This window comes from Psittacula echo, assembly GCF_963264785.1.
Source record: "Psittacula echo genome assembly, chromosome: 14".
Taxonomy (NCBI): domain Eukaryota; kingdom Metazoa; phylum Chordata; class Aves; order Psittaciformes; family Psittacidae; genus Psittacula; species Psittacula echo.
Genome location: NC_137750.1, coordinates 216,843 through 338,738, shown reverse-complemented (window position 1 = coordinate 338,738; position 121,896 = coordinate 216,843). Strand labels below are relative to the sequence as shown.

At 44.9% G+C, this 121,896-nt stretch overlaps 4 protein-coding genes across 11 annotated transcripts; 2 read left to right on the top strand and 2 right to left on the bottom strand.

Moving 5' to 3' along the window:
- Window positions 1-5,850: 5,850 nt before the first annotated feature.
- On the bottom strand, window positions 5,851-34,231 carry CCDC57 (coiled-coil domain containing 57; the record flags this gene model as incomplete). The annotated part of the gene is made up of 7 exons (XM_080629624.1): window positions 34,212-34,231; window positions 17,083-17,266; window positions 13,917-14,017; window positions 10,299-10,527; window positions 9,517-9,653; window positions 6,421-6,543; window positions 5,851-6,057 (listed from the first exon to the last, which is right to left on the bottom strand). The coding sequence occupies exons 1-7, from the start codon at window positions 34,215-34,217 to the stop codon at window positions 5,851-5,853; spliced, it is 987 nt and encodes a 328-aa protein (XP_080485750.1). The 5' UTR covers window positions 34,218-34,231.
- Window positions 34,232-41,262: 7,031 nt separating this feature from the next.
- Window positions 41,263-53,644, top strand: SLC16A3 (solute carrier family 16 member 3). The gene is made up of 5 exons (XM_080629106.1): window positions 41,263-41,334; window positions 49,774-50,017; window positions 50,505-50,648; window positions 51,046-51,813; window positions 53,303-53,644. The coding sequence occupies exons 2-5, from the start codon at window positions 49,795-49,797 to the stop codon at window positions 53,587-53,589; spliced, it is 1,422 nt and encodes a 473-aa protein (XP_080485232.1). The 5' UTR covers window positions 41,263-41,334; window positions 49,774-49,794; the 3' UTR covers window positions 53,590-53,644.
- Window positions 53,645-53,666: 22 nt separating this feature from the next.
- CSNK1D (casein kinase 1 delta) lies at window positions 53,667-84,416 on the bottom strand. Of its 8 annotated transcripts, XR_013957977.1 has the most exons (11): window positions 83,800-84,416; window positions 77,972-78,082; window positions 76,018-76,166; window positions 75,302-75,530; window positions 74,777-74,947; window positions 73,109-73,257; window positions 72,340-72,511; window positions 71,853-71,992; window positions 62,054-66,494; window positions 59,844-59,943; window positions 53,667-54,467 (listed from the first exon to the last, which is right to left on the bottom strand). XR_013957977.1 is itself a non-coding variant. In XM_080629109.1 (10 exons), the coding sequence occupies exons 1-9, from the start codon at window positions 83,873-83,875 to the stop codon at window positions 66,462-66,464; spliced, it is 1,230 nt and encodes a 409-aa protein (XP_080485235.1). In that variant the 5' UTR covers window positions 83,876-84,416; the 3' UTR covers window positions 61,542-66,094; window positions 66,428-66,461. The 8 variants fall into 8 exon arrangements, 5 of the variants coding, with proteins under 5 accessions (XP_080485235.1, XP_080485234.1, XP_080485233.1 ...); XR_013957978.1 differs by lacking the exon at window positions 53,667-54,467 and having other exon boundaries at window positions 57,098-61,381; XR_013957979.1 differs by lacking the exon at window positions 53,667-54,467 and having other exon boundaries at window positions 57,098-59,943.
- Window positions 83,883-85,133, top strand: LOC308226946 (uncharacterized protein). Its single transcript, XM_080629112.1, has 2 exons — window positions 83,883-84,336; window positions 84,999-85,133. The coding sequence occupies exons 1-2, from the start codon at window positions 84,038-84,040 to the stop codon at window positions 85,087-85,089; spliced, it is 390 nt and encodes a 129-aa protein (XP_080485238.1). The 5' UTR covers window positions 83,883-84,037; the 3' UTR covers window positions 85,090-85,133.
- Window positions 85,134-121,896: the final 36,763 nt, after the last annotated feature.

The window sequence follows — 121,896 nt, the reverse complement described above, 5'->3', positions numbered from 1 at the left end:
GTTGTGTTTTGTTTTTTTTTTTTTCCTCTCTTCATCTTCTCTCACAGAGGGAGGCATTTACTGCGGAAATTTTCATTTTTGTTGCCTAGAATACCTGTGTATACTAGAGAGGACTAAGTCAAAAAGTAACGCTTTTGGTCGTGAAGCAGGGAGACTGGTCGTAATACCAACTAGGAGTCCATTCTGCACCCTCTCGCATAATTCTCTGAAAACCACTATCTCCAACTAACTGAACTTTAGTCTTATCACAGGTTTCGTTAGGTAAGATCAGTGGAATTGGTCAATCACAGTATTTACTGTAAGCTATAGGTAATGTTTACAGGTGCTTGGCTCCAGCCACTTAATCCTTGTTTTTCAAGGCACTGAGATTTTAACTTTAGATTTCCTATAGAGAGACAAAGCAGACAGCAGAAGTTGATATAATAGACTTGCTTAGGATACACTACAGCATATTGTACTAGTTGAATTTCTTTGATCATGACAGGCTTCAGTCCCAGGAGCTATTCAATCACAGAGCAAGAATAAAAAGTGCACAAATTGAGAAAGACATTAGTAGGATAAGGCAAATTTTCATAGTCAGCAGAACATGATAGAAAGTCCAGACAAAATTCTACATGGAAGAAAATAAAAAGTATTCTTGAACTATGGAATTAATTAATCTTATTGAGGGTTTATAGCTCTATGCAAAGCTACTACATTTAATGCTCTAAGCAAAGCACAGCACTGTGGCTAGTGTCAAAACACGACACTTTTCAAAGCAATTTTTACTTTCAGGCTTCCCTAGAAACAGCTGCTCACTCACGTGCGTGCAGCCTTTGCAGTGAGTCAGCTTGATGGCACTTGTTATTGCAGGTAGCAAAAGCTTAGTGGACTCGTGCTACTGATGCTGAATCATGTTGTTCAGCTTGCCACCTAGTGGCTACCTACAGATGGAGAAGGTATGAAAGGGGATGCTTGAGCCCATGAAGACCTTCGGGTGTGTTTTTCTGCCTGGGAGAAAGGACTTTAATCATTATAATGCATTACCCTAGACCACTACCACATCTGGCAGATAGCAAAGCAGAATTTCACAACATCAACAGTTTAGAACAGCTCAGGCAGCAGTGTCTGAAAGGTACTGAATACAGCTTCAAAGATAATTTTGCCTCAACAGGAGCCACAGCAGAATGAGAATACTTGTTTTTTGTGGTCTAGCTAACAGCAGTGAGCACATCCATAAACAGCACACAGTCAACACTACTTACAGACAGCCTGGCTTTTAAATTCTCCCTCAGTTTTGAAGGATCCTTTGTACAGAATCAATGGGATGACTTTCAGAAATAACATGGGAGGCCCTCATCCTGTAGATCCAAAGGCAAAGTAACCAAGCACCAGTGAATCACATACATTACTTCCTCTGAAGTCTTCTCTATGTTTGTCTCTTGACATCAGCAGAGACACTACAGTTATAACTAGCAAAGGCTGTTTAGTAAGGTGTTTGGAACAACAACACAGAACACAAGTGCTCTATATGGCTGTTAAGAAGTTTTGGACTGTCAAAAATCAATGTTAACAAAGAAATTTAAAGCCATGAATTTGCAAACTTGTGAGATTTGGCCTATAAAACAGCAAAAGACAAAGATCCAATACCACAGAGAAAGAAATGCTATTTAAAGGGAAATATCCTAAGAGAACACTAAATAAGGACCTCCATGTGTTATTGGTTTGCTTGAGACTGCTTACATGTGTGAAGGGCCTTGAACAAAATCAGCATGACCATGCACAGTTGTGTAGTTTTCACAAGCAATGAGAAAGCACACCTGTAACTTACTTTCAGAAGTGACCTTGGCAACAAGAGCTAGTAAGATCATTGTTAAGAGCCTAAACTGCTTTTGAAAGTGGACCAAAATGTTTAGTGTAATGCTGCATATATCTTCTATTTGATACATGTTAACTACAATCAGAAATTAGATTTACAGATTTTTATTTTTCCCCCCAAACTGAAGGGATTGTACAAGCAAACTAAAATTTCCCCAGACGGAAAATTTCATTTAAAAAACTTGTCACTAGATATTTGCTTGTGGCTAACAGTGCTTCTAAAGGAACACCAGCTTAAACAAGTTTCTATTCAGGAGAAGACCATTTAAATGAAGCAAGTGTAACTAGGAGATTAGTTATATTTGTGAAACACTTCAAAGATTAAGTTTTATGTAATGCAGAAAAGAAATCATGAGCCTAAATCTGATTGGAGCCAGAATGAAGCTAGAGCCAGAGTGCTCTTTCTATTTGTTAATATTTTACCAGATTCTTTCTCCAGCCAGCTTTTTACCCACATGGATTGCTCTTAGAACTGTCAGTGATGTCAGAGCTGTTGAAATTCTGTCTAGTGTGGAAACACTTAAGATAACTCTTGATCCATACAGTGTAGAATTTCACATCACAGAGCCTTGCAAGTAACAATGAGAATTACAGTAAAAGACTCCCTATCTAAGTTCAAGTAGCAAACCAGAAAAGTTACTTTGCTTCAAAGCAGCTCAATCTCATTCTTTGTTAGTCTACAATGTAAACTCAGATTTATACACCCACGGCTCAGCTGCATCTATATCTGGGGGTTCTCAAAATGCACAGTAGGACCTTCCACCACAACTGGAGCCCTCCTCTGGCATGGAAAATAGAGTTTCATCTACCCCAAAAATGTATAAAACAAGAGACGAGTGAGGACATTCTAAGTGCAGATACAGCTTGCCTTGTCCTTATTTGTTCTGCACTGACCCCAGCCTCTGTTGACCCGAGGAGATACAGCTGATCAGGAGCTTTTCACATGGTACCACAAAGCACACTTGACAATATTGGCTACACTCTAACTGCAGCTTACAGCTGAACTTTAATAGGTGATGTTTGCCTTTCCTTCCAGAAAAACTAGCAAGTATCGCCAGTAGTAAGTAAAAACTTGATTAAGCTAAATTATGTGAAGAAAAATTCCAGTTTTCTAAATGTTTTACAAAGCTTCCTCTCCTCTTGTCTAACATTTATTTCTAAAATCAAAACAGGTCCTGTAGCCCACATGTGAACAGAGAAACCTTGCAGCATTTACAGAAGCTATTGCATATTTGTACACGTGTCATGATTTTCTTATATTTTTGAGGTGAGATTCATCCAAAAAAGATTTTGCTTTCACAATCTTTTTTTCTGAAATCAGTCTAGCAGGAGAAAGCTAAGCAACATAAAAGACTTTTTAAAAGTGCTATTCTTGCAATGCAGTATTTCAGGGCCTGCATGTTTGATCGAGAAGCACCGCTTTAGTATTCTTAGGGTAAATCTGGATGCAGAGATCAAATTCAGGTTGTTCTCAGGAAAATATCCCCCCTTATTGATGTTTCACTTGTTTCAGGTTGGCAGTATTATCTTTCCACTTTGCTATTCTCTAGATCCCCAAGTATCTACAGTATGTTTTGCAACGATGGCTGGAAATTTCTAGACATTAAGAAACTGATGTCCTTGTAAGGCTGCCAGTGGTGTTGCATCATGCACCAGCAGCATGAAACTGCATGACACTATCAGTAATGTTTCAAAGACATCCTTTTGCTTATCCTGTCAATATAGGCCTGACCTGAAATACTCTTCCTATTACAGTCCCACAGAAAAGCACATGAATCATGACTGCCAGCACTACGTCCATTCCAGTCCTACAGGTCTGTCAATGCATGTTACTTTGCCCCTGCAATGAACTGCTGCTGTGAATAAATACACTTATAATCCATTCTTCATTTTGAAAGCCCTTTTAAATATTTTTTTTCTTGTGTGCTGCTAAAGATGGTTCATTGCATCTATTCACTGGTTTAAAACTAGATTCAATGTAGATTGGAAAGAACCTCTGGGTGAAATGTCACAGTGCTTTTGACTCCCTGCTCAGACTGCATCTTGGCACACTTGTGTCCCTTGCCTCTTTTCATTGTGCATCTAAGAGACTAGCTTTGTTGTCTCCAAAATCCCTCATTGGGTAGCTAAAAAGCAGCAATCAGGCCACCGTCTCTTTCTTTTTCACACTGAATAACTTAGCTTTTCTCAAGTAATATGTGTTTCAGTACTGTAGCCATCTTATTCACCCTCCACTAAACCCTAGTTCATAAGTCCTTCGTGCCAGAGTCCAAAATGGGACACAATACTCCAGATGTGGCCTCAAAAGTACCAAATAGACGGGAAAAAATCACTTCCCTTAACCCACTGGTTGTATTCTTTCTCCTGCAGTCTGGTTAATGGCACTTGAGTATCTATGTTACGGTAACAGGTCACTATTAATATAAAGCTCGTTTGAAAATTATTAAATGGCTGACATATAACCCCACAGCTGCCATCAGATCTCAGGAATAATGATGATGATAAAAATATCAAAACAAAAACCCCCAAACAATTCACACATGCCCCATAGCACTGTAAGAAATAACTTACTGAATGCTGTGGCTCTTATGAAAAAATGCAAGTCACCTTTACTTGGAACATTCCAGAGAAATGTTTATCCATCCATTTGTTTATAAAGACCTTTAATAAGAAAGAGTCCACAATACTTCTGGGGAACACTCTCCATTATTAGCCATCCTATAAGTTTTTCCAGTATTATAATTTAAGGCCATTACTTTTTGTCCCATCCACAGGAGTTTTCCAAAGTTTTGCTGATGATGAATTACTTCATGAACATGCCAACAGTTTGGGAGACATGAGAGTCACCTGTAATACACTGCTTAAGATAATGACTACCATTAAAAAGTTTCCTTTCCATTCGCCTGTGAAAAGGCTACAGTTTACTGCACATACCTTACAAGTGGCACTTTTGCTAAAATTCCCTATTGGACTATACAATTCTAGTGAATAACAATGCCTAGCTCACTGTGTGTCCACAGCATATACCACATTATACCCATGATCTCACCTTTGGCTTTCGGGTCTCAGCATACTAAGCAGTGTTGTAGCTATTAACATGACACAAAAACAATGACTGAGCAAGGATTTGCCAAATTACAATTTGATCCATCAGTCACTTGGCAACACACAAAGTGTGCAGTTCTCAGACAAATGCTTTCATATCTGGCCCAGGTAAGTTGAAAGTTGGGGCTGTTCAGCCTGGAGAAGAGAAGGCTGCGTGGAGACCTCAGAGCAGCCTTCCAGTATCTGAAGGGGGCCTACATGGATGCTGGGGAGGGACTATTCATCAGGGACTGTAGTGACAGGACAAGGGGTAACAGGTTCAAACTTAAACAAGGGAAGTTTAGATTGGATCTAAGGAAGAAACTCTTTACTGAGAGGGTGGTGAGGCACTGGAATTGGTTGCCCAGGGAGGTTGTGAATGCTCCATCCTTGGCGGTGTTCAAGGCCAGGTTGGATGAGGCCTTGGGTGGCATGTTTTAGTGTGAGGTGTCCCTGCCCATGGCAGGGGAGTTGGAACTAGATGATCTTAGGGTCCTTTCCAACCCTAACTATTCTATGATTCTATGAAAACAGAAGGATATTTGCATTTTCCAGGAGTATTTAATAAAAGGGGGGAAGTATTTGCAACAATGGCATTAAAACTATTGAGAGATACATATATGTTCCTTTTAATTCTTACTTCTGCTTGCAACAGTGAAATTCACTTGAAGTGAATTTTTTTTATATATATATATGTTACTCTTAATTCTTACTTCTGCTTGCAACTGTGAAATTCACTTCAAGTAAACTCATTAGATCTTCAGATTCTGATTACAGGACTGTAACAACAATAGCAGTCATGTAAAAATTTTGTGGAAGGTGGCAGAATCTACTACTGTACTTTCATTATTCTAGAAGAGTCAAGAACTGTTAATTACTTTGTAAAACATGCTTAGTTTGGTGAATGTTCTAGAGACTGAGAACAAAGGGGCTTGATCCCTTTTCTAAAGTTTGCCACATACCTTGACAGGGATTATTTGCTTCAGATGAAGAAAGCTGGACCTTCTGGGCTTGACTAGGACTCTGCCTGGGTGGCTGACTTTGAACAATCTTTAAGAATGTATCTGCCTTTTGTTGCTTTGGCCCATGATTTTCAATGGACAAATCTAGCTGAACCTGTTCAAATTCAAACACACTTTTACAGAGATGCATACTTTTCATGTCAAATACAGGCAAAAATTGGCATCTTGGTCTTGGAAAGATAGAAGGTTTCAGCAAGAGGCAAGTCAAAAGAAAATTATTATTTTTAATTTTGAAAGGTTGTACAAGAAGATTAATTACAACATCATGAAAGTGATTGAGAAACCCAAGTTTAGTAAGTGTTAATAAATAATATTTTCTACAGGAACAATGCATAATTACAAAAAAAAAAAAAAAGCAGCATATATTTTTAAGTCTTCCAGGAGATGACTGCTGAACAAATTCAATTGAAAATTCCAACTGAAGGCAAATTACACTGACGATAAAACTGCACTGTACCTCAGTGGATGGTAATTCTGTCTTTTCCCCACATCTGCTTGGAGCTTCTTCATCCTTTAAGCCAGAGCAGACAATTAGAGAAGATATCCTTGAGGGCTGCTGTTGCTTTGCATACTGCAGCTCCTAGTATGAAATATTACATCAAGACAAGTAATCCGTGGTCTCTAAAAATAATACATGCATAGCTCAGTTTACTGTTACACCGCTAGATTTAAAATAATCAGTTATAAATAATATTAAACAGAATTATTTTCCCTTTAGATTAACACCGCCAAACTACCTTCCTAATAAACAGGATGGCATGCTCAAAACAAGTATGTGGTTATTCTTTCTTCTTTTTTTTAGAATGTGTCTAGATGTAAAAATGCTTAAGATGTTTTTCAAATGTGTTCAGATGGCAAAATCTTCAAGTGACTGACAGTTGCGATTTCTTGACAACATGATAGGATTATCTCCTGTGTAGTTTCATATAATCACAGAGATCTTAGTATGCAAAAAGAGAAACATGAAACTTCAATCTCCTATACATTCCTGGATGAGTAATTCACAAAAAGCCACTCAATCTGTGCTTGATTTCAGTTAAGAGAAATAAGACTGCATAAAGAAAGAATTAAAAACAAACAGGATCCTCCGGAGGAAATAAGCTTTAATTCAGTTGAGTTTTCCCCAAAGGCAGAGGAGATTGCAGCTTCAATCTAATCGGCTGATTTCTTGGAAAGCGGCTCAGCAGAAACACAGGAAACCTGGTGGACTACAATTTGAACATGATGCAGCAACGCATTTGTGAGGCCTCTGGCCAACAGCATCCTGGGCTGCATCAGGAAAAGCACTGCCAGCAGGCCAAGGGAGGTGATTACTTCCTTCTATCAAGCACTGGTGCAACCACATTTAGAGTATTGTGTCCACTTTTGGGCTCCCCAGCACCAGAAAGACATAGAGATACAGGAGCAAGTCCAGCAAAGAGCCACAAAGATGAGCAGTGAATTGGAGCATCTGACATACTAGGAGAGGATAGGGAAGCTGGTCTTGTTTAGCCTCCAGAAGAGAGAGGGCAGGAGTGATCTTTTCAACAGGTATAAGCACCTGATGGGGATGTGGGAGGAAGTAAAGATGCCTAAGGCAGGCTTTTCTCAGTGATATACAGTGCAAGAACAAGAGGCAATGGGCAGAAACTCAAGTACAGGACACTGTTTAAGGATAAGGAAAAAAAAAAAAACAACCAACAACCAAACCCAAACCAAAAAACCAAACTCTGACCTTCTTTACTGGGAGGGTGATCAAACACTGGAACAAGTTGCCCAGAGAGGTTCCCAGAGGAAGTATTTCCCCAACTGAACTTGGTTAATAATTCTACTGGAGTTTTACACATCGGAGCAACAACCTCACCTTTTCTGAAAGAACATTGTTTACTGCTCTCAAAACTACAACAACAATCAGTTGCTCTGACTCAATCCTCACAGGAACAAATCAGCTGATCAAGTAAGTAAAGTACATAGTGAAATCCTGATTATTGAAGTTACTGGGAGATCTGCCACTAACTACTAGAGGAGCAAGGATTTATCCATTTGTCCCTCTGATGAAAGCTGCAATTTATCTATTAAAAGTTGTATTCTAATTACAGAAGATAAGAGATGGGTTAATTACATATCCTGCTTTCATAGATGGAAAATGTGCTATTACAATAATGTGGACAAGGGTGCTTTAGAATCCCACCACTGTGGACATTTAAAAATGTGCTCACTGATTAATCAATTTCAAGTTTATCTTAGAATCCACTACAAATCCTTCAAATGGCTTATCTTACTTATTTAAAGCTAGGCTTTATGAAACTAATACTTGTAATTCAGGACTGCATTTATGCTGCATTAACCAAGTGTTTCTGAAATTCCTTGGATGAAAATCATGTTTAAACAAGGTTAATTTTGAAGTCCCAACTATAACCCTTTAAGTAAATGGGGTAGCATCTGGCTTGTGACCAGTCACCAATGGTGTTTCCCAGGGCTCAATTTTAGAGCCAGCTCTCTTCAATGCTTTTATCAATAACCTGGACACAGGAGTTGAGTGCACACTAAGTAAGTTTGCCAATGGTACTAAACTAGGAGGACTTGCTGATTCTCTTCAAGATAGAGAGACCTTACAGAGAGATCTTGATAAAATGAAGCACGTGGCAATCACCAGCTGTATGAAATTTAAGACGAGCAAACGCTGGATTCCGCATCTGGAATTAACAGCATAATCCTGGATGTCTGTATACGCTGGCAGACAAGAGGCTGGAAAGCAGCCCTGCAGAAAGGGATCTGGGGGTTCTGGTTGATGGTAAACTCAATATGAGTCAATGGTGTACCCTGGTGGCCAAAAGGGCCAACCGTATCTTGGGGTGCATTAGGCACAGTACAGCTAACTGGTCAAAGGAGAGATTGTCCTGCTATAACTAGCATCGGTGTGGCCTCCCTTTGAGTACTGTGTGCAGTTTTGAACTCCACAATATGAGGAGTATATAGAAATATTAGAATGTGTCCAAAGGAGGGGAATAAAGGTGGTGAAAGGACTAGAGGGTAAGATTTATGAGGAGCGGCTGAGGATACTTGGCTTGCTCAGCTTGGAAAAAGTGAGACTGAGGAATACCTCATTGCTGTCTACAACCTCATCATGAGGGGGAGCAGAGAGGGAGGTGCTGATCTCTTCCTTCTGGTGTCTGTGATGGGATGCAATGGAATGGCTTAAAGCTTCATGCAGGCTGCATAGTAGGACTATGTTCTTCCTTGAGAAGTGTGGTCAAGCACTAGAACAAGCTCCCCAAGGACTGGTCATGATCCCAAGCCTGTCAGTGTTCGAGAAGCATTTGGACAATCCTCTTAGATACAAGTTTTAACTTCTAGGTTGCCCTGTGTGGAGTCAGGACTAAAAGATCACCATGGCTCCCTTCCAGCTCAGGATATTCTATGATTCTATGAAATCTTCCAAGGTACCAAAGGAAAATTTGAGCTAAAGTCAGTAAAAGATATTTAAATGCAGAATTTTAAGGAAAGTTCTATTCGTGGAATTACAACTGGCTGAACTGCTCATTATCACTAGATTTCAAGAGCATATTATTACCTGTGTTGTAAGCCTGTGCTGTAGATGCTTTAAAGCTGATAGCTGACAATGTATTCTTTTGACAAGTTCTCTTGGAAAAAGGCTACCAGACACAACACAAACTGTGCAGCGCTTAGAGCTAACAGGATGCAAAAGTCCTATAAAGGAGAGAAAATACTAAGGAAGACATTCTCTGTTGTTATTTGTCATCAATATTACATTCCCAGCCAACGTTTATAGTGCATATAAGCGAAACACAATACATGCCTTCTCACTGCAGACGGATTCAATGCTATACAGAAATGGGCCTTGTGTTTTTCTCCTTTGCTTCTTTGCCAGAGCAATTGTTGGTTGGAACTTAAATGTCCACAGTGAAATCTTACATTATGTATACTCTTGATTCAAGTTTACTCTATAGTAAACTTATTCTGCTTTCTTTTCCACTTTCATGAAGCATTAGTTTTTATTCCAAGAGATAAACTACTTCTTTTCTGCTCTTGAAAGAAGTCTTAGTTCAACTTCTATTTCCCACAGACATCTGAGCATCAGGGAGTCCTTCATCTAAGATGCTCATCAGCAAAAGTTACTGCCTACAGGCTCTTATTGTTCTGTGCTAGTACCTCCTATCGCAGAATTGTCCTTCTTGCAACAATTAGCACCACAGTCTAACACAAATTATACAGATCAAGAATCAGTCAGGTCCAGCGCTTTGTCTTCATATTAAAGCTCAAAGGAAGGATGAACTGATTCCCAGGTTTTATTCTAAATACATAAGCTTGCACTCTTCTGTAGAATTAATTTACCTTCCTTTAATACCGTTCTGAGTTCTGCCCTGAGTCCATTTCCCATTTCAATCAGCTGCTGCTTCTCTCCACTCAGAATAGAAATTTGTCTTGCTGCTTCCTTCAGTTTATTTTGCATTCCTTGTAGAGTGCCGCTGACACCATACCGAAGAGCGACACCAGGACTTATGTCAGGAAACTGTTGTCCAAGATCTACCATCTTTTCTTCAATAACTTTGGCTTTTGGCCCCTGGAAAAAACCAGATAGTGCTTATAATGAATATTTTGATACTGAAGTCTGTAGGTTTAGAGATTTCTACAAATACACATTAGAAGACAGTTGAAGAAAAAGTGTAAAGTTGAAATCTACAGCCATTTTTGAGGGTCATTTTCAGAATTTTCTTCACAATAAAGGGCAAATGAAACCTATTCTTAGCAATATAGGGCAAAACACTGTAACAGCCTGGGATATTCCCACAAACATTGTTAACTGTAAGTGTAAAATAACATACATAGGATAAACACTGTGTAAGTGTAAACTAGAGAGCAGTTAATTTTACAATAAAATGTGGAAAAGACTTTACTGCAGATAGCAAATTATCACAAACCTTCTCTGTATAAGCATTGCGTGCATACACACATGAGGTAAACACAACTTAAAACATTTTTTTAAAGAGAAAGGCTGAAGAGTAAAAAGTAGATTCTAAAATCGGTTTTGTAACTGAGTTTAAGTTTTGTCTCTGCAAACTTAATTGCGTTTACCTGCAGATACACATTATGATAAAATATTTACCCAAAAGACCCAATCACCATTGCCTTAGTGGGTCATGCAACTCCCATTCTCTTATTTCTTTGGATAGTTTTACCAGAAAAGAGGAAGCCCTCGAGAACACACATGGAAAGCAAGGTACACAAACACTATGGGGGAGAAAGGTGGAGAAATTACTGCAGGACTAGAATATAAAAACATGAAGGCACCAAGGTGAAAGAAAAAAGGACCACCACTTTGGTGTACATACAGCAATTTACACCAAAGCAGACACAAATTATTACATTCTACTTTCATCATATGAACTGTTAAATTAACACACTGAAACTTAACATAAAAAGAGGTCAAGGCAGTGACCAATTAACAGTCACTGGTTGTCACACTATGTACCATCTTCACTGTACCAAGATGCAAAAGCACATCACAGAGCTGGGGGAGGAATACCATTTGCTTAAACTTCTATTTTTCCTGATTTTTTCATAAAAACATTCAGCAGCATTACACAAAAGATTTTTTTTTCAGGTGAGAGGTTGTACACTGTAGAGTTAGGAGTTGAACTCAGAAATCTTTCTACCTTTAGCTCCATGCCCAAAGTAAAACTCTACAAAAGAGAGAAAACACAGAAAAGCTGGTACTAAAAAAAGGTGGGAGGAAAAACTCTCCTCAGAGCTGATACAAAAGGAAGAGAAGAAAAATCACATACATGCAATAATCTACATGCCTATTTTACTAATTCCCACGTAAACTTTCCTCTTCTTTAGCTACTTTTTAGCTCTGGAGTAATTTTGAGATTATGGTCCCAGAACCTCTGTTATATTAAATGGGAAAAAACCCCTATCACTATAGCTCTTCATATTGACTTCACATCTGGTCCCCCATTCTTAGCTACCATTATTGCTCAACAGATTCTAAACTCCCCAAGCTAGGGATTTTTTTGCATGTAATTCATCATGGCCTTAAGAATAACCTTAGCATGTAATTAATAAATGGTAAATGGAAGCAGCTCAGAGACAGTATATAAAAATGTTAAGAGATAACCACTTCTAATATGCAGTAAGGAATTCTGATGAAGTTTTGCCAATTGTTTGTAACAGGACTGTTTCCAGTTGCCAGTCTATGCCTAAAAAGGCTTGCTATGTACCAAGGAAGAAGAAATAAAGCAGTCAGCAGAAATATAGGAAATGATAGCTCAGCATCAGTGAAGACAGCATTAACTACAATTCCAGCATTTTGTTCATTTCGACTTTTGGTCTGCACATCTGCTGTTTACTACATGCCTATATATATAAAGCACAGGTAATTCAGCATTTCACACATAAGATGCGCATTGATGTTCTCATATCTGGCCCTGAGCACTCAATTACGGTTTAGCATCATGAAGCAAAGGATTAATCTCTGGCACAGAGAATGTTCCATTCCTATCTTACTGTCTCCAACGCAAAGCCACTCCCTACTTTTCTTTTAAGGCTCTATCCCCACATAAAGAAACGTGAAGAAAATGAGAATGCATCTTCGACAGTCGTTCATAAAATGTTTACTGCAATAGAAAAGAATAGATGGTATAAGATCAAATTTTCACCTAATTCTGGAAGTGGCCAAAAAGAAAATATAAATCTATGTTGTCTACACTGCCACACACTGATTTGCTAACTATAATTTGACAGCAGGAACAAACATCTCCTTCTAGGTTCAGTAAAAAGATAAAACTAAGATTAAACATGATCTGTGCCTGGTGGCTTGTGCATGTTTTCACACAAGGTTCCCAAGGCCCCAAAATTTTGTTTATCATTGTTATTATTCCAGTTCTTAAAGCTCTTAGTTTTAACTGCCCACAGAATCACCAGGCCTGGAAGGGACCTCTGGAGATTATCCAGTCCAATCTGCCCCTAAGGCAGGGCCACCTAGAGCAGATCACACAGGAACTGTCCCCATAGGTTTGGAATGCCTCCAGAGAGGGAGGCTCCACCTCTCATCCTTATTTATTCCCTGGCTATTATTTCTATTTTTTTGAACTTAGATGGTTACTGGTGAGTCTTAACAGTAAGAGTAAAGCATGCAACTTCTATGGGTAGATTTTACAGATTACCTCAAAATTAGAAATCCCTTATTTTTTCGTTGTATTTTAACCTATCTTACATGAGACTCCATTTAATACAACATGAAATCCCTGGGAGACAGGAAGGGGAGAACATACAGTGACTTAAGCCTTAAGCAGTATTCGATATTTGTCCCAGTTTTCAATTCCTGTATTATTTTTTCAGAGACGCCTGTTGCAAGTTAACGCCGATGTCGTTCCTGCCCTTTAAAGCAGCGCGATGGGAATGACATTGTGAAGCCCTGGAGCCGAGTGAGGGCGCTCCAGCGCCAGCGAGCCCTTCGCCCGCACTCGCTGCAGGTGGCTGGCGCCCCCTCGTGGGGCCTGTGAGAGGGCGCGGCTCCACAGCTTCTGCCCGCCCGCGGGGACACGGCTCCCGCACTTCCTTCCCTCCTGATCAGAACCCGTATTGAAAGACTTTTGGCACTTCAGAAAAAGGCTGAAATATGGATTTACACCGGAAAACTTGAGGAGGCGACACACTGCAGTTTTGAGAATTTGCAAGTGGGAAAAAAGATATCCAGAAGGGCTTGAAAGATCAGGAGTGATTTGTGAAAGGGGACGACTAGTCAAAATGTATTAACTAGAAAGAATGAGCCTAAGTCTGGCTGAAATAAATCACTGCTGGCTTTCATCTAATTTACACTCATTACTAGCTAACTACATACTCACATACTGCCTGAGTTTTTAATATTTATTCAAATAAAAATAATATTTATTTAATTACACACACATGCACATATAGGTATTTTCAGTTGTTTAAACCTCTTCATACCTTTTCTGTGCCTGGGTTTACTATACAATCCAAGTTAACTGAGCTGACTTCGGTATTGCTCAAAGTGGTTCCAGTCGAAATTTTGTTTGTGCACAATAAACCTAAAAGAGAAGATGAGTATAATATAAATATCTATGTATTTATCCAGTTTAAGCTTTCATAGCAACAGCTGCTTTGGCCTTCTGTTCTATTACTATGCATGTATACCACTTCAGGAGATATATTGTGAACAGAGCTGAAGAAATAGAAAAACAATACTAGTCCTAAAATATGCAAACATAAGTCAGCTACCAAATACAGAAGCGAATAGAGATGACACATGAGAAGGATCAATTCATGGGTAAATGAGCACAAAGAAGTTTTTATTTCTCCCAATACTGCCTCAGGTAATCATTCTTGGGAAACTGGCAATACTGAAATATAACGAGAACATTTAAGGTGCAGCAGCTTCTTTCAGTCACAGCTGAAAAAAATCATCAATAAACAGAAGCTAATCCTGAACAATTCTTTTAGTGCCATTAAAAATGTGAGTCCCAACTTACTGATGCGTATGGACAAGTCATGGGAAAGAACAGGTTACTTTCTGGAAATTAGAAGCACTCCTCCAAATTACATTGTCTTAAAAATATCAGATGTAATATTATAATCTCTTCTAGTGCTTGAATATAATCTCCATAAATTTAAAAAATGGATACAAGAAAGATTAGTTGAATGAACTATTTCAGCTATAAAAAAAACAGATAACACATTTCTGAAAACATATGTTTATCACCTCACAGAGATTATTGCATCTCTTGGATACTGCCCAACTTTAGCAGCCATAATTCTATTATATATTGGATAACATCATCTTCAAAAAACTGGACTAATTGAGCTGCCTGTGACAAAAACTATGCTTGAATTTGTTTTTTATTTAAAATTAATGGAGGTTTTAAGTGATTATTAATGTCTCATTATTAACAAAGCTAGAGTATGCTTATTGTTTATTAAATAGAGACTACTCTTGTTAGTGGGCATTTCCTTAGCACTCAGCCATAGTAGCAGGACAAAGAAAGCTTGGTGGATGCAGGTCAAAGAAACTGTGTTAACAAACTGACCTTCTATGAAAACAGGAATCGCAACAACTATACCTGGAACTGATATGCCCATTTACATACCTACACAAAGTACTACCTACCTACCCACCCAAAATGAGCCTCTCTGCAAGAGCTTCCCTGCATGCAATCTCCCAGACAGACCTGACCCTCACTGGGGCACCTGGTTGACTCAAGATTCAGTGATGTACAGCATCTTTGAAATTAGACCTTTTTTCCCCGTTATCATTTAGCCCCACTTCTGGGAGTGGTGTGGTGACTGCCACATCAGTAGCACCTCACGTAATATATTACAGGCACACGCACAGGAAAGGTTTGTAAGGAAGGCATAGACCTGTTAAAAGAGGGTGTCCATTAATATGATCAGAGGGCCTGAATACTTCTCCTGTGAAGAAATTACAATGAGGGTGATGAGACACTGTGATAGATTGCCCAGGGAAGTTGTGCATGCCTTATCATTGGAAGCGCTCAAGGCCAGGTTGTACAGGACTTTGAGCAATCTGCTCTAGTGAAAGATGTCCCTGCCCACAGCAGGGAGGCTGGATTAGGTAACCCTTAAAGGTCCCTTCAAACCCAAACCATTCTGTGATTCTATATACTTGCTTCACTATCTGAAAATCTGTAATAACTTGTAATATATGTGCAAAGCCTTTGACACTGTCCCACATGACATCCTTGTCTCTAAATTGCAGAGACATCAGTTTGATGGGTGGACCACTCGGTGGATAAAGAACTGGCTGGATGGCCGCACGCAAAGAGTTGTGGTCAATGGCTCAATGTCCAGCTGGAGACCGTTAACGAGTGGTGTCCCTCAGGGATCGGTGTTGGGACCACTCTTGTTCAACATCTTTGTTTTTGACATGGACAGTGGGATTGAGTGCGCCCTCAGCAAGTTTGCCGATGACACCAAGCTGTGTGGTTCGGTTGATACGCCGGAGGGAAGGGATGCCATCCAGAGGGACCTCGACACGCTTGTAAGGTGGGCTGATGCCAACCTGATGAAGTTTAACCATGCCAAGTGCAAGGTCCTACACCTGGGTCGGAGCAATCCCAGGCACAGCTACAGGTTGGGCAGAGAAGAGATTCAGAGCAGCCCTGCAGAGAAGGACTTGGGGGTGTTGGTCGATGAGAAAATGAACATGAGCCGGCTGCAGTGTGCGCTCGCAGCCCAGAAAGCAACCGTATCCTGGGCTGCACCAAAAGGAGCGTGACCAGCAGGTCGAAGGAGGTGATCCTGCCCCTCTGCTCTGCTCTCGTGAGACTTCACTTGGAGTATTGTGTGCAGTTCTGGTGTCCTCAACATAAAAAGGACATGGAACTGTTGGAACAAGTCCAGAGGAGGCCCATGAGGATGATCAGGGGACTGGAGCACCTCCCGTATGAAGACAGGCTGAGAAAGTTGGGGCTGTTCAGCCTGGAGAAGAGAAGGCTGCGTGGAGACCTCAGAGCAGCCTTCCAGTATCTGAAGGGGGCCTACAAGGACGCTGGGGAGGGACTCTTCATCAGGGACTGTAGTGACAGGACAAGGGGTACGGGTTCAAACTTAAACAAGGAAAGTTTAGATTGGATCTAAGGAAGAAACTCTTTACTGAGAGGGTGGTGAGGCACTGGAATGGGTTCCCCAGGGAGATTGTGAATGCTCCATCCTTGGCAGTGTTCAAGGCCAGGTTGGATGAGGCCTTGGGTGACATGGTTTAGTGTGGGGTGTCCCTGCCCATGGCAGGGGGGTTGGAACTAGATGATCTCAAGGTCCTTTCCAACCCTAACTATTCTATGATTCTATACTTGTTTTACTCTTGCAATATATATACACACATTTGCTTTCCTCAAAGTAATTTTGTAGTGACTTATAGTGTGTGCATATTTGTTTTTACTAATAATAGTTTTGTAGTAATTTGTAACATAGAAATTCTGAGACTCTCAGATCTCTGTGTGTTGATGTATTGTGGAATCTTGAGAACCCCACAGTCATGATCTATACACACACCTGCGCTGGATAGCCCTCCTAGGTCATGACCACCACAGCTACACTTCATTAACTGAGTTTAGAGTTCTGTGGCAAGAGTACTCACCTTGCTCTGCAAGCTGTCCATTTTCCGTCAAAGCAAGAGAGGACATCTGCTTATCAAGACTCTCCATTTCTTTCCTCATTTGTGCAACAGCAGCCCGAAGACTGGCATTCTGCTCCTGAAGCTTTTTTATTTCCAAGGTAGGAATATTTTTGCTTAGAGAAATTTTATCGTCATACTGAAATATCTGTAAAATAACAATACAACACATTTCATTAATGAGCAACACATTTTCTCCACACCACCACGCAGAGATCCTAATACTTTTAATCCATGAACAGACTTGGGAGAAAAGAACCATAGAAAGAGAAAAATGACATCTGGTTATTCTGGGGATTTGTCAGGGAAAAAAGTGCTATGAAGAGAACTTGAGATGTGGGAGAAGGCATAGATGTGTAGGAAAATAGCCATGGAGATAGCTTTGTCTTATCACTGTTGTTCTTTGAAGCGTACCATCTCTAGCTCTTCCATGTGTGGGTAACCCATCTCCTTAAAGAACTCACTGGTTCAACAGCAGTCACTTTTCTGACCTGTCAAATTCTTGAAAATGTCATTGGAGATAATTTGTTCACAAGAACATGAAGAAGCTGGACATACTTTGCTAAACTGGAAAAGGGGAAGGAGTGCATGGATTACACCTAGACAACCTGAACAATGGAGAACAGCTAGAAAACCTCTCAGCACTTAAGATTTAAGATAAGTAGCAGTATCTTCTGTTCATGCTTTAGTTACAGATAAGCTAACAGTGAACAATGTAAAAGAAACATCTATCAGATAACAATTGCAGCTCTGCCTTCACAAAGGCTTTGAAGCCTGACTTCTGGAATTGTACTTGATACAAATATGAATTGATGAGCAAATGTCATTCTTAGACTTCCAGAACTGAAGAAACTGACAAAACCAAAGTTGCCAAAGCTGCTTTAACTTCTGTAAAAAAAAATGATTGATATTAGTAAAATATGAGCAGCTTGCCTATTTCAGAGTAATCCCAGAATCATTCAATTTCTGAAATTTTTGAGTGGGAATTGCTCAGTGTTTTCTCCATAGGCTGCATGCAACCTTACAGATTATTCTAGAGATTTAGTTTGGAAAGGTAGTCCTGTGTGAATAAAATGGTGTAATCAGGACTAGAATGTGAAACATTCTAGACCACAAAGTGTAAGAACTGCTTTACTCTGCTACACCAAAGGTTGCTAGCTCCAGAATCCAATTCTTGTCAATAGTCAGCAACATATGTTTAGAAAAAAGGACAAATATGGAAAAGCTTCCTCTCATGTGCCTCTTCAATTTCCAAATTTGCAATTTTGGGGGAGGGAAGAAAAAGGAAAACCAGATGCAACAACAACAACAAACCAAAACCAAACAAACCCAACAAAACCACACCAAACCAAAAAAAGACCCCCAGAAACCCACAAACCCAAACACAGACATTGATTGCAGAACTCGTTTCCTGGTGTTTCCACCCAGAATTTCCTTGAAATTCCAGTATAATCATCAGGAAAAAGTTTTAGTAGGATCCATGGGATATAAGGACCAGGATATTAGGGTGCTGACATTATTTACTTCTGCTCTTTCTTCATTCAGAGTGCGACTGCAAACACATTTAAAGAAGTTACATCAGATTGATGACAGTGTATTATAACTGTGGTTTCATCCAAACAGAGAATGCAGAATTTAGATTCTACCTCTGTAAAATCCTCTGTAGCTGATGGAAACATTTGTCATCAGCCGTTTAAGAAATGCAGATACTATTTGATACAGGAGTATTAGAAAGCCCTGCAATTGTGTACTACACATTCCTACAGTCACTAAATGAATCCTAATTCACAGACAGTCCAGAACAGATGTTTCTGAAAAGTCCATTTGGAATATTTGTATCGAGTGCTGCTAATATACGTTTCTGAGCCTCAAAAAATGTTTCTTTGTGTTCAATCCTAATCTTAAATTGTGCAAAGCAGCAGTTCTGCCTCTTGGAGGGAAAGGCAACCCATAAGGTCTTGCACATAAGACACGTCAGAAAAACACTTCAGTATCAGTATTTATGCCTTGCACAGACTCAAACATTACTCCTTTTTGATCTTCTCCATCATTCCACACTTCCTTCAGTTTCCTTATTTCCCCAGTCATAAGTCTGGTCTGTGAGTGCAATGTGAAAGCATGATCTGGAACATAATAGCCTTCAAATTAAACTTCCCTGTCACAAAGACAATAGCTGCCCTACAGCCTCTTTCTCCTGTGGCTCTTCCTGCCCTAACAGTAGAAGGTATGCATAAGATGAGGATAGTCTATTCTGCTTTTACAATTTCTCTGAGGCTGTTAAGGTAAAGAAAAAGAGATTGAAAAGGCATGAAGGGAAAGGCACCAGTAGGTACCAAATCACTCAGGGTTTTTCTGGAGCCCAGAACTTCATCTTAACCTGCAACATACAAATGAATCATCACAGTTTCAATCAGAAATACATCAGTTCCAGACTTTTGCCAGTGGAAAAGGGTCTAGACAGAACACCACATAATCATTCAGATCTACTGCAAGTAATCTTTTACCTGTGCACTTGTATGGTATTATTAGCATGTTCCAGTGAGGCAGACATGGCCTAAGTCATACTCAAAATCAGTTACAAGCAAGATTTTCCAGGCTGGTGTGTGTCACACCTCTGTTAATTAAAGTCAAGAATGACTACTGCAATATTTGTAGCATCCTTATGAGGTCTCAAACCAATCTGAAGAAAGGGCCTGTATGCTGAAGATACTGTACTAGAGTGTATTTAAACTATTCTTGCCTCAGTCATCTGAACCAGAGGGTAGTTAACACGATTCCTTCTTTAAGAAGACTCACTGACACAATTTTTATCGATTTGAAACTTTAAATAACTCCCCCCCTTTGTTTACAATTAATTTTGTACAGAAAATTTAAGATGAAAGGTTCTAGTTCCCAATAATAAATTTTTTTGGCATTTATTTGTTTTTTAAACAAGAGCCCTTCACATAAAACAGAGACAAAAATAATTTTGCTGTGATGGGTACTGCTTATCCTACAGGCTAAAAGTACAAAACAAAGACAGAATGTATTACAAACAGAAAGAAAAGTGTGAAAATGGAAAAGAAGTCTTGCCAACAAGAAGAACAGTCAGTTACAGTGGAAGGAATCAGTGAATGTGAACAGCAAAAGAACCCCTCCCCAATCCTGGTTCTCTTGGTATTTGAGCAATCAATCCACAATCAGTCTAGTTTCAAATCAAAGTGAAAAACCAACTTGCTCTATGGTAAGATTTTGCTAGCAGTCTGCTTTTGTCTAATTTTTTTATAAAAATATTTACACGAAGTATCCTGAATACATCACTTTCTGCATTCAGAAACCACTAGGCTTGCTTAACACTGCTTTTTCTTATCAGCAAGCTCTGATAATACACTCTTAACTGCTTGCTGTTGAGCATCTGCAGCTGCCCAGCAGGCCACATGGCAGCACATTCTACTCCCATTCCTTTACACAGGACAATTTTCTACTCACAATGCCTTATCCTTCAGCATGGTTTCAAAACAGCATTGTGGTTGCAATTTTGAATGGTTCTCTTTTTAATATATGTATTTTAATAAGTAGCAATCAAAGAAAAACTATTTTGTGACACAAATAAAAGGCATTCTTTTAAACAGCTGGCAAATTACTATTTTAAAGCATTGCCTTGAAGGTTTAACTACAACTTTAAAATCTACCCTGAATTGCAGCTAACACAGACCCTTGGGAACTTTCCAGAAATTAATTCTTTCCATAAATTAATTCTTTCCATTCTGATGTGCCATGATGGTACAGTACATTTTTGTTTTGGATCAACTGTACATACAGCTTGCTCCTTTTGCCATTAAGTAATGGATCAGAGCCATAATGAAGCCTGTGACACCTAATCTATGCATATTCCAGGCTAGATATGTCTGTATTTTGAATTAAACATACAAAATAGATGAACTGCTTAAAAAAAGTGCAATGGAAAAATGCCACATAAAGTTGTCAGAATGAATTCACCTAATTCAAGACAGTGTTGACCCTGTTTCCTTCAGGTAAAAATACTGTGATTAAATGATGCTTGTATTGTCTGCTCTCTCTCAGCAGTCAAAGCAGAAAGAACAGTCTCCATGCAAGTTGTAGTCTTTTTTCTGTAGATCAGCTTCAAACTAGGAGGCAGAGAAAGCAGAGGACATAAGTACAAAGGGTATGGAGAGGAGGGAGGCAAAAAAGGGAGGGAGAGAAAGAAAAAGAAAATCAAAGAAAAAATATTTTAAGTCACAGGACAGGGACTTAAAGCACATCCATTTGGTTCTGTCAAAAACTGTCTTCACAGAAAAGTAACTTGGCTTTGTTGTCTTATCTTCTGTATGTGATATGGACAATGCTGATTCATCTCTCAGATGTGTTCCTATCCTACACCCATTGATGCCTATCAATATTTTTGGGAAGATGATGGTAAAATAAAACACCAGAGCATTCTATACTTTGGAAACAAGTGCTTTCTCTGTGCCCAGGAGTTTACTAGGCAACTGGTCATTGAGAATAATGGTTGGGCCATTGTATAACAGTCTCTAAACAATAAACATGTATCTCATTTTTCAGAAACAGAAGCTTGTACACTTCACAAAATAGGATTCCCCACCCCCCCTTACAAAAATACTCTTGAGTTTTCCAGGACTAATATTATTCCCTTGACAGAATTCAAGCTGTGGTGTGATCTGAAACTCTTTTTGGCCGTAGGCTGCTCTAAAAGAAATCTTTCTTCTGCTACAATGCCAAGAGAAAAGCAATGGCATCTCTCAAGCCAACCTGACTGTTACAAGGGGTAAAAGGCCACTATTAGAGACTGTCCATTAAAATTAATCTGGTCTCTCATCAAATATATTTGCTGAACTGCTGTACACAATACAGAATTACCATTTTACAGATTTTTGAAAGAAAATTGAGGTAACGCCTCCCCTGAAGAACACCATGGTGGGAAAAACTTCATATCTCTCTATGCAACAGATGGTTCCTAAAAAATGTTAACGTGAAATTCTCACCTGTGCTCTTGCTGAAGACAGGCTTTGTGTTAGATCCTCTGATTTCTGATACCAATTACTTTCTGCATTCTTGCAGAGGTGCTGCCAGTCCAGTTCTGCCTGCATTTTATTCTGTTCCAGTATCCATTCTTGCTCAGCTGCCAGAGACATTTGTTTATATCTATGATACACAGAGAGAAGCTGTTGATTGCAGCAGGATAAATACTGAGGACGCTTTGAGTTTGATTTTTTAGTTTTGTTTTAAATCTCAGCCTTGTTTACTGTCCTCATCTTCTTCCCTTGTTCTATTTTCAAAATCTATTACATTCTACTCTAAGTATTTTACCGGACAAAAGCATCTTAATTGCTTAGAGCTCAGCAGTCTCCTAAGGTCCATCTCTATGGGTATTTAGAATCATCTTTGGAGGTCACCTCAGCAAAGCTGGCGTAAACTGCTCAACACCATTACTGCTCTCAGCAATACCATCCACATCATGTTTCCCATTTGCTAATAATGGAAATGGGATACAAAAGAGCTAGGAATTTAAGATGTTGGATTATCAGGGTAAAATTCCTAAGCTCAAAGGCTGCTGCACACACACATTGAAAACACAACTAGGAAAGAGAAATCAGAGGTGCACAAAATGAGAGAAACCTCATATGCAAAATTGAAGAGCTTTCAAGACCACTTTCAGCACAAGCTGAGCTTTTCAAACATGAAGCTGTCAAGACTTCAGGGGGCTCTTAAGCTTGATTGTAAATGCCATTTGAGACAAAGCTTTAAACAAAGCTTTAGTCATCTTTACTATTCTTCATCCTTATGGAATTTGGCCAGCTGTGCCCTCAACTTCCCTTCCTGTCCATGCATTGATTGATTTCAGAATTCTTTAGAGGAAGACTTCTAAGAAATATCAATCAGATGAGAATCTTGGCCTGGTTTTAGCACCACAATTTCTTTTTGAAGTCTACATACAAGAACAACCACCCTCCCATGTTAATATATATTTGCTTAAGACAATTAACAAAATATGCGACACAATCTTGAAAATAAAACTATCCAATGACTTTTTTTAATTAGGAGTTCAGAGGGACTTTTTCATGAGCCAAATGCATATTGTAAACCGGTATTTCCAGTCATACAAAATGTAGAAATTCTTTAGTTTCCAGTCACGTTCTTCAACTGGCAGCTGTCACTTTCCAGGCTGGCTATGAAAGAAGTCCTTCTGGTGTGTTGTTCCCAGATACTTTTCCACATGATCTCATTTTCTTGTTAAGCCCTGAGGAGAGGTTTCTTAATTACATCAATCATAAAACTAATGTTTATATGCATACATTGAAATTTTGCTACAAATTATTCTGCAGTAATATACATAGAACATACAACAGCCTGAGTTGGAAAGATTACCTGGTGCAGCCTTTCATGGTAAAGGAGCCTAAATGAGATTATCTAGCACCCTGTCCAATCATACCTTGAAAACCTCTAGTGGTGAGGACTCTTCCCTGTCTCTGGGACAATGGTTCCAGTAATAATTGTTCTCATTGTAAAAATCTTTTTTACATTGAGATGACACTTCTACCAACTTGTACCCCTGGCCCCTTGTCTTCTCCATGGGGCTCCTTGTGAAGAGAGATCCTCCATCCTCTTTGTAGCATACTAGAAAACTGCAACAAGGTCCCCTCAAGCCTTCTCCAGGAAAAGACCCAATTCCTTTAGTCTTTCTTCATAGGGCAAGTTCTCTAGCCCTTCAGTCACCTCTGTGGCCCTCTCCAGTCTGTCCATTTCTTTTTTCAATTGTGAGCACCAGAACTGACACAGTACTTCAGGTGTGGTATCTGTTTAACCATGAATTACTGTGAGCTTTTCACATAAATTAGCTGGGCACAAAAATGGTATGATGTTCTCAATGTCTTTCATCACAGTTTATGAAACAAGATAAATCAGGTCACTTACACCCTAATGAGAGCATCTTTCTCTCTTCAGCAAGCACTGTGACTCCATTCTCTTCTGCATAGCAAGATTTCCAGACTTTTATGTCACATCTGCAGTTCTCTTGTCTGCTGCTTCTATTGCCACTATTTAGTTGGACTTATAGAATCATAGAATAGTTAGGGTTGGAAAGGACCTTGAGATCATCTAGTTCCAACCCCCCTGCCATGGGCAGGGACACCCCACACTAAACCATATCACCCAAGGCCTCATCCAACCTGGCCTTGAACACTGCCAAGGATGGAGCATTCACAACCTCCCTGGGGAACCCATTCCAGTGCCTCACCACCCTCTCAGTAAAGAATTTCTTCCTTAGATCCAATCTAAACTTTCCCTGTTTAAGTTTGAACCCGTACCCCTTGTCCTGTCACTACAGTCCCTGATGAAGAGTCCCTCCCCAGCGTCCTTGTAGGCCCCCTTCAGATACTGGAAGGCTGCTCTGAGGTCTCCACGCAGCCTTCTCTTCTCCAGGCTGAACAGCCCCAACTTTCTCAGCCTGTCTTCATACGGGAGGTGCTCCAGTCCCCTGATCATCCTCATGGGCCTCCTCTGGACTTGTTCCAACAGTTCCATGTCCTTTTTATGTTGAGGACACCAGAACTGCACACAATATTCCAAGTGAGGTCTCACGAGAGCAGAGCAGAGGGGCAGGATCACCTCCTTCGACCTGCTGGTCACTCTCCTCTTGATGCAGCCCAGGATACGGTTGCTTTCTGGGCTGCGAGCGCACACTGCAGCCGGCTCATGTTCATTTTCTCATCAACCAACACCCCCAAGTCCTTCTCTGCAGGGCTGCTCTGAATCTCTTCTCTGCCCAACCTGTAGCTGTGCCTGGGATTGCTCCGACCCAGGTGTAGGACCTTGCACTTGGCCTGGTTAAACTTCATCAGGTTGGCATCAGCCCACCTCACAAGTGTGTCAAGGTCCCTCTGGATGGCATCCCTTCCGTCTGGCATATCAACCGAACCACACAGCTTGGTGTCATCGGCAAACTTGCTGAGGGCGCACTCAATCCCACTGTCCATGTCAAAAACAAAGATGTTGAACAAGAGTGGTCCCAACACCGATCCCTGAGGGACACCACTCGTTAACGGTCTCCAGCTGGACATTGAGCCATTGACCACAACTCTTTGCGTGCGGCCATCCAGCCAGTTCTTTATCCACTGAGTGGTCCACCCATCAAATTGATGTCTCTGCAATTTAGAGACAAGGATGTCATGTGGGACCGTGTCAAAGGCTTTGCACAAGTCCAGGTAGATGACGTCAACTGCTCTGCCCCTGTCCATCAGTTTCGTAGCCCCATCATAGAAGGCCACCAAATTGGTCAGGCAGGATTTCCCCTTAGTGAAGCCATGCTGGCTGTCACCAACCACCTCCTTGTTTTTCATGTGCCTTAGCATGTCTTCCAGGAGAATCTGCTCCAAGAGTTTGCCAGTCACAGAGGTGAGACTGACTGGTCTGTAATTCCCCTGGTCATCCATTTTCCCCTTCTTGAAAATGGGGGTTATATTTCCCTTTTTCCAGTCACAGTATCACAGTATCACAGTATGTTAGAGATTGGAAGGGACCTCAAAAGATCATCTAGTCCAATCCCCCTGCCAGAGCAGGAACACCTAAATAATGTTACATAGGAATGTGTCCAGGCGGGTTTTGAATGTCTCCAGAGAAGGAGACTCCACAACCTCCCTGGGCAGCCTGTTCCAGTGTTCTGTCACCCTCACTGAGAAGAAGTTTCTTCTCAAGTTTAAGTGGAACCTCTTGTGTTCCAGTTTATACCCATTACCCCTTGTCCTATCATTGTTTGCCACTGAGAAGAGCCTGGCTCCATCCTCGTGACACTCCCCCTTTATATATTTATATACACTAATAAGGTCCCCCCGCAGTCTCCTCTTCTCCAAACTATAGAGACCCAGCTCCCTCAGCCTTTCCTCATAAGGGAGATGCTCCACTCCCTTAATCATCTTAGTTGCTCTGCGACTTCACCTGACTGCCATGATTTTTCAAATATGATGGCCATGGCTTAGCAACTTCATTCGCCAGCTCCTTCAGGACCCGTGGATGGATGTTGTCAGGTCCCATGGACTTGTGTACGTTTAGGTTTTTAAGATGGTCTCTAACCAGATCCTCTCCTACAGTGGGCCTAGGGTCCTCATTCTCACAGTTCCTGCGTTTGCCTTCCAAGACTTGGGTGGTGAGGTCAGAGATTTTGCCAGTGAAGACTGAGGCAAAGAAGTCATTAAGAACCTCAGCCTTCTCCAAATCCTGGGTAGCCAGTTCTCCAGATATCTTCCGAAGGGGGCCTACGTTGTCCCTAGTCTGTCTTTTACTCGCTACGTACCTATAGAATCCCTTCCTGTTATCCTTAACATCCCTAGCCAAGTTCAATTCTAAATGGGCCTTAGCCTTCCCCACCTGGTCCCTAGCTTCCCAGACAGCATCCCTGTATTCTTCCCAAGCCACCTGTCCCCGCTTCCACCTTCTATAAGCCTCTTTTGTCCATTGAATTTTCCTGAGCAGCTCCTTATCCATCCAAGGTCTCCTGGCCCTCTTGCTGCACTTCCTTCTAGTTGGGATGCAACACTCCTGAGCTTGGAGCAGGTGATCCTTGAATAACAACCAGCAGTCTTGGGCCCCCCTGCCCTCTAGGGCTGTGTCCCATGGAACTTAAGCAGGCTCCTGAAGAGGCCAAAGTCTGCTCTCTTGAAGTCCAGGGCAGTGAGCTTGCTGCACGCTCTTCTCACTGTCCCGAGGATCTCGAATTCGACCATCTCATGGTCACTGCAACCAAGGCTGCCCTGGAGCGTCACATTTCTGACCAGCCCTTCCCTGTTGGTGGGCACGAGGTCAAGCATGGCACCTCTCCTTGTCGGCTCCTCTACTACTTGCAGAAGGAAGTTGTCTTCCACACAATCGCGGAACCTCCTGGATTGCTTGTGCCAGGCCGTACCATCACTCCAACAGATGTCAGGGTGGTTGAAGTCTCCCATTAAGAACAAGGGCCTGTGAGCTTGAGGCTGTTCCTATCTGCCTATAGAGCACTTCATCCACAGATTCCTCTTGATCAGGCGGTCTGTAATAGATCGCCACAATAATGTCCCCCATCGCTGCTCTCCCTTTAACCTTGACCCACAAACTCTCTATCAACTGCAAAATCACCCGTCCCCAGACAGAGTTCCACACTCTCCAGCCTATCCCTAACATAAATAGCAATGCCCCCTCCCCGCCTGCCAGGCCTGTCTTTTCTATTGAGCCTGTAACCTTCCATTCCAACACTCCAGTCGTAGAAGCCATCCCACCATGTTTCTGTGATGCCTACTATATCATACTCCTGTATGACCAATGCTACTATATCATACTCCCTGAATGCTGAATCCTTCTTCTGCCACTGCAGAGTTTAACTCCACTTTATCACATAACTAACTTTGTGATTAGCACAAAGAACATCATCATCTCACCTAATTATAGGATCAGGTAATCCTAAAAATAAAGTTGGCTTGTTTTGGGTTAAGATGACTCATAAAGAAGCCATTTTAACAGGTAATCTACTCCATTTAACATATTCTTTTACCATACTGAAAATATTCTTCACAGTAATTGAAGAACTGAAAGGGAGCTATGTTAGGTGTCCCAAATAAGAGACTGTAGGAATCCATGGAGCGCAAAATGCTGACTTGAATATTCAGTTTTCACTTACAGATTAATTTCCTGAGCATGCACTCACACAAAAAAAAGACCAGGTTTAAAATAAGACAGAAGTGTGTCTTAAAAGAAGTTAGCAAATGAGACTGAACAGTCTTGAGCTATAAAAAAAAAAAAGAAAAAAAAATTAAGTTATTTCAGCCTTTTTTGACACAGCTTAAAAGTAAAATTTTAAATATAAACCAGCAAACATTAACAGAAGTAAGCACTGGAACAGGCTTCCCAGGGCAGTGGTTGAGTCACCATCCCTGGAGGTATCTAAAAGATATTAGATGTGACACTTGCAGACTTGGTTTAATGGTGGATTTGGCTCTGTTAGGTTTATGGTTGGACTCAATGATATTAAAGGTCTTTTCCAACCTAAATGATTTTAAGCTTCTGTGTTCCACTGGAGATACAGTGACAAGGGGGCTGCTAGGAAATAGGAAGCTATGGGAAAGACTTCCTCACACACACACACTCATATGTAAACAATTAAAAGTAATTTTAATATTAAATACATTTTTACACAAAAGCAAAGGAAGGCAGGCTTCGTTATTATTCTTTACAGTTGAGAATACAGAGAGGTAAAATGTTCCTCCTAAAGTACCACAGTTGGAAGGTCGAATTTCATTCTTAGTAAGATTATCTTTTTTGATGAAAGGACAGCAATGTAAGAGGCAGAAGTGTGTGGGGGGAAGCCTTGTAATGAGGAGAATGAGAAACATGAAACATTCACCCAGCTTACTGAAACTGCCTCCACTCCCTAATGCTGACCTCTCCTGCAGTTCCATGGGTAACAAATTTAGCAATGTGCTGTCTACAGATAACGATTTTACACAATATCAGATTACGAAACACATTCTTAAGAGCTCCTTACAAGTGGCAGCTGCCAGGCAAACAAGCCAACAACTACTATACAAGTAGTGCATAATTTTCTAAATTGTCATTACAAATCTCATCAGTTTATGGAAAAAAAAAAAAAAAAAAGACAAAACCTAAAAGCTTATGTAACTACAACAATGTTAAACCAGAATTGCTAAATGGCTCTGCAGCAATACAACACTGTGCGTCCATATTTTTATACCCCTTTCTAACAAGCAAGCTCTCCTTCCAGTTCTTGGATTTTTCTCTCCATCTGATGTTTCAGGTTCACATACTCCTGATGCGGATGATCTGTGTGACTATTCCTAGAACAAAACCAAAACACATTAAAAAGCATCTCTGGTGACCTAGTGAGGCATCCATATGTAATTTTTTTAACAGTAAGTCGTAAGTGTAAATACAAGATGCTGCAATTCCCTAAAGAAAGTCACCATCAAAATTTTTCTCATAAGTCATTTGAAACCAATTATAACAATTGCGACTTCTCAATACTATATTTCATATGCTACTTTTGAAGTATCAAGGATCTGTTGAAAAGGATTGCAACACTTCCACTTAACAGAGTTCTTCCTCCCCCCAGAGTTTCTGTTATATAAGAAATGGCAAAACAAGGGCTGGCCAGCAGAAATCTGATCTTTTAGATACATTTAAAAATAGAAGCAGCTCATATCTTTTCCTCTCCTCCTCCTAGTATTTGCCACTAATAAAAAATGTCTCTGAGGTACAGTGGAAGAATATTAGTAAGGCCAATATTTCAAACAAATACGAAAAGCCAATACTGCTACTGTGACCAGTAAGTTCCCTAACGATACCCTGAATCATTTCAAGCTCTGGGCTCACCCCTGCAAGACTTGACAGGCTTGGTACAGTCTGGTAGATGGCCAACAGACATGGATTGATATTGTGCAGTTCTGCAACCTTCTGATTACTTTCAACTCTATATTGCAGTTATTTTTGGTAGCTGAATGACCACTGCATTTGGTTGATCATATAACAAATATGTAGGCAGAACTGCAAATTAGAACTGGATAGTCACAAACAGCTAAATGCATATTTACTTTCATATTCTGCTATGATTTTGCTTTTAAATTTACACTTCACCTGGCTCAATCCAAATTCTGTAGCCAACACTTACATATATAAAGTCTAACAGAAGCGGCATCTCCTCATAATCCAGACAGGCACTTTTACACCCCCCTTGTTCATCCCACAACTTCTTAGGGCAAGTCAGATCAGAAGAGTAGTTGCTGTACTGCTCAGTGATTAGTACCCAGCTCAGCCTAGCAAAAAGGCAATGCTGGGCATAGAAGACTCAAAATCCTCCTTCCATTCCCAAAAGACATGCTCCATATAAAATTCCTGAAGTGGTTTTAGAATTTGAATACGTTCCAGAACTACAGTAACATAAATCAATCAGTGATCTTTGAGGAATTCCAGGTCCACGTCCAGATCACTTCTAATAACTAAAAAAAGTTATTTAAAACTTATCTTGTCATCTCCACATTACAAATGCAGTTTGACCCAAATACTTTACAGCAGTTAACATTTTAAACAGGGTAATCCCAAAGACACTGTCATAGCTGAAGACAATAGTTCTATCAAACAAGAATGATGTGTGGACAGAAATAATCTTCTATTCTCTGCTCCCCACAAGATTTGGAAGTCTATACAGAATAATAAAAATTAGTGCGAGTGGCTAAGCTAAACAAGGGCATTGCTTTAGCTATCTTAATATTATAGCTGGTTTTATTAGTCATAAATCTTGGTCCTGTGATAGATATGTCCCAACAGACTTCTTTCTTTCACAGAGAAAGTGGGATAAAAGGCATTTAAGAGTGCACAAACCCAACTCCCATTGTAAGATTAGCTTGCAACAGCTTAAAATAGCTGAAAGGCTGAACCATTTGTGTTGAATCCACAGTACAACATAGCAACTGATGTCTAATAACCTTAGACAATATTATTGAAAATGGTTGATACCATTATCATTTGTCTCCTCACATACATAGAAGGAAAGTGCATCTTGATGTAACATACAGGAGACATCACACAATACTTTCAGATTCATCTTATTTCCCAGAGGTGTTCAGTGCCCAAGGAAAAAGCATTCTTTTTCTGACAAATCCTTTTCTGCTCCCCACACTGTTTCCCTTATGCCATCTCCATCCAGTCATACTGTCCCCCCAACTACTACATAAATTATGTAGCAACAAGCTGCATGTTCAAGAGCATCCTCACTTTCACATAATGCTATTGTATCTCTAACAGGTTACCAGAAATCACACAAGTCATTGTAGAAACCAAGACACAGAAGGTGCAAAGATAGCCTAAGTCACTTCTGTTAGCCCTCACTCTCTTCATGTTCTAGGTATTCCTCTGTCAGAATAGATAATCAGATCTCCATGCTCAAAGTGCTCTTTATTGTATGAATGATTTTATCACACCATCCCAATCCAAACATGTCCCAGAGAAGCTAAACTTCTCTTTTCCTGAACACAATTCTAAGGAAGTCACATCTCACCTGCAAAACTGTTCCAACTCTTAATTAATGTTCTTCAACATGTTGTTTTGTCAGCAGCAATAATGAAATTAAGGTTTTTTTGTTTCTTTCCTTGACAAGCATTTGCTCCACTTTAACCAGCTGTACTCTAGTACCACTAATCTCTGCCTGTTTAGCATTTTCAAATGTTTTCATTTGAGTAACTGTGATATCATACTGTTCTAACTCTTCATTTCTCTCTTCTAAAATTCTTAGGGTATATATATAAAAAAAACCACACCTTTAAATTTGATAAAACTTTTTGTGCATGTCTTGGAGTTGTTTTTTGACATCTTGCAGCATGTACACCAAGTAACAAACACTGCTAGAGACACAATGATATGGTGGTCTTTCAATTCTGCTGGCCTAGATTTCACATTTATCCCTAAGGAAATTAAAAAAAAAAATAAATTATTTTCATATTCTGCTTTCTGTTGGCAATCTTCAGATTGCGCTACTATGTAGAATATAGTGTAAGTAGAATATTCTTCATTTGGGAAAGCAGAAATAGATTGGATTTTTTTTTTTTTTTAAGTCAGTGTTATGAACATTACAGCCTCCCTACCTAGGAAATGCAACACTAAAAGATTTGTTCCCTCTGTATCTTCCTTTCAGCTACTGTTACTCCAAATGCATTTGACGGCTGCTAGTTCAAAAGATTAAATAAATCTTAACTTCCCTCCTCCACCCCAATTGTAAATACATTAAAAATAAAAAACACCTACAAGATGCTTTCTGGACCCAAGGCACTGAAAGAAACTATGCTCAGTCTATACCCACATCAAAATATTTTTATAACTGCCTTTTATAAGCCTGACATATGTTTTATTAGCTAAAGTGAGCAGTACATTATTAGGCAAGACCTTTGCATGAGGAATAAAAAATAAGACCACAGCTCCAGCCTATTACTTCCTTGAAATCATCAAATTAAAATTACAATTTTTCTTGGAAAGAGGTGGTTAAGAAAAATTATAGCTCTTTCACAATCTTTCTCTACAATTACCTGAAAATTAAAAGGCACCACACAGTTTCCTATGAAAACAACCCTCCTCTCTATCTCCATATATCTCACTTAAATTAACAGCACTCGTAAATTGAATGTGGTATCTTGAGGTGAGTTTGGGTTACATATAACACAATTCATTTTATATAAAAATATGAACGAATAAGCCTTTCTGTAATCTTAAAATACTGCTTTCCAGAGAGCTGCATTTCCTAGAAATGCAATTTAATAGGGGAGAAGCGAACATTTTGTCTTTGATAGCAGCAGTATTTATAATTTCACATTAGTTTTAATAAGAACCATAATGGAAATAGCAGTGTAATTTTAAATATAAATTGCACCAATTGCCTGGATGTCTCACAGTCAAAAGAGCAGTAACCTATATAGAACATTAACAGATGATTTAGGAAAGAGTATATATGCAAGCAAGAGACAACATCTTACCACAAGCACAGTTTACTCATACAACCTAAACAGCAAAGATACCCATTACTGTCCAACCACTTACTTAAAGCCTACCCAGAAAGAGGCAATTCAGTGGGGATTTTGCAGCTGTTACTACTAAAATGCTACTTCAACAAGAAGTTAGATGCCATGTTTGAGATAGTTACCTTTCAACCAAATAAGGAGAACAAGGTGATGCTGAAGCACATTTCAAAATAATAATTAAGAGCTTTCAGACTTCCATACAATCCCTCTTTGTCAGAGGTCTAAAGCTTTAAAAAGTTTTTCAAAGTATAAAGAAGCTGTGCTTGCTTCTCTCTTCCTTGCTATCTTTATAACATACTTTTATTGTACCAAGAGTAAGATGAGTAACACACACATAACAGACTAGCAGATCTAATAAACCAAGACTGCTTCTCTTCTTTTCAGAACTACAGAAAACAAAATGCCACACAGCCAGTATCAATTAAGTATCTCAACTTACAACTGTCTTCCTTGGTGATTCCTACCACATGAGTACCAGCACAGCTGTCTCACTATGTGCTGCATGTCAAACAATCAGCATAGACACACTAGTTGTGCAAATCTTGTCAACATAGTTCCAACAAGAAACATAAAGTTCCAAGTCTGCATCACTCATGTAATATCTCCTTCTTTACTGCTAGTAGCTCGGTTGCTATTTACCTTACAACTAAAGTTAGCCATATAAACAGCAAATATACACTATTACACAACCCGACTGGAACAGATAAAATATAGTAGAAGCTAAGGGATAGAATAATGAGTAATTACATACAAGAGAAACCTGAGATGTCAGATACTGAGCAGTGACACACCTCTGGCAACGTACGGGGCAGGCTATGCTGTGGGGTACATGACGGCTTATCATTATGCAGGACAGTCAGAAGAGTAGGAGGCATAAGGTACTGCATAAGTAAAATACAAGGTATGGTGCGAAGAAACGATTGGTCCTGGTACTGAGAAATTCTACAGAGGGGTCAGGAATGTAAAATGAGGGCAATGCACCATGAGGAACACTGACATTGAGTTCCCAGAGCAAATATCCTCAGGGAGGACAGGAAGAGACAGCCAAATGGATGAAGTCAATGCTACCAGAAAGCTAGGGATCAAGAATCCTGCAGGACTAGAGGCTTGTACACTTGGAAGGCAGAGAGTAACATAAAGTGGGAGTGAAAGAAAACACTGCCAGTGGCAGCCAGCAGATCCCAGGAGGAGGGTGGGAAGTCACATTGAGGGCCCAGAGGGTCAGATGCTCTGAGGCAGGCTTTCAAGGTCAAGTCTCTTAGTCCACAGTAGAGAGGAGCACACAGCAGCACAAGGTAATGCTTGGGACTCAGAGGCAGCACACAGAGGGCACTCTGTAGGAGGAAGGGTGCAGCAAAAAAGCTGGTCCCCAGAGAGAGAAAAGGGCAGAAGATGCATGGGTGCCGCATCGGGAACTCTGAAGGACAAGCTGCGGGACAACGCGCCGCTGTGCCTTCTGATGGCGCCCCCGCATCACTCAAGTCGCGGCTCGGCTCCTCCTGGCACCAACCTGCACGTCCTTCCGCTCACCTCCATAGACCCCGTCTCACGGGAGCCGCGGAGGGAAACATCCGGTCAAGAGGCGGGCCCGTCTCCATGGGAACCTTGGCCCCGTAGCCCGGCCCTCGTTCGCTCCAGGCTGGGCTCGTGGCGAGCGCCGCTTACGCCCAATCAGCGCTGTGCCGGCCCCGCCCCCAGGCGCCAGTTCACCCGCCCAGGCCCGCGAGCAGGCCAGCTCAACCTCCGCCTCCTCAGCCGCTGTGCTGCGGCTGCAGCTCTGCCGGGGATCGCCAGGTCCCTTCACTGCCCCTCTTCTTGCTCAACAAACCAGCGCTTCTCGGCTTCTCTCACTCCATGTATCTCCTCCACCCTCTCCATTGTAACAGAGCGGCACCTCCACATTGTGTAAGCATGTGCACGCTCCTTTGTAGCCCTGGTCTCCCAATAGCCCCTTCTCCCAAAACACAGCTATAAATTATTTAATACTCCCAAATCGCATTTTCCTGTTCACTTGTCTTCCTACACGTTTTATCAGACTGTTCAGTACAAAACAATTTCTCCCTCAGGCAGATCAGGAAGGGGTGTCCAGGCCCATTTCAGGTACAGCTGTTAAGAACTGGCACAAATGGAACAAACTACCCATTCCCTGCAAATTCCACTGCATCCTGTGAAAAACACTTAAAAGCTTGTAAAACTTAAACAGGGTTCAAACTTAAACAGGGGAAGTTTAGATTGGATGTAAGGAAGAAATTCTTTACTGTGAGGGTGGTGAGGCACTGGAATGGGTTGCCCAAGGAAGTTGTGAATGCTCCATCCTTGGCAGTGTTCAAGGCCAGGTTGGATGAGGCCTTGGGTGACATGGTTTAGTGTGGGGTGTCCCTGCCCATGGTAGGGGGGTTAGAACTAGATGATCTTAAGGTCCTTTCCAACCCTAACTATTCTATGATTCTATAAAACAAGCTCAGGCCAACTACAACATGAAGTCATGCAGCACAGATAAGCAAGTTCTGCTACCAAAGTATTTAATTATTAAAAAATGTATCTGTCAACTAAATCAGACTACACTGTCTGTATGAGACAGGAAGGAGTAACACATGAACTAGATGTAAAGCATGATTTTCCCTTAGTCACTCGATGACTTGCTTTGCAGGAAGGAGTCATGAGGCAAACTTCCTGCAACGCTCTCTCACTTTTTCATGTTTCTGGATGATACCAACAGCTTTGCCAGATGGAAGACCGTGCAGAAACCTGAATGTTGCCTGAATTATGCCTGAAGTACAGTCATTTAAAGAAAACAGAATATTATCAGTAGTTCTTTTATGTATGTGTGTGTGTATATATATATGTAATTCCTTAGCTCATCAGAAGAGTATTTCCTAACTCTATGTTATCTAAAGAGAGCAGGTGTTTACTTCCATCCATAACTATTATTGAAAATCAGAATTATAATTTGACTTCAATAATTTGACTTTAGAAATAAATCAAGTTTCATTTAGCTACATGAAGTGTATCTACATATAATTTCAGAACACTAAAAATATTAAAGTGATTTAGTTAATTTGTTTGTATGAATCGGCTCTGGTTTAAAATACAGTAGTGAAAACTGACTTCCAAGTGATTTTCCAAATTTGAGCACACAAAAATTATAGTGCAAATCCCAGCACAATTTATACTCTGCAGTGGGCCTCTAAAAGCACTCATCAAAATCAGTACATAATACACAAGTATCTAAATCCATATACCATGCTGACTGGTGGCATACTCCTTTTTCTTATGGCTTACCCCAGAGTTGCCCAATCTCTCAACCACATTACCTTCTTCAGCCCTTCCTCACACATCCCCCTTTCCAAATTAGCTGTAATTTCCTCCAAGGTACCTTCAGCCAGTCTCTAGTCACATAGTTAACATGTCAGTTGCCCAAATGAGTAATTTCTAGTAATTCAATACTGTCCAAAACGAGTAAATTTTTATCTTAATGGTAAGTCAAAAAGATTACAATCTACACAACATGGATTTTGGTATCAACGTAGAAACCTGTATACTCCCGAAATAAATGCAGAAAATGTCCTGGTTTCATAGATGGAAATTAAAAGAAAATTTTTGCTAAAAGTGAAAAAGGTAACAAGAATTTAGAAGAGAGATATTTTCTGGTTTTATAAAACACTACTGACTTCATTAAGATTTAGACTAAAGGTAAATTTCAGCCACCTTCAGAACCACCTTCACAGTCACTTCTGAACACAAGTCTTTGGACCCATCAGTGTACTGTGAAATATCAATACTTGTAAGTAGCTCCACAAAAGAAAGAAAACGGATTCACCCTCTAAAAAGGTTGTGTTTCAGAGGAAAAGCAAGGTATATCCCAGCTACAAATACACTACTAAGCTCGAAAGCACTCTTAAGTTTCCCTTCAAAAGGTCATGTACAATTTATCATGGCCCAACTCCCTAACAAGACAAGACCCAGGATTATGCAAACTATGTATCCTGCCAAACTCATCCTTGCTTCTATGGAAAAGTAGTCCCAAGACACAGGCCACATGAGACCCATGGCACATTCCAAAAATGCTTACCTGGTCAATCAGAGGAATAGGTTTGAGAAACATCATGCAAGGACTCAGTAAGTGAATATGGATGTAGTCTACCTTGATGAAACATAAAAATGAAAATGTCTTTCAGGCATTTTCAGAAAAGTCTTTCACGTGCAGCCTTCCTTCAAATAAATACTTATTACCCCAGAACCCCAAGGAATGTATTTGGTATACAGTATACAAACAATAAATATAAAAAATTCAGAACTAGCATTTAAAAGATCATCTTCTAAATAAAAGTGCCCTACTTTTTAGCTTGCAAAGGACTCCAGAGGAATTTTTGGTCCCTTCTGAAATTTGAGTGATTATTTAGGAACTAAATGACATCTTTAAGTTCAAGTTTTATCCAGACTAGATGAATTTGATTTTCATCTCTCTCTCTTTATGCCTATCTGTACAACAACTGTGGGTTATTTTTGAAAACTACATAAATTTTTGTAGGTACAGTTCATGTTCTCCAACTGAATCTTGAGAGCTATATAAAAAGACCTTATTTTCATAATTTAGAAATAACCTAAAAATTACCAAGACTTCAACTCTGAATATTACAGACCTTTCTACATTACAGATCTTACAAGGATTCTTTGTGCAACATGATCTGCTACATTTACATTTTGAATCAAAGGCAGAGGTGTATGCACTGCAGAGGTAGCCATGTATGAAACCATTTGAAATATTCAATGTTTCTGTGAACATTCTTAAAAATGCTGCAGTGAAAATCCATAATTAATACAACAGACTCCATTCAAGTGCAAACAAGGAAACACAGCCTCAAAAAAAAAAATTAAATCTATTAAAGCTTAATAAGAATAAACATTTACAGGCACTTTTGAGGTAGTATTTGGGATTCACCTACAAACTGCAGGAACAGCAGAGTACAGCTAGAATTTGGAAGAGGAAGCAGCAACCACCCAAAACTGCTATGATATCCAGAGGCAATTCTACAGTTCAGGAAGTGCTAGGGAATACATTTACCATCAGAAGCCCTAAGTTCCAAAGTGACTAAGCTTTGTCCTCATGTTAGCTACCCTCTTCCTATTTATATTCTGTAACAACAATGTTCCAGTCACTTCTGCCATCCTGGAAACCTGATCAAGCAAACATTTCCAGCATTTTCTGACCATCTTTACTGATGTGAATGGCAAACAGTTATTGGATTCACTACCGCACTCTGTTTTTAAAGAAAACAATCTAGGAATCTCATGAAGCTTAACAGGAAAATGGAAAGTCCTGCACCTGGGTAGCAATAATCCCATACATGTGTACAGCCTGGGGCCAGCCATTTGGAAAGCTGTGGGTCCTAATGGATATTGAATTGACCATGAGCCAGCAATGTGCCCTTCTGTCCAGTACCCAGCATAGCATTAGCTTTCCTTGCTGTAAAGGTGCAAAAGAAAAAATAACAAAGCCAAATTAAATATATGAAAAAAGAACATACCAGGATCCTTACTTTGGAAACTAGTAAGAAATTATGGACTGAAGGACTTTAGTGAAGGTTTGGTGGAATCTAGCATCTGTTAGGTACAGCCCAATGACATTATACTTCCCTATTAAGAATCTCCTTTAGCAAGAAACTAAACTGAGGCTTTCAGAGTCTACTCTAGACATAGAATTTGCCTATTTTCCTATTTAATGATTCCTCATGACCTCAGCAACACTTTGAGAGTACATGTAATAAGTGGCATACTTACAGATGAACAATACTAAGATGCAGTGGTTTGTTTTTTATTTAGTTAGAACCATAAAGAAGAATTTTTCAAAGCTCCTTTTGTAGTTAGATGCCTTAAGTCACAGTCTCTCTTCTGCACTTTTAATATTCCCTCTACTCATAGGTGTACTGCATCATATTTAATGCTTAAACATGTACAACATAATCCTACCTAACAGATAGGGGGGTTGTGCCTTCATCTCAATTCCAAATGTTTATGAGGTTATCCCAACTCTGTGCAGGCTTTTGCAAGCACAGCAACCCTGTGTTCTGCTCACTTACACTACTGCCTTATTGAATAGTGAATCAAATCCAGTGATCTGGATGCTGATGTTGGGATTATCATTTACCCTGGCACGCCATCCTCTTATGAACACATCTCTTCCAGAAAAACGCATTCTTCAAAAACAACAGAAGCTGTCTGCTACAAAAGAGAGACCACAGACCACCAGTCAGCTTTTTCAGCAGCTGGTCTATGTGTATGGACATCCATTTCTGAAAAACAAATGAACTGAAGTGACTCTCCTCTGCCTCTAGGTAAAAAACCACTGACCTCTTAAATGGTATGAATGTTCTACAACTGAACTCTAACTAGAAAGCACATGTTGCACCCTGCTGACTAGGCTGCAGAGTTGGAGGCTTTAGTAGGGGTAATGTTGATACGTGAAGGACACAACAATCCTCTTTTTTCCTTTTTAATATGTGTAGCTAAAAAACAACCTTGTTCCTTATCTAGCCTCTTCTATAATTTGAGTAGCTATAAGAGATACTGATGGTTTAAGTATTTTGCCAACTTCACTTCCACTGTTACACCTCTCCATTCCTAGGCACCTCTGTCCCTCCTGATAACATCTTCACAAAGTACATACCTCTAAGGTTTGCATTAAAAATTCCACTGGTTCTACATTTCCATGATGTCATGATTCAAGTAAAGTGCAGTAACAAAGCAGAAGATTCTGCAGGATGGAACTGTTCTTGAGAAATTAGAGTCAAGAGGGTGGGGTCATGACAAATAAAACTGTCTCCCTCAAAAACTGTAGGAGTTTTTCCAGTCCTTTGGGACTGGCAATGTAGATCATACTTCCTTTTCCTGGAGAAACAAGATTACCTGTAAAGACACATAAAAATGTCTTCAGCTGCTAGACTCCAGCAGTTTTGCTGGGCCTCAGCTACTGCAATGCTTGCTTCAGAAGCTTCACAAGAATCAGTGGTTTTTGCTCTTCTGCACTTATCTTCATCTAGCCAGTAAGTGAATGGCCTAAATCCAGGTAATGCTAAACAGTCAAAAACTCATTTTACTCTTTAAGATTAGCAATGTATGTCTCACTCGCTGTATGCTATCTGCCCAAAACAAAGGACCCAGCCTTGCTCATCTTTGCATGTTACTGCAATGAATCCCTAAGCAGGTACAAATGGGTACTACAGCAAAACTGAATCAGAAGCCAAGGCAAACACGCCCCTGTGTCTCCACACAAGTGATAGGAATCACAGAATCATTTAGGTCGGAAAAGACCTTGTCCAACCATAACTCTAACACAGACAAATCCACCACTAAACCATGTCCCTAAGTGCCACACCTACACATCTTTTAAATACCTCCAGGGATGGTGACTCAACCACTTCCCTGGGCAGTCTGTTCCAGTGCTTGACCACCCTTTCAGGGAAGAAATTTTTCTTAATATCCGAGCGACGCCCCCCCCTCCCCCCCCCCCGGTGTACTTGAGGCTGTTTCCTTTTGTCCTGTTGCTTGTTACTTGAGAGAACAGACCAACCCCACCTCACTATACCTTCTTCTAGTAGTTGTGAGGGAGAGAGGTGCTGCCTGAATCTTCTTTTCTCCAGGCTGAACAACCCCAGTTCTCTCAGCTGCTCTTCACAAGACATGCTCCAGGCTCTTCACCAGCTTTGCTGCTCTTTGGACGTGCTCCAGCATCACATCGTCTTCCTTATAGACAGGGACACAAAACTAAACAAAGTATTCAAGGTTTGGTCTTAACAGTACCGAGTAGATGGGGATGACCCTATACACTGACTTGTGTTCTGTAAGCACGCAAAGGAGTGGAGCACCTACTCCTGAATTTCTTAAGAGCTGAGTAGCTTAAGGAGTGCTGCTTTCTGCACTGCACTTTAGCAGCTCATCACAACCTGTATGGATGCTAAATAACAGCAATATCAAGACACATGCAGTTTTATAATTCAACATTCGCATGACTAGCAGCAGAGTCATTGCAGAAAGCTTACCCTATCTGGATGCAGAATGAGGTAACTGAAGCAGGCATATTTGCAGGTGGTGCTTCCTTGGTAAAGGATGAGGAGGGAGGCCTGTATGTTATCTGCAGAATGTACAATATCACAATCAAAATGACCAAGAAGAACGAAAAACTTCCAAAACAAACAAACACCCCCCCAAACCAAAACCAACCAACCAACCAACCAAAAAACCTCACAAGGAAGCCCGAAAAAGCCTTTCTTATCTGAGAAGATAACAAAGAAACTGTTGTCACTCCCTGGAACACAGAGGTGTCGGGACAGCACCACCCTCACCGCAGCCGCTTCGTACCTGCAGGCGCTCTGCCCGGGCCGCGACCCAAGGCGCCCGCGGACTTCACTTCGGGCAGGCCCGCCCGCACACGGCTGAGATACCTCTGCGCGGGCGAACCTGTAACAGTGGAAATGAGTCACATGATCAGACCGAGACACACCCGCACAGTCCAAGGCTGCTCTGAAGCTGGCGGGACGGGACGCGGGTGGGGCGGGGCGGGGCGGGGCCGAGCTGAGCGGGCGCACGGGGAAGGCGGGCAGAGCTCCGGCACGAGCACCGGCATCTTCATGCTGAGGCGTGGGACGTGACTCAGGTATTGAGGGGGAGCCGTTGTGAGTGATGCTGTGGGGTGCTTGGCTGACGCACGGGAGTGAGCGCTATGGGAAGCGTGGGGAGGTCCGGAGCTGGGTGATCCGACTCCGAAGCTCCGGGCAGGTCGAGGACGCATATCTGCGTAGGGCTGCCCAGGCCGGCGGATGCGCTCGAGCGCGGCTGAAGCTTTAAGAGAGCACGGTGCGGCTTCGTCTCTCTGCCAGGGGCTGCGCAGGGCGCAGGGGAGTCGGTGGAAACGGCGCGGATTGTCGCTACCCCGTTCGCGGCACCTCACGGGGGCCGGGGGACGCCCTCCTTCTGGGTTCTCCCCGCGCATAGGGGTACGGGGTGTTTTTCGGGAAACCCGCGCTGCGGTGCGGGTTGCCTAGCGTCCTCGCCGCCATCGGCCGGACAGCGCTGCCTGGGTGCTGAGCGACCGAGCCCCGCTCCGGCTGCTGCGGGAGAGCGCTGCCCCCGGCTTCTTCCTTAGGCGGCCGGGTCACGCCCAGGCGCGCGGTGCCGCGGCCTCAGCGCACGTACAGTGCTACACCGATGGTTCGTGAGGCACCCGCGAGCTCGGGCTTTGTTCCCGCCATCGCTAGCTTCAGACCGGTATCGGGTCTCTGCGTTCAGCGCCGTCCCCACGATTCCTTCTCTGCTGCTCAGCTTTCAGCCATAGGGGAGTAAATTCTAGACTTCCCTTTGTCACAGCGGTGACAGTTCAGACCCGCTAAAGGGAATGACGCGCAGTCTGAGGGATCGTCCCCTCATAAGGACACCGCGGAGTCCAGGGCGTGAACTCCGTTACTCGGCTCTTCGAGCGCCCTGAGAACGGTGAGGCGCTCGTACGCGGAATCGCGCGGCCGCCTCCAGGCTCCGTGAGCATTGGCGGCGGCGACCCGAGCGCTACGTGCCCGATCCGGAGCGCCGCGCGGGCGGCCGTGGCCGCTCGCGGCGCCGCGACCGCCACCATTGTTCTCCCGACCCCGCTCCTCTCCCGCGCGGCGGCCGCCGCAGCCCCACTCCATCCGCCGGGAGAGAGCCCTTGTCCGCTACTGCTCGTTCTCACATCCATATTCTAAGCAGTTCTGTGGAGAAAGAAAAAGCTCACAAAGGTGAGGTTGAACTGTGGCAATACAACTTCCTCACCGGCTCAGAGCATTAGCATCAGTTGTGGAAACGCACACACGCTTGATCAGCGAGTTTGTGTGCTTTCTGGGTAAGGCAGTTGGAAATCCGTTTAAAGATGTCATAGAGTGAAGTCATATACAGTTTCGCAATTTTTATTTCAGAGGGAGCAGTAATTTGTTAAGACGTGGCAGTTGGCAGTCTAAAAATGTGAGACAGACCCTATTAGCACGGTATACCTGTTGTGACTCAGTTGGAAGACTAACTCAACGTAAATTATAAAAATATTAGGGTGACTTTCTAAATTGTCGCTGAAGTGGGAATTCACATATCTCACTGTGTGGCACCGTGTTATGCAGCTGCACTATCTAAAGTCATTGTGTAAAATGACACCTCTTGGCCAGATGATCTTTTCATGCTATATTCAGCTACATATACAAACCTAGTTGAAATACAGTGCGCATGCACACCAGCACTTTATGTGTTAGGGTAATTCCATGGTATTCTGCAAAAACAAGCACATATGTCCAGCCAGTGACAGGACTGTAACCTGAATTACTATATGGCTGTCACTTTTTGGCTTTATACTAGACAAAATAAGGACACTTCTGCTATAAAAAGTTGACAACATTTTATATTTTTCTAAAGCTCTGACACATCGCAAGGCCACCATAGCTGCAAGGCTGAAGTTAATTTTCATGATATAAGAAAAATAAATTGTAAGTATTCAACTGAAGCTGGGATTCTACAACTTCTATTTTTGAAAGCATATGGAAAACATCCAGATAATTCAAGTGCAACTTGAAGGCATGTTTTTCACTTCTGCTGTGCATGCAGAAAAGACAGATACTGTCTGGTCTTAAGGTGCCACTGTGATGCTGATATTAATGCACTTATGGTATTGGCTGTAGTGTAAAAAACCTCATAGGCTTTAGAAAAATAAGTCCACTTCTCCAGAAACTGGGCATTTGATATAAAGACAGTAACTAGGGAATTTGACAATACTGTTGTTATAGAACTAGTATATTTGTTTCAGAGCTGGTACCTGAGAAGATTGAACTGTTAGTGTTGTATTTGTAACTAAATAAAATATTTACGTAGGTATTTATCTCAAAAGATGTTTCTTTTTGTTAAGAAAGCCAAATTAATACTTAATTTTTAAACATGAGGCTAGCGTGCAGATCTGTGGCTTATTCTTTTGCTTATGACTCAGTGTAAGTTAGGGGTACTGCTCATTAAGGAAAAAAATTATTAAAAAAATTTATATAATCTGATTTTGCCAGATAATGTAAAGAACAGGGTTCTAACATTTTTATTACAAAAACAAATAATTAAACAAGCTCAACTTCCCCTGTAGAGCAGTTTACCCAGATAATAGAATCTACAGTGGTTAGTATTATTTGCTACACATAAATTGCAATGTGAATTTACTGTGTCATTGCAGTCTGATACTAACTTGTGCTGTATGTTACTTACTGTGCTGTAGCAGTGCATGCTAAAATGGTTTGAGGCTAAGTGGGGACTGGGGATTAATAGTAAAGTGTTGGTATGGAACATCATGTTCAGCTACAGACAGCACAGAATTATTATATAGTTTATCCTAGGGGTTTTGAGGGAGAGATGGGGCAATGATGAAAGCTGGCAAATCCTTAAAAAAGGCAGTGGAACAGGAAAACAAAGGAGGCCAAAATGGGAAAGTCACTGCAGAGCTTTTACATATCTCAAAGATGGGTTCCAGGAGGATGGTGCCCAGCAACAGGATGAGGAGCAATGTTACTTTTCTTTAATAAGCTAAACCACAAGAAGTTCCACCTCAACACAAGGAAGAACTTGACGTTGTGTGTGTCAGCACTGGAGCACTGGAACCGGTAGCCCAGGGGGGTTGTGGAGTCTTCCTCTCTGGAGACATTCCAAACTCACCTATAGGCAGGTGATCTCCAAAGTCTATTTTAAACCCTAATGATTCTGTGAGGACAGGAGATCAGGGCAGGCATCAGTAAATATGGTAATGATTTTGTAGGGAACAGGAGCTTGCAGCAGCCTTTGGAAATGAGCATATATTTAATTTGATATTTGAATGATATTTAATCAGCTAAACCACAAGAAATGCACTACTGTGTCATATCGGTGGCCCATCAAAATTTTTGCAGGGGTTACTTCCTGCAAAATTTGAGTAGAGCTGATTAGTGTTATTTCACTCAAAACCAAGTATGACACCTACACAAGTATACATCTTTTATTTAGTCTGCTTAGATTTTAATACCCTTGGGCAAATATAGGCTTATGACTCTATTAACACAATATTGAACAGTCTACACTTTTCAGCATACCCACACTCCCAACATGCTGTGAAGAGAGAATCATTATTCTCTTCATTCCACAGATAAAAAACTGAAGCAGGATCTCTGTATTGCTCAGCTTAGACCACCTTCCTCATTTTGTAATTGTAGAGTTCTCAATCTAGTGCGGTTCCAGACTGAATTCCAGTCTAAACTAGGTTTCCTGCATGGAATTTCATGTTTTATTTTTGATAACAGTTGTTTATTTGTATTCCAGGAATCCAAAATTGGCTAGATTACTGACATATTTAAATTAATTCAGGGGAAGTTCTTAAGCTACATAGGTCAGCCTACATACTCACAAATGGCCTTCCTACCAATGCTGCTGACCATAAAGTACTGCTACAGAGGCAATAAGGGTATTGACTAAACACTGATAATAGATTCTTGCCATTTCTAGCTGGCCTTTTTCATAACACAAACACAGCACCTGTAGCACTACCTACAATCACCTAATATTTCCTCCTAACTGATTCTGTATTAAGTTTCCATGGCAACAGAAGATACTCTCAGAAGCATGAAGCCCCACAGATCTAACTACATTTAATCCCTTTGTTTTACACATTACCAAAGAAAGAATGCACTTATAATAGGAGGAATCTGCAATAAATACTGACAATTCTATCATGTCTGTTGTGGAGATACTGAAACCGAGCTGCAGCCAGATACATGTGATCCTTTGCCTCTAAACAGGGCTGAGCTAGCAAAAGCAGGAAACGAAACAGTTGCAATAGTTCTGTAGCAGCCTCCTGTCACAGTATCATATACTTCGGCAGTATCCCAGTGCTGAAGCGAAATTACAAGTGAAAATGTCGGTGCAAATCAACCACGAGCCCACCTCCCCTACCGCTAACCCTGGTTTGCACGTTTCACATGGGAACCTCCCCACTATTCCCTTTAGTTCTAACGGAAGCTGATACAGTGTAGCCTGCTAAAGCACACTACGACAGAATGAATGGAACAGGGTGAAGTGCATCTCAAGATGTTCAGAGAGGCAGGGTTCCTTTAGCTCTGGTTAACGGTGTTTTAATTTGATGTGTTAACATGAACGACGGATGGACTAAACCAGGTGAACAAGATGGGGGTGTGTGCGGGCATACGTAGACCAATCTTAAAAAGGATGGGGTTTGAAAGTGTGGTACGTTGGTTTGTGGAAATTTTTAGCTAAACGTGATGACATGATGTAAATATTTGTAAATGGATCTTTCACCACAGCAGAACATCAAACCGTTTCCGAGATCGTTCCTCCTGGGGCACGCGAAGCTGGTAGGTCCCACAGGCCTGCTGGGACCAGCGGCGCCTCGCGCAGGTTGGCCCGCCCCGCCCGCCTCCCTGCCCACTCGACCGCCCAGTCACGTCCTGCACGTCTCAGTGCGGCGGCCGCCAGCACGGGCGCCCTGCCGGGGTGGCTCGCGCCGCCGCACGTCCCAGCGGCGGGGTTACGCGGGGCCGCAGGCCCTGCCCGGCGGCTCGAGGGGACCTGGTGCTGGGGCCGGGCCTCGCTTTGTTCTCTTCCTCCCCCCTGGAGCGGTCCGGACAGCTCGGTTCTGTAAGGAGCAAGAGTGCTGCCAAGTAGCTTTCAAGGATGACTCGTCTCAAAAGCCACCTGCCACTTAGGATAGCTTGGATGCACTTTACTGTTAGGGTTCAGCACTGCGGGTCTGTAGAGTCTGCCCTTAGAACATCTTAGCTGCAGATTCCGTAAAGGAGACCATCCCTGCCTGTGTACACGGAGAAGCACAAAGGTGGATGACGTGAGCCATTTCTTCTAGGGCTGAATATTGCTATCCAGCACTGTGTGAGCAGTCTGCAGAAATTGCTGTTTTTCAACAAAATGCTCAGGTACCATTACTGACTTTGTGTTGCTACCAAGACGGTTAATACAAAAGACTAAAAATTACACAACTCTTTCCCCAGCATTTTAAACATTCACTCCAAATGAAATGTTCTGTCTTAAAATTTGGAAGTAGTGGGATGATTGCTCCTGCCTCCCAGACTCCTTCAGTTTTACATCTTATTCCTGATCTTATACACTTGTGCTGAGATGTCTGAATCCCCATTTTCCCTGTTATCATTACTATTACAGAGCTACCATAGAATCAGAGAACAGTTATGGTTGAAAAAGACCTTGAGATCATCTAGTTCCAACCCCCCTGCCATGGGCAGGGACACCCCACACTGAACCATGTCACCCAAGGCCTCATCCAACCTGGCCTTGAACACTGCCAAGGATGGAGCACTCACAACCTCCCTGGGCAACCCATTCCAGTGCCTCACCACCCTAACAGTAAAGGATTTCTTCCTTATATCCAATCTAAACTTCCCCTGTTTAAGTTTGAACCCTTACCCCTTGTCCTATCACTACAATCCCTGATGAAGAGTCCCTCCCCAGCATCCTTGTAGGCCCCCTTCAGATACTGGAAGGCTGCTCTGAGGTCTCCACGCAGCCTTCTCTTCTCCAGGCTGAACAGCCCCAACTTTCTCAGCCTGTCTCCATACGGGAGGTGCTCCAGTCCCGTGATCATCCTCGTGGCCCTCCTCTGGACTTGTTCCAACAGTTCCATGTCCTTTTTATGTTGAGGACACCAGAACTGCACACAATACTCCAAGTGAGGTCTCACGAGAACAGAGCAGAGGGGCAGGATCACCTCCTTCGACCTGCTGGTCACGCTCCTTTTGGTGCAGCCCAGGATACGGTTGCTTTCTGGGCTGCGAGCGCACACTGCAGCCGGCTCATGTTCATTTTCTCATCGACCAACACCCCCAAGTCCTTCTCTGCAGGGCTGCTCTGAATCTCTTCTCTGCCCAACCTGTAGCTGTGCCTGGGATTGCTCCGACCCACGTGTAGGACCTTGCACTTGGCCTGGTTAAACTTCATCAGGTTGGCATCAGCCCACCTTACAAGCGTGTCGAGGTCCCTCTGGATGGCATCCCTTCCCTCCGGCGTATCAACCGAACCACACAGCTTAGTGTCATCATCAAACTTGCTGAGGGCACACTCAATCCCACTGTCCATGTCAAAAACAAAGATGTTGAACAAGAGTGGTCCCAACACCGATCCCTGAGGGACACCACTCGTTAACGGTCTCCAGCTGGACATTGAGCCATTGACCACAACTCTTTGCGTGCGGCCATCCAGCCAGTTCTTTATCCACCGAGTGGTCCACCCATCAAACTGATGTCTCTGCAATTTAGAGACAAGGATGTCATGTGGGACAGTGTTGAACGCTTTGAACAAATCCAGAAGGATTTGCACAAATCATGAAGGATTACACTGTGTGTGTACTCTGTACTGTCTGGATATTCCTTTAAAATAAATTTTTTTTTGAAGCATGCTTTATATCTTGTATCATACAGAAGTTTCTGTGAAAAACAGTTATGAAGGGTGGACAGATCCTAGTGTTGGGATGATTGGCAGAGATGCACCTTAAGACTTTCATTTAGGAACCCAAAGCCTGGTGCAGAAGTTGCCTAACAAGCTATGCATTTTTACAAACTCTCACAGCAGTCAGCAAATCAGCCATCTGTAGTAGCAGGCACATAGACATCTAGTTGTATTGAGGTGTTCTGTTTTGCTCCTTGTTTAACCATTTTAGGTTCTAGTGCCAATTTTTTTCCTGTTTATACCTGATTTCCAGAAAACAAGAGATGAAGCCAGTAGTAGGATGCTTACTGTCCTTTTCCTACAGCCCAGGGCAATAGAACAGCTATAGTCATGGCCAGGTTTCTTTATGCATCATGCATATAAAGTTGTTTCTCCCAAGAAGTGGGAATGCTGGTGTAAATGCCTTAGTACGTACACCCATATAGGCCTATTGACAACCACGCATTCAGTGCTCAGTTTTCTAGACAAGGCTGCATGAACTAGATTGTTCTGCTATATGTAGCCTGGTTCTGAAATGGAGCTTTATGAACTACATAATTCCTAATGCACAACAATCATCACTATGCAGACTTCTGAAAGTTGAAGCATTCTTTAGTGACGAACATCTCTGATGTGCAACTGTACTTGCACTCCTCTTTTAGGCACTACTGTAAGAAACACTGACCCAGTAGAAGTAATGAACTGCATTTTAAAGAAATACTTTTTGTACATGTAAGGTTTAATGTACAACTTGTCTGAAGCTCACTTTAACATTTTAAAGACTTCTGTAATATGCAGACCCTACAAAAATCTAATTGCTGTGACGCAATACCTCCCTCCACTCCTCACATGCAGGTACACTTTATCTGTCTTTTCAGTGTCTTCCCCCATCTGTTTTAAAACTTTGAAGCATCACTGCCTACATAACACTCTCATGAGAAAAGATGGGGTTTTTTTTAAGATGCAAAGGCACTTGTGGCTGCACATGAAAGATGTGAAAGATTCATCAAATAACACATGGTGTGTGAAAACTAATAGCTTATCAGAAGTTCAAAGAGATCTATCTTTTCAAGATATCGGTGCATCAGGACTGTATTTCTGTCTTCAGTAGGGAACAAAACACCTGGGTGATTTGTCCACTGTTGCACAGAATACTTGTGATGCACCAGGATTTTGCTTCCTGGCCTCCCAAGAGCTTCATATAGCAGGATTTTTATAGCAAAAAATGCCACAGGCTTTAATGCAGAAGTTATTACATATTTGTGAAAGTAAAATACAACCCTGAACTGCTATAATGGCTTTTTTTCTACAAAGTACTGATTTGGTGGAAATCCAGTTTTGACACAGAGATCTCTGAGGCAACATTCATTTACAACTCAGCCTCGTGTACCTCATTGTGATGTTTTACACAAGCTTTTTAAGGACTAAACCCAAACAAAGAGAAGTTTAAATTGCACTGCATCTTCAAGATTTGTACTTCAAATAGTCCCGTATCTTATTTCTAACTTTACTGCACTACAAGTGCAATTTATGCCTATTTTTTTTTAGATGATTTTGGTTAGATAATTGTCCCAATGTCTATATACTGTAACTGCTTTTTGTTTTTCAGGGAACACCCTTGAGCTTCGTCATGGGAGCTGTAGTAGCTGATGATGGTCCATCTGGTGTTAAAGCCCCTGATGGAGGCTGGGGCTGGGCTGTCCTTTTTGGCTGTTTTATCATCACGGGATTCTCCTATGCCTTTCCTAAGGCAGTTAGTGTGTTCTTCAAAGAACTTATCAGGGAATTTGGCATCGGATATAGTGACACCGCATGGATTTCCTCTATTCTGTTGGCCATGCTTTATGGAACAGGTAGGTAGTTCTCTCTTTTTGAAACCGTACTGCATCATACAGTTACGTTTGTAAATCACACAGCCATTTACAGCATGAATGATGATTGCATATCATTATTTGTGTGCAAGTAAGGCATTCCAAAGAATTACTATTTATCACATAAATTCAAAAGCTATTGAAGCACATCCAGCTTGCACAAAAAATTAGATCTTTGTAACTTAGTAGCTACTAGAGACTATTAAAAGGAAAAACTGCATGGCACTGTGAAGACAAAAAAAGACTAAGTATTTGACTACAGAGGAAAGAACACTCTTCCAGACTGGCCGGCAGTAGGGACAAAGTATCCGAAGAACCACAGAATCATTAAGGTTGGAAAAGACCTTTAAGATCATTGACTCCAACCATAAACCTAACACTGTTAAGTCCACCAAGGAAGAAATGCAAACTGAGATAAAATCAATTGCAAAAATTGATTTTGGAACTGTAACTTGCTTTTCTTGCCTAGGTCCACTCTGCAGTGTATGTGTCAACCGCTTTGGCTGTCGCCCTGTCATGCTGGTGGGTGGCCTTTTTGCCTCAATGGGGATGGTGATTGCCTCCTTCTGCACAAGCATTGTTCAGATCTATCTAACCGCAGGTGTAATTACTGGTAAGTAGTGTGCATGGTTGAAAATGAGTTAACTGATGTCCTGGCTTTAGGCTGAGGTTTTGTGTGACAACTATCTAAATCATCAGTATCATCCAAATCAGCTTTTCTAAAGATGGCAGATAAATGTGGAATAAATCTGTCATTTTTTTTAATCAATATTAATTTTTCTGGTATGTTTAATACCCAGTGCTGTAATCAGTGAAGTGTAGAAGATACAGAAGTGTTCATCGAGTACAAGAATATCAGGAAGTGGAATGCTTCCGAAAATATTCTCTTAGAATCGTTTTGTCCATTTGAAATAAAACATTTAAGTCAGGAACCAGAAAAACTGCAGTTACAATTTGTCAAATACTGATATTGTAGACCAGTATTATTTTTTACGTACCCTCTGTTACAGGTTTGGGACTGGCGCTAAACTTTCAGCCTTCACTCATCATGTTAAACCGTTACTTTGACAAACGCCGTCCCTTAGCCAATGGGCTATCTGCTGCGGGGAGTCCAGTGTTTCTTTGTGCTCTCTCACCATTGGGGCAGATACTACAACACGAATATGGTTGGAGAGGAGGATTCCTTATACTGGGTGGGATGCTGCTCAACTGCTGTGTATGTGGCGCATTAATGAGACCTCTGGAGCCACCAAAAAAGCCTGAAGCTACCAAAGACCCAGCTGAGAAGAAAGCAAAGAAAAAACTTCTGGATTTCAGTGTTTTTAAAGATGGTGGTTTTGTAATCTACACGCTAGCAGCCTCTATCATGGTGCTTGGCCTCTTTGTTCCCCCAGTTTTTGTTGTGAGTTATGCCAAGGATTTAGGATATCAAGACACCAAAGCAGCTTTTCTTCTAACTATTCTAGGATTCATTGATATCTTTGCTCGGCCTATTTGTGGAATGGTAGCTGGTCTTAAATGGGTTAGACCACGCTGTGTCTACCTCTTTAGTTTTGCTATGATTTTCAATGGCTTTACAGATCTCATGGGTTCTATGTCTGTTGATTATGGTGGCCTGGTGGTGTTTTGTATTTTTTTTGGCATTTCTTATGGAATGGTAGGTGCTCTTCAGTTTGAAGTTCTCATGGCTATTGTGGGTACCCAGAAGTTTTCCAGTGCTATTGGCTTAGTGCTCCTGGCAGAAGCTATGGCTGTTCTAATTGGTCCACCATCAGCAGGTAAGTATTCCATTTAGTTCAGAATTCAAAATAATTTGCATTGTATCCATTTACATAAATTGTATTATAAGGGAGCAGAGAAAAAGACGATATGAGTTGCTCAACAAGTGCATATTGTGCTAGTGTTGCATATGCTTCAATGACTTTCTGCAGTTACAACCTATTTCAGTCCAAGACAGGCTGGGATGAAATCTTTTCCTTCTGTTTCAGGATTGGTTGAATTGCCATGTGGAGATGCTGCTCATTCTCCCCTGAAAGCTTACACTGGACCTCTCACTAGTAGATGGCTAATATTGTATGAGTTTTGCACACACACTGATTAACTGTAGATGGCTAATATTGTATGAGTTTTACACACACACTGATTACTCTTTTGTGAAGTTCAGATCTCTTTGGAGTTGGGATTCAGAATAAGAAACCTGTCAATTGTCTTTGGAAAGCACTAAGATAAATTTTCTATATCCATGGTTGATTTGGAGGAGGAAAGAAAATGTAAGGAGGGGAATCCCCCCTTCCCTCCCTCCTCCCCCCCCAAAAAACAACCCCAAAAAACCCAACAAAAACCACAACAACCCTTACATGGAAAACTATAAAATGGGACTGTTTTAAGGAAGGTAGACTGCTTCTATTTCATGTCCCACATCCCAAGAATAAGGGGACATTTCAAGAGACTCAAATTCATTAATTTAAGCTCAAAATTGCAAATTAATTACTAACCAAAGAACATAATTTTTACAGACTCTGAACTGAAAAAAAAAAACCAAACCAAAACCCAAACCCACCCAAACCCCACCAGTTCACTGTCAAAATGTTTACTGTTTATGCCAGACACTAAAAAGTATTGGGTATCTTTATTGTGACAAAACCCCTAATGGAAGAGAACAGTACTACACATTATGTTCTCTGATCTTCAGGTTTGGAGATGCACATCCTTTGTATCTCCCTCCTGTTCTTTCATATCCACCAAGTCCTATGAAAGTTAAACTTGCCTAAAGCATCAGAACCAGTAATTTACTCCAGACTGACTATTAAATAAGATTTATATTTTAAGCAGACAGTACACTGCCTGTGTATGAAGGGAAATGAGATTGGAAGCAAAAGGAAGCTGCTGATAAGGATTGCAGCCATGGAAGCACATGTTTTGATCTGGAATACATGGCACTTCTCATTTCTTGCATATGAAAGCCAGGCTTGTTTTATTCCAGTTGAATTGCATGACTCTGTGTGTGCAGGGGATTGTATTTTGGGATGTGACAATATCAGTGAATGTTAAACTGGTAATTGAGAAACCTTTTGTTATAAACGTGTTAAAATGCTACTTCAAAAAACTTGCTTAGATAGCAAGTTTAGATGACTGCTACTGCTGAACCAAAGACATCATGGTACTTCTAGACAGTCATTTAAATGTTTAAAAAAGCAGAAAAGTATTTGTTGCAGGATAATCACTTTTGTTAATTACCTGGAATGTTGTTTTTATTTTTTTTTTCAGGAAAACTCCTGGATGCAACAGGGAGGTACATGTTTGTTTTTATTATTGCTGGAATTGAAGTTACCACCTCAGCACTTGTATTGGCCTTGGGAAATTTCTTCTGCATTAAGAAAAAATCAGAAGAACCACACACAAAAGAAGCAGCAGCAGAAAGAGAGGAATTAAACAAATCTGAAGACAAAACTCCTGAAGATGCCAAGGTGGACTCTATTGAAGTGGAACAGTTTCTGAAAGATGAGCCTGAAAAAAATGGTGAAGTTGTAACTAACCCAGAAACATGTGTGTAAGCATGACAGGAAACCAACAAAGCTTCTAGAAACAAAAGATTTTCAACACTATTTATTTTAGAAGTAGAACTAGTTTAGGGCTGGGCCATCTGCTTTATTAACTGGAAACTGGTCAGCTCCTCAGGGCTCTGGAAGCTGATTAGCTAGATAACCTTTTATTGGAAGATTGGCTTGATCAGTAAAAGGTGGAACATTGTGGTTATACTTTTTATGCAAACTAAAAAGCTTTTATAAACACAGGTATAGTCTTGCTATGCATCACCAGAAACTGCTCACTTGGAAGAGATATAGAAAGAATATCTTTTAAGAAAAGTGGAATTACATGTACATTTTCAGACAATATTAGTGAACTTGCTGTGTTGTGCAGCTAAATGTAATTTCCCTTCCTGTGTTCTTTGTGAAGGGGAAAGAGTTTGAGACAAAGAAAAATCTCAGGAACTTAAAAGTCTTCATTAGGTTTTTGAATTTGTTACATTTTCAGATTTTTAGATTAATTGGCTCAGCCCTAATTTAATTTTGGTAATATCTATTACTTTATGTAAATGTATTTCTAAGTTTTGTCTATACCTATAATCTTTGTAATTACCATCTACAAATACTGTATGTGGAGAGGCACATTATAGATACTGTCCTCAGCAGATCACAAAAGTGGTATTCTGAAGTAGTACTGAAAGAAAATAAAATGAGCAAATTGATCCTGACAGACAGTAAGTAAACAAAGTTAGCCTACATTTACATACACTGTTTTCAGTACAGTTTCCCTGCAGCACTGAAAGTATTACATGTCACACGGAGAAGACAGGTACTGGGTTTAGTAGAATCTTCCCAAAGAGTGTCCATTTTGCATATAAAAGTAACAGTTTAAGTTTCCAGATGACCTATAAATTAAGAGTGGGTAGACTTGAGGAAGGGACTAGACTGTCTGGAAACTTTAGCCATCTTTAAAGTGCAATGCTAGCAACGCAGAAAATCTTTAACATGTTGGCAGTGGTTTTTTCGGTAGTTGACCCCAGCCCACTTACCCCACTTCCCTGTCCTTTTGCTTAATCTATGGAAGTTGAAGGGGCTATTCTTGCTGGTTAAGGAAACTTCATAGAACTGTTGATCATATGACACGGCATAAAGACCAATCAAGAACAGGGTCAGCTCTGCTACTCATTGCACAAACAGAATGGGAGTTTCTGGCCAGTCTTTAAATCTCTGACATTGGTATGTGGGAAAAAGAAACAGCTCAGACAAAGTAGTGACAGCATATTTGAAGGAAAGCAGAAAGGGAAGATTCATTGTGATGACACTGAATTCTAAAGGAAGGTAAAAGGAAGGTATTCTATATACTCTTCCACCCTTTAAAAAAAATTTATCTTTTATATAAAACCGTGCTACTGCAACCCACCTTTCAGATATGTTTATGAAAAGCTCTCTAGGCTTTGTGACTGCAGTAATAATCTTCAAAACAGACTAACTGTAACAGTCAGTTTTCTCATTGGCAGCAAAGGAATATTGGCTTTCAGGTGCCAAAATTGTTCAACTTAGTAACTGAAAACCAGAAGCCCCTAATCCTTTAAAAGCCTGTATCCCTTTTAAAATGAACATTATTAGTTGTTTCATAGTTTACCATTTTAACAGAAACATACAATAAATCCAACAAAGTGCCAAAAGCATGAAGCATTCCCTAACGGAACTATCTCAGATTCCAGCTTCCATTCTGGCAGTTGCTTTAAAATGTTTTTGCATTGTTAGGACAACATTCCACAGAAATTGAAAAGTTAGGATTATGATGTGGTTTTTTTCCTTTGAGTGATTTTAAAAGGAAATGGATGCTGCACTTAATGAACTGTTTATTTTTATATCACATATAATACATTACTTTAAAACCCTTTATTAATTTAGTGGCAGGAACTACTCTGCTATGTCCTAGTTATAAGAACTTAGTTACTGAAGTTAGCTCCAGTTTGCTAAGGACTAAATCAGTACTTGGAACACAACACTGCTAGCTCCAGAATGCCACCATCTGAAAGGGCAAGAGGAAAATGGAATCCACAGATCAGTTTATGATATCCCTGGAGGCTGCTTCCAATGATAATGTGAAGGCCCTGTTCTGTTTCAAAAAGCAAAAAGTAGATATCTTCCCAAAAGTGAATTTAGATTTTCAAACAGTCATTTTTGTCTTACTGTGGTTTTTAGAAACTGGATTTCTTTGCTAGATAATGCTATACTGTTATCCCAGAACTAAATGGTTGTCCTTTTGCTGTTGGCTTTTAGCACAATTTTAAGTTCTGTACAGTCTGCAAATTGGCTAGATTGTAATATCTCAAAAATCTATGCTTAACATACTGACTTTTCAGACTATGTTTCATTTCCTATACATAATATCTTTATGGTGAAGCTGAAAACAAGAAGTGTTACATTACAATTTTATGTGGTTGGGGCAGAAGAGGAAGTTACTGAGACAAGGGAAACACATTTCAACAAGATGCCATAAATAATTTCTGAAGTAAATCTAGTGTTCACAGAAAGTGCCTCATTGGCCTCTGCAACTTCTTTTCATCAACTCGAACTATTCTGAGCAGTACTGCCAGTGCTCCTGTGCTGTTCACAGCACAGGCCTACCACTGGACTGCAGTATTTGTGGGAGCAGGAGATGCTTGAATGATGCATGAAAGACAGTCAAATCAGAGGACTCTTTCATTGACTGTGAGAAATAAGGGTGAGTTTAATTTGCCAGGCAGTTTCACAGAGGCTACAAAATCTTTTACTGTTTTCAGTATTTACAAGAAGCATCAACAGAAAGATCAGAAACTCCTAATGCAGATCTCTTAGTACTTCCGAGTTCTGAAGCCAGTTAAGCTCCCTGCTTCCATTCTGTCCCATTCATGTGTGACATCCAGGTGTGTGCTAGCCCTCTAGTCCTCTTTCTGTTCAGCTGCCTTTATTTTCTTGGGAGGATTTTGATTATACTGATGGAAAGGTAAACTCCATGCCAGATCACTAGGCTGGATAACTGCGAGCCAGCATGCCAGGCTGTGCTGAGGCATGTACCCTACTGCTCCTATGGACATGGCCACATTGAGTTCCTGTATCACAGACCTCACTCCTTCATACCAAAAAAAGGCAAGCAGCGAGTCTTCAGGTTCCCAGTGCTGTCTTGGAACACCAGGTAGGACCTGTTACATAGAGAAGAGGATTGTGCTGCAACCCTTTCTCTTGGCAAGACTAGCCTGGCTCCTTAAGAATTTCATTCTGCTTAAATTCACAGGTAATTGCTTTTAAACCCCTTCAGGTATTTTGGTACAGTGTTTCTTTAATCTCAACACCACTGACATACCATTAAAAGCAGTTTGAGAGATGTGCTCTTCCATGTATTTTGAGGACATGCATGGTCTGAGCCATAAAGCATTGCTAAAGAGACACTAACTGCCTGGGACACAAGCAGAATGGTTTAATGCAACATCTGCATGGATGAAGCTTTGCTCAACCTTCACCTGGTTAAAATTTTGTGATTTGAAAAAAAAAAAAAAAAAAAAAAATGGAAGAGAAAGAGAGGGAAGGCAGGTAATTATACCACCACTACTGGAACAAACCTAAGTCTTGAGGGAAGCAACTGAAAAAGACAAGTGCAAAAATTCCAAGTATAATACAATAAAACAGTTGAAAGATAATTTTCAGATTATTTCTCTGAAACTAGTAAGTAGCCTTTTAGTCTAAAGGCTAAGCATAATTTTAAAAGCTTTTTAGATTTTCATGCATTCTATAAATTGTACTACAGGATTTATGGTTAAAAAATTTTGTGTTTGATCTCGTGATAGATCTTAGGCCCTTAGTTTCCTAGCGCAAGGAGAAGGTATGTATACAACTGCCTGTAACACACAGAGAATATATAAAGAGGTGTGTATGTGTGTGCACATATATATATCTATCAAACATGCAAAATACCCAGTACAGTAGAATAGAGACAGTTTGCTTGTTTACTAGACAATGAGCAATGCAAAGTCAAAATTTCTTCTTCCTCCTATACAAAATAAGCTTGCTTTTTAAAAATTTCTAAATAAAACATCTTGTAGCTATTTGGAACCTGGAAGATCTCAGCAGAACTAAAAGTGATTGAGCTCTCTTTAAAATCACAATCTCTAGATTTTGTTTTTCTCCAGTCCTTTAATACATTACAGGAAGTCTTCAGCAGTTACCTGCTGCGAAAGCAGCCAGTTCCCTCAAGCTGAGACTTGAGATGCTATGAAGGTATGGTATGAAGGACTGGACAGATCCTGTGCTTGCTAATATTAAATCCCATCCAAACGTGTGTTAGACAATGTAAAATCATTCTCTGAAAATAAATGAAAACATTCCCCTAACAAAACAATCAAATTCCAAAATATATACATGTATGCACCTCTATTATGTCCCAAAGAAAAGGTTTGGTTCTGTTGGCAATCATAGAATAGTTAGGGTTAAGATCATCTAGTTGCAATCCCCTTGCCATGGGCAGGGACACCTCACACTAAACCATGTCACCCAAGGCTCTGTCCAGCCTGGCCTTGAACACTGCCAGGGATTGAACATTCACAACTTCCCTGGGCAACCCATTCCAGTGCCTCACCATCCTCACAGTAAAGGACTTCTTCCTTGTCCAATCTAAACTTCCCCTGTTTAAGTCTGAATCCGTTACCCCTTCTCCTATCACTACAGTCCCTAATGAAAACATAAAGGTTTCAAGAGAATGCAAACTCTTACAACAGTAAGTACTGACTTGTGCATGTGTGTCTGTTTCTCTACCACAGTTGTCTTTAGGATTAAGAGTACAATTCAGTTTGTCAAGTGAGATGACTTTTTGTTTCTTGTTAATGTGCTTCAGTGTAATGTGTATATTTGTACTTAATTTTTTTTAATGCTTTTCTAGTAAACTGTTGCAAATACAGTGAATAAATATTTTTTTGATTGTAAAAAACTGCAGGTGTGAGAAAATACGCTTAGAAAAAGTAACACCCAGATTTGGAAATTTGGCTTCCTCTGCACATGCTCAAATAGCTATACAGAGCTCAGAGAGAAGAAATAAAGTGGTGACACTGAACTGACAGGCAGCCAGAATTTAATGTTAGCAACGGGACTGCTTTTGCCATGACTCATAGTTTGGCCAATTCCAAAATGGAAATGGGCTCCTCCTGTAAATGATCCTGAAGACTGTTTTAAAGGATCATCAAATTTTAAAATAGTAACTATTAATGTTGCGGTGCTCCACTAGAAATTATTGTTCTTGTCCTCTGAAAAGCGCTCCAGGTTTTGTTTTGCAGGTAAAGTGTTATGAACTGCAATGAGTTATAAATCCCTGAATATTTTGAGTATTGACCTGCCAGCAAGCTGTCTTTATCATCAAGTGATGCTCGTTAAGCTCCTAAGGAAACATCCTTTAATAATACATTAATGGTGGTGTATTTTGGGTTCTATGGTACCCCAGCTAAGACTGAGCTACACCCAAGTAAATCAAAATCACAATCTTTTCAACTGAACAGGAGCTGCGTTTTGCTGTCTAGAAGCTATCTAGACAGCTCACACCTATTTGTGCCTAATTCTAAGTAGCTCTGCTGAGAAATTCTGAAGAAATCTCTCTAAGGTTGTTTCAGAAGTTTCTCTGTGCATTTACATGGGAAAGATTGTAGATCTATTTATATAAAACCCAACATTTGAATAAACATGATTACTTTTGTTATGCAAATTGGCAAAACTCAAGGTGTAATCAGATTCTTTGCTATCCCACTGGCCAGATCAAGCCATATGCTGCTATAGGAATGACTGTTAAGGGTGGACTGAAACGACAGAATTTATTAGCATGCAGTTAACATCCTTGTGACAGAAAACCCAGACTTTATCTTTGCCTCTGGTACTGTTTGAGTCTGAAAGAAAGGAGTCAGGCCATTTGGCTTTGGAGGAAAATGAGCATGACCCAAGTTGCACAGCTCTTCGCTGCTGCTGGACTTGTTAAAGGAAGGTGACACACCAGTATTTGAGAAGCAAACAATTCTAACAATAGCAGAGGCACTGCATATAAGAAGCAACAGCTTTGGGATATATTATTTCACCAGCCTTCTCAATGCTGCTGCAATAGAGCTCATCTTTATTACAGCAGGAAAAAGGGAGTATTTACTGTAAAAGTCAGGGCTCTTAAAAGTATCTCGAAAGTGACAGTCTGTGAGATTAGCTGTCCTGCATTTGTCCAAGAAAGTGTGGAAAGTTAAAGGCAAACAGAGTAAAAAGCTACTTACCTCTAGTTATATGCTGTTTGTTCCTTGACTGATTTCAGTACATGCCCCATCATCTGCAACATTCCAGCTGCCAACTTTTCTCACTATCCCTAGATGAATGCTTCGGAGCAATAAGAAATGAGGGTAGCCCTTGCTCTTCTGACTCTTAACCTACTACTGCTTCAGCAATTTAAGGCCTTTCAGTAGGAAACTGAATCCAATGAAGAAGCAGATCTAGATTTTAGCATTTAAAATTCTTAAATAGCAAAAAACTTTTCGGTCTTGCTGAAAAATGTTGTATAAGAGTCAGGGGCTGATATTAGATAAAATACAAATTGTTAGCAGTGAGTGCAAAGAAGCACCTGCTGTTTGGGGTCTTTCTTTTAAGGAAAAGTCTGTACATGGCCTTGAAATACTCTGAATCACTTGTTTATCCTTTCCTTAAGGATAATGGGAAATGCCAGCAGCTCTGCATTGCCTTTGTTCCTGTAAGGCTTGCAGCTCTGAAACAACTGTAATTAAACCAAATGTTTTGTCTGGTTGTGATCAGGACTAGACATTTTCTTCCTAAGGCATAATGTATCAAATGAATTGCTATTTTGTTCCATATCTCACCCCATCTCAATTATCCTGGATGGGTCACAGCAAAGACACAGTAAACTAGGGCATAACCCTTTAGGACGATATACACAGTTTTTCCTTTTCCCACTCTCCTTTGTCTGTTACGCTTATAATTTTCAGACATAGATCTTACATATGCACCTTAAGTCAAGAATTTCCCCAAAATGAGGTTAATAAAGAACGCTCTTAAATTACTTTTGTAGATCGCATATTTTTGTAGATTCTGTAAATACAGATCTCATCTAATTTTCTGTTGTCTTTCTGCTTGCAGTATGCAATGGTTTCATCAAAAGAACCAATTTTAAGATACAGCAGGAAAATAAAAACAACACCAATGTCTCAGAAAAAGTCATAAAGTGTTACTCCTGTGCAAACATGTCCTGATAAAAGTTAGTAGGCTTCTGAGCACTCTGCTGGTACAAAACTACTGAACAATGCAAATAGTCCATACAATTCAGGTTCATACAATCACTTAAATGTAGACATACACATGTAATGCTAGTAATTGTCACCTGAATGAACCAGAGGGAAGTGTACTGTTAACAGCAAAACCTTTTTTTATTATTAACTTTTCTCACCCAGTGAATTTTAGAAGCTACTTTAAGTACACAGTGTATTACATTTCCTCCCAATTGGATTAAATCTAGATGTCTGACCAGATGGCTCAGCACTATTAGAAAACCTTTGAACAGCAGTGTTGTTTGTTTTCACTTAGTGTTTTACACACATGAACTGCTGCATTTGTAAAGCAAAAGGTAAAAAACAAAGTAATTACCTTCTATTTCATTCTTTTACAAAGAAAAAGATATTCTTGAAATGAACATGTATGCTTTAGCAGATTTAAATCTGTAAATCCATCGTAAAGATTCTTGTTGGGAAATTCAGTTTCCTAAAGTGTTGCCTTTGACAGATTTTATGGAGGCGCTGCCACTCGAGGTCTGGAACATGGGGAAAAGAAGACAACAAATAGTTGTGCCTATGCTATTTTTCCCCACTGGAGAATGAAGAATGAGATGCCTCTGAGTTATACATGCCTTCCTCCAAGGGAGATTCCGAGTCTTTTCATTAAGTTAACATAGCATATATGGACTCCTTAAATGCTTTTACTTAGTATCTCTCTCATCGTAGGATTTATTTTCATTTGTTTTCAAGGTACTTGTACCACAAAGAGTTCAGGGACTCTGTAACCATCAAGATTATGTAAAACAGCAGCATGGGAAGAGTTTTCCACATAAAAGCACACAGCCAGTTCTAAATGAAAACTGTGAGAATAAATTAAATATCCTTCCAGCTTCTAAAGGCATGCTTATCAAACACAGAGAACTCCTGAAGGTACATCTGCCCTCAGATTATGAATAGACTTTTGAGAATTACATAGCAAAAGCTAGGACTTTTATTATAGAGGGCACTGTGGGTAGAGCTCACTATTTTTCTTCGTTTTATCCTAGCTCCCATAACTGATCAAGTCTCAATAGCAATTCTCTTCCCATATGTCCTGGGCTTAAACCACAACACCATACTTCCTATCAATACAGTGTATTACTTTGTAAAAGAAGTGTTTGTGAAAAAGACTTCTGGAAAGGAAGCAATATCCAAATGAAAACATTTACCTTTAAAGAGACAAAAGACATCCCTTCTGTGAGCAAAGCAATGAATGCCTTCTCTTTCTTCCTGTATACCCTAACTGCTGTTTTCTGACCACGACTACCAAAATCCTTCGGTGAAAGGTTTAGTACCACAACTATGTCTTCAAAAGTTTGCAACCGACAGTGCTCTCTGTAGCTATAGAAACCCCTTAAAAAAAAAAAGAAAAAAGAAAGAAGTTACACCAAGCAAAGAGTAAGGATTCATTGTAAGTAAGTTACACACAGGAAGAACAGTTGTTACGAATGTATTTACACAATTGTTGAAGTACACAAATACAGTGGTAGTACAAATGAAGTATTCTCAGATAGTAGTTTCCAATACACAGGTTTATATAGACAGTCTATTTTCTGCATGATAAAATTTAACTATTACGAAGGACAAAAATTGCCCACAAGTGAGTACAGTTCTAGAAGTCTGCAGTCAACTTTTTAGTACAGCAATCTAATGTTCTAGATACAGAGAGAATAAAGAGGCTGCCTTTGTAAGACCACAGACATCTACAAAGAAAGCACAGTGAAATGTAAAACTGTCCAAATGGTAGTGCACATGCCTAGAATATTGAAGTTTATAATAACTGAGGAAATACCTTACGCAAACTTATCCATGGATCAAACTCTTAAGCTTTTCCATTATACTCTCCCCAAACACAGGTTACCCGAGTCACACCCAGAATACACACAAGTGAGTAGCTGATGTTACTAATACTTAACGTGGACTTTTGAGAGGGGCAGAAAAGAATTTGTAAACACCAAAACAATAAAAACTACTCATCATAAAATTTGAAGACCAACAAAAAATATTTTCATTTGCTTTGGTTTTATTTGGTTTTGGGGTTTGCTCCCCCCTCCCGCTCCCTTTCAAAATACCCTAGCTTTTCAAACACAAGCTCCATATATACTTTCATTTCCAACCTGGAACTTCTCATTACTTCAGCCACAGTCATATAAACAGTACTTCTGATACTGTTCCAAGTTCCTTGAGGACAGAATACCTACTTTTATGAGACCATTTACAGCAATGAACAGTATGAATAATCTCCCACATTCCATAAGCAACAGGTGCAAACAACACCTGCGACAGTTTTTTTGATTACCTAAGCATCTTGAATCATTCATTCCTAGCTAATGATTCAGGGTATACTCAGGCTGAATACAGTTGAGAATTAAACATGGCATGCATCTGAATTGCAAAAATTCTCAGGATTTCACAGCAAGAATGGTTTGCTTTGTTTGTTTGCTTTTAAAAAATAATTTATCTTTTGAGTCTTGGCATGAAACAGAAGGCCTGAAACTATTTATTTATTTTTAAAGATGTAGATGAAGAATGAGAAGTGCAAATTCGCTGAAGACTCAGTATCAACATTTATTTTTGACTTGCAATATCCTCCAAGCTAACCAGCCTGAGTGCAGGAAGCAAAATTTACCAGTAAAATCCAAGTCTGAAACTATCCATTTACCCAAAATAAGCAGAGACACTGGACAAGCTTTCAAATTCTAAATCCCTCAAATGCCAGTTTTTCACTTTGCCCTTCATATACTGTAAAAAACCCCCAACAAACAAACAAACAAAACCCAACAAAACAAAACAACCCCCCCCCAATCCTCCATTATTACCATCTCTACTATACTTAGACTCTTCTGCAGGGTATTTAGTTATCTTTTATGAAAAGGAACGAATACTTAAAAATTCCTTTGTGTAACATGAAAGTTAAACGTTAAATGTGAATGAAGACAGCAAACAGCAAAGTAAAATTCTAACAGTTTTTAAGTTTTCATGAGATAACCTTCTTAGTCAGAATGGGACCATAGAAACAAGCAAACAGTTTAAATAAAGTCACATAGTTTTGATTCATTTACAAGTTCCCTGCCAGACTAATTTTTTTTTTTTTTTTAAACAAGAGATTTCAAGTCATCATCTTTAATTTAGGTTTGTTTATATTGTATATCTTTAAATCAGACAAAAGCAAGGAGTTCTTTACAGAGAATTAAGCCAATAATTTTAGCAAAATTATACAAAAAACCCTTTTAAACAAAGCAGAAGATTTTTACAGTTACAGTAGAATAATACAAAGGGGGTAAAGTCTGCCGCCTGTGGAGGGAAAACTGAAACGGCCATCCGATAACAGGCGGTCAACTTTGTAAACCATCTTTCTTTTCCAGCCCTGTTACCACAGGTTCTCTTAAGGTCACTGGGTTTCTGGCAAAAGCGTCCTGCAATGGCAGCTGCTGGAGCCTGTCTATGTTCCTCCAAGTGCCTTTTAAGTCACATGGAGAACTCCAATTGTAACGTTTCCACTCTAGTTTAGGGTATTTTTGCTAGTAAAGCCATTGGTAACATAGGAGATCAGCCATGCATTGTCTGCCCTCCATGGCAAAATTAATTTTCACCGGTGCACAGCAGACTGGAGAACACTGGTAGTTACCCGAGCAGGAATCTACCAAAGCCAAAAAACAAGACAACATCAGCACATATCCTCCCAGTTAACAGACAAGTGGTTCTCAGTGTACTCTTAAATAACTAATTGCCAAAAGTAAGCACATAAATTTAAAATCCAATGAGCTACACAATGTTTCACACCCACCACAGCTACATGAAGTTCCCTGCATTTCCATCCTTTATTAGAAGTTAATGTGGAAAATTCATCTTTCTAGACAGAAGGTACATTTTGAAGAAAAGTAAACAGAGCATAAACGTGCACAGAAGAAATAACAAACCATATGAAAACACTACCAATGCGTAAAACAGACTCAGTGAATAACTCAGTTTTAGGAGGAAAAAACTCCAGTAAACCAAACCAAACCCAAAAAACCAACAAAAACTCCCACAAAACAAAACAAAAAATCTCCACCATAAAAACCAAAACACACAAAACCCCCAACTTCAAAGATTTTCAATGGCTTTTCTTTTTTCATGGGACATTAGTGTTAAAAGACACTTCATTAATTTCCATAGCTTGACCTATTTTAGCAACAGTGTAACATTATTTGAAAGATACTTTCACTGTGAAAGTGAAAACCAACCACACATTGCTGCAATTTAAGAAGCCAGAAACATCTCAGTAGCCAAACCAGTATTCAGTGTTAATTTCAGTTACAAACAGCTGCAAATAGTAAGACATCAGTAAAGGCCAATCAGTGCAGACACAACCCTGAGCAGACTGGAATCCTCACGTCTCCCACACACAAGCTTTCCAATGCAAAGCTTTAGGTTTGCCTTTTTTTTATTTTTTCCCCTTTTAATTTTTGACTAAGGTCTGATAATTTGACTTTCAGTTGTGAAGCTGCCATTTACAGTTGGATCTTTTTAATGTTACAATCTGTTTACGAAGCAGCTTGTCCACAGTCAGCCAAGCACACAAAGCAAGAGTTAAAAACTGAAGACGAATAGCAGAATTCTTCACCAGCTAGAGATACAGGATTAGTACAAGCTTAGGCTTTAGAGAGAAAGAGAAGCAGCAGACAGTTATAAAAAAGAATTTATTAAGAAACAGAAAAATCTCATAGCCTTTTAATGAGAAGCACAGCAGCATAGCTCCTGAAATACTTAAGAGAGCATCCTTCAATCATTAAGGTCCAGATTCCAACTGAAACTTGTTATTTCCCTGATGAAACCTGTTATTGCCAAAAGCAGAACAGACTAAAAAGCCAAAGGCTGCACACAGAAAGGCAAAAACTTCTACTGCACTGACAAGTGGAAAGGAGTTTTAAATATCAAAATACAAGTCTGTCTACCTTTGAGATGTTCATGTTCAAATCACTCTTACTAGTATGTGAACATTTTAAAAATACAAATCTGAGTATTTTTTAAATGACAGTTCATAAGGAAAAGAGAAGAATATAAAACAGTGAAAAGTGGATACGTCTGCAGTAGAACATTCCATTCATGACAAGACAGAGCCTCATTTGAGTAATGAAGTTAATTAAGTCTTCATGTAAGTATTTTGATTTTATTGTTTTGAAGCAGATCTGTTTTTGAATGGATGACATATCGCTGCATGAACATTCCTGGAAAGACATGTAATTTTCAAACAGCAAAATATTAGACCCTGTTAATTTATTTTATTGTTGCTGCTTGAACAATTTTAGGGACTTTTAAAGTCACTATTTTTGTCAATTTTGCCAAAAAGTCCAAGTGGAACAGCAGCAATAATTCAACTTTTGGAAAGACATTTACTTTTAAGTTAGAGAAAAACCAATGCTCCATCAAGCATCTGACCAGAAGGCACACATTCAACTATGAGAAAATGTGAGGAGAAGCAGCAGCAAAGTTGGATGTTTCCAACATTTTTTTTCTCCCCCACCCATCCAAAATTTTGGTGTCTAATGAGAAGCACTCACCCAGTGCTGCCTTCCAACGAAAGGAGACGAGCAGCTACTTGCCATGGTGTTCGAAAGGAATGCTATTCTGAGGTAGGGGAAAAGACAGCAATTTGTAACAGTTCCACTGCCCCAATATATAAAGATGTCTAACAAATAACCAACCTAAACTTGCAGTAGCAAATGTAATGTTTTCAGAAGCTCTGATTTCAGACTTCTGTAAGTAATTTCTATCATATTAAGAGATATGCAAAAGGAACAAATTATTATTCCTCAAAGAAAGCTGACAGAAGAACAATGCAGAATATGATGCCTATTAAGACGGACAGATGGAGAAAGATTTGCTCGTGAGGAGATGGAAAATGCAGAGGCCTTGGAATCGTGCTGCTTCTTCCCCAAGGAAGCAGCACAACACTTAAGTTGTTCAATGCCAGTGTTGGCTACAATCTTCTAAAAACTTCTCCTGTCAAGGAGACTTAATCAAATACTTCTTTGTGCAGCATCCCCATCTTTTCTTCTAACTCTGGACAGAATACTTCTATTACCAGTAGGAACTATGCACAGATTTGAACACTGCTTTTGAGATGCTGTCTATGCTATATGGACCAACAGAACTCATACAAAGCAGTGTTTACTGGAATACTCATGACCACCTTTACCACATTTCTTAATGCTTGAAGACTGACTATGTAAAGGAGAATTAGTAAACAACCCACTCAAAGAGCTTAAGAGCAGAAGGATCTTTTAGCAGCGGGTATGATTTTCTGATCAGCACAGATGACAACTCTTCACTACACAGAAACTTGTAATTTGGGCTTGCTTTAGACCCACATATGACACCTAGAAATGAATCCAGTTTTAATGCAAAGGCAAAAGCTGTTTCTGTGTCAACTGTCTTCAATTGGAGATTTTAATTTAAATTATACTACTCTGATTTGCCTTTCGTTAAATGAGTGGTTTTAATTTTAAGCAATAGGTTCTTCACGTTTTCTGCATAAATGTCAGCTCATATTAAAATTATTCTCTAAAATACTACACCAACTAACTCAAGATTATCTCTTACCTTTCAGACAAACTGAAGACACTGACTTGAAACTCTGTTCTTGTACAATCAGTTTTTCCCCAGCTCAATTTTTATGGCTCTTCTCTGCGGTACTTATGGTTTTCCAACAATTTAAAGACACTGAGGACTGAACTAAGCATAATACTCCAGAACGTGTCTCATTAATGACAAAATAACCTCTCCATTTCTGTTTATTACTATGTCATACATAGATTTAAGGATGAAACTATGCCCTGTCACTATGACAGCACACTAACCTCTCCAACATTACACCTAAAGCATCCTCAGTCACCGGTTACCAGAGACATAGTTTTCATGTATAAGACAGGGGGCTCCACTCCATCCTAATTAGGTTTTGGAGTAATGTGAACTAATACACATTTTATTCGAAAAGGCTTTACCTGACTGCTCAACTCTCACTAACGTTTCTCACTGTCAAACGTCTCACAACTTGCAGGCTTTTAGCTACTGCATCTGCTTCCACATCATCAAGAAAAGTACTGAGTAATGTGTGACAGAATTTCTGTGATTTCATTAAAAACATGTAACACATCGACAAATCATTTTGTAGACATGCTAGCTCCAATAAACATTTGTTACTTAGTGTTACAATGTGCTGCCTTGGAGGCAGGGAATATACATGACACCTACTTTGCTGTCCTTACCAATCACCATTTTTCTGTGAGTGTTAAATTTCTCTGAGAAGACCTATTTTCCTTAAGAGAGATTTTTTATATTAACTATGTCCCCCACCTTAGTCTTCAGTTTCAGTCTGAACTGATGAGAACTCATTTTGTTAAAAATAAAGAATGTGGAGTAATCTTTAAGAACTCTACTTAGAGGTAAGCAGCTTTCGTTATTTTGAGCAACCTCTGCACATTCCATTGCCCAGAGTTTAACAAGCAGAAGCCCTTCCTCTATATAATGAGAGGTGGACATTACAGATGTAGTGTCGCCTTACCAAACCAAGGCACTCAAAACTAAATAAATGAAAAAAGAAACAGTGGTGTAGGGATTGGTGCACGGATGGGAGGTTGCCAGGAGGGACAGGAACCAGCTGACCCTGGGGAGGTGCTCAGGCGGCAAATACAAGGAATTCTAACTGCGCAATAAATCGTTGTTGACCCGCATTCCGTGAATGCTCTATGTCTCAGCCCTAGTTCGGAGGGAACTAGTGCTTCTGTCCCTCACCACACAAGTAGCGAGAAACTACACAGTGGTAGCATATTTATTTGAGACTTACAAAGGAAACTAACACACTTGGAATGGGCATGGACAGTTGGTGTTCTTTATAGATCCTTGTAAGAGGTGGCATGGATGATTTTCTATATTCTTACACCTCACCAATCAAAATTTTCCCTAATAACCTTGCCATGCAAGTTAGATACTTTAGGTTTTCCTGACTAAGAATAAAGTATAAAGATAATTAGAAACTCACAGCTTTAATTGGTAACCTTGTTAATATCCAAGGATATATTTAGATCATGGAAGAAATACTTTAATGTTATAAAGACAGTATGAGTGTAAACTACAAAAACTTGTAATTTGAGCCATCCTACCTACTACAGAGTAAGCAAGAACTGAGAAAATGAAAAGTGAATTATCTCCAATGAGCTCAAGGGTAAGTGTTAGAAGGTAAAGTCTAAGTAAATGTCCCTTGCTTTCCAAATCCAAGAAGCCCATGGAAAGCTGTTTAAATTATACTACAGTTGTACATTGTTACTCAGTCACCGTGAGTGGAGACCAGCAGCGGATCACCACCTTGGAAAGAACTAAAGGAAGACAACACATGAGGAATAATTAATTTTAACAAATTCAGAGAAGATCCCAACTAGGCTGCTATTGTCATTGTAAAGGAGTCAAATGAGTGATCCCATACATAATATCCAATGTTAAAAAGGGCAGGTATGGAAATGTGCCATTAAGCCAGTCTGTACTGGCTACCATTACCACTACTTTGTAGAAAGTATAGTAGTATATATAGTAGTATAATACATAGTAGTATAGAAATTATACTACTCAAAAAAAGTAGTCTAAAAGTAGTCTTTGAATATCTTGATAACCAAGATACACATCTTGGATATGACTATATCCATAATGATATCCATATATGATATTCATAGTATATGGATATGATATCCACAGTAATCTATATATGATATGAATTGTGAGTAGCCTTTGAACATCTTTGATATCTAGATATGTATCTTGATATATATTTTCATATATTTATTTATCAAGATATGTATCTTGATATCCAACATATTCAAAGACTACTTACAATCCTACAGTTTCAGGATATTCCCATCTTACAAGTTAGGCAGAACCAAAACACATCTGCAAATTCACCTGGATTACTCATACCTTACAATGTTTAGAGAAGTGTCACATGCACAATGGGCTACATGTGAATAATAAAGCAAAAAAAAAGAAAGGTACACTCTCTCTTAACATAGTCAAGTAACATAACTGCACTTATTGCTGTTACTCCCATTAATTAGCTCATTGGCAAGAGACAAAGCATATGAGATTTGTTCAGAGAGCAAGTCAAACTCTGAGCGTACACACTTTACCAGGAAGCCACCCTTAAATTTGAGTAAATGTTCAGGGGGAACCCAGTGCCAGAACAGAACAGATGAGGTCAGAAGGGACCCCTGGAGATCATCTAGCCCAATTCCACTACTCAAAGTACTGTCAACTAGAGCAGGCCACTCAGGACAATGTCCAATTGGGTTCCAAGTATTTCAGAAGACGGAGACTCCACAACCTCTTAGGGCAACCTGTTCCAGTCTCATAGTAAAGAAGTTTTTCTTATGCTTAAATGGAATTTCTTCTATTTCAATTTGTGTCCATTGTCCATTCACCAGATATGGGTGAGACTGGCTGTACCTTCTTTACATCCTTCTATCAAGTATATATGCATATTGACAAGATCCGTAACTATGTGCAGTTCTACCCTTTTTGTTTTCATACTATTTACAAAATTCAGTCATAAAGTATTTCTACATGAGAATTCTTGGTGGCAAGAATTCTAGTTCAATGAAAAATTTAAGCTGACAAAAATTGCCACCAAAGCCAACACAGAAAACCTCACCTGTCTCCTATTTTCATCCAGTTATTTGTGTTCATGAACTACTAATCCCTTGTGCAAGCACAAACATTTGTGCAGCTACATGGTGAAACAACTCATTCAGCTAAAAAAAAATCCACTTTTGTTACAGCACAATTGTTTCTCCAATCCAGTTTACCCTTGGTCTTCATGATGGATACCCACCTGGCCTTCTTCTGAAAAAGCATTCCCTCTAGCAGTAAGATTTTATAAGCATACGTACATCCAAAATAATTAATTTTGCCAATTACATGATGAAGCCAAAAGGAACTGAGTTAATTTTTATAAGTACGCTCCATCAGTGAGGAATAAAATAAGTCCACAGCAAAAAATATGCAGTTAGAATTCCAGCAGAGCATTGAGGCATGATGTAAACGTTCTTAGGCAACCGCACCAGTCCTCATAACAGAATGCTTTCCTAGTAATGTCGCAGTACAGGCAATTTCCCATTCTGCAGGCAAGACTGAGGGTAAGCTGTACAAATCCAGACCACACACTACACAGGACAAGTCTGAGTGAACATCCTCAAAAATGAATGTTCTCTATAGCTATCAATGTTTATATAACTATAGCATAAAGAGTTAAAAATGCATGTAAACATTTTTTGTCAATGTCAACTCGAAAAGAAGTATTCCTAAAATCTTTTTGCTAAGTCACCATGACCAATGAGGATGATTTTAGTGCTGCATATGGCTATGAATCACTATCATTCATCCTCCTGCATCTTAAAATGAGCTTTCTGCAATCTATTCGTCATCCATGTATGTGGCTTCTCACCTGCTCTGAATTACAGTACTGCACTACAACATTTCTTCACTTTTGCACTTTCCTGCTCTTCATCAACTACTGCTTGTCTATTCTGCATTAATATTCTCTCCTCTGTTAGATTTAGAAACATGACTCACAACTGCCTTCAACTTATCTCTCTTATAAATGAGGAAGTAGAGTAAGAAGTTCAGTGAGCAAAGGAGCTGAACACCTTAACTGAAGGTAAAAATGCTGTATCTCTAGGATTTTACATCACCTCATACACCAATGACTCTGTATTAGAGTATTTTATCCTTATTCCTGCAAAGGTTAAAAATAAAATAAAATCTTCTTTTCTTTATAGTAGTCTACAGCCACAAGCATTCAGTTAAAATGTAAAGTATTTATAAGAGTCAAATCCTACCTGCAAAATCAGCATGAAAACACTGATTAGCTGGTATGTTCTTTTGGCAAGTTAATTTTATTAAATTAGCCCCATTCTTCCATTACACGGAAATCTTTTTTACCTGTGAAGTTGACATGCGAGAGGTATCTTGTCTGCCTGTTAAGTCAGAAGACGAGATATTGACTGGGGCACCACGATGCAATCTCATACTCACTTTCCTTTCTCGTTCCATACCAGATACTGGCCGAGGAGAGGTGTTGGCTGTCAGAAAAGTTGTATTACATTTTTGCAACACAAAGGGGGATGATAACATGAGCACTGGAAAAGTTACACTTTCCCTGTTGGCATACAAAGCTTCCACAGAGAAATCAAGGCTTTTGTTTTACATTCACAGAAATACAAGTAGCAATTGGCAGGTAATGAGTGCCTACAATTATCTTCAACCTACTGAAAAGCAAGATGAAGGAAAAACAAAACCCCCAAACCTTGACTAAACACAAATACCACTCGGGTATCGTAACTCTAATTTTGTATTTCCAATGACCAGGAACAAACTGTAAATTACAATAGTCTACAAGATGCATTTATCCAGGTATTTGCTTACTTACCAGCATGTGAAGTTGGGGTAAGAGGAGTAGGAGGAGCTACATCTTGCGCTCCTCTCAGCCTGCCGGAAGCAGTCGAGGGTATTCCACGCACAGCTGGATTTCGTGCATGTCTCAATCTTTCCTCTCGTTCTCGCCTTTCACGTTCAGAATCTTCAGCCGTTCTGCTTGCCCCCTACGGGTTGACACTAGTGAACAACTTGGGGAATTACTGAACTTACAACTATATATACAGACAAAACCACTGAAAATAAAGAACTGCACAATCCATTAAGTTTATTAAGTTAGGTCATTAATTATTTTGGTAAAATTTCTTGAGACCTGCCATAAATTCTAAATTTTGTTCATACATCTGCTGACATAGTCTTCAAAATGCTAATGTACATACATACTTACAGTAAGATACTTACAGTATCTTATCACAGCTGGACACCTCCTCAGAAGTTGCAAATGACCCATGCTCAAGATCAAGGGGAGAGAAAATAGTAATTCTGCAACCTAGCCTGGTGATTGCCCCCAAGGAAGTATCTCAGAAGCCTTACACAGTTAAATCCCCGTAACTCCAACTTAGCTGTCATTCAACCCCCATCTCATGGCTCTTGTATCTCCTGCCTTTCCTCATTTCCTGATCTTTCTTCCTAGACAACAGAGCTTCTGGGAGGAAAAAGGCAAGACAATCCTATAGTAAAATTGACAGTGCAGTAGAAAAAAAAAAAAAATATATTACAAAAAAAGAAAAGAATAAATTTAGAAAGTTATGTTAGCTACTCACAAATTTCAGCATGTTCCAGTCAAACACATAGTCATAGGAGAACCCCTGTCGGTGGAAGAGGTTTCTGAATAATTGCCTTAAATAGGAATAGTCCGGTTTGTCATCAAAACGCAAAGAACGACAGAAATTCAAGTATGTGGCAAATTCAGCTGTAATAAAAGAAAGTCTGGGTTTTTCTTTCAGCTCCGCATTTGCTTTTTTCAATTCTGAATCACAAACCAAAACCCACCACAAACCCAGCAAACAGGGAATCTCCTAAACATAAGAAAAATAATAATGACATAAAACTAGAAATCTCTTGAAGGCAACACTATAGCCCATCTATTAAATCAACCCTGTAAAGGAAATTATTTGTCTATCACAGAGCGGGCAAAGATGTCAGAGGACAGCACAGATGACTCAATATCAGAGTTCTTTAACTGACAGTTGGCAGAGGGGGAAGGGGGCACATAGATAGGTTTAAAAGTATATCTGAGCAAAGAGGGGTTTTTTGCCTTTCTTTGAATATATTTAAATGCCATTTATTGTGTGACACGGAAAAGCATCTCTGTTATTAAATCACATACACATTCATACCTTCTGCCTCACAAAACACACAGAAACTAGTGGACCTATACAAATTTCCCATATGTGTCAAGCTAAAATTTTAGATTTGCAACACCTGTTTTCATATGGCACACAAAATGTTAGTTACACAGCAAAAACATTAACATTGTCAATTCAATGCACCAAATATAATAGCAGTATCAAAATACTGGTTTTTGATTTCAAGTCTTTCCAAATGAAATAATATATTAATAATTTACGTTAAGAAAGAAATTCTAATAAACCAACCAAGAAAAGTTGATGAGTCTTGTCTTGCTTGTTAACCCCAGTGGAAAACCATAGTTAATACTCTAAGTGAACATGTATGAAGCAACATTTGCAACAGACTGAAAACAGTAAGTTTTCATACAACTCTAATAAAACTCATAGTTCTTGTTATTGTACCTAGCTGCCAAAGCCAAGAGTGTGGAAAGAAGAGAGATGGAACTCTCATGAAAGATGAACAATATTTTCTGATGGCAGCTAATGTTACGAAGTTTTAAAACAGATTCAAGTACCATTTTGCAGGGCTCAAAAATGCATACTCATTATTACCAATCTGACAAACAGAACAGCTTTTAGTCATTATACTAGGATATAGGAGAGTTTCTTATGTCTCTGTCAGATGCCGACCATCAACAGGCCAACCTGGATGAACCTTCCCAAGTGCAACAACTGAAACAGGTAAGAGGTGTATCTGACTATACAATCTGATTCATCCAAGAAACAGTACCCTTGCATATGAAGAAATAGTCATTTATCGGTTACCCAGTCAGCCCAGATGCACACACACAATACAGCACAACTCAGATGCATCAAGCATCCTTCCACTTGAGGGCACTACAATGATTGTTTACTAATCATTCAGACAATGGATAATTAGAAATGGTACAGGAACACAAAGATCAAGTCTCAAAAACAGAGTCTTAATCACAGATGTGCCCAATTGTGAAGGGAGGGGTACAAAAAGAAGGGCGGGGGGGAGAAGAGAGAAGTAGAAAAAGATAGGTAGAATTCAATATAAAGAAGAAATACTGCTAAAACATGAACACGTACGCCTAGTGCCACGAAAGAGTAACTTACAAGGATATCCTTTACACAAAACCTCAATGGGTGTAGACATTTTCTTTTCACTGATACGTTCGTATTTCTGCCTCTTTGTTGCTGCTTTCAGTCCCTGCCAGGGGAGGGAGCCCAGGTTAAAATACATCAGTACATAGCCCAAGGACTCCAAGTCATCTCTGCGAGATTGCTCTACAACAGCATAAAAAAGTGGACTCATTAGGTTTCATTTTCTACTGGAAATGCAAGACTGTGCAACAAGACCGTCATAAAAACTCTTAGAAAAAACTATGCCCATCATAAACTCATCCAGTACAAGAAAAAGCCTATCACCCTCACAATTATTAAAAAAAAATGTGTGAATTCCTGTGAATTACAAACTGACCAAATCCCACCCAGCCAAGAGATACAAGGCCAAGCATGCTACGCTGCTAGTGCCAGAAATAGGGACTTTCTTCTATGCCTCCATTAAACAACTTCTACTTGCAGTAATATTATGTGCATTGACATTTTTAAAGTTTCTATCTATTGCTTTCCCCAGCTCACCAATTCCAAGATGAGTGTTGATGGATGCATAACGAGCAGTTCCTGTTAAGTTTTTATTTTCACGATATGGAATATGTTGGTGAGTTCGAGCATCTCGATACTTCTTTGCTAGTCCGAAGTCTATTATGTAGACAAGATTGCCTTTCTTCCCCAGGCCCATTAAGAAGTTATCTGGCTTCACATCTCGGTGGATGAAGTTCTTAGAGTGAATATATTCAATTCGACTAATCTGGGGAGGGGGGGGGATAAAAAAAAAAATCATTGTCAAGAGACTGGGCATATACTTTTTTCTCATAAAAACACCAGATACACTGTCTTACTGATAAGAGGTAAATAAACTTTTTATTGTAAAATGTAAGAGCATTAAAGAGAATGTAATTTAGAAGACAAGCGATAAACTTCTCCAGTTTTTTCACTGTGTCTGTTTCATATTTGTTTCCAAAAATTTGTTTTGGGAATTTGTGGTTGACCAATGAAAACACCTGGTTTGCAAACAGTGCAGGTCATTTTTTAAAAATCAATTAAGACTTTAAATGTAATTACATTTGATGGGGCATTTTATATCTACAGAAACAAAACTAATTTTGAGTCTCTTCTCTAATGATACAGCCTATTCGCCTCTAAATTACAGAAATAAAACATAGTTGGTTGTGATCTCAAGAAATTCTAATATCCCACCTCACTGTACTACCAAGATCAACAAAGCAGCTTCCTACCATTTGGTCAGCAAGTAATAGAACTGTCTTGAGACTAAATTTTCTTGAACAAAAATTGAAGAGATCTTCAAGACTTGGTCCCAGCAGCTCCATCACCATTACATTGTAGTCCCCTTCAGCTCCACACCACTTAATTGTGGGAATGCCCACTAGAAAAAAGGAAACTGTGTAACAATTTGATTCATACAATTCATGCATACATCTTCAAGGCTCTTAAGATTAATTCTATTAGGAGGGTCACTGCCGTGAATGTTTGTATTTACGGGGAGGCTTAACATTTTATGCTACCTTCAGCCATTACAAAATGAATGGCTTCATAATTTCACAGCAAAACCAATAAAAAATTATAGCAACAGAGGTCTAAAATTAGCCTTTTTCCCCTTCCCAGGAAAGCCCTCAGTCTTTGTGCTTAGCTTGTAAATTGAAAGTACTTAGCGTTTTCTCTGGATTTGAACCATAAGCATTTTACAAGTATTACTACTCATGTAGTCTCAAAGATGGCAATAAAAAGCAAATTAGAAATCTGAAAAAAACCACATTGACAAAACACTAAATATTATCACTGAAGAAGGCCTTAGAAATTAACTGCTTAGTTTCAAAGCCCACAAGATCACCATAAAATACCTTTCTCCTCCATTTCAATTTGTAATGAATTCTCACCTTTGCTCCATACTCTTTGACTTTCCTTCAGTTCCAATGTATATGCTGTTTGGTGAATTTTTGAGATGTGTTATACATTCAGCTTGAGAGACGTAAAATTAGCCCTGCTTTATGGGCTAATTGCATTTATGGGCTAAGGTTACTGCTAATTGCAAAACTGCAGAATTGGTCAAACATTCCAAATTAAACCTGCATGTAAGTAGCCTTATTCAGAATTCCAAATCCACTCACTTTGAGTTAATTTTATGTATTTTGGAAGTGAAATGGTACAATTCACTCTTGTGAAACTCTGTTTACTTGATATGAATTATTTTTTCCCAAATTCCCTTCACAGAGAAATCCTTATTCAGATGGAAACTTAACCTTCTGCTACCTGTCTCCACAGCATCCATCCTCAGAAAGAACCCTCCATCACGGCCTTAGTAAGCCCATAAAAGAAGCAGTTTACTCTGTGAAGGCTATTCGGATTACAAGCAGGTGGCAACCGCATGAAGCAGGAATTAAAAAGTAACTAAATGCAAATACACATTATCATCCATTTCTACATGTATGATTACTGTACTTTGCATTTGAGAGATACAGTGCGGAATGTAGTCCTTATGTAAAATATGGCCTCATTTAGGAAGAATTCAAGTGACTACGAAATAAAAGCAAAACTTAACTACACCAAGTCTATATTCCAGAACTACATGGGATATACATTTGCAGAACTTCAAAATATACCAGTGAGTTATCCTAGTGGAGTATCATGCAGTAGTTATGAAGCTGCTTCACTCCTGTTCTCTACTAATGCTATTTTGTCTTACAATTCTCATAGCAAGGAAGTATTTTTGACTCAGAAGAAAGAATGCTAACATAGATAACAAAAATTAATCTAAACTTACTAAGTTTATCATTGAGCTGCTATAATAAGCAAGTCAGGTTAAACACTCCAGAAGAGTGGTTACTATCTTTTACTGACCCACGAGAAACAGAAGTCAACTAGTGTACTGCCAAACAGGACCAAACTTTGTTCCACACTGCTTGAGGTTTTCACGTTTTAAAATTTTCGGGGACCATGAGCAATACGGAAGGATTTTAATAGTTATCATAAAATTCGACAGCCATGGATTTGGAACTGCTACCCTACATTGCTTGCAACATAGCTGAGGTACTGCTTCACCCACCTTGCAACCTATCCTACCTTCTCCTTATGTGTTAAAAGAGATCCTAGTTATTAAATACCTCCAGGTGGCAGATAAATCAAAGCTATAAAATCAGTTAAAGCTCTGAAGAAGGAAAATAACTTGCTTGCCTCCACCCTGCATCATTTTGTAGATTTTACTCTCGATGTGAAGCTGAGGATGTTTAGTTTTCACACATTCCAACTTAATGGCAACTTCCTCTCCAGCAGCAATATCAGTTCCTAAAACCAGAAGAATTTAAAACATCAGTCAAAATACCTTTAAGATTCATTTCCTTTGTCAAGACTGAAACAAAACAAATATTAGCAAACCACTACTCAATGGCAAACATCCAGAGATTAAGTACTTTCAACCATGATTATCCAAAAGTGCTTCTGAAGTCTTACAGATTCTCTCCAACAGATTACCATCTGAAAAGACAATTAGACACTAGCACAGGAAGCCCAAACTGCTTCTATTCCATCAAAAAAAAACCAAACCACCCCCCAAAAAACCACCCCCCAAAAAAAACCCAAACAAAAACCAACCCCAAACAAGCAAAACCAAACCAAACCCCACCAAAAAAACCCCACAACAAAATAATAATTTTTAGAAATAAAAAAAAACCCAAAACACAAACCAAAACAAAACCAACAAATGAGTGCAGCTTTTGAGGGGTGTCTTTCCACTTGGAGTTTGTGGTGTAAGTGCTCAGAATTACTGTTTACAGGTGTGGCATGTAACCCTGCCAACCTAACAAACACTAGGAATTCAGATCACCTCCTCTTACATCTTGGAAACAGACTACAACTTCCCTAAATCTCAACATACTCCAGATGTATTCTGTCACCTTATGATTTTATCCTTGGAAGCAGGTTATCTAGAATCAATAATGTGTCCTCTCAAAAAAAAACCTTTTTTACATCTCATTAAACTCTTGTTTAAGGAATCAAGTTACTGAAAAATTGGCTTACCTGTTCACTGACAAAATTTAAGTGTACGCAGAGAAAAAGTGTCATTCTTAAGGAGAAACACTGAGTCAAGAAAATACGTACTCTTACAGCCAAGCAACTTAGGAACTACAGGAAAACAAGAATTTGTAAAAGGAGATGCGAGACACCTTTTAAACATATTGCCAAGTCCCTCTACTTTCAGAATTTGACTTTCTCTTTTCTGCATTACCTCATAATTTAGGATGATGTGAAGTACAACAAACCTGCTCTTTGTTCTGATCCACACTCTTATAAGCTTAACTTGAGGTCTGCTAGTTTTTGTTTGGGAAGAAACAGCAAAGAATCATTTTGCACTCACTTTCTCCATTATGTTCAGGGTTTCAGAGACTTCTACCCTACCTTACTTTCCCCTAACTCTTTTCAGAGTTCAAAAACTCTGGTCATTCTTCACATGGAAGTAAATTTTAATTACCTCTAACTGTTCCCCATTTCACTTATCCATACCTTTTCCAGCTCCATAATGCTCTTTGAGTCACAAAATGCAATTAAGACAGAGGTACACAATTTTTTCTGCCTGCTTACCTGTTCTTTTCTGCATATGCTTTTCTTTGACCATTACAGAGTACTGAGCTAACATACTCACCAGCTGAAACAAGGACACCTATTATAAGTGCAAAATACTGTTCCCCAGATTAAGGAGCTACTTCAGTGCTTTATAGCCTTTGTCAGGCTAAGAAAGGCTAACAAAGACGGGCTAACAGCCCACACCTCAAAATCAGCATGACTTCACTTTGCAAGGAACTGATGGTGCATAGATTATCTACTGAGTTCATACAAGACTGCACTTTTTTTAGGTAAATGAAATATCTTTTTGTGTGTGCACACACGAGTATGAAGGTGGTGTTGCTGGTACAGTTGAGCTGTTCTGACAACACCAAGGTCAATATCTGTTAGACATTTCCCAAGGCACTTTAAGAAAACAAACCAAATGAAATTCACTCTAGGTACTATAAACACAACTCAAGGTGAACACATATGGAAGACAAAAAGAAAAATAAGGCTGTACATGTATATATATCTGTCTTGTATGACTCTTTTGTAACTGGCATAATAACTGGCAGGATCCCTCACTGCTACTTTGGTTATAGCACAGTAGCAGCTAACTGGAAACTCTTCAATCTGTAATTTTTCATATTTTATAAATATATTATTTTGGTGAACTTTAAATGAGCTATGGTTCACATCAATCCAGAAATGTGAAAGGGCATATCAACAGTACGAGGGGGAAGGCACTTATCTTCTGATCTAATACTGACTCTGCCACCCCAAACAAACAAAAACCTTCATTTCAAACCCCAGAACTCTGGACTTCTCTTGCTTATTCCTATATTCATTACCTGTTCTCCCAAATCCCACAGTAGACAAGATCAGGTAAAGCATGGAATAAACACAACAATATCTGATAGGTGAGCAGCAGAAAACATGGTCTTTTGGGGGTTTTAGTTTGTTCTTTCATTTTTCAAAAACTTTTCTGATCCAAAACCAACACAAATTGCTGTCCAAGCATACTAGAAGACATATTTCTTTATAGACAGCTGCAGACTTCTGTGTTTGATTAGGGCAAAAACTGTACGGGAGGATCACGACGTGTATCAAGTCTGTATAGGTACACCTGTATTGGTATCCATTCTGCTCAACATAGTATTAAACCATCACATGACAAACCATGGCCTTGACCTAGTAGGTAATTTCTTAGGACAGTTCCTCTTCCCAAGTCTTTATCACCCACGGTAGCCAAGAATCCTTAGCCTGAACTCTGCTTCTGTATAAATCCTCTCCTTCAAGACAAGAGATTTCATATTAAAATAGTGAAATTAAAATATTTGAGTCCAGCAAAACTGATAAGAGTGAGACAAAAATACAAATAATTTTTCCAAGCAATCCATTGCTTGCCACCAAGTAAGGACTTCTGTCCCCACTTAAACCCTGGAACAAAATTTCTAAAGTAACTCTGTAACCACCAAAAGCTTAGCTTCCTTTAAGGAAAACATAGTGTGAAGCAGCAGCAAGTATTATTGCAAGAATGACCATAATTAGAAAGTAGTAACAAGGAGTGTAATGAGAGCTCACCAACCGTAAATGTAAAAAGAAGTATAGAGTTGTGAAAGTATTTTTTTTTAAACTGCAAAATTCCAATTTACTTGGAATTGTGAAATCCTCTACCATAAGGAAAGCCTTGGAAATTATTTTAATGAGCTTACAACCCAAACCTAATTCTTAAGAAAAACATACACACAATGCAAAATGCATGAAAACACAGCAACTGCAATGTCCTTAGTGACCCATGTCTATTTGACCTCACAGACTTATCAACAAATGCTTACTCTGATCCCATCGCCCTTTTTTCATCATACTATTTAGAATATCTGGGAATCCATTTCATTCATATCTTCCTCTGCAGGGTAACTTCAGAAGATGCAGGTACACTAAATTCCTAAATTTTATTTTAAGTTGTCTGTGCTCCTTTATTTACAATAGTGCCTTACATTTCAAACTCCTGTCCCACAGACCCTGCCATTCTAAACAAGCAAAGCTGGGGCCGTTCAGAATTCCAGAAGACATATTTTGAAGTTTGAGGGAGAATATAAAAGAATACGAAAAAAAACCTGATAACAACAATGGAGTCATCAGCTCTATAGGGATAAAGAGGGAAGAAAGGGAAAAGTCTGCCCCTCTACTCTGGAATGTCTTCTACACCCTCACAGCTGCATTAAAAAACCAAACTTACAGGACCAAACCCAGGCAAAAATAATCAATTCTTTCTTTTCAAAGCATAAAGCCAAGCTAGAGATCTACACTAAAGTAATCTGTAAAAACAGTAAGGCCTATCAGAAGACAAGTACTTAAAAAAACCTCATGACATCTAAAAAGATTCTTTGTAAGTTATTTTAAAGCATTTATGTCCTACCATAATCTGAACAACCAAGCAGAAAATTTTAATAAATCCCAACATTTCATTATCACAAAAAAGCACAGATTTCGAACACCTCTGTTTTACAACATAATGGTAGGTAAACCAATTGGCCTCTTCAAAAGACTTCAGTTCTTGAGGCACAGTCATTTCCCCTGGAAAAAGAAACCCACACCAACTGCTGGATCTTCAAAGCATGTAACTCTGCTAGCTTCTGACTCGGGAATGACATCTGCAGCAAGCCCTAAACATAAATCCACACCAGCTACTTCGAGATAAAAAGATGTCAAAAACTGAGAATGAGGAATTCTAGTGCAAAATGCAGCATGGCAATAGTACTAATGCACAGAGAATTATTATTTCCTGTGCAACTTTACTGGTGTGGGCTGTAAGCATAGTGACCAAAAAAAATATTTTTTTTTACTTGCACTTTAAATTTATACTATAATGTAATTGACTTACCTGAGCAGTAGTGAAATACTAAAGGAAGGTTCTCAAATAATTTTAAGATTTTTCAACTTCTAACTGCTGTCTTAATTGCCACTCAAAATCCCAATGACAGCGAATGAGGATTTTTGCACAAGCATTACCACTATATTTCTCACAAAAGTCTTCAATCTTTCATGCAAGCATTGCACAGAGAAAGATTCATGTTCTCTGCCTTTATACAACAACACACCTTCAGCTAAAAATGTGGATTTTTTTATCAGGTATATGATCTGTATTACAGATTCCTCTGTAACCTCATCTAGGTGTTCCTGCTCTGGCAGGGGGATTGGACTAGATGATCTTTTGAGGTCCCTTCCAATCTCTAGCATACTGTGATACTGTGATAACCAGTATTTCATTACCCGCAGACAAGCACCTTTACCTGACAAATTAGTTTGGAATGTGAGCTGTGCACTGCAACGTGAAGCACTGCTGTCTAGGAAACAAACACCTCTCATACTGCCAAACATACCACATGTTAGCTGAAGACATGTTTTTACCCTCCAGATGTGTGCAGTTAACATTCCTTAGCCCCTGCAAGTTCCTTCCCTGCCTTTTTGACTTGCCTTTTAAAGTTGACAGTTTTCAAAAGCATAGTACTGGTTTCTATGTACAGGAATTAAAATGCGCATTTCTCTGGATTTAACCCATTTCTTGTGATTTAAGAGTTTGCAAAATGTATTATTTTATAAATACTTGCTTTCAAAACTTGTATCCACCGCTTGTCATAATCACAAGCAGTGAGCCATTACACAAATGGTCAGGCAAAGACAATGCCAACCCTGCAAATTTTACAATTGCATAGAAATCACAGTACCAGAACAAGGTACTTGCAACAAGGCACTAGGGCAACATGAAAGCAGCAGGATAGCCAACCTGATGATTCTTTGAAGGATTAGAAGATTTGACTGAAGGTTTCTTTAACTGCAACCTCGTCATCTGTAGTTGTGTAATTTTTTTGTTTTTATCTTTTGTTTTTTTGTTAGGACTCACAGGAGAAACGCACATTCCTGTGGCAGCAATTCTTCCTAGACCACTGCAGTGATGGTTAACACCAATGCATGTTTCTTTCCCAAACTATTTTTCTGAACATGGTGGGTTTGGGGTTTTGAGGGGTTTGCTTTGTCCTGGGTTGTTTGGTTTGCTTGCTTGTTTGTTTTCCAAATGAAGGCATTTATACCCTTATCCCGATTTTACAGATGAGAAGATTAACAATACCCAAGGTCACAAGACAACAATGGGAAGTGGTGGCTAAATAAGCTAGAATTCCCGATTTCCACACTATCCAAACTAGCACATGATGTCAACGAAATATTAAACTGTTACTGTTGTACAAACAGAAAGGTACTTCATATCAAAGGGCAATTTTTGGTCAGTAGTGCGGACCGAGCTCCAGCAGGAGTGAAATGAGGGCCCGGGGGTTGCCCCAGCCCAGCCTCGCCGGGGATGGGAGCGGGTACAGCAGCGAGCAGCCCCCATCCCGGCCCGACCCCTGACGTTCTCCACAGACCTGCCAGATACAGCCCCAGCAAGCCACCCTCCTTACCCAAGTAGATGTCCCCAAAGGAGCCACTCCCGATCTTCCGGCCCAGCCGGTACCGGTTCCCAACCCTCAGCTCCATGGCGGCAACCTGGTTCGTTCGCGACCTGGTTCTGTTACCCTGCCCGGCCTGCCGGCTCGCGCTCTGCTGCCTCACAGCCCTGTGGTTCCTGATGCCATCGTGGCTTTGGGTCTTCCGCTTGATGCTAGCGAGAAACGCAGCGCCGCCGCCACAGCTCCCGGGATGGATGGCCGCGGATTCTACACAACACAGACAGCTCACTCCCCTCGGCTCCAGACCGTCATATTGCGTGACCTCACTTCCTTAGCAACTGGGGGCGGACTCGCTGCCTGTGGGGGCGGGCGGGATGCCTCGCTTGCTTCAGTGATGCGCCGGAGAATGGTCCGGCCTCACGTGTGCGCCCTTGTCGCGCTCAGGTGTAGCTGTGGGACGCTCGGCTCCAATACGGAGGAGCCGTTCGCGGCGGAACCGGCTACGACACTGACTGCTACCCCGCCACCCATCACCCATGGGAAAAATGGGTAAGAAACAGCAAAAAATGGCTTAAAAAGGGCTAGAAATACGAAAATGGGTTAGAAATGGGAAAAATGGGTCCCTATGGGTCCCTACTGGGCTCTATGGGGCACTCACCCGTCGGTGGCCGTTGCCACCGCAGCCACTTTCCTCGCCAGCGCCATTGAGAGCGCTTGGAGCCGCTGCCCCACAGCGGCCTCTGCCCTGGAAGGTCACTGGGGGCGATGGGGGGTCCTTAGGGGGGACCGGGGGGTAATGGGAGGCAATGGGGGGGTAATAGGGAGTTAATAGAGGGTAATGGGGGTTAATAGGGGGTAATGGGAGGCAATGGGGGGATAACAGGGAGTTAATAGAGGGTAATGGGGGGCAATGGTGAGGGAATGGGGGTTAATAGGGGGTAATGGGAGGCAATGGGGGGGTAACGGGGGTTAATAGGGGGTAATGGGAGGCGATGCGGGGTAGTAGGGGGGTAATGGGAGGCATCGGCTCCTCTCGGAACCACTCGAGTCCCTTCTGGCGGCTCCCCCGGATGAGTATCTGGGAATAGCAGGTGTCCAGGGTGGGCTGCAGTGAAACTGACTGATAAGTAGAAGGACAGGATGATTGCTGTGTCTGTGGTGTTACCGAGCTGATGAAGCTGGTCTAAACATCTACTGCGCGTGCTTCAAAGGCTGCCAGAAGCGCTGAAGATCGCTGGGAGAAGTAAAGGACCCTCGGAGAGCAGCACCACGTTTTTGTGCGCCTGTGGGGAAACTTCCTAGAAGAATGATGTAAGTAGCCTCATGAATATGCATGTATGTACATAATGAATATGTATGCTTAGTGACTATATAAGGACAGCTTGTTTAGCAGTTCGGAGGCACAGATTAGGAGGAGCTGTCCCCCTGTGTCTGCCGGCACCACAATAAAGAATACCTGCTTGTCAACTGGAAACCTTTGCTGGCCAGTTTGTTCCTGGAGTTTTCTCCGAGTCACCAGAGACCCCCGGATCTCCCCTAATCCCCCACAGACCCCATTATGGGTCTCCAGATCCCCAAATCCCCCCATATCACCCCATAAGCCACCCATATCCCCCTGTAAACACCCGATATCCCCCCCGTAGACCTCATAGAATCCCATTTAGGGACTCCAGACATCCATTTCCCCCCATAGATACCATATATCCCCCCATATCCCCACATAGAACCCCATGTAGAGACTCTGGTCCTCCATATCCTTCCATATTTCCCCCTAGAACCACTTGTAATGGACTCCAGACACCCATATCTCCCCAAAGAAGCCCATAATGGGACTGCAGACCTCCATATACACCCCCATAAACCCCCATAGAACCCCATATCCCCCATACACCCCCATAAAGGGTCTCCAGACCCCCACAGAACCCCATGGAGAGACTCCAGACTCCCAAATCCCCCCATATCCTCCCATATTCCCCCACAGACGCCCATAATGGGACTTCAGACCCCCCCAAATCCGCCCATATCCCCCCCATATCCTCACATATTCACCCATGAAGGAACTCCAGACACCCATGTCCCCCTTAATCCCGCCATAGACACCCAATAGACGCCCATAAAGGGTCTCCAGACCACCACAGAACCCCATGTAGGGACTACAGACCCCCAAAATCCCCCCATAGACCCCCATAATGAGACTCCAGACCCCCAAATCCCTCCACAGAATCCCATGTAAGGCAATGGAGGGGGCCTTAGGGGGACCAGGGTGTAATGGGGGGCAATGGAGGGGTAGTAGGGAGTTAATAGAGAATAATGGGGGTCAATGGTGGGAGAATGGGGGTTAATAGGGGGCAATGGGAGGCATCGGCTCCTCTCGGACCCCGTCGGAGCCCCTCGGGTCACTTCGGGCGGCTCCGCCCTCTTGGGGTGGCTTCGGCTGCGCTCGGCTCCCTTGGGCTGCGCTCGGGTCTCGTCGGTCGGCTCCGCCCCTTCGGGAGGCTTGGGCTGCGCTCGGCTCCCTTCGGTCGGCTCCGTCCCCTTTGGGCGGCTTCGGCTCCGCTCGGCTCCCTTCGGGCAAAAGCTGGTATTGCCACACTTTTACCTTAGAAAGTACTGGGAAAGACGGAATTCCATCACGTTTCCCTCACGAAGCAGTGGAAAAGAGGGAATTGCATCACTTTGACCTCATAAAGCAATAGAAAAGAGGGAATTACATCACTTTTACCGCATAAAGCAGTGGGAAGGGGGGGGACGGGACACACGACACGAGGGCGGCGCCATCTTGGGCTCTTCCTCCTCCCGCCCTCCCGCCCCGCAGGTCTGGCGCTTCCAGCGTCGCACCTACCGCCGCCATAGGGCGGCCATGGGGGAGGTGTAGAGGGAGGAGCGGGTGAAGGAGATGGGAGGGGAGGCGGCGGGAGGCGTCTCGGTGGGAGAACTTCGGTGCCCACGCCATCTGGAGTGCGGCTCTGCGCCGCCATGTTGAGAGTGGGAGAAAGGGGGCAGCCATATTGGTGGGGTGCCGTTGGCGCCATTGTGTAACCGCCATTCCTCCATATTGAGCCCAGCCCCTCCCTCTCGGCGGCCGCGTTGCTTTGGTAACGGCCGCACTGCTCCTGCGTGGCCGCCGTTTTTCGTTCCAAGATGGCTGTACTGAAGATGGGGCCCCACCAATATGGCCGGCCCCAAATGCCGTACACAAGATGGCGCCTCACCAATATGGCCGCCCACAGGTGCCGTACACAAGATGGCGCCCAACTAATTTGGCCATCGCCGGGTGCCGTACTCAAGATGGCGCCGCACCAATATGGCGGCCCCAGTCGCCGTACACAAGATGGCGCCTATACAGTGGCGCCACCAATATGGCTGCCCCCTTCTCCCACTCTCAACATGGCGGCGCAGAGCCGCACTCCAGATGGCGTGGGCACCGAAGTTCTCCCACCGAGACGCCTCCCGCCGCCTCCCCTCCCATCTCCTTCACCCGCTCCTCCCTCTACGCCTCCCCCATGGCCGCCCTATGGCGGCGGGAGGTGCGAGGCTGGAAGCGCCAGACCTGCGGGGCGGGAGGGCGGGAGGAGGAAGAGCCCAAGATGGCGCCGCCCTCGTGTCGTGTGTCCCGTCCCCCCCCCTTCCCACTGCTTTATGCGGTAAAAGTGATGTAATTCCCTCTTTTCTATTGCTTTATGAGGTCAAAGTGATGCAATTCCCTCTTTTCCATTGCTTCGTGAGGGAAACGTGATGGAATTCCGTCTTTCCCAGTACTTTCTAAGGTAAAAGTGTGGCAATACCAGCTTTTGCCCGAAGGGAGCCGAGCGCAGCCCGAGCCTCCCAAAGGCGACGGAGCCGACCGAAGGGAGCCGAGCGCAGCCCAAGCCTCCCGAAGGGGCGGAGCCGACCGGCGAGACCCGAGCGCAGCCCAAGGGAGCCGAGCGCAGCCGAAGCCACCCCAAGAGGGCGGAGCCGCCCGAAGTGACCCGAGGGGCTCCGACGGGGTCCGAGAGGAGCCGATGCCTCCCATTACCCCCGCGTTACCACCTATTAACCCCCCTAACCCCCCTATTCCCCCACCATTGCCCCCCATTACCCTCTATTAACTCCCTATTATCCCCTATTACCCCCCAGTCCCCCCTAAGGCCCACCCCCATTGCCCTACATGGGATTCTGTGGAGGGATTTGGGGGTCTGGAGTCTCATTACGGGGTCTATGGGGGGGAATTAGGGAGAATATGGGGGTCTGGAGTCCCTGTGTGGGGGTCTATGGGGGGATTAGGTGGCATATGGGGCTCTGGAGTCCCAACATGGGGATCTATGGGTGGGATTAGGGGGCATATGGGGGTCTGGAGTCCCTACATGGGGTTCTATGGGTGGGATTAGGGGGCGTATGGTGGTCTGGAGTCCCAACATGGGGGTCTATGGGTGCGATTAGGGGGCATATGGGGGTCTGGAGTCCCTACATGGGGTTCTATGGGTGGGATTAGGGGAATTTGGGGGTCCGGAGTCCCAAGATGGGGGTCTGTGGGTGGGATTAGGGGGCATATGGCGGTCTGAAGTCTCTCCATGGGGTTCTGTGGGGGTGTGGGGACCCTGTATGGGGGAATATTGGGGGATATGGGGGTCTGGAATCCATGACAAGGGGTTCTAGGGGGAAATATGGGAGGATATTGGGGGATATGGGGGTCTGGAATCCATGACAAGGGGTTCTAGGGGGAAATATGGGAGGATATGGGGGGCATATGGGGGACCGGCATGATTACATGGCGTTCTGAGGGGATATGAGGGTAGACAAGGTGTCTATGTGGGGATATGGATGTCTGGAGTCCCTAAATGGGATTCTATGAGGTCTACGGGGGGGATATCGGGTGTTTACAGGGTGCTATTGGGGTGCTTATGGCGGGAGTTGGGGGTCTGGTGACCCATAATGGGGTCTGTGGGGGTCTATGGGGAATTAGGGGAGATCCGGGGGTCTCTGGTGACTCGGAGAAAACTCCAGGAACAAACTGGCCAGCAAAGGTTTCCAGTTGACAAGCAGGTATTCTTTATTGTGGTGCCGGCAGACACAGGGGGACAGCTCCTCCTAATCTGTGCCTCCGAACTGCTAAACAAGCCGTCCTTATATAGTCACTAAGCATACATATTCATTATGTACATACATGCATATTCATGAGGCTACTTACATCATTCTTCTAGGAAGTTTCCCCACAGGCGCACAAAAACGTGGTGCTGCTCTCCGAGGGTCCTTTACTTCTCCCAGCGATCTTCAGCGCTTCTGGCAGCCTTTGAAGCACGCGCAGTAGATGTTTAGACCAGCTTCATCAGCTCGGTAACACCACAGACACAGCAATCATCCTGTCCTTCTACTTATCAGTCAGTTTCACTGCAGCCCATCCTGGACAACTGCTATTCCCAGATACTCCTTATCCTTATGTCCTGTTTTTCTAGCCTCTTTTTCTTACACTCAGTTTGTACTAAGGTTGTAAGGGCCCAAAACTACGTCAGCTACAACGGTTTATCTTATACAAGGACTCTCAGGACGTTCTCCAGCTGTACTCTATTCTTTTTCTCTGTGAATCGTGCACCTCAGCGATTTTCCGTTGCTACTCTTACAAAGGCTTCAAACTTAACGTTATTGAAAACTGATTTGAGAGATTTATATATTTCATTTTGTGATTTTGTGCCCCCTTGCCTCACTATGGAGTTTCTATGGGGTCTCTATGGGCCCCAGCACCCTTAGCATCTCTCTATGGGACTCTATGTGCCTTTACGTGCATAACCCCAACCCCAGTGTGTCCCTATGGAGTTTCCATGGGGTGTCTATGGGTCCCAGCACCCCCAGCGTCTCTCTATGGGTCCCTATGTGCCTTTACGTGCATAATGCCCCCCCCGCAGTGTGTCCCTATGGAGTTTCCATGGGGTCTCTATGGGTTCCAGCACCCTCAGCGTCTCTCTATGGGTCCCTATGTGCATCTACGTGCATAACTCCCCCCCCTCGCCGTGCATCCCTCTGGAGTTTCTATGGGGTCTCTATGGGTCCCAGCATCTCCAGGGTCTCTCCTTCCCCCCAGGGTCCGTACCTCGAAGGCCAGGGTGGTGGTGCCGTGCAGGAGGTGGATGCCGGGCCCGGGCAGTAGCGGCGGGAGCTCCCGGAGGAGGGGGGCGGCGATGCCGGAGAGAGGTGGGGGGGGCCCGGCCGGGTCCCGGGGCGCTGCGAGCCCCGGGAGGAGGGAACGGCACGGGAGCGGAGCCTCCACCAACACCTCGCTCGCCGGCGCCATCTTCGAACGAAAACTGGCGGAGGCGCAGGCGCGGCCGTTACCACGGCAACGCGGCCGCCAGAGAGAGGGGCTGGTCTCCATATGGAGGAATGGCGGGTACACGACGGCGCCGATGGCACCTCACCAATATGGCCGCACGCAGGTGCCGTACAGAAGATGGCGCCTGGCCAATATGGCCGCCCCCAGTTGCCGTACACAAGATGGCGCCCAACTAATTTGGCCGCCGCCGGGTGCCGTACTCAAGATGGCGCCACACCAATATGGCCGCACGCAGGTGCCGTACACAAGATGGCGCCACGCCAATATGGCCGCCCCCAGTTGCCGTACACAAGATGGCGCCCAACTAATTTGGCCGCCGCCGGGTGCCGTACTCAAGATGGCGCCTCACCAATATGGCCGCCCGCAGGTGCCGTACACAAGATGGCGCCACGCCAATATGGCCGCCCCCAGTTGCCGTACACAAGATGGCGCCCAACTAATTTGGCCGCCGCCGGGTGCCGTACTCAAGATGGAGCCTCACCAATATGGCCGCCCGCAGGTGCCGTACACAAGATGGCGCCTATCCAGTGGCGCCACCAAGATGGACGCCCCCTTTCTCCCACTCTCAACATGGCGGCGGAGAGCCGCACTCCAGATGGCGGGGCCTATGGGGTACTCCCACCAAGACGCCTCCCGCTGCCTCCCCTCACATCTCCTTCACCCTCACCTCCCTCTTCGCCTCCTCCATGGCCGCCCTAGGGCGGCGGGAGGTGCGACGCTGGAAGCCGCAGTCCTGCGGGGCGGGAGGGCGGCAGGAGGAAGAGCCCAAGATGGCGCCGCCCTCGTGTCCTCTGTGTCGCCCCCCCCCCCCGTCCCACTGCTTTATGCGGTAAAAGTGATGTGACTCCCTCTTTTCTATTGCTTTATGAGGTCCAAGTGATGCAAGTACCTCTTTTCCATTGCTTCGTGAGGTAAACGTGATGGAATTCCCTCTTTCCCAGTACTTTCTAAGGCAAAAGTGTGGGAACACCGGCTTTTGCCCGAAGGGAGCCGAGCGGAGCCGAAGCCGCCCGAAGGGGACGGAGCCGACCGAAGGGAGCCGAGCGCAGCCCAAGCCTCCCGAAGGGGGCGGAGCCGACCGACGAGACCCGAGCGCAGCCCAAGGGAGCCGAGCGCAGCCGAAGCCACCCCAAGAGGGCGGAGCCGCCCGAAGGGACCGGAGGGGCTCCGACGGGGTCCGAGAGGAGCCGATGCCTCCCGTTACCCCCCCCATTCCCCCCTATTAACCCCCGCCACCCCCCCCATTCCCCCACCATTGCCCCCCATTAACTCCCTATTATCCCCCATTACCCCCGGTCCCCTCTAAGGCCCACCCCCATTGCCCTACATGGGATTCTCTGGGGGGATTTGGGGGTCTGGAGTCCCATTACGGGGGTCTATGGGTGGGATTAGGGGGCATATGGGGGTCTGGAGTCCCTACATGTGGGTCTATGGGTGGGATTAGGGGGCATATGGGGGTCTGGAGTCCCTACCTGGGGGTCTATGGGTGGAATTAGGGGGCATATGGGGGTCTGGAGTCCCTACATGTGGGTCTATGGGTGGGATTAGGGGGCATATGGGGGTCTGGAGTCCCTACCTGGGGGTCTATGGGTGGAATTAGGGGGCATATGGGGGTCTGGAGTCCCTACATGTGGGTCTGTGGATGGGATTAGGGGGCATATGGGGGTCTGGAGTCTCTACCTGGAGGTCTATGGGTGGGATCAGGGGGCATATGGGGGTCTATGGGGTGTCTGTGGGGGGATTAAGGGGGACATGGGCATCTGGAGTCCCTACATGGGGGTCTATAGTGGTCTGGAGACCCTTCATGGGGTTCCATGGGGGAATATGGGAGGATATGGGGGGGCATATGGGGGGATTTGGGGGTCTGGAGTCCCATTAGGGGGGTCTGGGGGGGAATACAGGAGGATATGGGGGGATCTGGGGGTCTGGAGCGCCATTATGGGTGTCTATGGGAGGATATGGGGCAAATTTGGGGGTCTGGAGTCCCATTGGGGGGTCTATGGTGGAATATGGGGGGGATTTGGGGGTCTGGAGTCTCCCCATGGGGTTGTGTGGGGACCCTTTATGGGGGTGTATGGGGGATACGGGGGGGCTGGAGTCCATGACAATGGGTTCTAGGGGGAAATATGGGAGGATATGAGGGGGACATGGGGGACCGGCGTGCCTACATGGCGCTCTATAGGGGGATATGGGGGTAGATAGGGTGTCTATGTGGGGATATGGATGTCTGGAGTCCCTAAATGGGATCCTATGAGGTCTACGGGGGGGATACCGGGTGTTTCCAGGGGGATATGGGGGGCTTATAGGGGGATTTGGGGGTCTGGAGACCCATAATGGGGTCTGTGGGGGTCTATGGGGGGATTAGGGGAGAGCCGGGGGTCTCTGGTGACCCGGAGAAAAAACTCCAGGAACAAACTCGCCAGCAAAGGTTTCCAGTTGACAAGCAGGTATTCTTTATTGTGGCGCCGGCAGACACAGGGGGACAGCTCCTCCTAACGTGTGTCTTCGAACTGCTAAACAAGCCGTCCTTATATAGTCACTAAGCATACGTATTCATTACGTACAGACACGCGTATTCGTCAGGCTACTTACATCATTCTTCTAGGAAGTTTCCCCACAGGCGTACAAAAACGTGGTGCTGCTCTCCGAGGGTCTTTTACTTCTTCCAACGATCTTCAGCACTTCTGGCAGCCTTTGAAGCACGCGCAGCAGACGTTTATACCAGCTTCATTGGTTCGTTAACACCACGGACACAGCAATCATCCTGTCCTTTTACTTATCAGTCAGTTTAACTGTCGCCCATCCTGGACACCTGCTATTCCCAGATACTCCTTATCCTTACGTCCTGTTTTTCTAGCCTCTTTTTCTTACACTCAGTTTGTACTAAGGTCATGAGGGCCCAAAACTACGTCAGCTACAACGGTTTATCTTATACAAGGACTCTCAGGACGTTCTCCAGCTGTACTCTATTCTTTGTGAATCCTGCACCTCAGTCATTTTCCGTTGCTACTCTTACAAAGGCTTCAAACTTAACGTTATTTAAAACTGATTCGAGAGGTTTACATATTTCATTTTGTCATTTTGTGCCCCCTTGCCTCACTGTGGAGTTTCCATAGGTCCCTATGGATTTAAATGGAGTTTAAATGGATCTAAATGGAGTTTCTATGGGTCCCAGCACCCCCAGCGTCTCTCTGTGGGTCCCTATGTGCCTTTACGTGCATAATGCCCCCCCCGGCAGTGTCTCCCTATGGAGTTTCTATGGGGTCCCTATGGGCCCCAGCACCCCCAGTATCTCTCTCCGGGTCCCTATGTGCCTTTACGTGCGTAACTCCCCCCCCCCCAAGCGTGTCCCTGTGGAGTTTCCATGGGGTCTCTATGGGTCCCAGCACCCCCAGCGTCTCTCCATGGGTCCCGATGTGCCTTTACGTGCATAATGCCCCCCCGCAGAGTGTCTCTATGGAGTTTCCATGGGGTCTCTATGGGTCCCAGCACCCCCAGCGTCTCTCTATGGGTCCCGATGTGCCTTTACGTGCATAATGCCCCCCCACACAGTGTCTCTATGGAGTTCCTATGGGGTCTCTATGGGTCCCAGCACCCCCAGCGTCTCTCTATGGGACCCTATGTGCCTTTACGTGCATAACTCCCCCCGCCCCGTGCGTCCCTATGGAGTTTCTATGGGGTCCCTATGGGTCCCAGCACCTCCAGGGTCTCTCTTTCCCCCCAGTGTCCTTACCTCCAAGGCCAGGGTGGTGGTGCCGTGCAGGAGGTGGATGCCGGGCCCGGGCAGTAGCGGCGGGAGCTCCCGGAGGAGGGGGGCGGCGATGCCGGAGAGAGGTGGGGGGGGCCCGGCCGGGTCCCGGGGCGCTGCGAGCCCCGGGAGGAGGGAACGGCACGGGAGCGGAGCCTCCACCAACACCTCGCTCGCCGGCGCCATCTTCGAACGAAAACTGGCGGAGGCGCAGGCGCGGCCGTTACCACGGCAACGCGGCCGCCAGAGAGAGGGGCTGGTCTCCATATGGAGGAATGGCGGGTACACGACGGCGCCGATGGCACCTCACCAATATGGCCGCACGCAGGTGCCGTACAGAAGATGGCGCCTGGCCAATATGGCCGCCCCCAGTTGCCGTACACAAGATGGCGCCCAACTAATTTGGCCGCCGCCGGGTGCCGTACTCAAGATGGCGCCACACCAATATGGCCGCCCGCAGGTGCCGTACACAAGATGGCGCCACGCCAATATGGCCGCCCCCAGTTGCCGTACACAAGATGGCGCCCAACTAATTTGGCCGCCGCCGGGTGCCGTACTCAAGATGGCGCCACACCAATATGGCCGCCCGCAGGTGCCGTACACAAGATGGCGCCACGCCAATATGGCCGCCCCCAGTTGCCGTACACAAGATGGCGCCCAACTAATTTGGCCGCCGCCGGGTGCCGTACTCAAGATGGAGCCTCACCAATATGGCCGCCCGCAGGTGCCGTACACAAGATGGCGCCTATCCAGTGGCGCCACCAAGATGGACGCCCCCTTTCTCCCACTCTCAACATGGCGGCGGAGAGCCGCACTCCAGATGGCGGGGCCCATGGGGTACTCCCACCAAGACGCCTCCCGCTGCCTCCCCTCACATCTCCTTCACCCTCACCTCCCTCTTCGCCTCCTCCATGGCCGCCCTAGGGCGGCGGGAGGTGCGACGCTGGAAGCCGCAGTCCTGCGGGGCGGGAGGGCGGCAGGAGGAAGAGCCCAAGATGGCGCCGCCCTCGTGTCCTCTGTGTCGCCCCCCCCCCCCCGTCCCACTGCTTTATGCGGTAAAAGTGATGTGACTCCCTCTTTTCTATTGCTTTATGAGGTCCAAGTGATGCAAGTACCTCTTTTCCATTGCTTCGTGAGGTAAACGTGATGGAATTCCCTCTTTCCCAGTACTTTCTAAGGCAAAAGTGTGGGAACACCGGCTTTTGCCCGAAGGGAGCCGAGCGGAGCCGAAGCCGCCCGAAGGGGACGGAGCCGACCGAAGGGAGCCGAGCGCAGCCCAAGCCTCCCGAAGGGGGCGGAGCCGACCGACGAGACCCGAGCGCAGCCCAAGGGAGCCGAGCGCAGCCGAAGCCACCCCAAGAGGGCGGAGCCGCCCGAAGGGACCGGAGGGGCTCCGACGGGGTCCGAGAGGAGCCGATGCCTCCCGTTACCCCCCCCATTCCCCCCTATTAACCCCCGCCACCCCCCCCATTCCCCCACCATTGCCCCCCATTAACTCCCTATTATCCCCCATTACCCCCGGTCCCCTCTAAGGCCCACCCCCATTGCCCTACATGGGATTCTCTGGGGGGATTTGGGGGTCTGGAGTCCCATTACGGGGGTCTATGGGTGGGATTAGGGGGCATATGGGGGTCTGGAGTCCCTACATGTGGGTCTATGGGTGGGATTAGGGGGCATATGGGGGTCTGGAGTCCCTACCTGGGGGTCTATGGGTGGAATTAGGGGGCATATGGGGGTCTGGAGTCCCTACATGTGGGTCTGTGGATGGGATTAGGGGGCATATGGGGGTCTGGAGTCTCTACCTGGAGGTCTATGGGTGGGATCAGGGGGCATATGGGGGTCTATGGGGTGTCTGTGGGGGGATTAAGGGGGACATGGGCATCTGGAGTCCCTACATGGGGGTCTATAGTGGTCTGGAGACCCTTCATGGGGTTCCATGGGGGAATATGGGAGGATATGGGGGGGCATATGGGGGGATTTGGGGGTCTGGAGTCCCATTAGGGGGGTCTGGGGGGGAATACAGGAGGATATGGGGGGATTTGGGGGTCTGGAGCGCCATTATGGGTGTCTATGGGAGGATATGGGGCAAATTTGGGGGTCTGGAGTCCCATTGGGGGGTCTATGGTGGAAAATGGGGGGGATTTGGGGGTCTGGAGTCTCCCCATGGGGTTGTGTGGGGACCCTTTATGGGGGTGTATGGGGGATACGGGGGGGCTGGAGTCCATGACAATGGGTTCTAGGGGGAAATATGGGAGGATATGAGGGGGACATGGGGGACCGGCGTGCCTACATGGCGCTCTATAGGGGGATATGGGGGTAGATAGGGTGTCTATGTGGGGATATGGATGTCTGGAGTCCCTAAATGGGATCCTATGAGGTCTACGGGGGGGATACCGGGTGTTTCCAGGGGGATATGGGGGGCTTATAGGGGGATTTGGGGGTCTGGAGACCCATAATGGGGTCTGTGGGGGTCTATGGGGGGATTAGGGGAGAGCCGGGGGTCTCTGGTGACTCGGAGAAAAAACTCCAGGAACAAACTCGCCAGCAAAGGTTTCCAGTTGACAAGCAGGTATTCTTTATTGTGGCGCCGGCAGACACAGGGGGACAGCTCCTCCTAACGTGTGTCTTCGAACTGCTAAACAAGCCGTCCTTATATAGTCACTAAGCATACGTATTCATTACGTACAGACACGCGTATTCGTCAGGCTACTTACATCATTCTTCTAGGAAGTTTCCCCACAGGCGTACAAAAACGTGGTGCTGCTCTCCGAGGGTCTTTTACTTCTTCCAACGATCTTCAGCACTTCTGGCAGCCTTTGAAGCACGCGCAGCAGACGTTTATACCAGCTTCATTGGTTCGTTAACACCACGGACACAGCAATCATCCTGTCCTTTTACTTATCAGTCAGTTTAACTGCCGCCCATCCTGGACACCTGCTATTCCCAGATACTCCTTATCCTTACGTCCTGTTTTTCTAGCCTCTTTTTCTTACACTCAGTTTGTACTAAGGTCATGAGGGCCCAAAACTACGTCAGCTACAACGGTTTATCTTATACAAGGACTCTCAGGACGTTCTCCAGCTGTACTCTATTCTTTGTGAATCCTGCACCTCAGTCATTTTCCGTTGCTACTCTTACAAAGGCTTCAAACTTAACGTTATTTAAAACTGATTCGAGAGGTTTACATATTTCATTTTGTCATTTTGTGCCCCCTTGCCTCACTGTGGAGTTTCCATGGGGTCTCTATGGGTCCCAGCACCCCCAGCGTCTCTCTGTGGGTCCCTATGTGCCTTTACGTGCATAATGCCCCCCCCGGCAGTGTCTCCCTATGGAGTTTCTATGGGGTCCCTATGGGCCCCAGCACCCCCAGTATCTCTCTCCGGGTCCCTATGTGCCTTTACGTGCGTAACTCCCCCCCCCCCAAGCGTGTCCCTGTGGAGTTTCCATGGGGTCTCTATGGGTCCCAGCACCCCCAGCGTCTCTCCATGGGTCCCGATGTGCCTTTACGTGCATAATGCCCCCCCGCAGAGTGTCTCTATGGAGTTTCCATGGGGTCTCTATGGGTCCCAGCACCCCCAGCGTCTCTCTATGGGTCCCGATGTGCCTTTACGTGCATAATGCCCCCCCGCACAGTGTCTCTATGGAGTTCCTATGGGGTCTCTATGGGTCCCAGCACCCCCAGCGTCTCTCTATGGGACCCTATGTGCCTTTACGTGCATAACTCCCCCCGCCCCGTGCGTCCCTATGGAGTTTCTATGGGGTCCCTATGGGTCCCAGCACCTCCAGGGTCTCTCTTTCCCCCCAGTGTCCTTACCTCGAAGGCCAGGGTGGTGGTGCCGTGCAGGAGGTGGATGCCGGGCCCGGGCAGTAGCGGCGGGAGCTCCCGGAGGAGGGGGGCGGCGATGCCGGAGAGAGGTGGGGGGGGCCCGGCCGGGTCCCGGGGCGCTGCGAGCCCCGGGAGGAGGGAACGGCACGGGAGCGGAGCCTCCACCAACACCTCGCTCGCCGGCGCCATCTTCGAACGAAAACTGGCGGAGGCGCAGGCGCGGCCGTTACCACGGCAACGCGGCCGCCAGAGAGAGGGGCTGGTCTCCATATGGAGGAATGGCGGGTACACGACGGCGCCGATGGCACCTCACCAATATGGCCGCACGCAGGTGCCGTACAGAAGATGGCGCCTGGCCAATATGGCCGCCCCCAGCTGCCGTACACAAGATGGCGCCCAACTAATTTGGCCGCCGCCGGGTGCCGTACTCAAGATGGCGCCACACCAATATGGCCGCCCGCAGGTGCCGTACACAAGATGGCGCCACGCCAATATGGCCGCCCCCAGTTGCCGTACACAAGATGGCGCCCAACTAATTTGGCCGCCGCCGGGTGCCGTACTCAAGATGGCGCCTCACCAATATGGCCGCCCGCAGGTGCCGTACACAAGATGGCGCCACGCCAATATGGCCGCCCCCAGTTGCCGTACACAAGATGGCGCCCAACTAATTTGGCCGCCGCCGGGTGCCGTACTCAAGATGGAGCCTCACCAATATGGCCGCCCGCAGGTGCCGTACACAAGATGGCGCCTATCCAGTGGCGCCACCAAGATGGACGCCCCCTTTCTCCCACTCTCAACATGGCGGCGGAGAGCCGCACTCCAGATGGCGGGGCCCATGGGGTACTCCCACCAAGACGCCTCCCGCTGCCTCCCCTCACATCTCCTTCACCCTCACCTCCCTCTTCGCCTCCTCCATGGCCGCCCTAGGGCGGCGGGAGGTGCGACGCTGGAAGCCGCAGTCCTGCGGGGCGGGAGGGCGGCAGGAGGAAGAGCCCAAGATGGCGCCGCCCTCGTGTCCTCTGTGTCGCCCCCCCCCCCCCGTCCCACTGCTTTATGCGGTAAAAGTGATGTGACTCCCTCTTTTCTATTGCTTTATGAGGTCCAAGTGATGCAAGTACCTCTTTTCCATTGCTTCGTGAGGTAAACGTGATGGAATTCCCTCTTTCCCAGTACTTTCTAAGGCAAAAGTGTGGGAACACCGGCTTTTGCCCGAAGGGAGCCGAGCGGAGCCGAAGCCGCCCGAAGGGGACGGAGCCGACCGAAGGGAGCCGAGCGCAGCCCAAGCCTCCCGAAGGGGGCGGAGCCGACCGACGAGACCCGAGCGCAGCCCAAGGGAGCCGAGCGCAGCCGAAGCCACCCCAAGAGGGCGGAGCCGCCCGAAGGGACCGGAGGGGCTCCGACGGGGTCCGAGAGGAGCCGATGCCTCCCGTTACCCCCCCCATTCCCCCCTATTAACCCCCGCCACCCCCCCCATTCCCCCACCATTGCCCCCCATTAACTCCCTATTATCCCCCATTGTGGAGACATGGTTAGCAAGCAAAGGTCATGTTCCCATGTCTGAGCTTAATTAAGCACAGATTCTGTGAAAGTGAGAAAAAATACCAGCTGTGTACCGTTGCCAACAGTGGAAAAACCCTGGCCGTTAACCGATAGAGATAGAAGACCAGCTGGCTAACCTTGTAGCTAAAGATTGTCTGTAAACTAGGAGCAGAGACCTTGAGGGGAGGATGTGTAAATGAGCAGGGAAAAATCACTGAAACTGCACCTGGAATGTACCCAAGGCTGTGTTTATCAACCAGTCAGGAAGCTGTGTGTATGTGGCAGTTTGACACTATATATACCCATTATTTGAGCACAATAAACGGATCACTTTTATAAATCATATTGATTGTGCTAGTGTTCCCTCCGTGCGCGACGACATATTGGCGCCCTGAACAGCGACCAACAGAGGAACCCGGGTACCCGTAGTGGCTGGGAGAATTGCGCACGGAGCGGGAAAGCACCGGAGAAGCAGCATCCGGAGGGCTGAAAGAAAAAAAAAAAAAAAAAAAAAAAAAAAAAAAAAAAAAATGCTCGGTTTTGCTGGTCGAAGATGCCGGGCAGAGAACGGGCAGTGAAAGAAGAAAAAAGAGGCTAATCCTGAAAGAGAAGAGGAGCCTAAGAAAAAAGAGGCCAATCCTGAAAGAGAAGAGGAGCCTATGATAAAGAATCGGACTACTAAGTAGTCCTAAGGTAAAGCCCGGAGAAGAGACAGAGGCCAATCCTGAAAGAGAATAGGAGCCTCTGAGCCTGGAGGACGAAGAGGAGCCTCCGCCGCCCGCTGAGTTGGCCTGCTTGCTGGTGAGCTGCATTGGTACCAAAGCTTAAAAGAGAGAGAGTTGTGAATAATGGAAAGACAAGCGGCCTTTGATCTGTTTAAGTGCTTCTTAGAGAAGCGAGGTATAGGGAAAGAGATAGACTTAGGGAAAGGGCTTTCTGCACTCCTTGATTATGGGGAGAGTGTGGGATGCTTTCGTGATCCTGATAAAGTATTTGAAGTAGCAGAGTGGAAAAAATTTGGTGATGTGCTTTGGGAACAGGTTATAGATGATAACAAACAGGCGCGTAAATTGGCAAAAGATTGGAGGTGCATTATACAGTGTATCCAAAAATATGCCGCTGAGCAACGTATCGCTGCTGTAGCCAAAGAGAAACTGGATAATGTACCTCCGTCTGAAAGTTCTAATCCCCCTGGAGCTATAGCATTTGGTAGCACGGACATTCCCCTGCCTCCATCTGTGTCTTCTATTCATCTTCCTCTCCTTCCACGCTTATCTAACTCGGTAACTGCCGCGGAGCCTTCTGCTCCCCCCGACCCCAGACCTTCTGACTCGTTAAGGGAGGAAGCAGTTCCAAGTACCGCAGCTTGCTCCTTTGATGTTAGGGGTAAAAGTCAGACTCGGGGAGTAAATTGGAAAACCATTTATGAGGAGGCTATTCGGGATGAGGATTATGATGGGGCTCGGGAATTGCAGGCAACAAATGCTTTTCCAGTTCTGTATGCTCCTAATGCGCAGGGTGGAATTGATGTTACTATTACACCCCTTAGTTGGAAATTATTAAATCAGCTGCGCCAGACAGTCGCAGATTCTGGTATACAGTCAGAGCCTGCGAAACAAATGCTAAATTATATTTGGGGTTCTGGATTATTACTTATTGAAGATATCAAAAGTGTAGTAAAGTTAATTTTGACACCGTCGCAGTTGCTCCTGTTTAACATGTACTGGCAGGAATTGTGCCAAGAAGTTTGTGATGTACAAAGAGGAGCCGGTGACCCATTAGCAGGAGTAACATTGCAGCACCTTATGGGAATAGGTGCTTGGGCTAATAAAGAGGCACAGGCTACTATGGGGCCAGATTTACTAAAAGAATCTATGCAGACGGCAATGAAGGCACTGTTAAGGATTAGGGATTCAAGTGCAGAACCGGCTTACTTAAAGATAGTTCAGGGTAGAAATGAACCATTCAGTGAATTCCTAGATCGTATCGCAAATGCCATTTCAAAAACTCACAATTTACCCGAGTATATGAAGGGCGCACTTTTGAGACAATGTGCACTTCAAAATTGTAATGATACTACAAGGCAAATTCTCATTCAACTTCCCGCAAATGCTTCTACTGCAGAAATGCTAGAACGAATGTCCCGTGTACCTGTGGGGCATCAAGCCCTGTTAGTTGATGCAGTCCATTCCTTAGGCGATAAGGTTTTAGCAGCTTTGACACCATTGCAGAAGCCTAATCCAAATTTGAATTTGAAAAGAGGTCTGCGCTGTTTTCGCTGTGGACAAAACGGGCATTCAAGGAGGGAATGCTCCGCGGTCGTTTGGTGTCCCAGCTGTCAGCTTGATAATCATTGTCCAGCTACTTGCTTCCGACAGAAAGCGAGGTCGGGAAACTCTCCGGCGAGCGCAAAGACCCGCCGCGCGAAGACCCCAAGAGCAGGTCCGAGTCGACTAACCCCGGCCACTCGTCAGCCGCAGACGCTGCAAGCCAACCTATCCCCCTGCAGCCGGCCACCAGCGGCAGCCTCGGAGTGGACTTGGCATCAACAGTAGAAATCACTTTATTTGATAAAAGTGTTCAGCTGATTCCTACCGGAGTGTTTGGTCCCTTAAGAATAAATGGGCAAGCGGTGGGAGCACTTTTGTTAGGACGTTCCTCTGCCGCTTTAAAAGGACTGTTAATTGTCCCCGGTCTGGTTGATGCTGACTATACGGGAGAAATTAAGATTATGGTTAAAACAGACTTTCCACCGATGTTGATTCCAAAAAATAGTAAAATTGCTCAACTGATACCTATGACTCAGATGGTAACGAGACAAACTATGAGCTTCCGAGGACAAGCAGGCTTTGGGTCCACTGGGCAACTTGCGTTGTTTTCCGTCGCATTAGATTCGCGGCCAGAAATTTCTGTTACTCTAATCCATAACAATAAGTCCTGTACTGTGCGGGCGCTTCTAGACTCGGGAGCGGATATAACCATACTTGCTTTACGACACTGGCCCACAGAGTGGCCGTTAACAGCCAGTGCTGGCAGGGTGGAAGGTGTGGGGGGATCACAATCGGTATATAAGAGTCCACCGATACAGCTAACTATAGATGATAATACCGTCACTGCAATAATAACTCTTATGCCGCTGCCAGCCGGAGTGTCTATGCTCCTGGGTCGAGATATACTTGCTCAGATCGGAGCCCGTTTAACTACTGATCAGGGTTTTTAATAGCGGCCTCTGCATGGACTTTCCCAATCCCCTTGATTTGGCTGAGTGACAACCCTGTATGGATTGAGCAGTGGCCGCTCAAGAGGGAGAGTCTACAACAAGCACATGCACTAGTCGACGAGCAGTTGCAACAGGGGCACCTTCGTCCTTCTACAAGCCCTTGGAATACTCCTATTTTTGTCATAAAAAAGAAGTCGGGAAAGTTTCGTTTGCTGCATGATTTACGGGCAGTAAATGATCAGATGCAAGCTATGGGTGCCCTGCAACCAGGTCTCCCTTTACCTTCAATGTTGCCTGAAAATTGGTTTCTTCTTGTCGTCGATTTAAAGGACTGCTTTTTTAATATTACTTTACATCCTAATGACTGTCAGCGATTTGCATTTACCCTTCCATCTATCAGCCGACAGGCACCTGCGTTACGCTACGAATGGACAGTACTCCCACAGGGCATGAAAAATTCTCCAACGTTGTGTCAACTATATGTTGATGCTGCCCTACAATTTCTGCGACGAAAGTGGCCATCTACTATCGTGTATCATTATATGGATGATATCTTGTTCTGTCAAAAAACCCCTTTTTCTCAATCACAGTATAGGTTCATTCAAAATCATTTACAGCAATTTGGTTTAGGGGTAGCATCTGACAAAATTCAAAAAACATCTCCCTGGAAATATTTGGGGTGGTCAATTACTGAATCCACGGTCTCACCGTTGAAACTTGAATTTCATCCACAGTTATGTACCCTGCATGATGTGCAAACATTATTAGGTGATTTGCAGTGGCTTCGTCCTGTTGCAGGGATTTCTAATGATGACCTCGAAATTTTTCGGCCGTTGTTGAAAGGAACTAATCCAGCCGCACCGGTTTCTCTTACCCCTTTGCAGTTAGCTAAACTGCAGGAACTCGGGGCTCGTATTGCTGCTTCAGCGGTGAATCGACGTGACCCACAGCTCCCTGTGGATCTCGTCATTCTCCGAGGGAAAACGCAGCTGCTTGCAGCCCTTGCTCAACAAAAGAAAAAGGGGGAGATTCGGGTGCTGGAATGGTTATTCACAGCACTGGTTCCTAAAACAACGTTGCAGACAGAAATTGAAAATTTGGCAGAACTGATTGTTAAAGGTCGTCATAGGATTGTTTCTGTGACAGGGGCTGAACCCAATACTATCTATTTACCCTTGAAAAATGATGTTCTGCAATGGTTCTTGGAAAACTCTATGTCATTAGCAGTAGCCTTGTTATCAGAAAGTACAGTAATATCTACAAAATCCTTGAATATGCCCTTGTTAAAATGGTTGGGCTCGCAAAAATGGGTAGCCAAACCACTTGCATTATCCAGACCTCTGAAAGATGCTCTAACTGTATTTACCGATGCTGGAAAAAAATCACGTCAAGCCGCGGTGACCTGGCAGCAAGACGGGCAATGGCAGTACAAAATCCTTCCAGGTCAGGAAATTGATTCACTACAAACATTAGAGTTATGGGCCATTGCCTGGTCGTTAGCACATTGGTCTACCTGTCGTATAAACATTATCTCTGATTCCCTTTATGCAGTAGGAATAGCGCTACGCATCGAAAATGCACGTATCAAGGAGGTTCAAAATAAACGACTATTTGAGCTCTTAATGTTTATGAGAAGGGCAGTAAGGCTGAGAACTGCAGAATATTCTGTCTTACATATTAGAAGCCATAAGTGGAACGATGGCTTGGGAGAAGGGAATGCCATAGCTGATCAATTGGTTAACAATCAGGTACACTGGTCGACGCAGGTTCCACAAGATCAATATGTGCTAGCCCGTGAAGCTCATGCTACTTTTCATCAAAATGCCAAAGGGCTGAAAAGGCAATTTCAAATTTCACATGCTGAGGCTCAAGCCATTGTCAGGGCTTGTCCCACCTGTTCTAATTTGGGTCCAGGACTTGGCATTGGGGTCAACCCCAGAGGTCTTAAAAGTAATGAGATATGGCAGATGGATATTACCCATGAGAATAGTTTTGGTCGGTTAAAATACCTACATGTATCAATTGATACGTACAGCAAATTTATTTGGGTCACTGCCCAATCAGGAGAAAAGGCTTTACATGTTATTCGTCATCTTACTAGTTGTTTTGCAGTTATGGGGGTGCCGGTCTCAATTAAAACTGATAATGGTCCAGCATATGCTAGTGAACGAGTGAGGAGGTTCTTCCAGCAGTGGGGAATACGGCATGTTACAGGTATTCCTCATTCCCCTACAGGTCAAGCTATAATTGAACGAGCAAATGCTACATTCAAGCAATATTTAAGTAAATATTCTGATATTATCGATGTCTATGAAAGAATTTCTAAAACCTTATTTGTTTTAAACCATCTTTGTATTTTTGGGGACTCTGAATTGCCCTCTGCATGTGTTCACTTCCATTCTGCCAAGGATAGGAATGTAAACAGAACAGTTAAAGTACGATACCGGGACCCTAAATCGGGTCTTTGGTGCGGACCTGCGGAATTATTGTATCTGGGTCGTGGTTATGCCTGTGTTCTATCACCAACAGGGCCACTTTGGGTACCGTCAAGGTGGATTCGCCCTGCGCTGAATGTCTCGTCAAACGAGCATCGAGGCCGAGAAGAGAGAGAAGTGGCGCTTAACCCGTCCCCTACTTCCACTGATTAGGGAAGTGAATAACCTAATTGCCGCAAATGTGGACTTAATTATAGGCAATTTAGCACTGATAAGACCCGGGCAGGGCCCTCCGCATTCATCTTTTACAGCCCTCAGACGAAAATACGGCGAGAACTATTTCGTCCTTGTCAGCAGTGTTTCTTTTACGGTTTAATTGTGATTCTTAGGTGTGGCCACTGTCGGTTAGTTCGCCGCAAAAGCCTGTTGTCTAAGACAGACTTGGCTGTGTTAGAATCCTCTGTGCTTCCAGTATAGAGAGTGGTCTCATCATAAAACAAACCCTATTGTTGTCTTAAGGTATTCTTTTTTTTTTATTTTACCTGATTTTTCACTCTTAAGATTTTTTGGCTAGTAGAGTTATTTGAAAGCACGGGTAGTTTATATCGAGTATAATATATATTTACTTTGCAGCGATTCTTTGAGGAGCTTGAGGTTTTTAGGCATATTTATATAAGTAAAAAGATTTTGTGAAGACAATGGATACCATGAAGGTGTCCTTAGGAGTGATTTTTCTGATCTTGTACCTATCTCAGGCAGAAGGATGGGTAGTTTCACAACCTAAACAGAATGTTTGGATAACTTTAGCTAATGTCACGCAGCAAGATACGTTGTGCTTGGCAGCAACAAGTCCTGAAAATCCATTCTCTACGTGTCTTGTTGGAGTGCCATTAGATGAGTGGCCAAAACCGGAATCATTCACTATATCACTCTGTGTTAACCCTCAACAGTGTGTAGACAATTGGGATGGTATCTATGCACATTTGCCACAGGTTACTCAAGAACCTCAAGAATTGGAGTTGCTGGGATCTGTCACAATGGATGCTTGTGTGTATTTTAACTATACTTATAACACAACACGATATGGTCAGAATATTAATGCAAGTAGTGCTATTTATCGTAATCACACTCTTTGGTGTAATTATACCACAACTAACATCTCTCGCTCTTCTAATATTCCTTTAATGTTACCTCCTGGTGTATTTTTTATTTGTGGAGATCGAGCATGGGGAGGTCTTCCCTCTAGACTAAATGGAGGTCCTTGTAGTTTAGGACGACTAACCTTACTAACACCTAACACATCAATGATATTAAGTAAGATTCGTAGTCATACTCGTAGGAAAAGAGGCCTACACCAGTTTACTTCTGAATGTGACGATAATGTGCGATTTTGGAATCCAGGACAAATTCTAGCTGCCTCTCTTTTGCTACCAGGAGCTGGTGTAGCCTATGGCTTGGGTACTTTGAATAAACTGGGTTGTTGGCTTGCAAGACAGACAAATGCTACTTCACTTGCTATAAGCGGACTTTTAACTGATGTCGATAGTATTCGTCATGCCACCTTGCAGAATAGAGCAGCAATCGATTTTTTGTTGTTGGCACAAGGACATGGTTGCGCAGAGTTTGAAGGGATGTGCTGTATGAATTTGTCAGATCATTCGGAGTCAATTTATAAAAGTATACAACAATTAAGAGAAGGGGTCAAGCGACTAATGAAAGATGATGGCATAAACTGGCTGACAAAACTCTTTAAAGGATGGGGAATTTCTGGTTGGCTTAAAGATTTACTTATGCAGGGTGCAACTATATTATGTGCAGTAGTTTTGTTTATGTTAATAGCAAGTTGTATGCTGCGATGTGTGATATCAATGCTTAAGAAAAGTGTAGCGTCCGTCTGGTTTGCTCAAAAAGAAAAAGGGGGAATTGTGGAGACATGGTTAGCAAGCAAAGGTCATGTTCCCATGTCTGAGCTTAATTAAGCACAGATTCTGTGAAAGTGAGAAAAAATACCAGCTGTGTACCGTTGCCAACAGTGGAAAAACCCTGGCCGTTAACCGATAGAGATAGAAGACCAGCTGGCTAACCTTGTAGCTAAAGATTGTCTGTAAACTAGGAGCAGAGACCTTGAGGGGAGGATGTGTAAATGAGCAGGGAAAAATCACTGAAACTGCACCTGGAATGTACCCAAGGCTGTGTTTATCAACCAGTCAGGAAGCTGTGTGTATGTGGCAGTTTGACACTATATATACCCATTATTTGAGCACAATAAACGGATCACTTTTATAAATCATATTGATTGTGCTAGTGTTCCCTCCGTGCGCGACGACACCCCATTACCCCCGGTCCCCTCTAAGGCCCACCCCCATTGCCCTACATGGGATTCTCTGGGGGGATTTGGGGGTCTGGAGTCCCATTACGGGGGTCTATGGGTGGGATTAGGGGGCATATGGGGGTCTGGAGTCCCTACATGTGGGTCTATGGGTGGGATTAGGGGGCATATGGGGGTCTGGAGTCCCTACCTAGGGGTCTATGGGTGGAATTAGGGGGCATATGGGGGTCTGGAGTCCCTACATGTGGGTCTGTGGATGGGATTAGGGGGCATATGGGGGTCTGGAGTCTCTACCTGGAGGTCTATGGGTGGGATCAGGGGGCATATGGGGGTCTATGGGGTGTCTGTGGGGGGATTAAGGGGGACATGGGCATCTGGAGTCCCTACATGGGGGTCTATAGTGGTCTGGAGACCCTTCATGGGGTTCCATGGGGGAATATGGGAGGATATGGGGGGGCATATGGGGGGATTTGGGGGTCTGGAGTCCCATTAGGGGGGTCTGGGGGGGAATACAGGAGGATATGGGGGGATTTGGGGGTCTGGAGCGCCATTATGGGTGTCTATGGGAGGATATGGGGCAAATTTGGGGGTCTGGAGTCCCATTGGGGGGTCTATGGTGGAATATGGGGGGGATTTGGGGGTCTGGAGTCTCCCCATGGGGTTGTGTGGGGACCCTTTATGGGGGTGTATGGGGGATACGGGGGGGCTGGAGTCCATGACAATGGGTTCTAGGGGGAAATATGGGAGGATATGAGGGGGACATGGGGGACCGGCGTGCCTACATGGCGCTCTATAGGGGGATATGGGGGTAGATAGGGTGTCTATGTGGGGATATGGATGTCTGGAGTCCCTAAATGGGATCCTATGAGGTCTACGGGGGGGATACCGGGTGTTTCCAGGGGGATATGGGGGGCTTATAGGGGGATTTGGGGGTCTGGAGACCCATAATGGGGTCTGTGGGGGTCTATGGGGGGATTAGGGGAGAGCCGGGGGTCTCTGGTGACTCGGAGAAAAAACTCCAGGAACAAACTCGCCAGCAAAGGTTTCCAGTTGACAAGCAGGTATTCTTTATTGTGGCGCCGGCAGACACAGGGGGACAGCTCCTCCTAACGTGTGTCTTCGAACTGCTAAACAAGCCGTCCTTATATAGTCACTAAGCATACGTATTCATTACGTACAGACACGCGTATTCGTCAGGCTACTTACATCATTCTTCTAGGAAGTTTCCCCACAGGCGTACAAAAACGTGGTGCTGCTCTCCGAGGGTCTTTTACTTCTTCCAACGATCTTCAGCACTTCTGGCAGCCTTTGAAGCACGCGCAGCAGACGTTTATACCAGCTTCATTGGTTCGTTAACACCACGGACACAGCAATCATCCTGTCCTTTTACTTATCAGTCAGTTTAACTGCCGCCCATCCTGGACACCTGCTATTCCCAGATACTCCTTATCCTTACGTCCTGTTTTTCTAGCCTCTTTTTCTTACACTCAGTTTGTACTAAGGTCATGAGGGCCCAAAACTACGTCAGCTACAACGGTTTATCTTATACAAGGACTCTCAGGACGTTCTCCAGCTGTACTCTATTCTTTGTGAATCCTGCACCTCAGTCATTTTCCGTTGCTACTCTTACAAAGGCTTCAAACTTAACGTTATTTAAAACTGATTCGAGAGGTTTACATATTTCATTTTGTCATTTTGTGCCCCCTTGCCTCACTGTGGAGTTTCCATGGGGTCTCTATGGGTCCCAGCACCCCCAGCGTCTCTCTGTGGGTCCCTATGTGCCTTTACGTGCATAATGCCCCCCCCGGCAGTGTCTCCCTATGGAGTTTCTATGGGGTCCCTATGGGCCCCAGCACCCCCAGTATCTCTCTCCGGGTCCCTATGTGCCTTTACGTGCGTAACTCCCCCCCCCCCAAGCGTGTCCCTGTGGAGTTTCCATGGGGTCTCTATGGGTCCCAGCACCCCCAGCGTCTCTCCATGGGTCCCGATGTGCCTTTACGTGCATAATGCCCCCCCGCAGAGTGTCTCTATGGAGTTTCCATGGGGTCTCTATGGGTCCCAGCACCCCCAGCGTCTCTCTATGGGTCCCGATGTGCCTTTACGTGCATAATGCCCCCCCGCACAGTGTCTCTATGGAGTTCCTATGGGGTCTCTATGGGTCCCAGCACCCCCAGCGTCTCTCTATGGGACCCTATGTGCCTTTACGTGCATAACTCCCCCCGCCCCGTGCGTCCCTATGGAGTTTCTATGGGGTCCCTATGGGTCCCAGCACCTCCAGGGTCTCTCTTTCCCCCCAGTGTCCTTACCTCCAAGGCCAGGGTGGTGGTGCCGTGCAGGAGGTGGATGCCGGGCCCGGGCAGTAGCGGCGGGAGCTCCCGGAGGAGGGGGGCGGCGATGCCGGAGAGAGGTGGGGGGGGCCCGGCCGGGTCCCGGGGCGCTGCGAGCCCCGGGAGGAGGGAACGGCACGGGAGCGGAGCCTCCACCAACACCTCGCTCGCCGGCGCCATCTTCGAACGAAAACTGGCGGAGGCGCAGGCGCGGCCGTTACCACGGCAACGCGGCCGCCAGAGAGAGGGGCTGGTCTCCATATGGAGGAATGGCGGGTACACGACGGCGCCGATGGCACCTCACCAATATGGCCGCACGCAGGTGCCGTACACAAGATGGCGCCTGGCCAATATGGCCGCCCCCAGTTGCCGTACACAAGATGGCGCCCAACTAATTTGGCCGCCGCCGGGTGCCGTACTCAAGATGGCGCCACACCAATATGGCCGCCCGCAGGAGCCGTACACAAGATGGCGCCACGCCAATATGGCCGCCCCCAGTTGCCGTACACAAGATGGCGCCCAACTAATTTGGCCGCCGCCGGGTGCCGTACTCAAGATGGCGCCACACCAATATGGCCGCCCGCAGGTGCCGTACACAAGATGGCGCCACGCCAATATGGCCGCCCCCAGTTGCCGTACACAAGATGGCGCCCAACTAATTTGGCCGCCGCCGGGTGCCGTACTCAAGATGGAGCCTCACCAATATGGCCGCCCGCAGGTGCCGTACACAAGATGGCGCCTATCCAGTGGCGCCACCAAGATGGACGCCCCCTTTCTCCCACTCTCAACATGGCGGCGGAGAGCCGCACTCCAGATGGCGGGGCCCATGGGGTACTCCCACCAAGACGCCTCCCGCTGCCTCCCCTCACATCTCCTTCACCCTCACCTCCCTCTTCGCCTCCTCCATGGCCGCCCTAGGGCGGCGGGAGGTGCGACGCTGGAAGCCGCAGTCCTGCGGGGCGGGAGGGCGGCAGGAGGAAGAGCCCAAGATGGCGCCGCCCTCGTGTCCTCTGTGTCGCCCCCCCCCCCCGTCCCACTGCTTTATGCGGTAAAAGTGATGTGACTCCCTCTTTTCTATTGCTTTATGAGGTCCAAGTGATGCAAGTACCTCTTTTCCATTGCTTCGTGAGGTAAACGTGATGGAATTCCCTCTTTCCCAGTACTTTCTAAGGCAAAAGTGTGGGAACACCGGCTTTTGCCCGAAGGGAGCCGAGCGGAGCCGAAGCCGCCCGAAGGGGACGGAGCCGACCGAAGGGAGCCGAGCGCAGCCCAAGCCTCCCGAAGGGGGCGGAGCCGACCGACGAGACCCGAGCGCAGCCCAAGGGAGCCGAGCGCAGCCGAAGCCACCCCAAGAGGGCGGAGCCGCCCGAAGGGACCGGAGGGGCTCCGACGGGGTCCGAGAGGAGCCGATGCCTCCCGTTACCCCCCCCATTCCCCCCTATTAACCCCCGCCACCCCCCCCATTCCCCCACCATTGCCCCCCATTAACTCCCTATTATCCCCCATTACCCCCGGTCCCCTCTAAGGCCCACCCCCATTGCCCTACATGGGATTCTCTGGGGGGATTTGGGGGTCTGGAGTCCCATTACGGGGGTCTATGGGTGGGATTAGGGGGCATATGGGGGTCTGGAGTCCCTACATGTGGGTCTATGGGTGGGATTAGGGGGCATATGGGGGTCTGGAGTCCCTACCTAGGGGTCTATGGGTGGAATTAGGGGGCATATGGGGGTCTGGAGTCCCTACATGTGGGTCTGTGGATGGGATTAGGGGGCATATGGGGGTCTGGAGTCTCTACCTGGAGGTCTATGGGTGGGATCAGGGGGCATATGGGGGTCTATGGGGTGTCTGTGGGGGGATTAAGGGGGACATGGGCATCTGGAGTCCCTACATGGGGGTCTATAGTGGTCTGGAGACCCTTCATGGGGTTCCATGGGGGAATATGGGAGGATATGGGGGGGCATATGGGGGGATTTGGGGGTCTGGAGTCCCATTAGGGGGGTCTGGGGGGGAATACAGGAGGATATGGGGGGATTTGGGGGTCTGGAGCGCCATTATGGGTGTCTATGGGAGGATATGGGGCAAATTTGGGGGTCTGGAGTCCCATTGGGGGGTCTATGGTGGAATATGGGGGGGATTTGGGGGTCTGGAGTCTCCCCATGGGGTTGTGTGGGGACCCTTTATGGGGGTGTATGGGGGATACGGGGGGGCTGGAGTCCATGACAATGGGTTCTAGGGGGAAATATGGGAGGATATGAGGGGGACATGGGGGACCGGCGTGCCTACATGGCGCTCTATAGGGGGATATGGGGGTAGATAGGGTGTCTATGTGGGGATATGGATGTCTGGAGTCCCTAAATGGGATCCTATGAGGTCTACGGGGGGGATACCGGGTGTTTCCAGGGGGATATGGGGGGCTTATAGGGGGATTTGGGGGTCTGGAGACCCATAATGGGGTCTGTGGGGGTCTATGGGGGGATTAGGGGAGAGCCGGGGGTCTCTGGTGACTCGGAGAAAAAACTCCAGGAACAAACTCGCCAGCAAAGGTTTCCAGTTGACAAGCAGGTATTCTTTATTGTGGCGCCGGCAGACACAGGGGGACAGCTCCTCCTAACGTGTGTCTTCGAACTGCTAAACAAGCCGTCCTTATATAGTCACTAAGCATACGTATTCATTACGTACAGACACGCGTATTCGTCAGGCTACTTACATCATTCTTCTAGGAAGTTTCCCCACAGGCGTACAAAAACGTGGTGCTGCTCTCCGAGGGTCTTTTACTTCTTCCAACGATCTTCAGCACTTCTGGCAGCCTTTGAAGCACGCGCAGCAGACGTTTATACCAGCTTCATTGGTTCGTTAACACCACGGACACAGCAATCATCCTGTCCTTTTACTTATCAGTCAGTTTAACTGCCGCCCATCCTGGACACCTGCTATTCCCAGATACTCCTTATCCTTACGTCCTGTTTTTCTAGCCTCTTTTTCTTACACTCAGTTTGTACTAAGGTCATGAGGGCCCAAAACTACGTCAGCTACAACGGTTTATCTTATACAAGGACTCTCAGGACGTTCTCCAGCTGTACTCTATTCTTTGTGAATCCTGCACCTCAGTCATTTTCCGTTGCTACTCTTACAAAGGCTTCAAACTTAACGTTATTTAAAACTGATTCGAGAGGTTTACATATTTCATTTTGTCATTTTGTGCCCCCTTGCCTCACTGTGGAGTTTCCATGGGGTCTCTATGGGTCCCAGCACCCCCAGCGTCTCTCTGTGGGTCCCTATGTGCCTTTACGTGCATAATGCCCCCCCCGGCAGTGTCTCCCTATGGAGTTTCTATGGGGTCCCTATGGGCCCCAGCACCCCCAGTATCTCTCTCCGGGTCCCTATGTGCCTTTACGTGCGTAACTCCCCCCCCCCCAAGCGTGTCCCTGTGGAGTTTCCATGGGGTCTCTATGGGTCCCAGCACCCCCAGCGTCTCTCCATGGGTCCCGATGTGCCTTTACGTGCATAATGCCCCCCCGCAGAGTGTCTCTATGGAGTTTCCATGGGGTCTCTATGGGTCCCAGCACCCCCAGCGTCTCTCTATGGGTCCCGATGTGCCTTTACGTGCATAATGCCCCCCCGCACAGTGTCTCTATGGAGTTCCTATGGGGTCTCTATGGGTCCCAGCACCCCCAGCGTCTCTCTATGGGACCCTATGTGCCTTTACGTGCATAACTCCCCCCGCCCCGTGCGTCCCTATGGAGTTTCTATGGGGTCCCTATGGGTCCCAGCACCTCCAGGGTCTCTCTTTCCCCCCAGTGTCCTTACCTCCAAGGCCAGGGTGGTGGTGCCGTGCAGGAGGTGGATGCCGGGCCCGGGCAGTAGCGGCGGGAGCTCCCGGAGGAGGGGGGCGGCGATGCCGGAGAGAGGTGGGGGGGGCCCGGCCGGGTCCCGGGGCGCTGCGAGCCCCGGGAGGAGGGAACGGCACGGGAGCGGAGCCTCCACCAACACCTCGCTCGCCGGCGCCATCTTCGAACGAAAACTGGCGGAGGCGCAGGCGCGGCCGTTACCACGGCAACGCGGCCGCCAGAGAGAGGGGCTGGTCTCCATATGGAGGAATGGCGGGTACACGACGGCGCCGATGGCACCTCACCAATATGGCCGCACGCAGGTGCCGTACACAAGATGGCGCCTGGCCAATATGGCCGCCCCCAGTTGCCGTACACAAGATGGCGCCCAACTAATTTGGCCGCCGCCGGGTGCCGTACTCAAGATGGCGCCACACCAATATGGCCGCCCGCAGGAGCCGTACACAAGATGGCGCCACGCCAATATGGCCGCCCCCAGTTGCCGTACACAAGATGGCGCCCAACTAATTTGGCCGCCGCCGGGTGCCGTACTCAAGATGGCGCCACACCAATATGGCCGCCCGCAGGTGCCGTACACAAGATGGCGCCACGCCAATATGGCCGCCCCCAGTTGCCGTACACAAGATGGCGCCCAACTAATTTGGCCGCCGCCGGGTGCCGTACTCAAGATGGAGCCTCACCAATATGGCCGCCCGCAGGTGCCGTACACAAGATGGCGCCTATCCAGTGGCGCCACCAAGATGGACGCCCCCTTTCTCCCACTCTCAACATGGCGGCGGAGAGCCGCACTCCAGATGGCGGGGCCCATGGGGTACTCCCACCAAGACGCCTCCCGCTGCCTCCCCTCACATCTCCTTCACCCTCACCTCCCTCTTCGCCTCCTCCATGGCCGCCCTAGGGCGGCGGGAGGTGCGACGCTGGAAGCCGCAGTCCTGCGGGGCGGGAGGGCGGCAGGAGGAAGAGCCCAAGATGGCGCCGCCCTCGTGTCCTCTGTGTCGCCCCCCCCCCCCGTCCCACTGCTTTATGCGGTAAAAGTGATGTGACTCCCTCTTTTCTATTGCTTTATGAGGTCCAAGTGATGCAAGTACCTCTTTTCCATTGCTTCGTGAGGTAAACGTGATGGAATTCCCTCTTTCCCAGTACTTTCTAAGGCAAAAGTGTGGGAACACCGGCTTTTGCCCGAAGGGAGCCGAGCGGAGCCGAAGCCGCCCGAAGGGGACGGAGCCGACCGAAGGGAGCCGAGCGCAGCCCAAGCCTCCCGAAGGGGGCGGAGCCGACCGACGAGACCCGAGCGCAGCCCAAGGGAGCCGAGCGCAGCCGAAGCCACCCCAAGAGGGCGGAGCCGCCCGAAGGGACCGGAGGGGCTCCGACGGGGTCCGAGAGGAGCCGATGCCTCCCGTTACCCCCCCCATTCCCCCCTATTAACCCCCGCCACCCCCCCCATTCCCCCACCATTGCCCCCCATTAACTCCCTATTATCCCCCATTACCCCCGGTCCCCTCTAAGGCCCACCCCCATTGCCCTACATGGGATTCTCTGGGGGGATTTGGGGGTCTGGAGTCCCATTACGGGGGTCTATGGGTGGGATTAGGGGGCATATGGGGGTCTGGAGTCCCTACATGTGGGTCTATGGGTGGGATTAGGGGGCATATGGGGGTCTGGAGTCCCTACCTAGGGGTCTATGGGTGGAATTAGGGGGCATATGGGGGTCTGGAGTCCCTACATGTGGGTCTGTGGATGGGATTAGGGGGCATATGGGGGTCTGGAGTCTCTACCTGGAGGTCTATGGGTGGGATCAGGGGGCATATGGGGGTCTATGGGGTGTCTGTGGGGGGATTAAGGGGGACATGGGCATCTGGAGTCCCTACATGGGGGTCTATAGTGGTCTGGAGACCCTTCATGGGGTTCCATGGGGGAATATGGGAGGATATGGGGGGGCATATGGGGGGATTTGGGGGTCTGGAGTCCCATTAGGGGGGTCTGGGGGGGAATACAGGAGGATATGGGGGGATTTGGGGGTCTGGAGCGCCATTATGGGTGTCTATGGGAGGATATGGGGCAAATTTGGGGGTCTGGAGTCCCATTGGGGGGTCTATGGTGGAATATGGGGGGGATTTGGGGGTCTGGAGTCTCCCCATGGGGTTGTGTGGGGACCCTTTATGGGGGTGTATGGGGGATACGGGGGGGCTGGAGTCCATGACAATGGGTTCTAGGGGGAAATATGGGAGGATATGAGGGGGACATGGGGGACCGGCGTGCCTACATGGCGCTCTATAGGGGGATATGGGGGTAGATAGGGTGTCTATGTGGGGATATGGATGTCTGGAGTCCCTAAATGGGATCCTATGAGGTCTACGGGGGGGATACCGGGTGTTTCCAGGGGGATATGGGGGGCTTATAGGGGGATTTGGGGGTCTGGAGACCCATAATGGGGTCTGTGGGGGTCTATGGGGGGATTAGGGGAGAGCCGGGGGTCTCTGGTGACTCGGAGAAAAAACTCCAGGAACAAACTCGCCAGCAAAGGTTTCCAGTTGACAAGCAGGTATTCTTTATTGTGGCGCCGGCAGACACAGGGGGACAGCTCCTCCTAACGTGTGTCTTCGAACTGCTAAACAAGCCGTCCTTATATAGTCACTAAGCATACGTATTCATTACGTACAGACACGCGTATTCGTCAGGCTACTTACATCATTCTTCTAGGAAGTTTCCCCACAGGCGTACAAAAACGTGGTGCTGCTCTCCGAGGGTCTTTTACTTCTTCCAACGATCTTCAGCACTTCTGGCAGCCTTTGAAGCACGCGCAGCAGACGTTTATACCAGCTTCATTGGTTCGTTAACACCACGGACACAGCAATCATCCTGTCCTTTTACTTATCAGTCAGTTTAACTGCCGCCCATCCTGGACACCTGCTATTCCCAGATACTCCTTATCCTTACGTCCTGTTTTTCTAGCCTCTTTTTCTTACACTCAGTTTGTACTAAGGTCATGAGGGCCCAAAACTACGTCAGCTACAACGGTTTATCTTATACAAGGACTCTCAGGACGTTCTCCAGCTGTACTCTATTCTTTGTGAATCCTGCACCTCAGTCATTTTCCGTTGCTACTCTTACAAAGGCTTCAAACTTAACGTTATTTAAAACTGATTCGAGAGGTTTACATATTTCATTTTGTCATTTTGTGCCCCCTTGCCTCACTGTGGAGTTTCCATAGGTCCCTATGGATTTGAATGGAGTTTAAATGGATCTAAATGGAGTTTCTATGGGTCCCAGCACCCCCAGCGTCTCTCTGTGGGTCCCTATGTGCCTTTACGTGCATAATGCCCCCCCCGGCAGTGTCTCCCTATGGAGTTTCTATGGGGTCCCTATGGGCCCCAGCACCCCCAGTATCTCTCTCCGGGTCCCTATGTGCCTTTACGTGCGTAACTCCCCCCCCCCCAAGCGTGTCCCTGTGGAGTTTCCATGGGGTCTCTATGGGTCCCAGCACCCCCAGCGTCTCTCCATGGGTCCCGATGTGCCTTTACGTGCATAATGCCCCCCCGCAGAGTGTCTCTATGGAGTTTCCATGGGGTCTCTATGGGTCCCAGCACCCCCAGCGTCTCTCTATGGGTCCCGATGTGCCTTTACGTGCATAATGCCCCCCCGCACAGTGTCTCTATGGAGTTCCTATGGGGTCTCTATGGGTCCCAGCACCCCCAGCGTCTCTCTATGGGACCCTATGTGCCTTTACGTGCATAACTCCCCCCGCCCCGTGCGTCCCTATGGAGTTTCTATGGGGTCCCTATGGGTCCCAGCACCTCCAGGGTCTCTCTTTCCCCCCAGTGTCCTTACCTCCAAGGCCAGGGTGGTGGTGCCGTGCAGGAGGTGGATGCCGGGCCCGGGCAGTAGCGGCGGGAGCTCCCGGAGGAGGGGGGCGGCGATGCCGGAGAGAGGTGGGGGGGGCCCGGCCGGGTCCCGGGGCGCTGCGAGCCCCGGGAGGAGGGAACGGCACGGGAGCGGAGCCTCCACCAACACCTCGCTCGCCGGCGCCATCTTCGAACGAAAACTGGCGGAGGCGCAGGCGCGGCCGTTACCACGGCAACGCGGCCGCCAGAGAGAGGGGCTGGTCTCCATATGGAGGAATGGCGGGTACACGACGGCGCCGATGGCACCTCACCAATATGGCCGCACGCAGGTGCCGTACACAAGATGGCGCCTGGCCAATATGGCCGCCCCCAGTTGCCGTACACAAGATGGCGCCCAACTAATTTGGCCGCCGCCGGGTGCCGTACTCAAGATGGCGCCACACCAATATGGCCGCCCGCAGGAGCCGTACACAAGATGGCGCCACGCCAATATGGCCGCCCCCAGTTGCCGTACACAAGATGGCGCCCAACTAATTTGGCCGCCGCCGGGTGCCGTACTCAAGATGGCGCCACACCAATATGGCCGCCCGCAGGTGCCGTACACAAGATGGCGCCACGCCAATATGGCCGCCCCCAGTTGCCGTACACAAGATGGCGCCCAACTAATTTGGCCGCCGCCGGGTGCCGTACTCAAGATGGAGCCTCACCAATATGGCCGCCCGCAGGTGCCGTACACAAGATGGCGCCTATCCAGTGGCGCCACCAAGATGGACGCCCCCTTTCTCCCACTCTCAACATGGCGGCGGAGAGCCGCACTCCAGATGGCGGGGCCCATGGGGTACTCCCACCAAGACGCCTCCCGCTGCCTCCCCTCACATCTCCTTCACCCTCACCTCCCTCTTCGCCTCCTCCATGGCCGCCCTAGGGCGGCGGGAGGTGCGACGCTGGAAGCCGCAGTCCTGCGGGGCGGGAGGGCGGCAGGAGGAAGAGCCCAAGATGGCGCCGCCCTCGTGTCCTCTGTGTCGCCCCCCCCCCCCGTCCCACTGCTTTATGCGGTAAAAGTGATGTGACTCCCTCTTTTCTATTGCTTTATGAGGTCCAAGTGATGCAAGTACCTCTTTTCCATTGCTTCGTGAGGTAAACGTGATGGAATTCCCTCTTTCCCAGTACTTTCTAAGGCAAAAGTGTGGGAACACCGGCTTTTGCCCGAAGGGAGCCGAGCGGAGCCGAAGCCGCCCGAAGGGGACGGAGCCGACCGAAGGGAGCCGAGCGCAGCCCAAGCCTCCCGAAGGGGGCGGAGCCGACCGACGAGACCCGAGCGCAGCCCAAGGGAGCCGAGCGCAGCCGAAGCCACCCCAAGAGGGCGGAGCCGCCCGAAGGGACCGGAGGGGCTCCGACGGGGTCCGAGAGGAGCCGATGCCTCCCGTTACCCCCCCCATTCCCCCCTATTAACCCCCGCCACCCCCCCCATTCCCCCACCATTGCCCCCCATTAACTCCCTATTATCCCCCATTACCCCCGGTCCCCTCTAAGGCCCACCCCCATTGCCCTACATGGGATTCTCTGGGGGGATTTGGGGGTCTGGAGTCCCATTACGGGGGTCTATGGGTGGGATTAGGGGGCATATGGGGGTCTGGAGTCCCTACATGTGGGTCTATGGGTGGGATTAGGGGGCATATGGGGGTCTGGAGTCCCTACCTAGGGGTCTATGGGTGGAATTAGGGGGCATATGGGGGTCTGGAGTCCCTACATGTGGGTCTGTGGATGGGATTAGGGGGCATATGGGGGTCTGGAGTCTCTACCTGGAGGTCTATGGGTGGGATCAGGGGGCATATGGGGGTCTATGGGGTGTCTGTGGGGGGATTAAGGGGGACATGGGCATCTGGAGTCCCTACATGGGGGTCTATAGTGGTCTGGAGACCCTTCATGGGGTTCCATGGGGGAATATGGGAGGATATGGGGGGGCATATGGGGGGATTTGGGGGTCTGGAGTCCCATTAGGGGGGTCTGGGGGGGAATACAGGAGGATATGGGGGGATTTGGGGGTCTGGAGCGCCATTATGGGTGTCTATGGGAGGATATGGGGCAAATTTGGGGGTCTGGAGTCCCATTGGGGGGTCTATGGTGGAATATGGGGGGGATTTGGGGGTCTGGAGTCTCCCCATGGGGTTGTGTGGGGACCCTTTATGGGGGTGTATGGGGGATACGGGGGGGCTGGAGTCCATGACAATGGGTTCTAGGGGGAAATATGGGAGGATATGAGGGGGACATGGGGGACCGGCGTGCCTACATGGCGCTCTATAGGGGGATATGGGGGTAGATAGGGTGTCTATGTGGGGATATGGATGTCTGGAGTCCCTAAATGGGATCCTATGAGGTCTACGGGGGGGATACCGGGTGTTTCCAGGGGGATATGGGGGGCTTATAGGGGGATTTGGGGGTCTGGAGACCCATAATGGGGTCTGTGGGGGTCTATGGGGGGATTAGGGGAGAGCCGGGGGTCTCTGGTGACTCGGAGAAAAAACTCCAGGAACAAACTCGCCAGCAAAGGTTTCCAGTTGACAAGCAGGTATTCTTTATTGTGGCGCCGGCAGACACAGGGGGACAGCTCCTCCTAACGTGTGTCTTCGAACTGCTAAACAAGCCGTCCTTATATAGTCACTAAGCATACGTATTCATTACGTACAGACACGCGTATTCGTCAGGCTACTTACATCATTCTTCTAGGAAGTTTCCCCACAGGCGTACAAAAACGTGGTGCTGCTCTCCGAGGGTCTTTTACTTCTTCCAACGATCTTCAGCACTTCTGGCAGCCTTTGAAGCACGCGCAGCAGACGTTTATACCAGCTTCATTGGTTCGTTAACACCACGGACACAGCAATCATCCTGTCCTTTTACTTATCAGTCAGTTTAACTGCCGCCCATCCTGGACACCTGCTATTCCCAGATACTCCTTATCCTTACGTCCTGTTTTTCTAGCCTCTTTTTCTTACACTCAGTTTGTACTAAGGTCATGAGGGCCCAAAACTACGTCAGCTACAACGGTTTATCTTATACAAGGACTCTCAGGACGTTCTCCAGCTGTACTCTATTCTTTGTGAATCCTGCACCTCAGTCATTTTCCGTTGCTACTCTTACAAAGGCTTCAAACTTAACGTTATTTAAAACTGATTCGAGAGGTTTACATATTTCATTTTGTCATTTTGTGCCCCCTTGCCTCACTGTGGAGTTTCCATGGGGTCTCTATGGGTCCCAGCACCCCCAGCGTCTCTCTGTGGGTCCCTATGTGCCTTTACGTGCATAATGCCCCCCCCGGCAGTGTCTCCCTATGGAGTTTCTATGGGGTCCCTATGGGCCCCAGCACCCCCAGTATCTCTCTCCGGGTCCCTATGTGCCTTTACGTGCGTAACTCCCCCCCCCCCAAGCGTGTCCCTGTGGAGTTTCCATGGGGTCTCTATGGGTCCCAGCACCCCCAGCGTCTCTCCATGGGTCCCGATGTGCCTTTACGTGCATAATGCCCCCCCGCAGAGTGTCTCTATGGAGTTTCCATGGGGTCTCTATGGGTCCCAGCACCCCCAGCGTCTCTCTATGGGTCCCGATGTGCCTTTACGTGCATAATGCCCCCCCGCACAGTGTCTCTATGGAGTTCCTATGGGGTCTCTATGGGTCCCAGCACCCCCAGCGTCTCTCTATGGGACCCTATGTGCCTTTACGTGCATAACTCCCCCCGCCCCGTGCGTCCCTATGGAGTTTCTATGGGGTCCCTATGGGTCCCAGCACCTCCAGGGTCTCTCTTTCCCCCCAGTGTCCTTACCTCCAAGGCCAGGGTGGTGGTGCCGTGCAGGAGGTGGATGCCGGGCCCGGGCAGTAGCGGCGGGAGCTCCCGGAGGAGGGGGGCGGCGATGCCGGAGAGAGGTGGGGGGGGCCCGGCCGGGTCCCGGGGCGCTGCGAGCCCCGGGAGGAGGGAACGGCACGGGAGCGGAGCCTCCACCAACACCTCGCTCGCCGGCGCCATCTTCGAACGAAAACTGGCGGAGGCGCAGGCGCGGCCGTTACCACGGCAACGCGGCCGCCAGAGAGAGGGGCTGGTCTCCATATGGAGGAATGGCGGGTACACGACGGCGCCGATGGCACCTCACCAATATGGCCGCACGCAGGTGCCGTACACAAGATGGCGCCTGGCCAATATGGCCGCCCCCAGTTGCCGTACACAAGATGGCGCCCAACTAATTTGGCCGCCGCCGGGTGCCGTACTCAAGATGGCGCCACACCAATATGGCCGCCCGCAGGAGCCGTACACAAGATGGCGCCACGCCAATATGGCCGCCCCCAGTTGCCGTACACAAGATGGCGCCCAACTAATTTGGCCGCCGCCGGGTGCCGTACTCAAGATGGCGCCACACCAATATGGCCGCCCGCAGGTGCCGTACACAAGATGGCGCCACGCCAATATGGCCGCCCCCAGTTGCCGTACACAAGATGGCGCCCAACTAATTTGGCCGCCGCCGGGTGCCGTACTCAAGATGGAGCCTCACCAATATGGCCGCCCGCAGGTGCCGTACACAAGATGGCGCCTATCCAGTGGCGCCACCAAGATGGACGCCCCCTTTCTCCCACTCTCAACATGGCGGCGGAGAGCCGCACTCCAGATGGCGGGGCCCATGGGGTACTCCCACCAAGACGCCTCC

What these genes read in the sequence shown, in the direction of transcription:
- LOC308226946 (XM_080629112.1), top strand. Translation starts at nt 84,038, where the DNA reads ATGGATGGCCGCGGATTCTACACAACACAGACAGCTCACTCCCCTCGG. An exon ending in ATCACCCATGGGAAAAATGG is followed by an intron (nt 84,337 to 84,998) that starts GTAAGAAACAGC and finishes CGTGCTTCAAAG; the next exon opens with GCTGCCAGAAGCGCTGAAGA.
- SLC16A3 (XM_080629106.1), top strand. Translation starts at nt 49,795, where the DNA reads ATGGGAGCTGTAGTAGCTGATGATGGTCCATCTGGTGTTAAAGCCCCT. An exon ending in AACCGCAGGTGTAATTACTG is followed by an intron (nt 50,649 to 51,045) that starts GTAAGTAGTGTG and finishes CCTCTGTTACAG; the next exon opens with GTTTGGGACTGGCGCTAAAC. An exon ending in AATTGGTCCACCATCAGCAG is followed by an intron (nt 51,814 to 53,302) that starts GTAAGTATTCCA and finishes TTTTTTTTTCAG; the next exon opens with GAAAACTCCTGGATGCAACA.
- CSNK1D (XM_080629109.1), bottom strand. Translation starts at nt 83,875, where the DNA reads ATGGAGCTGAGGGTTGGGAACCGGTACCGGCTGGGCCGGAAGATCGGG. An exon ending in CAAAATGATGCAGGGTGGAG is followed by an intron (nt 76,167 to 77,971) that starts GCAAGCAAGTTA and finishes CCTTTTTTCTAG; the next exon opens with TGGGCATTCCCACAATTAAG. An exon ending in CTCGCATGTCAACTTCACAG is followed by an intron (nt 66,495 to 71,852) that starts GTAAAAAAGATT and finishes CCCCTACCTCAG; the next exon opens with AATAGCATTCCTTTCGAACA.